This window comes from Papio anubis, chromosome 15 (assembly GCF_008728515.1).
Source record: "Papio anubis isolate 15944 chromosome 15, Panubis1.0, whole genome shotgun sequence".
Lineage (NCBI taxonomy): Eukaryota > Metazoa > Chordata > Mammalia > Primates > Cercopithecidae > Papio > Papio anubis.
The window spans coordinates 83,152,938-83,297,116 of NC_044990.1; the positions used below are offsets into that span (position 1 = coordinate 83,152,938).

General features: G+C 34.5%; 1 long non-coding RNA gene across 1 annotated transcript; it reads left to right on the forward strand.

The window, feature by feature from the left end:
* The first annotated feature begins 12,541 nt into the window (after positions 1-12,541).
* On the forward strand, positions 12,542-56,068 carry LOC116270511. The gene is made up of 3 exons (XR_004178559.1): positions 12,542-14,610; positions 45,986-46,078; positions 56,058-56,068. It is a non-coding gene; the product is annotated as an uncharacterized LOC116270511 (long non-coding RNA).
* Positions 56,069-144,179: the final 88,111 nt, after the last annotated feature.

Here is a 144,179-nt window from a genome sequence, read left to right on the forward strand (position 1 = left end):
AATTTATTATGTTTGTCCCAGGCAGTTACAGTTTTATTGTAGATAACTTTGGGGAGTTTTAATTACATGGCAGGTAACATGTATTTTGTAGGAAGATAAATTAAAGGGATTTAGATTACTGCCTGGTGTACAATGTTACACATGATCTAAAATGGTTTGCTAGTTCTTCCCCAGAAATGACTGGTTCTGTTTCATATGTTCCCCTGAATAACAGCACAAACAACAGGGAAGTTTGTTTGGATGAGATCTATCTGCAAATAGGTATAGAGTATTGCTCGGAGAAATGTTTCTGTCTTTGTTGTGGTTCTTAGTCACTGAATCTCTGACGAGCAGCTGAATGTTGAAGCAAGTGAGAAAGCATTAATGAAAAGGCACCCTGGCACATTTACAGTGGGGGAAACAATCCTTTTACTTCTCATGAAACAGAGAATGATCTAGGCACCCTCCACAAATATAAGCAAGAATAGGGCCTACTTATTGATGTCTTTCCCAACTCATTGAGGAATCATGCAGTTCAGAGGCAGGGGATCATTCCTGAAGTCGATCTCCATCTGACCCATGTATATGAGGAGGGCCTCCCCAGCTCCCCGTGTCTTGGCTGTGATTTGCAGCTTCCTGTTCCTTCACTTCCTCAGTGGAGGTGATGGGGGCCAGGCAGAGCGTGTAGCCTCTTGGAGACCAGTCAAATAAGGCACAGGAGCTGCGGGGAGAAAGGAGGGGAGAAGCACAGCCAGTGGGCTTGACTGAGGGTTGGGATTTCCTTTCTGCTGTAATCAGAGGGTGGAATCTGTCACACCAAAATGGTTTAGGCTGTGAGAAACTAATGACACAGGGTGGCAAGAAATTTCTCAGCTAGGATAATTATATTTTCTCAAAAAAATCAATAGAAAACAGATACAAACAACTGGTTTCATTATTAAAAGTCTATCTTTGGGCCAGATACAATCATTTTCTTTAACTAGCAGAGAAGATTGTCATTTCCTGTAAAGCAGCCTTGCAGATGGGTTCAAAAAAACTCTATCAGCCTGAAAAAATCACGTGTCCTTCCCACATCTATCAATGTCACACTAGGAGCATTTCTTAGGCTTTTCCCACACTCATCAATGCCATAATGACATTACAGTGAACGAAAGTAGCCTTAAGATATTGAGTACCAATTCAGCAATTTATATTTTAGTTCATTTTTAATGATTCCTACCAGTTTCTTTCGTGTTGTCTTTTATTCTAGATATATCAGCGTTTTCTGATTTTTTAAAAAATTGTATATGTTGGACCCAATTATTGCCCTGTAACAAAATTTATTTCTCAGAGACCAATTTTGCAGAAAAAAAATTAATAAGATAGGCTTTCTGTTTATTATTTCTGATTCAGTTGAAAATTCAAGCTACATGTGGTTGTGGGAAAGTGTGTTTACCTAGGGTTTCCTTTCACCTCTGCTGCCCTTCTGTTTGATCTTAGACATGGAATTTCATCCAAGGAACTTTGGATTTAAAGATATAGATATTTAAAATAGAGACACTTGTAGTTATATTCAGTTGTAAAATTCCAGGATCATTTGGCCTAACCTGTTTAATTAAATGCTCAGATACACATAAAGAAAAATAATCACTCGACACTAATCTTCAGTTCTTCTCACTAGATAATTAGCCATATATTATAAATTATCAATTGCAAGAGAGTTAACAAGGGGTTCTGTTTGAATAAGTTAAAGTCACATTTTTGAATTAGAATTTAAATTTTATGCTATGTTAGTTTTAGGATTCAGGTAATTTGAGGAAGTTTTAACAGTCTTTGTCATATAGTGCTGGCACGTTTTTGAAATGGAATCACAAATGATAAAGTTGGTTTACAATTGGCTATTTGCCAGTTATGTAAGTTTCTATATCCATATAAGCTTTTAAGTATCTGTTTGCTTTGAAAAGTAATTAAATTAATTAATGTAAAGTTTAAGAGGGTAGATCTTAAGTCAAATCAAAGAGCAAAGAGCCCTAAAGTGCTACTAAGCATTTAAAAGAATATACATGTTCCAAAGGAACAATTTCAATATTTTTTATGTGGAATGGTAGAGACATTTTCCCAGCGGTAATAAATGGGCTTTCTAGGATTTTCTAAATCCTAATAATTTACTGTTTCTGATTTTTATTTTCCTGTTTGTAAGCTGATACGATATTACATTAAAGTCAGGACCTTGGTTTTTATTGGGACTACAAACCTTATGGTCATATATTAATGTTCTTCATCTTTACTTGCAGCCTTTAACAATCCCAGAAAATGTATTCATTTTTTAAATTTTAAAAAAGGAAAAAAATGTTTTTGTAAAAAGGGGTGCAGCACAAAAACGGAGGAGACTGCAGCATGGGCCAGTCCTTCAGACTCTCCATGGGTTGGGCCCACGGTAGCACTACACTGTTCCCCTCACTTGAACTCAGGCCTGGCTGTATAACTTGGATTATGTTGCCCATTCAACAATTGTATAATGAGTGTGATGAAGACAAGTAATACTTTTTATTCTAGATGACTCTGGATTAAGAGTCATGTCTAATGAGACATATCCAAACCTGATGAAGAGTGCAAAAACCTGGCTTCTAAGCCTGTCTTTGCAAGTGGAGGAGATTTGGGGGGTTATTAAAGCATGGGAATGAAGTGAATACTTGTGGCCACAGGTTGAACTATAGTATTATCAAAATCATGCTAAGTTGAAGTATCAGAAGTTTGCTTAACAGATTAGCCATAAAGTTATTCAAGGGAGCAGAGAAACTTAAAACTAGATTAGGCTAAGTAGATTAGATATTCTTACACTGACCGTAGATTTGAGAATTAATATACGGTGTCTACTACATGAGAGTCTGAGAGGTTGGTTAATTGAAACCTGGAGTATGTGGTTCTGTAAAGAGAGCGGGGTTGAAATGCCAGAAGTTCCCTGGCTCAGAATGTTGGAATGGATAGATTATATGGAACCAGCACAGCTACTTTATAACCACATTATCCTCTACTCTGTGTAGACTGGAGATCATGAAAGGAGAAGCACTGGAATCTGGCTCTTCGATTTCAATGGAAGAAGAGTAATAAAGATCAAATGGTAATTCCTAACAGTGAAAGAGCACTATTACTGTGAAAAGTAATGGAGACATAGAAATAATGAAAGCGTTGTGAAATTCATTGATTACTTGTGCCTAATTAATCCCTATGAATGAATCCAGAGGAATGAAACATATTGCAATTTACTAAGATAACTTCTGCCTGTACAAGCAAAAAGGTCCATGTTTGGTGGGGAGAAATTCAAGGGAAGAATTACAGTGGAGAATCTCAGCCTCTTACCTAGGTGTCAGACAATGTATGTCTACAGACGCAGAGCTCCTTGATTGAAGGAGAGTCTGTCTTTTTGAAAAACAAAATAAAACAAAACAAAACAAAAAACGGGGAAACAACGCCACCTGTGTACACACTGAATCTTTAGTAAAACATTATTAGCAGATGTGGTGGACATTGATGAAGGCATCAGTACTTTGGTAGGTGAAATAAACAATCTAGAGATCATTAGATGTTAAATCTGAACTAACATTAATACCTAAAGGTAAAAATCTTCATCAATAAAGACACAAAGTGGTCACTCTGTAATTTATACAGGTTTAGTGAGAGTCTTGACCTGAGTCCATTCTGCAGTTATTTTCTTAATCTCAGAATATGTAAGGGAGATATAAATAAGCTTAATCTATTTAAATTAAAATATCTTAACAGATACTCGTAGGCTTCCTTGATCATGGAGTGAGGGCTATTAAGGTAGAAATAATTGCTTCCTAACCCCTCATTAAAACATTATACTAAAAACAATATTGCATTGGTGAGGGATTGTAGATGTTAGTGCCACTTAACAAAGACTTGCAAGCTAGATTCCTATTGCATCCTCATTTTTTAACTCTGTATTTGGCCAGTGTAGAAGATAGAGAGGTCTTGTAAACTGAAATTGGATATTTGTCCACTTAATCAGATGCTGATAAATTACAGTTGTTATTTTGATCTTATATCTTTATGCTGCTTGCTGGGACTCTATGTGCATCTATTCACCTAACGAATCTGTTTTCTACCAAAATTCAGGGAGATAATCAGAAGCGATTTGTCTTTATTTCACAGGGCAGCTGCACACCTTCGGTATTTTATTGCAGGTCTATTTAAACTTCTTTGCTCTCAATCATGATGCAGCCTGCAGGAACTTTTAAAATTTTCATACATTCCGGGGATGATGTTATGCTTATTGGACCTGGTGAGAAGGGAGTAGCAAGCAACTCAAATGCTTCAGTTGATGCAAGTATGCTGGAAAGTAGCTTTTCACTGGAGGCATCACTGTGAACTCGTGATACGTATATATGACCACTGTAAGGGCCTAGTGCAAGGACCCAGGAGCAAGGAGATACCTAGTGCCCAGATCTTGATTTCCCAATGTTTATTTCCACTAAATGAACCAGAGACTGCTACTCGGAGAAATACAGGATTCCAGGTCTAATATTTCCATTTTCAAGTGAAAATACAAGCTCCATTTATTTGTTTATGGAAATGAATACCACAGTAATGTGTTAAACATATTTAACACAAAAATAATGACTATATGGATAACTTAAAAGTTTTAGACATATAAGAAGAAAAGAAAGATGGAAGTTTTTACAGAAAATGCTGGGTAATAAATAAAGAAGAAATGATACTGTTGGAATCTCTTCATTTTAGAACTAACTTTCAGTGTGAAATTGCTTCAGGCAGCGACCTTCAATTGGGTGACAGGTGGTTGGATAACAGAGTACTTAAATGGTCTCAAAGTGTTCCACCAAAATGTAAGGATCAATTTCAAAGTAAAATAGGTTCCTTTACTGTGACACAATCGGATGGTGAACACCTTCATGCAATTTATCACCTCCTAAAATGTGAACACATGGAATGCCTCCTGTCTTTATGTGGTGGGGGGTGCTACAAGAAGACTTACTGTATATTACTATGAAACGTGTAACAGAGCTGGTCTCCAGGAAACACATCAACATATGACTGCAGTATATTCAACAACAAAACTGGAATGGGAATCATCAAAACTTCCCCTATCATAGAGAGAAGAGCTAAAGAGACTGTTGAGATTAAAAAAATAAAAAAGGAACTAAAGATAAGCAACCCAGATAAGTGTAAAAATTTATTGAATTCTAGATAAGAAACAAACTAATAAAAAGTCATAAAATGCTCAGGACAATAGAAAAAAACTAGAATGATCTAATATATGTTAGATTACGTTATAGAAAGAATGTTAGTTTTCTTCGACATGGTAATTGTGATTTTAAAAACAATGTCCTATTTGTAGGATATTCATGTCAAAACTTTTAGAGATATGTATCACGAGTGTGCCATACTTTTAATGGTTCGGAAGAAAAAGAAAATAGTAGTCTGAGGCAGAGCTGATCTGAGAGCTACTTTATCTGAATGATGTACACATCATTCTCGAATCGAGAAAAGAAGGGGATTTTATTCTTTGTAACATCTTAAGCAGGATTATTATTTTTATTGTGATATTCATAGACATTCATTTATCTTACAATGTAAGTGTATAGTGTGTAAAGGGCAATTTAATGTTCAGTTTTTCCACCTTCTAAATGTGTACCATCATGTGTTTCTTAACAACAGTGATGCCTTCTGAGAAGTGTGTCATTAGGCAATTTTGCAGCCATCATAGAATATACTTACAGAAATCTAAATGAGATAGCATGCTACACCTAGGCTACATGGTATGGCCTATTGCTCCTAGTCTACAAACTTGTACAGCATGTTACTGTACTGACTCTAGGAGGCAATTGTAAAAGAATGGCCAGTATATATGTATCTCAACATATGGAAACATAGAAAAGTAACAATCAATATATGGTAGAAGAGGTTAAAAATGGCATACCTGTGTAGGACACTTACCAGGAATGGAGCTTGCAGGACTGGAAGTTGCTCTGGGTGAGTGAGTGAGTGAGGAGTGGGTGAATGTGAAGGTCTAGGATGGTACTATATACTGCTGTAGACTTTGTAAATACTGTACATTTAATTTATACAAAATAATTTCTCTTCAATAATAAGTTAACCTTACCTTCTATCACTTTTTACTTTATAAACTTTTTAACTTTTTTACTTTTTTGCCCTTGCAATGACACAGCTTAAAATGCAAACATATTGTACAACTGTACAAAAATATTTTCTTTCTTTATATTCTTATTCAATAAAACTTTCTATATTTTATTTTTTTATCTTACTTTATAAACATTTTTTTGTTAAAAGATAAGACAAAAACACACACCTTAGCCTAGACCTGCACAGGGTCAGGATCATCAGTGTCACTGTCTTTCAACTCCACATGTTGTCCCACTGGAAGGTCTTCAGGGTCAAAAACACACACGGAGCTGTCCTCCTATAACAGTATCTTCTTCTGGAATATCTCCTGAAGAACCTACCCAAGGCTGTTTTACAGTTAATTTTTTAAAAAATAAAAGGAATATACTGGAAATGGTAAAATTATATTATAGTAAATATATAAATCGTTTATATAATTGTCTATTATCAGTATCAAGTATTATGTACTGTACATAATTATACGCACTACACTTTTAAGTGCAATAGATTTGTTTACACCAGTGTCACCACAAAACATGAGTAATTCATTGTGCTATAACCTTAAAATGGCTGCAATATCGCCAGGCAATAGGAATTTTTCAGCTTCATTATATTCTGTGAGACTACTGTTGTGTACATGGTCTGTTGACTGAGATATCGTTATGTGATGTGGGCCTGTGTTACTAACTATACTGCTGTAAATTTCTAATAATATAAAATATTTATCTGTTAAAATTTGTACTGGGCTTCAGATATTGGTTTATCTCACCAAACTAATTTACTGTTATTCTCGATGAACATGTATCAAATTCTGGGTTTTCTTTGTTGTCATTGTTTTGGTTTTTTGACATGGTGTTTCTGCCTTTTAGCTTAAAGGATTGAGCCCCTATCAGTTACTCAAAACTAAAATTTGGTATCTAGATAAAACTACAACTTTTGGAGCATTGATTTCCTGAATATAACTGGAATTTATAATTAGACAACATTAGATAAAGCAAACACATGAGCTTAGAGATATGACAAAATCAATGAACTGATTTAACAGAATGATCAGTAGATTATTAGCATGTTAAAACAGTGTATTTATCATAAATGATATAGTATCAAATGACTTATACTGAAACAATAGTAGCGAAATATGTGGCAGCCATTAGGATTTGAATATATTAATGTAAAAATAATGTATTCATATGATTTTATATTACTATGAATTTTGATTAGCAATTTATTTTCAACATTGATAAAGGGAATCTGAAGCATGGATTTATTATTATTCAGTTTAAGCATTTGTGCTTTTCTCCCTTCTGAATATTTTTCCTTTTTTGATTCATCTTAATTTTCTTTATAACTTAATGACTGTTCCCTGGATATTAGATGCCTTCAGCAGTAATATTTTACTTTCATGTTTTCAGCAGATGCAAAGATTGTTTATTTCTTCTAAGTACAATTAAGTTGAATTTTATCGTGTCCTTAATATAGTTATATAATCACCCAACAAGTTTACTTAGAAGTGAATAAATCATGCTTAGATTAAACCATAAACATTATATTTTTTATTAAGATTTTTAAGCTTTTGTCAAGAAGTTCTTCTTTAAATTATTGCTTTCTCCAAAAAAAAATTACTTAGCATGCTACGGAATGATATTACAAGCTACAAAATCTTCAAGTGTTTTTAAAATGCAATGCATTAGGCTTTTTAAAGTGTCCTCAAAGTTATGATGAAAATCACCATAGAACTTCTCTAATTTCTCTAATAGGGACCCTCACTTTCTCATAAAATACGTAATTTGTGGACACTAAAATGAAAATAACACTAATTCTCAATATCTTGTTAATACAGTGGCACAATCATATCCATAGGCCAGAGTGGGTCATTTCAGTTGAAATGGTTGATCCTGATTTTGAGTAAAGGAGATTATGTGATCCCTGATCAATCCTTAAAACCTTAAACTGAAAACCACATAACTTACCCTTGTTGTATTGCATTAGCCTTTCATAGACAATGGAGACAATTGATGGTAATGTTATTATTTCAACTGGATATTATTACACCAGTGATTTCCCAAAATCCCAGACAACATTGAGAGACCTAATAAAACCAATGAAAATAAACACAAATATATGTCAAAAGCAGAAACACTAGTATTAAATCAAATTGCATTCATTATTTATTCTAAATGTTCAGAAACTAGTATTGTTGAGTAGGTGAAGGAGGAAAGGAACGTATTTTCTTTTCTTTCTTTCTTTTTTTTTTTTTTTTTTTTTTTTTGAATATTAAAGAGAAGTGATTTGGGAATTTTATTTTTTTCCTATAAACTGCATGTTAGAATTAAGGGGTTTTTTCCCCTATTTTCTTTTTTTTCTCTTCAACTTTTAAGTTCAGGAGTACATGTGTAGGATGTGCAGGTTTGTTACACAGGTAAACATGTGTCATGGTGGTTTGCTGCATAGATCATTGCATCACCTAGGTGTTAAGCCCAGCATCCATTAGCTATTCTTCTTGATGCTCTCGCTCCCCACTTCCCTCTCCAACAGGCCAAAGTCTGTGTTGTTCCCCTCTATGTGTCCGCGTGTTCTCATCGTTCAGCTCCCACTTATAACTGAGAACATGTGGTGTTTGGTTTTCTGTTCCTGCATTAGTTTGCTAAGGACAATGGCTTCCAACTCCATCCATGTCCCTGCAAAGGACATGATCTTGTTCCTTTTTATGGCTGCACAGTATTCTATGATGTATATGTACCACATTATGTTTATTCAGTCTATAATTGATGGGGATTTAGGTTGATTCCATGTCTTTGCTATTGTGAATAGTGCTGCAATGAATATATGTGTGTGTGTCTCTTTATAATAGAATGATTTATATTCCTTTGGTTATATATCCAGTAATGAGATTGCTGGGTCAAATTGTCTTTGTGCCTCTAGGTCTTTGAGGAATCAACACACTGTCTTACACAATGGTTGAACTAATTTATACTCCCACCAACCAAAGCTCTCCTTTTTCTCTGCGGCCTCACCAGCACCTGTTATTTTTTGACTTTTTAATAATAGCCATTTTGACTCACAATGGTATCTCATTGTGGTTTTGATTTGCATTTCTCTAATGATCAGTGATGCTGAGTTTTTTATTTTTACATGCTTGTTGGCTGCATGTATGCCTTCTTTTGAGAAGTGTCTGTTCCAGTCATTTGGTACTTTTTAATGGGTTTTTGTTTTCTTGTAAATTTGTTTAACTTCTTTTTACCAGAGTGCAAGAACAGGCACATAGACCAATGGAACAGAATAGAGAACTCAGAAATAAGACCACACACCCAGAACCATCTGATCTTCTACAAACCTGACATAATTAAGTTCTTAATTTAAAGTGTCTGTTGCCTTGACATTTTCCTGTTTTGTTTTGTTTTTTTTTGTTTTTCCCAGACAGAGTCTTGCTCTGTCACCCAGGCTGGAGTACAGTGGTGCAATCTTGGCTCACTATAACCTCCACCTCCTGGTTTCAAGGGTTTCCTCTGCTTCAGACTCTTGAGTAGCTGGGACTACAGGCATCCACTCCATACCTGGGTAATTTTTGTATTTTTAGTGGAGACGGGTTTCACCATATTGGCCAGGCTTGTCTCGAACTCCTGACCTCGTGACCTGCCCGCCTCAGCCTCTCAAAGTGCTGGGATTACAGGCATAAGCCACCGTGCCCGGCCTGATTTCATTTTTTTTTTTTTTAAACACTCATAAAACATCAATCCTTCTTCACACTCTCTTCTGCTTACAAAATTTTGGTTTGGTGGAAGTCAGCCCAATGTCACAGATTTTTGCATGCTGATAAGAATGCAGATGTGTCTATAAAATTGTATTTTCTCAACTTTTTTCACTTACTGTGCAAACATTTGGCAAATTATGAATATGAGTTTCTATTTAAGTGTGACACAGTTTTTAGTTAGTTTTATTGAATGTGATAATTAAATACAATTGCCTGAGCATAAGTGTGGGTAATGTACATATGATTTTGATGTGTATGTACAATAAAATATGAATTGAAAATACATGCATTAATAAATATTTCTATAATGGGGATATGCTACCTCAAAGGACGGTTAAGGGGATTAAATGAAAAATAAGGGACACTTTGTAAATTGTAAATTGATGTCTAAGTGGTAGTTATATTTTTCATTTGTGATCTAATAATAAAAGTAGGTGGTATTTAGCTTCACTTTAGTGGCATCTTTTTACATTATCCTTTTAACATTTATCAATATCAGTTATAATGGATATTACAAATGATGGTATGAATACATTCTAATTAGTTGAATATTTTTTATTATTAAAAATATTCTTTATTTTTTACCTATAGCTGAAATTCTCATATATGGAAAAATAATATCTTTTATTAAAAATGAATTTTAATGACTATCTCTTTAGTAAAATTTGGTTATCAAAAATAAGACAAGGTTTCTGTAGGTTGTGGTCTAAAAGGAACTGCAGGTTTTGTTTCGTTTTGTATTGTTGCAAGTAAAGCTGTTTTTATCATCAAACCATCATGAGTGCTTTGATATCATGTTAGTTTGATAATGGACTTAGACAATTTGTTTCACAACTACAGAATATGTGTTATAGATCTATGGTCTATAATTTAAAAAAATGTTTTTAAATAGATCTATGGTGGATGATTTATGTTAGATTCACTTTGCATACTGTCTTATTACTAATACACGTTTCTAGGTAATTTCGAAAATTTATTGGAAAAATTAAAATGTTAAACTCTATAACCCAAGTTAACATGTGTATTGTTTATAAGTCAAAGAAAATTAATGATATAATTAAGAAATAACTATGCTACCCTTAATATCTTCTTTAAACATCCATTTTAATATATTTATTTTTTCATTGTGAAAGTAATTTATGTTTAAAAAGTAAAATTTGAAAACATTTTAAAAAGAAAATAAATATTACTAAAGTTGGCCAATGTTAGTATTTGCATAGCTGGAATTGTAGTCTTTTTTCTTTGTGGGATTCATACATAATCTCCAAATTGGTATTTCATTATATATCTCTATCTTTGTTTCCCTATGTCTACTCACCTACATATGGTTTTGTGTTCTTTAAATTCTGTATTAAGAATATTTAAATATATTAACACATGTTATATCATAGTATACATATCAAAATTTCAACTGAACTTGTATTAACATTTAAAATTTTTAATTAGAATATATAAAATCAATGTATGAAATTTGTTTCTAAATTTTGTTTCCAAGTTTTATTCTTTGATAATAATGTGCTTCTGGGAGTACAGTTATTAAGTTCAACTTTATATGATATATTAAAATAAACTTAAAGAAATACCCAACTATCTTTTCACAAAATTTGCAGTACTTATATAAACAACATCAATTAATAAGAGTGCATATATTATTGAATCTTAATGCATTTGATACAACAATGTTCTCTCTTATTTTTAATTATGCAGTTTGATTCCAAAAACTATTATATAGATTGGCATATGTTCAGTCAATATTTTTGTTCTTTTTTGTAAAAGGTAGTCTTAAGCTGTGTATTTTTTTTCTTTTAGTATATTAGTATTAATGCTATTTTTAGAAAATATGTTAATTGTACTAATGCTTAGTTTATGAGTTTTGTTCCTTGCAAAAACTTTTGCTTTATTTTCCTGGTAATCAATTACATTTTTTAAGATTTGTGATATATTACCTTGCATTTCACTTTTTCCTGGTAATCAATTACATTTTTTAGATTTGTGATATATTACCATGCAAAACTTTTTTAATGAAAGATCGGTGACATTTTCTCCTATATTTTTCTAGTATTCTATGTTTTACTCAGCCTAAGCAGAATTTTATCTTTTTTCTATTTATTTATGATAAATAATTTTTCTCAGATGAATTTCTAACTCCCTAATCCATGTCTTACTTATCTCAAAATACCAGTTATCCCAAGATTTCTTCTCCACTCATTTGTGATGTCTTTTTTATTGTCTACAACTCTCCCTGGATAAGGATTTGTTTAAGGTCTACTATCTTTCCTTCCTTTCTTCCTTCTTTCCTTTCTTCTCCCTTCCTTTACTTCCTCTGTCTTTTCTCTCCTTTTCTCCCTCTTTCCCTAATATGATTTGGCTGTGTCCCCACTCAAAATCTCATCTTGAATTCTAATCTCCATAATCTCCATAACCCCATGTGTCAAGGGAGAAACCAGGGGGTGGTAATTGAATAATTTCCCCCATGCTGTTCTTGTGATAGTGAATGAGTTCTCACAAGATCTGGTGGTTTTAAAAGTGTTAGTTATTTCCTCCAACATTCATTCTCCTTCCTGCCGGCTTGTGAAGAAGGTGCCTTGCTTCCCCTTTGCCTTCCCAAATGATTGTAAATTTCCTGAGGCCTCCCTAACCATGCTGAACTGTGAGTCAGTTAAACCTCTTTCCTTTGTAAATTACTGAGTCTCTTTATGGCAGTGTGAAAAAGGAAGAATATATTCCCTGTTTCTTCCTTTTTTTTCCTTCTATGCCTTTCATCTGTTGATATTTGCACAAGTATCACTTTGCTTTATTCAAATTATATTGGAATATATGAATAATCAAATATGTAAGGAAAGTCCAAAGCATTGCTCTAGACAATAACAAAGTTTTCTGTTGATTCTTCTGGCTGCACTTTAGAAAAATTGTACCATGCTCTCCCAAAATAAAATAAAACAGTAGTGAAATAATTGTATTTTTTGGAAGATCATTAATTTAGAAAGAAATTTAACTTTGTTCTTATAATATTTAGTCTCCTTATTAGGATATATGTCATCTCTGCACTGGATTTCATAGTGTGTATATCTTTTGATAATTTTTTGCAGTTTTTGCTCATATGGGCTTTTTTTAAAAAAATTAACTTTCTATGACTTTCTATATCAAAAATATTGTTGTAAATAAAATATATTTATTATTGTTCAAACCAGTTATTGCCATATTTTCCATATGTATTAATCTTTAATTTTTCTTCATTTGAACATTTTATTGCACTCACTAATTGTATGGTTTATTTTCTGAAATAGAATCTACTTGATTATTAACACAAGAAAAATTTGATCTCATCATTTTTACTAGTTTTGTTCCATACTTCTTTTTATTCTTTGTGATCTTCCCAGAAATCCAGGAAGTATATTAAATAATGGTGACAGCAGATATTTTTATGGAAACATCTCTAGTATTTCACTGCATATATGAGAGGAGTGTTTGACTAGGTGGACCATATGCTTGATTCTAGTTATGTGTTATTGAATACCTTTCTTCAGTTATTGAACTTACCTTTCAAAAATTGATGTATTAATAGATTTTCTAGTTCTTTCTCTTATAACTGGATAATGATTTTCTTAGAGTAGTCCCATCATAGGTGAGTTCAGGTTGTGACATTCTACTTTATACTAAACTTACTTTGAGTTTACTGGACATTCTGTTTTATACTCAACTTATTTTAAGTTTACTGGAAGAAAGGCCTGAGATGGGTATGGGGTGTAAGAGATTTACAGAGGTAGTAATTTCAAAGAACAAAAAAAGGAAAATGTAACTGCAGGCAGATCTCCCAGGGAGCTCTGGAGGACAAATTGCAACACAGAGCTTGTTCTGCTCAGATGCTATTCTGTGACCAGCATCCATAAGTCATGGAATATGAGGAGGCCGTGGGAGTCGGGAGTGGGGACAGAAACTTTCAAGCATCTCAGGGGTAGGAAGTTTCTATCAGGCAAGGGTAATGTTCCAGAGAAGGATGCAGCTGTAGGTGATTAGCATCCAATCTGTAGAACAGGTTGGGCATGGTGCACCTACTCTAGGATGGCATCTGGTTTGGGTACCAACAGCAAACCTTATAATCCCCCTTTCCTACCTCAGAAATGCTTGTTTTTCACATCATGGTCACTTTATGTGGTCACAATTTCTTCAGGGTTCTGGTTGCTTACAATTTCTGGGGAAATTTCCAAAAAGAGGATTTGTGAAAGAAGCTATAGGTCCCACTGCTGTAGTTCATCCTGAAGCCTTAACTGAAACTAATTTCCCTCCTTTCTCCTTCATTCTAGGGTGTCGTCGCACTCATTCACCTAGGTCCCAAAACTGGAGGGACCTGCACTCCTTCGTAGGCTGTTTGTTCTGGTTATCTGGGTAACGTTGGAACTGGACACGAGAATACCAAGGGGTGGCCCACTTGGTGCCAAACCTCTTCTTCTTTGTCTCCATCATATGGCAGTGGCTGGGACTCATCCTGATGATTGGAATCAATTATGCCTGCAACAGTGTCCTTTTTTGCTTCTTCATCGACTGGTCTACAGACGTGCAGAGGCCAGGATGAACTAATAGCTACCATGGCTTAGCACTTAGCGAGAATTAGGTGGAACATTTATGTGGGCCTTCAAGGAATAGTCTTCTCACAGAGAAGCAGAACCTGTAGACACACACAGCCTAAAGATTCACGCAGACCTTCACCAGCACAAACGCCCTGCTGATTCGAATTGGTGGTAAGTGGAACCACTTCTACTGTGCTTTTTGTCAGTTTGTAGTGTCAGAGTTATACTAAATACGTAAGATCAAGAATTAAACTTTCATTCCAAATTTAACCATACACTTTGTTTTGACATATAGCATTTCTTGTTTTTATTCCATAATATGCATGAATTTTCTGTAAACATAGTTTTATTTTTTGTCCCAATAGGTATCTTAACAGTTTTCAGAAATTATAAATGGTTAATTAAAAAAAATACATTTATCTTATTCTTAGTCTTAATTTTTATTGTGGGCAAAGACTAGTCTGCACAGTTTTTGTCTTAAGAAAATTGAAGTTGCATAGAATATGGCATATTGGACAAGTGCTTCACTGATGGTTGCAAAAAAGATGTGTTAACTGTTCTGCAAGTATGTAGTTTATATACATAATATTTCAGTATGGTCAATTACTCAAATTCTCATCGTTTTTGTTTACTTGATTTTTGAAAGAGCACTATGTAAAAGACCCTCCTAATACATATTTCTGTCAATTTCTCCTTATATATGAGATACATTTTTAAACATATATATATATAAATTGCTACATACATTCATGAATATTCTGTACAGATTGTATCTTTTACAAAATGCCCTCTATATCTCATTTAATATCTTTTCTTTTCAATTTCTATATTCTAATATGAATATAGTCAATCTTACTTTCTTTTGCCTGGCATATATTTGCACAACCCTTTACTTTAAAAAATATCTTGGATGGAGTTGGAAGCCTCAGAAAACCAAACACCACATATTCTTACTTACAAGTGGGAGCTGAGTGATGAGAACACAGGGACACATGAAGGGGGAAACAACATATACTTTGGCCTGTCAGGTTGGGGGTAGGGGAAGGGAGACCAGCAGGAAGAATAGCTAATGGATGCTGAGTTTAATGACTAGGCAATGAGATGATCTGTACCATAAACCACCACGGCACATGTTTACCTATGTAACGAACCCACATATCCTGCCCAGGTATCCGGAACTTAAAAGTTAAAGGAAAAAGAAAAGAAATATATTTTGTGTTTAACATGTCTACTATATGTTATATACACTTGTCTTGAAATAAGAGCTTTATTAAAATATAAATAAATATAGATTAAGAACCCAAATCTTAAGTGTGCAGCTCAAGTAAATGTGCCCATGTAATTACCAGTCAGAACAATAAATAAGACATTTCTAATACACAAAAAGCATGGCTGCCTCATAAAATTCCCTGCTTCTTTTTAAAAATAACCCATTTCTGTTGTAATTGATATGAAAGTTTTATGTCATCTTATTTTTAAATGACTTTATTTTTAATCTTTTCTCTATATAATTTTTATTTCTATTTTCTCCAACAAAAAAGATGTATCCTGTTTTTATTATGTTGTACAAAAATCAGCTTTATATTTCCCAAAGTATTACCTTTACGCCAGTTTCCAAACAGAACCAAATTTAAGGTATATATAATACTTTTGGACCCTTCCTAAAATAAGATCAGGAATTTAGCATGCCTTCCTATTCTTCATTCCCCTACTTCCTGACATTACATATATAAAGATCATTTCCTCAGGAGCTCTGAGCATGAGGACGCTCTGTAATAGAATGCACAGTATCCTCAGGGAAACACCATTACAGCAGAAACTGATACACATGTAACGTTGTTGTTTCTTCTATTATCCTTGAAAATAAGTCAAGCCAAAGGGAAATTCAAAATAATATAACTCTCAAATAGGCAATTGATATAGAGCACCAAAAAGCCATCATACCTGATCAACGTCCAGGGATAGTTGGATGTGGGGTTGCCAGATCTCATCTTAATGATCTGGTTTTTGTTTTTTGTTTTTTAATGTTTTTATGGTCTACAAAATGAAAAAAAAATCACTAAATGTAATGTAGCTACAGTGTTCTAGAGAATAAGCAAGAGATCATAACCAGAAAAATATTAAAGTCAACAATAGATTATTTAGCAGGATAAATAAATTTTATATCACTGGGGGGATGCAGAAGTATTGTTTCACTCTGGGAAGAATTTGATAGATATTGAGCGGCAGTGAAAGTTTACTCCCTGGAAAGCTCTGAGCACACGGTTTTCCTGAATCAGCATGTTAGTGCAGGAAATAGTCTTCAATTCAGAGTTCAGCATGGCAGAGAAAGTGGGCTTTTCTTGGGAAAATTGAGAATTTCATGGAAATATTTGTGAACGAAAAGCTACTTCTGTAGTTGATGGTGAACTGAGGAAATAACGATTTATTTTTGTAAATGTCAACATTTTTATAAGTATTACTGTTTGCTACAGACATATTTATACCTGTTTGCATGTATTTGAATTTCATATACAATTTTTTAAAACATTATGTTTTAAAAAATATTAAATGCATAGAAAAATTATGAAGATAGTACAGAGTTTCCACATACCTCACATGGTTTACACTATTATTAGCTTCCTGTATTAGAATGGCTTATTTGTTGCAATTGATGAATTTAAAATGAGACGTTATTATTAAGTAAAAACCATACTTTATTCAGATTTTTATAGGTGTCATCTAATGTTCTTTTTCTATTCTAGAAGAATCCTATTCAAGACACTTTAACTGTACTGTTTTCTTAGGCAGCTCTCAGCTGTGAGAGTTTCTTAGACTTTCCTTGTTTTCAATGGTCATGAGAGTTTGAGGAGTGCTCATCCCGCATTGTGTAGAGAGTCCCTTAACCAGGATGCGTCTGATGTTTCTCTAAAGGTTAGATTGAAATCACATGTTCTTTGGAGAAAGACCATAGAGCTAAAGTCTCACATCATGTCATGTGTTTTCAACACATCATGTTAAAGATGTTTACTATCAAACAGTCTTATCACTGTAGATGTTAAACTCTATTTGGCTGAAGTCGCGTTTGCCAAGTTTTCCACTGTCATGTTACCCCTTTTCCCCTCTCTTTCCATACTGTATCCCTTGGAAGGAATTCACTATATGCAACCCACATTTTTTTTTTTCTTTTTTTGTTTTTTGACAGAGTCTTGCTCTCTGGCCAGGCTGGAGTGCAGATGCGCTATCTCGGCTCACTGTAACCTCCGCCTCCCGGGTTCAAGAGATTGTCGTGCCTCAGTCTCCCAAGTACCTGGGACTACAGGCGCGTGCCACTATGCCCAGCTAATTTTTGTATTTTTAGTAGAGGCGGGGTTTCACAATGTTGGCTAAGATGGTCTCCATCTCCTGACCTCGTGATCCGCCCTCCTCGGTTTCCCAAAGTGCTGGGATTAGAGATGCAGCCCTTATTTTAAAAATGGAAAGTTGACCGGGCGCAGCGGCTCACGCCTGTAATCCCAATACTTTGGGAGGCCGAGGCGGGCGGATCACGAGGTCAGGAGATCGAGACCATCCTGGCTAACACGGTGAAACCCCGTCTCTACTAAAAATACAAAAAAAAAAAAAAAAAAAATTAGCCTGGCGTGGTGGCGGGTGCCTGTAGTACCAGCTACTTGGGAGGCTGAGGCAGGGGAAAATTATATTCGACCTCTATATGCTTGACCCTTGAAACATCCATATAAAATATTTGGGGATCTTCTGCATAAAATATTTACTTTTTACCACTTATGTAGTTACTTAATAATGTATTTAGAGGAGTCTGTGCTCATGGAGATATATTTCATATTTTGCATTATAATGCAGTGCTACATCATGTATTTTGTGGTCTCCAATTGTTGCAGATTTGGCCTTAGGTACTCCTTCATTGGGTTCCTGTGTCCTCTTGATTTATAATCAGCGTGTGTGGGGTTTTATTGGTTTGGTTTTTTTTTTTTTTTTTTGCTTGCTTATTTTCAGATATTACAAGTTACTTCAGGATCATCTTGTATATTTGCTGCCTCTGTCCAAAAATCTGTCATTTCTCCAAGGATCCCTGCTTCCTTTCATAGGAAAATGATATTAGAAAGCAAGATATTAGGTATTCTCATTGCTATGGTGGTATGATTGCTTCTGGAGCTTCTCAGATGGCAAGGCAAGGAAAAGTATCTGTGCATCCTAATTGTGCATATACACACATGTATAAATATTTCTATATGTAACCATCTGTATCTATGCTAAACTAAACACAAGAGTTCATGCTGATGTCTCTAACTCTAGTGCATACCACTTGGATTATTCTAACCTCCACTTTTTGCTTGTCTGTAAATAACCACTCCAACAGTGAGAAACCAGGCCCTCACCATCTGCCATCCATTTATATAATTGTTCAGTTTTGGTACACACTTAGAGTCTACACATTTGATTAATTTTAAAATTTACTAAAAAGAACTTTTGGTAAGGTTGTGTTGAGGAAAAATCATGAGGCTTTCAGCTCCACTTCTGCCATATAAAGAATGTGGAAGTCATTACTTTGGTTTTTACACAAGCAAAACTGGTTAATCTGAAAATCAGTGACTTTTTTTTCTCAACAAAAAACTGAAGTCACAGAGCAAACTGGCACCATGAAATCTGGAGAGATGGGCACAGCCCAAGAGAGAGACATAGCTTAGATCTGCTTGCCTGTTGCATAAAACTGCTACGGCTAAAGCTAGAATATTTAATGGTAGTGTTGAGTAATTACTGGAAACGAAATGTAGACAAACATGAGCCTGAGAACCTCCTGGTGGCTGAAGTCTTTGCACAGGGCCGGGGGTGGGGGACATTGGTAAGCACAAATTCCTGGGTTTTACTATCCAGAACCCTAGTAGATTCTCAGGATAAAAATTCTGGAAAGAGCTCATTAAGGCTCTGGGAAGCGCAGAGGAATATTAGTCTGTGTGAAATATACTGAGAACCTTCTCCATAACATAGACCTTCTCTCCAGGGAAAAGGACTGTGTGAGAGCCTTATCCCAGCTGTGGAAAGGGAATCCAGCCAGAGGAAACATGAGAAAAAGTTTATATTAAGCATAGCAACAGGAACTTGAATTAGGAGATACATGCATAATTTAAAACTCATGGAAATTAAATCTATATTGTGTGGCTATGGAAAAAGACAAATATATTTGAACTGAATAGAAAATCCAGAAAATAGATTCCAGGTTATATAAGAATTTAATACATGATGATGTTGCTATTTCAATTTAGTAGGGAAAGAGCAAGTGATTTAAAGCTTGGAGATAGCACAAGTTAGTACTTACTATTGTTTTAAAAAATAAAATTGGAAACATATTTTTCCAAAAAGGGGGAGCAGTTCAGTTGAATTAAATAGTCAAAGGGTAAGAAATAAAACCACAGATACTCACTAAGGAAATCTTGAAGAAATTAAAAAAGTAAAACAAGGGAAGGGTTAAGTAACTAAGTCTTCTATCTAGATGCAATAAAATAAAGGAATGATATGCTTGACTATATACAAATAAAAATTTTCATGGGAAACACTCTATAAACAAAGTCAATAGACATTCAGTAGATTTGAGAAAATATAAATTTAATATAGGGTTTAGCCAGAAGGAAAAATTCATAATGAACAGAGGTTTTAAAAGAAGGAAAAAAGTCACCCAATAATAAAATTGAAAACGGCCATGATAAGACAATTCATAGAAGAGAAAATCCAAGTGTTTCACCAGAGATATAAAAACCTGCTCTAACTCACTCGTGCTTAATAGATTAATAGGTTGATAATTTGATGTATTATATTATCTTGTTTGTAGTAAAGTTGTTAAAAAAAAAAACTAGATAAATAGAAGGGTCTGATTATAAAGGATTTTGTGTGCTGTTAAACAGTTTTAACAGAACTCTGCAGTCAATATGGACACAGTGCTGGGCATGGTGGCTCACACCTGTAATTTCAGCTACATGCATGAGGTGGGAGGATTGTTTGAGGCCAGAATTTAGAGACCAGTTCGGGCAACATAGGAAGGCCTCTGTCTTTAAAAAAAAAAAAAAAAAAAAAAAAAAAAAAAAAAAAAAAAAAAGGAGGTGGTGTCATATTTCAGCCATGAGTAAAAGGTGGAAGTACTACAATTTATAAACCAATAAAATTAGTTTTAAAAGTCTTAAAATCATTTGCATGTGTTTTTGATGCCAATAAAAAACATAGGGAACCAAAGACAGAAGACACATTAAACAGATTTGGGGTCAGGATGATAATATCAATTTCTGTTTGATAACTAGGTTAAGATGTTGTTACTAATAAGATGAGCATATTTCTAGGAGGCAGATGGGTTGAAGGTGATGTTCTGAGTCATCAGTACATATAGGTGATAGTTAGGAATGGAAGAGGGTCATCACTCAAGGAGAGTGGAGCCAGACACTGAAAGGTGCTCTTTCTGCAGCTCTGGGTCACCCAGAATCAAGAGTTGTATACTGAGCTGGGGCTTGTGTATCTGTCAGTGCCCACACGCCCAGTATCATGTTCATATGGCTGATGTTAGAGAGAGATTTTTCTGCACCTGTGTTTTGGAATTCATGGAAATAAAAGGAGCAGTAGTTTTATTCTTTCTGTTCAAGGCACATCATGCCAGAATCCATGGAGCAAAAAGGCTGAAGAAAACCAAAGCATGCTCTGGATTACAATATATTTCACTGTGCATGAGTCCCCATTTAAATGAACATTTGTACTTGAATCCAAAATATGTATGTTTGTAGGCATATATGTGTGTGTGTGTGTGTGTGTGTGTGTGTGTATAGGGCCTCATTTTGTTCATTGGTTTGTTTATATTAAATTGTGATATTTACGTTGAACTTTCTAGCTGATTGTTTGCAAGAGCAAAATGCTAATTTAGGTGAAAGAGACCTGATATGGTTTGGCAGTTTGGCTCTGCGTCCCCACTCAAATCTCATGTTGAATTGTAATCACCATAATCCCCGTATGTCAAGGGAGGGACCTGGTGGGAGGTGATTGGCTCAAGGCACTGGTTTCCCCCATGCTGTTCTCATGATAGTGAATGAGTTCTCATGAGATCTAATGGTTCTATAAGTCAGTTTTCCCTGCTCTTGCATGTTCTCTATTGCCTGCTGCCATATAAGATATGCCTTTTCCCCTTCTGCCATGATTATATGTTTCCTGAGGCCTCTCCACCCTTGCACAACTATGAGTCAATTAAACTTCTTTTCTATAGAAATTATCCAGTCTTGGGCATATCTTTATAGCAATGTGAAAACAGACCGATACAAGACCTGAATGACATTTTCTCAATTACAGTTGAGTAGAGCGAAATAATAGGATATTAATAGGACTAGTCTGCTGCATAGTCTTCCTAAATCTGTGCTTAAAATTTTTCCTTCTATTCCAAATCAATATGCACCTAATCACCCAAATACAGGGAGAGCGTATGGAGAACTCCTGCTTCTGCCTGTGGATCAATATAATTATTGATGGCTCCCTTTTTCACTTTAAGAATTCTCCAGGCTTGGAAGGCAGATCATGTGGTCACCTGACCCAAATAATACAGTTCTGTGGCATTGACTTTGCACTGTGTCTTGTCTTCGTATCTCCTTTAACTTATTTCAGATAATTCCATAACTTTTGTGCAGCTATTTTATATTTACATCCTACCCAGAGTGGGCTGCTCTTTTCTATCATTCCTTTGTATATCTATACAAAAAATTAGTTGATTCAAGATTTATAAAGTATCGTATGTGTCAAGAAAGTGTCCATATTCTTAAGAAAATAACTGTCCAATCAGAAATTATGTCATTAGAGTATGTAGTTCAAATACAAGAAGGTAAATAAAACAAAGAGTTGGAAATAGGATATCTTGGTATTGTGGTGGGAGAAATTATTAGCTATAGTTAGTCTCAAGAGTCAGGAGAGACCCTATAGAGAACATAAGGCTTCAATTGGGTATTGAGTAATATAACAGTAATTTACAAGCTAAATTTGTGCTGAGCTTGCAATCTTTGGGAACTGACAAAATGAAGCATCTCTCTCAGATGCCAGGCTTCCTGTGGGTGGTAGGTACTTGGAGAAGTGAGCAAAGTTTTACCTTTATTTTTCTATCCCTGGAACCAAATACAATTCTTGACATATAGTTAGAATATTATACTTGTGGTGTGAATTCAAAGTTAATAAATGGGTTTGGAAGGAAAAAAATAAAAACAACACTAACTCTCCTTTATGCCTCCAAATTCTGCCTTTCTTTTCTAACGTACACCTACTAACCAGTGGCTACTAGGACTTGAGACTATGTAATATTTTTAAATGGATCCTGGAGCCATTTGACAATACCAAGTCTGATCTATATTTTTATTTTTTTTCTAGATTCAGGAAAGTATTTTTGATCGACCTACCATTTTACTTTTAATTTGTAATGTTATTCCTTACAGTATTCAGAGAAATGATGGATTTTCTGACTTCTAATAGTTTAACCTCCAATATAAGAGATAAGATACTTTATTAGGAGATAGACTCTTTAGAGGCAGAAAATGTTTATATTATTACATGAGTGATGCAGTGAATACAAGGCTATATAATTTCAGAAATAAAGGATCACTCAGTTGGACCTCTAAAAAAGAAAAGGGCCTCAAAATATTAAAAATAGAGCTACTTTATGAGCAATCATTCCCACTAATGGGTTTATATTCAAAGAAATTGAAATGAGTATGTTAAGAGATATCTGCATTCCCGTCCCTGTGGCAGCACATATTCCACAATAGCTAAGACATGGAATCAACCTAAGTGTCCATCAACAGATGAGTGGATAGGAAATGTGGCATATATATATAATAGAATATCACTCAACCATAAAACATGGAATCCTACCATTTGTGACAACATGGATGAACCTGGAGGACATTACATTAAGTGAAATAAGCCCAGCACAGAAAGACCAATGTCTACATGATCTCACTCATGTGGAATATAAAAACAAAAAAATTGAACCCATAGAAGTAGAGAGTAGAATGGTGATTAACAGAGAATGGGGTGATTAGCAGGAATGAAGGATTGGGGGATGCAGGTCAAAGGGCAGATAATTACAGTAATAGAAGAGGAGCAAATTTCAAGAGATCTATTGTACTGAAAGGTGACTATAGTTAATGATGACATATTGTATTCTTTAAAGATGTGAAGAGAGCATTAGTTAGGTGCTCTTATCCCAAAAATGGCAATTAAGAGAGATAATGTGTTTGTTAATTAGCTAGATCCATAATGTATATGTACTTCAAAACATCATGTGTACACAGTAAAATCATAAGTTATCTGTCAATGTAAAGGACATTTCTAAAAAAAAAAAAGGAAAAAAGAAAAAGAAAAGTTTCCTGAGAGGTAGACTTGAATGGGAAGTTAGAAGTGAAATTATTTTGTTATATCTTAATATGAACAAGAAATAATTTTCTTGTTCATAAATGGCACAAATGCTCTGAGAACTGGATTTATTCTTTGAGACAACCATTCCATTTAGGATATCCAGTCGCCTTCATATTCCACTCGAGAATATTATTAGAAATAATGTCAATGAGAGGATAAGCATATAGTCCCTCAAGGTGATTATTTTTAAGAACAAAATTAACTGTACACAAAGTTTCCAGTAGGATTATTTAGTATTACTATTTTAATAAAATGATCACTTTAACTATTTAAAAACCCTGAGTAAACATATTCTTTATGGTGAATGCAGAAGCAGGGGGTCGGATGGAGATTTTTTATGTAGGAGGTGTTAACTTTAAATGTTCTGTGTAATTATCTTTACTAAAATTTTAGTCCTCTTTATGCAACATCTCACATGGCTTCATGTAAGCATAGAATAAATGCTTATTCAGTGACTCAGTGAATGAATTATTGAAGTAAAATAATTCAAGTTTTCCAGCTCATTTTATGAACTGGCGCACCACAGGGCTCTCCAAATATATTTTAATCAGCAGAGTTCTATTATGTAATTTTTTGTATTATAATTAAATAAATCATGAAAGATTTTAAAATAAAAAAGATAATCTCTAATATTAGGGATAATAAAGAAAAACAGCGATAATCCTTCTATTTCATCTTGTTTTTGCTTTAATTTGAATAAATATATCTACATCTATAAAATGTCTAGAATTATTATCAATGATCTAATGTGAACTACTCCACCATCAAAAATCTTGTCCATCTCTCCCAATTATTTTTAAGTATCTGGGCTGTAGTATTCTTCTAATTCCAAAGAGTTTCCCACAAGAAAAAAAAAGTGGTTTCCAATCTTCTTTAAACAAATTATAGTTTTTATTAACCTATCAAAAATGGTTTCCGTTTTTTTTCTTGTGAGAAATTATTTGGAATTAAAAGAAAAATTAATTTGAGTAGAAGGTTGCAACCGAATAACTATCCATGTTGTCCATAAAACCCCATTATTATCACTTATCATTGTTTTTCTTCTTGTCACCTTCAGTACAAAAGTGGATAGGATTTTGCCCTACTGAATTATGCTTTTAAATTCAATTAAAAATGAACATTCAGATTAATAATTGGAGAAAATGATGATTAGTATAGCTTCCATGTAATTCTTAATATAGAAATTATAAGGCAGTGGTAAGAGGTACTTTTATAAAAAATGAAAATAATCTGTGTTATAAAAGATGTCTCATCCTGGTCTCCACTGGCAATTGTGTGACCTTACTGTGATTGTGTTACTCTACAGTATCTGCTGTAAATAGGGGTGCTGGGCCTGAAAGAAGAGGCTCAGTGTTTCCATCCATATAAGTGCAGACATATGTATCTGGATGCCTATTTTTAACTTTGTAAGCCATTTTGTGCTTCAAAAATAACATGGCTTTGAGCAATTTTTGCTTGTTTGCATTCAATGTTTCCCATAGCAGGGGTCAGGAACTCTATCCATGGGGTCACTGAGGATCTCTAAATTGATTGAAAGAGTCTGTTGATAAAGAATTAAGCATAGTCAATTAGCACTGCCGATTCCTGGCAAGAAACCATATGTCAAAATTATCCAGACTTCCCTCTTCAAATCCCATTATCCAGACTTTCCTCTTCAAATTACCATTTTCAGTAACCTCCTCTATCTCCAAAATGACTCATTCTTCACCAGCCTTTTCTAACAAAGATCACTACCATTCTGATACATACACAGACCAGCTCTTCTATTGCAACTCTCTTGCAGTGGAGGTGAGGTATTGAAAAGCAAACTTTCACTATCATGGAACAAGTTTAATAATGATTGTTGTAATCCTTTTCTGTATATTGTTTTTTCTGCATTTTGGGAGTACTGGAATTAGATACCTAAAATACTTTAAATTGCAAAAAAGACATGTTAAACAATATCATTCATTAGAACTCTAGACATTCCTCAATTACTGTGGAGTTAGAATACTTTATTTGGATTACAACAGTAACCTGAATCTTACTTACCAATTATGTTTCTGTCAAATTTTAGGTCTTTAACAACAATGTAATTCTTAAGATGAAATGTGCATATCTTGATACAGCATTGGTTTCGGTAATCAGTTTTCTACCACCTCTGTTTCTCAATGATATAAAAATAAATCTTCTTTAAACAAATTATAATTTTTATTACCTGGAAAAAATACATCAATTTAAAAAACGAATTAAGAAAATAGACAAGAATATTTTAAAATTTAAACCAAATTAAATTAACATCAAATAAAACATGAGAACTAATAGGCTCAGTAAAGTGATGGAAGACAGATATGTTCAATAATCAGGGAGCAGAACAAAAATCATTTTTCCAAACTCTAACTAGTAAAATAAAAGGAATTATCAACAAATTTATTTCAACATAGTTCCAAAAGCAAGATACCTAAATGAAGGTGGTATTATTATATAGCCAGAAAGTTTAGTGGTAGGCCAAGTAAATATTTGAATAAAAGACTTATACTATTTGACAAGATAACAGTAAAGTATATTTAAAATTTATCTTAGCATCAGGGACAATATATTAAACCCTTAAAATTATAAGAAAAATGTAGCAATGGTAATTAGTTCCATGTGAGCCAGGATAAGATCAGAAAAAAAATTAACATTTTCCTATCAATAAAGGTGAATTTTAACACTTTTGTTTAACTAATACTCAATTAATTCTATTTTTCTGTGCTTATATAAAATATATGTTACTGTCCAAGGGAGAAAAATTGTTAAGAGTCAACATTCTCAAACAAGTTACATTTCACAGATAACCATTAATGGACTGACTCTCTAAACTGAATAGTGAAATTTAGATCTGTTATATTTAAAATAATTTCAGAAAGCATAGATCTTAAATTTATAACTATTTTCTTGGTTGATGATATTGTAAAATAATAGTGAAATTTATATCTTAAGAAAAAGAAAAAACACTAAAATAAGATTTGTGATTAAAATAGTTGGCTATATAATTGGAATTGAAAGAAACAAATAATCTTCAGGAATAGTAGATGGAAAAATAAATGAGAAAAAAACCCCGGTTATTATATATGCACAGTGGAACGCCACAAAAGTAGTTAATGTAACCTGAGACAAGAAGCTTCACTGATGAAAAGACAATTGGTTTTATGTTTGGAAAGGGCAAACTATCTGTTTCAAAAGATTGTAACAGGAAGTTTAACCTGAAAATTAGGTTTTAGAATACTGAGGAGTTTTGTGTCAAATCTCTATTGCTTTGATGAGAACATGAAAAAAATTATTTAGAGAATTAAAAAGAACAGAGTAATGAGGAGTGAATTCTTTCTCTTTCAGGCCAGTAGTAAACAATCCTAGATAGACTAAGTGGCTTATATTTTAGAGCTATCTATATTCAAGTATTTCCGTACCTGTAAAGATACCTTCTGCACTTCAACCCTCCTTTCCTCCTTAAGTATTCCTTAATTCTTAATTAGTAAATATTTCTTGATATTTCTTGATTTTTTATTTCTCATAATATACCACTCATCACAAATAAATTTACACAATTTATCTCCAGGTAAGTATCTCCTCTCTTCCTATAAGTTTTTCGATTTTTCTTTTGTTTTACTGTGTTATTCTGCTCAGGACACTTTAATACCTACTATTCAGTTTTTGAAATGCCTTTTAAAATTTTCTGAGACCACACTAAAAAGCAATTACCTGTAAAGAAGTTAATCCCTTGCAAATTTATTTTGTTGATTATTTTCAATTTGCACGATAAACTAATGTTGCTAATATTGTATGTCTAAATCATAGTAATATGTGTAAATATAAACATATTTACGAATTTAAACTTTATAATCCTCTACCTTCTACGTTTGCCTAGGAAAGTGTATTTTATTTGCTGATAATTTTAGAGAAAGTGCTATTTTCATGCTTAAATTTCTTCTCATATATAGCAGCGTATTACGTTTTTAAATAATAAAAAGTAATGCTGTGCTAATTATTATTTTGATTCTTTTATTTTAAACTGATAGCACAGTACATGGATATTTCTCAATTCATAATATTCTACAGTAAGTTCCAAGTAAGGACCTTTTTTGTTTGACTGATTATTCTTCATTTATTTTCTCAGTTATATTCTCAGTCCAAGTGAAGCATACATTGAGTGTATTTGGCACACATTTTAGTGTATTTAACTCTTCCAAAGCAAAGTTTATATATGTGTTTATATATCTTACATTTATGTAGCAATATCTTTTATTTGATAATAGATTTACATTTTCCGTGTTTATTTTTAACATATATACTTAACATATTTTGCTATATTTTTCATCCCTTTTCTTTGTTGTAACTCTGTCTTTTATGTTTGACATCTAACTTTTGTTTATAGATGTCAATATAATTATATTACTGCTGTTGCATATTATTTCAGTTTTTTGCTTACACCACCTTTTATTGATATAGTTCTCTTACATCATTTAAGTAATTTTATTTTTATTTTACTTTTGCCGGCAAAGCATGGCAATGAATCCTATTATATAAAAATCCTGTGGACCTCTGGAAAGTAATTTTTTTTTTTTTTTGGTAGTTACTCAGGACAACTGCTGAGCGATAAGGCATACATAATTTCATTAAATACTGCAAGATCACTCTCAGTATGGCTGGGTTATGTATTTCCACCAGAAACACAAAGGTTGTTCATTTATTCCTGTTTGACTGCACCTGTTTTCCCTCTTGCTAACTTTTCCCATATTACGAGCTTAAACTAGTATGTCATTATTATCATCTACATTTCTTCAATTATTCGTGTAATTATTGTTTTGCATATTAGTTAGGAATTAAAGTTTTCTTTCTTTTTAAAAAACTTTTCTGGGTATGTAGTAGGTATATACATTTATGGGATACATGAGATAATTTGATACAAGCAGGTAAGGCATAATAGTTACATCATAATAAATGGGGTGTCCTTTCCCTCAAGTGTTTCCCCTTTGTGTAACAAACAATCCAGATGTACTTTTAGTTATATTAATATATATAATTAAATTATTGTTGAGTATAGTCACTCTTTGGTGCTATACAATATTAGGTCTTTTTCACTCTTCTTACTACTTTTCGTACCTATTAACCATCCTCACTTCCACTCCACACTCCTCCCTTTCTCAGCCTCTGGAAACGATCCTTCTACTCTCTAACTCCTGAGTTCAATTGTTTTACATTTTAGCACCAAAAAATAAGTGAAAACACGTGAAGTTTGTCTTTCTCTGCCTGGCTTATTTCACTTAATATAATGACCTTCAATTCCACCCATATTGTTGCAAATGACAGGATCTTGTTACTTTTTCTGGATGAATATTACTCCATTATGTCTATGTGCCAGATTTTCTTTATCCAGTCATCTGTTGATGGACACTTAGTTTCCTTACAAATCTTGGCTAGAGTGAGCAGTGCTGCAACAAACATGAGAGTGCAGAAATCCCTTCCATATACTGATTTTCTTCCTTTGAGGTCTATACCTACTGGGATTGCTGTATCCTATGGTAGCTCCAGTTTTTGTTTTTGAGGAACCTCTAAACTATTCTCCATAGTGTTTGAACTAATTTACACTCCCACCAATAGTGTATGAAAGTTCACTTTTCTATACATACTCACAAGCATTCATTATTGCCTCTCTTTTGGATGAAAGTCATTTTAACTGAGGTGACATGGTGTTTCATTGTGGTTTTGATTTGTATTTATCTGATGATCAATGATGTTAAGTGCCTTTTCATAGGCCTGTTTGGCATTTGTATGTCTTTTGAGAAATATAATATCTCAAAATATTTTCCTATATTTTTCATCTTGTGTCTTTATGGTATAACTCAGTCTATTATATTTGATTTCTAGCTTGTATTTATATATGTATATTTGTGTTTATATGTAAATAAACATAGGTTAGATGTCAAATGTAAAAGGCTGAGTCATAACATTAACTTTTGCTCATTTTTAATCAGATTATTAGATTTATTCCTTTCGAGTTGTCTGAGCTCCTTATATATTCTGGTTATTAACACCTTGTCAGGTGGGTATTTTGCAAATATTTTTCCCATTCTGTGGGTTGCTCCTTCACTTCGTTGATTGTTTCCTTTCCCACGTTGAAGCTTTTTAATGTGATGTGATCCCAATTGTCCATTTTTGCTTTGGTTGCCTTGCTTGTGGGGCATGACTCAAAAAAGTTTTGCCCAGACCAATCTCCTGGAGTTTCCTCAATGTTTTCTTGTGGTAATTTCAAGGTTTGAAGTCTTAGATTTAAGTCTTTTATCCATTTTTCTTTGATTATTGTATATGGTGAGAGATAAGGGTCTAATTTCATTCTTCTGCATATATAGCTTTCCCAGAAACATTTATTGAAGAGACTGGCTTTTCCCCAATGTTTGTTTTTGGCACTTTTTTTCAAAATGAATTCACTGTACTTGGATGGATTTGATTCTGGGTTTTCTACACTGTTGCATGTGTCTGTTTTTAGGGCAGTACCATGCTATTTTGGTTATTATAGCTCTGTAGTATAATTTGAAGTCAGATAATGTGATTCCTCCAGTTTTCTTTAGGTAGTATGTACAGTTAAACAATATTGATTCTTCCAATCCATGAACATGAAATAACTTCCCAATTTATTGTGTCCTCTTCAATTTCATTCATCAGTGTTTCATAGGTTTCATTGGAGAGATCTTTAACTTCTTTGGTTAATTCCTATTTAATTTTATTTCTAACTAATATTAAGTGGGAATACTATTTTGACTTCTTTTTCAGATTGTTTAGTGTTGGCTATTCATTTTTGTATGTTAATTTTGTATCCTGAAACTTTACTAAATTTATCAGTTCTATTAGTTTTTTGGTGGAGTCTTTAGGTGTTTCCAAATTACAGATTATATCATATGCAAACAAGGATAATTTGTCTTCTTACTTTCCAATTCGGATGCCCTTTGTTTCTCTCTCTTGTCTGATTGCTCTAGCTAGGACTCCGAGTACTATGTTGAGTAAAAGTGGGGAAAGTGGGTATCGTTGTCATTTTCCAGATCTTAGAGGAAAGGCTGTTAGGTTTTCCCTATTCAGGATGATGCTAGCTATGAGTCTGTCATATATGACTTTTATTATGTTGAGGTATGTTTCTTCTATACCCAGTTTTCTAAGGGGTTTTATTATGAAGGAATGTTGAAATTTATCAAATAATTTTTCAGCATCAGTTGAAATGACCATATGGTTTTGTCCTTCAATCTGTTGATATGCTATATCAAATTGATTGATTTTCATATGTTAAACCATCCCCATATCCCTGAGATAAATCCCACTTGGTCATGATGAATAATCTTTTTCATGTATTGTTGAATTTGTTTTGCTCATGTTGAGGATTTTTTGTATCAAAAATCAGAGATATTGGGGTGTACTTTTCTTGCATTTTCTTTTTTGTTTTTGATGTGTCTTTGTCCGGTTTTGGCATCAAGGTAATACTAAACTCATCAGATGAGTCTGAAAACATTCTCTCTCTTCTATATTTCAGGATAGTTTGAGTAGGATTGAGATTATTTCTTTTTTAAATGTTTGGCAGAATCAACAGTGAAGCCATTGGGTTCCAGGCTTTTCTTTGCTGTGAGACATTTTATTATGACTTCGATCTCATTACTTGTTCAGGTTTCAAATTACTTCATGGTTCAATATTGGTAGTTTGTATTTGTCTAGGAATGTATCCACTTCCTCTAAATTTTTAGAATTTATTGGCATATATTTGCTCATAATAGCCACTAATGATCCTTCGAATTACTGCATTTAGGTAGTTCTGATGTTTTTTAGTTTCCATTGGTATGGAATATCTTTTTACATCCCTTTATTATTAGTGTATGTATATCTTTGTATGTGAAGTGTTTTTCTTGAGGTCTACGTTATCATGGTATTTTAAAATAGTGTTTTCAAAAGATCTGGAGGTCTTTTTTTCTTTATCATTAATTCAGCTACTCTGTGTCTTTTGACTGGAGAGTTTAGTCCATTTGTATTCAATGTTATTATTTATGAGAAAGGGCTTACTCTTGTCATTTTGTTATTTGTTTTCTGGTTGTTTTGTGGTCTTCTCTTCTTTCCTTCCTTGTCTTCTTTTTAGTGAAGGTGATTTTCACTCTGATTTAATTTCTAGTATGATTTAATTTCTTGCTTTTTATTTTTCATGTATCCATTGTATGTCTTTTTTTTTTTAATTTGAGTTTTACCACGAGGCTTGCAAATAGTATCTTATATTCCACTATTTTAAACTGATGACACCTAACACGGATTGCATAAACAAACAAACAAGGAAAAAGAAAACTAATGAAAACTCTATGCTTTAGTTTTTTCTCTTTTTTACTTTTTGTTGTTTCTCTGTCTGATTGTACTGTCTATATCTTAAAAAGATATTGTCATTATTATTTTTATTGGTTCATCATTTTGTCTCTCTACTTAAGCTAAGAGCAGTTTACACACCACAATTACAGTGTTAAACTATCCAAGTTTTTCTGCCAGGGGATGAGGGTGTTGGTGTCAGAAATTCAAGATTGTTTTCCTATCTTCTTCAGTGTCTCCTTCAGTGATATAAAGTTAAAACCAGGTACCATGATTGCTCATCTGATTTTTGGTTCTTATGACAGTTCTTTCATGTGGGTGCTTACTATTACTAGTGAGTTTTGTACCTTCGTATGATTTCTTAATATTCATTAACAGTCTTTTCTTTCAGATTGAAGAACTCCCTTTATCATTTCTTGTAGGACAGGTCTGGTGTTAAATCCCCCAACTTTTGTTTGCCTGGAAAAAGTCTATTTCTCCTTTATGTTTGAAGGATATTTTTGCCTTTATATACTATTCTAGGGTAATTTTTTTTCCCTCAGCATTTTAAATATCTCATGCCACTCTCTCCTGACCTGTAAGGTGTCCACTGAAAAGCCTGCTGCCTGACACATGGGAGTGCCGTTGTATGTTATTTGCTTGTTTTTGCTTGCCACTTCTAGAATCCTTTCTTTATTCTTGATCTTTAGGAGTTTGGTTATTAAATGTCTTGAAGTGGTCTTATTTGGGTTAAATCTGCTTGATTGTTCTATAGCCTTCCTGTAGTTGAATAGTGGTATCTTTCTCTAAGTTTGTGAAGTTGTGTTATTGTGCCTTCAAATAAACTTTCTACCTCGATCTCATTCTCTGCCTTCTCTTTAAGGCCAATAACTCTTAGATTTGCCAATTTGATGGCTATTTGTCAGATCTTGTAGTTATATTTCATTCTATGACTTGGCTAGGAATTGAAGTTTTTGTGTCTTACACAGTCTTTCAAGTTTACTTAGAACTCCAGAGCACTTTAGCCCATGGTGGTGAGGCTTGCTGAGAAACTCTAGTTCCAACTGCTGGGAGGGGCATTGTTCCTCTGGCAAGGGCTGGTTCAAATTCTCCCTCTAAAGTTGGAGACTGACTGAGCCTAGCACAGCTTTGATCTCTTCTGTGACAAGGCAGCACTGAGTTCAATGCCAAGTCCCCAGTCACTGTGCTCTCCCTCCCACAAGTGCACAGATGCTCTCTTCACACCATGTGACTTCTGCCAGGGGATGGGGATGTTGGTGTCAGAAATTCAAGACTGTCTTTTCTATCCTCTTCAGTGCCTCTTTCAGTGGTATAAAGTTAAAAGCAGGTACTGTGATTGCTGTTCTGATTTTTTATTCTTATGATGGTTCTTTCATGTGTGTAGTTGGTTGTTACAATTTGATGTTTCTACAGAGGGGATGACTGGTAGAGGCTTCTATTCTGCCATACTGCTCCATCCTTAATCATTATGTTTTCTACCTCCATGACTTCTTAAACACAAACTGCTTATAATTCTATTAATTACATATTTCTTGATTTGCTACTCTACGTTATCCTGGTATTTTAAAATAATATAATTTTAAATCTATAGCTGTTTTAGAAATTGCACATCACCATCCTGTCTTACATGTGGATGTATTTTTGCTGTCTTTGGTTGAACTGAAGTCTTTAGTTTTGATATACTCATCTGTACCCATTATAGTTTATCTTTATGAAAGGATAAAACATATTTCTACATACACATGTTCCAAAACTATTTGATGTTTTCTATTATTGTCTTAGTTTTTGCTTTTTATAAGATTTTAATCCTTTTAAATTGGTTTTGGTATGGTGTGATAAAATCTTTTTATTTTTCACAAAATAGTGAACCAATTTCCCCACATCATTTTAAAAAGAAACGTTTTAATTTACCCACTGACTATTAAAGCCACTTTTATTATCTACATATTACAATATATAGAAGAAAGTTTCAGACTCTGTATGATTTTTGATCCTTGTCTTTGCATTTTTCCCAGTTCTTCATTATTTTCACTCTTTGGTCTTCATAAACATTTTGTTTTGAAGCAAGTTTATAATTAATGAAAAAGTTGCAAAAAAATACAGAGGTCTTCTCTGTCTCTCAACTTTTCCTATTTTTAACATCTCACAAAAACATACAATTATCAAGAACAGGAAATTAACACTGATAAAATTACTAACTACACATGGACCTTACTCAAACTTTTTCTACTTTTTCACCATGTCCTTTTTAAAATTTTTAACAGTGTGCTCTCTCTTTGGCTTATTTTATAAAATTATCTGTAATAAACTACCCTATAAACCATGCATATTTATCCTCTCATATTAAATTTGGACAGTTTGTCATAATTTCATTCCACATGAAATTAATAAAACCACAACAATTTCAGAGAAACTTGTGGGAATTTGAGATTTGTATGATACTGACTCGTCTCATGCATAAGAAACAGGGTTTCTCTTCATTATTATCAGCTGTTTTTTCCTAAAGTAGATCTTATTATTTCCCTCCACAAATGTTCCACTTATTTGTAGTTAGATATATTCCTATATACTTTTTCTTTCTTATTATTAAAATTTTATTTTCTGTTTCTGTTTTTATTTTTGTCAAACTTATCAATGAATATGGCTTAAAGCATTAAATTGTTAATTAGATACCTTAATAGACAACAAATAGCAATCCCTAGCTTCCCTCCTTCCCTCACGTTCTATGCGGGACTTGAAAGAAAGTCGCTCATATTTACCTCTGAATTTCTAAATAACTAAGTTATATTTACATTTTCACTCCTTAAATGTAAGCATAATGTATCTCCTAAGATGATGACTTAGTTATTCTCCTTCTCTCAGCCCCACTACACTCTTGCATATAAAATATGTACAATTCTGGTCAGATTATTATTCATTACCCACACTATTATGTTTGCTACTCAGAGTTAAACTATGTAGTAAAGTAGGATTAGTTGTCCTTTTCGCAATGTTTTCATTTGCATTCCATGGAGTAATTTTCTTTTCCATTTAGTTTCTTGTCCATATATTTATTAAGAATTGAACCCAACTCCCTCTAGGACAATCCTTCATTCTAATATCAGATCACTTTTATCTACTTGAAGGGATGTGTCCTGCCATCTGCCGACCTCTTCCTGTCTGAATTGATTGTTCTCTGATCTCTGTGTACGTCTTCTATCCTGGAATATCTCTGCACTGCCCATTTTTGGGAATGCACCACATGCCTCCTGGTTTCAGTGTCTTCTACTTTCTTAAAATCCTCCTTCATTAGAATGAATATCATCCTACATGAAAAAATGAGTGTATGGAGTAAATATTTGGAATTATTACAAGTCTTGAAATAACTTTATTCTACCAAACACTTGACTGATTGTTTAGCTGGCAATTATTTTCAGTCAGAACTTTCAGACATGGTTTCATCATCTTCTCGTTTCCAGAGCTGCTGCTGAAAATCTGAAATGATTTTGATGCGCAACTATTTCATGTAAACTGTCCTTTTTAATGAAAGTTCTCTGTTGGCAGATGTCATTTGAGCAGGGGTCTGAATAATATGAATGTTGAGCTAATTCTTGAGATTATGTGAACGGTAGCTGTATTCATTTCCTGTGGCTGCTGTAACTTATTACCAAATACTTGGTAGCTTGAAACAACAGAGATATATTCTGTTACATGTCCAAAGAACAGAAGCCTGAAATGGTTCTTGCAGACCTTAAAGTTAGGTATCAACAGGGCTGGTTCCTCGCCGATTGCAGTTTTGGTGCCTGCAAGCATTGTTTGGTTTGTGGCTGTATTAGTACAGTCTCTGCTTCTGTAGTCACATACCTTCTCCTCTTCTGTAGTGAAATCTCCCTCTGCCACTGTCTTAAGAGGAAACTTGTGATAGTATTGGATTACAGTGGGACTGCCTGGATAATCTTACTATCTTAAAATCCATAACTTAATCACCTCTGCAAAGGCTCTTTGAGTGAGAAAGGTATCATATTCAGAGTTTCTGAGATTCAGATAGCAACATCTTTTAGGGGGTGAAGGGATAATTGTTAAGCTTACCACAGTAGTCAATCAGAAAAAAAAAAAGATAGTCAACGCAAAGATGTCTTCTGATTTATTGAATATGGTAAGAATTTAATGTGTCGTGAAAGGGTATAATATAGGCTAGAGCAGAAGGTCAGAGTTGACTTTGTGCATGGTATTGAAATTCATTCAGGGGTTCACAAAGAATGAGGGATTTCTTTCTTTAAAATCAACAATGAAAGAATCCTCTTCTTAGAAAATGTAGATGCCACTTTGGAGTCTATTGCTTCTCACATTCATTATTATTACAAATGAACAACTTAAGGTTTTTAGGGAGCACATACTACTAATTTTGATAATAATGACAACAAAAGCTGACATTTGTTATTTACTTACTGTGAGAAAAGCTCTATTGTCAGCATTTTAAATGAATACTTTCATTCCCTTCTCACAACAATCTTATTTTCACCATCCCCATTCTCCAAATGAAGGGTTATGTGACTTGCACAAGGTCACACTAAGGTTTGAAGTCAGAATTGGAATTCAGGCTCCATTTCTTCTGAAGCCACATGGAAAGACCACCAAACATATCCTGAGGGAAAAAACAGAGAGCATTTTTTTCCCCCTTGCCGTTTGCCCTAGGGAGTGTCCCAGTAATGAAAGGTTGTTTCTACCAGGTCTAATTTGAGTATGCAATGCAATTCATATAGAATAAATAAATTTCTTTTTAAAAGAGTAAAACATAATTAAAATATATTAAGTATAAAATTAAGAATACCATAGTTCTCCCTAAGCATGTTTAATTGATAAACGTCAATCGGTACCATTCAGAGTGGTGATTTAATCCTGAAATATTGAGAATTTTTGTATGACCCAGGTCATGGTTTCCTAATTAGTGGAACTACATATTTAATTTCCAGAGACTAGAATAGCTTCTGTACTTTGCAATCCTGAAAGGCTCTGCCAAAATACATTTTGGCTGTGAAATGCAGTTTTGTTTTATTTCCCTAGGTGCGGGCAAGGAAAAATACAAAGCAATCCTCTTTCCTCCATGATTAGATGCTTCCCAGTAGAAAAGACATTAGGTTTTAATGATCGTTCTTCAACTATTCAAAGCAAGTTAATTCATTTATAGAATTTAAAATGTTATAAATTCTGCAATAATACAAAGACCCATCATCTTGGTCAAGCCGAGAACATGGATGGGGTCTCTGTTTCCTAAGTTTAATTTTCTGTTTGACAATAAATTAATCCTCATTTAGGGGGCAGGGGAGTCTTTGTAGTGTTGTTCAGATGAGTTCATCTGCTTTTGATTTGGGCCCACTTGACTCTGCATTTCCAATTTTCCTTGGTATGTAGTTCTAAATTCAAATGGCTGGATCAAATCACTGAATGTTAACACAGTCTTCTTTATGTGTATATACCAAAGTGTTTCGAAGTCTCTCTTTCTGTGCATTGAAATCATAGAGTATATTTCCCTCCCCTCCCCTCCCCTCCCCTCCCCTCCCCTCCCCTCATATTGTGATATTACCAAGGCTTGCACTTTTATTTCTTAATAATCATCACCCTGCACATTTTTTCTTGGGAGACCCTATTTTGTCCATGGCTTCAACTATCATTTTAATACTTTAATATTTTGGTTGAAGTTTGGCTTCAACCAAACTTCCTCTTCAGCATCCTCACCAGGTAGGTGGTCCCTTAGGTACGTTAAGGCCAACATGTTCATAACAACCACACATGCACCTGCACACACACATGCACACACTCACACTATTCTGACTCATAACTCCAAAGCTATTCATTTTCATATGTTTCTTTTCTCAGTAAATGGCATTTCTAGCTATCCAGGTGTCCAAGCCTTTCATGATTTGCCTAGCTGCCTTCTTCTCTCTCAGGGAATCTTGACCTGGATTGATCTTTAGAATCACCTATAAACTATAAAATAATACTATAACTGAACTCCCACCAGAAATTCTGATTTAATGTATTTGAATGAAGTTATGACATTTATTTCTTTCTTAAAAGCTGAATAGGTAGTTCTAGTTACATAAGCGTTAAGAACCACTGCTTCATGTTATCCAACTTTCAACAGGTTAACAACTGTATCGATCAATGGTTTGCAACCTTTGCTGAATACTGTAATTAACTGGGGAACCTTAAAATATACTATATATGAGCTCTGCCTGTTTACCACCAAGGCTAATAACCACCCTCATAGATACCATCTCAGATAGCTGATCCCCGACAACCCTATGCTAACCCAGATTTATTGCCTTGATCCAGGCAGTAATTATCACACCGTTATTAGAAGTTTATATTCCTCTAATCTCACTGCTGCCGAAGAGATTTTCTTAAAACATAAATCTGACTATGGTCCTGGTCCTACTTTTCCTAAAATCTTCCGCAAAGTCATTCAGCTTCTGTACCATCCTGGCAATGTGTTTCTTTTATTATTATTATTATTTTATGATTTATTTATTTATTTACTTATTTGAGACAGAGTCTCCCTGTGTTGCCCAGGCTGGAGTGCAGTGACACAATCTCGGCTCACTGCAACCTCTGCCTCCCAGGTTCAAGCGATTCTCCTGCCTCAGCCTCCTGAGTAGCTACGATTACAAGTGCACGCCGCCACGCCCTGCTAATTTTTGTATTTTTAGCAGAGACAGGGTTTCACCATGTTGCCCAGACTGGTCACAAACTCCTGAGCTCAGGCAAACTGCCTGACTCGGCCTCCCAAAGTGCTGGGATTACAGGTGTGAGCCACTGCGTCCGGCCAGCCATGTGTTTTTTATAAACCAATTTTACCAATAAGAACATCAACGAACACTGGTAGGTGCAATATTTGACCACAGGTGTAAACGAATAAGTTGCACAATTTTATTTCATAGTTGTAATTTTCATTAAACACAATGTTCCCACAAACAAAATATAGGTCTCTTGTGGCAAGGGCATTTTCAATAAAGTGGCTGGCTGGTAATAATAAAAGAATAACAATACCAACAAAACACCAAAGCTACCAAAGGGTTAAACGTATATTTCTGTATAATTTAGATAAGCTCAAGACATTATCAATCATGGACTATTAACAAATGGCTTAAACCATCGAGGGTTATTTTATTCAATGTCATTTGTAATAGATTGTTTAAGTATTTCAATCAGACTGATTCTGCAAACGGTTCTTAGTAATGTTGAACTTAAACTGTTTAAAAAAAATCTGGTCAATAAGATTAAGTGTTTTACACTTTAAGTGCACAGAAAAACAAACAAAAAGCCAAACATCTGTGGCTCTAGATAATTTTGAACCCTTCTACTTTCTGAATTGTGTAATAGTTTAAATCTCAAATGCTTCAGTATTACTCCAAAGATTGCTGCTATTACACAGTATCCAAAACTAATATTAACACTTCTGAATAGAGAGGTTAATAACAATATCGGAAGACATAAGGAGTTATAAGAACTGTACTTTTTTCCTAAAATTAAGATTAAAATATTATCTATGTTTATATCTAGCTCATCTATTTACCTCTAACTGACATAATGTTATTTATTACATTTTTTAAGGGTCATCATAAAACCCTGTTAAGTATCTTTTATCTATTTAAAATGAACCAACAAAAATAGAGAGCTGTAATTCTGAATAACTCAATGTGTGGCCCTAGCAGCAGCTTGATATGTTTTCTTCTTATGATCCCCGGTCTGTGAATACTCAGAATCCATGTGCTCAACTTCTTTTGAGATTCACCACCATTCTATATTCAAACTCCTCTTGCACTCATTAAATGTGCTGGTTGGTCCTAACTTGACCTCATGCCACTGGCCACACTGATTTATTCAGCAGTGTGCACCTGACACAAGGTAGGCTAGTGAGGGTCCTTCTCTTGGATTTTTAAGGTAGATTTAAGAAAGAAGATTCATCTCTCTCTGTGGCTGAAGCTTCACACTGAGTCTTGGAAGTTGTCATTGGTGAGATCTCAGTTTTGCAACCAAGTGAAGGAAGCCAGTCTACTATGAGAAAAAAATAATGAGGCTAAAATAAAAGATGCAGAGAAAGAGATCTGGCAGCTATCTGATTTTTATTTTATTTTTGCTTGACTCACAACGGAATGACTTTCCTGAGATTTTAGTTTTTCAACACTCCTTGAATTTAATGAGCCAATAGTCCCCACTAATCTATCATAGTTTGACCCATATCTGTCTGAGACGTATGTTTGTTCAATCAACCTGCTGATTTGGACGCCATAGTGTTCTATATGGTTAGTCTTCATGGCCTAAATTCAAATTGTGTGTGCAGTAGATATAAATAGAAGTAAGAAGCCAAGCATTTCCTGACAAAAACGTTGCTTTTTGGTGATATTTTAAACATCTAAAAGATAGGCAATGACCAATCAAATCAGATGCCAGCTAGAACCAATGGCTATACCAGTGTAAATGATCTAAACATTCAATTAAACACAATACTCCCACAAAAGACAAAAATTATGTTTCTTGGGGTGACACAATTTTCAATATAGTCGATGGCTACCTGGAGCTGAGTCAATTTAGAGAGCCAAGCAAAATAGAGGGGTAGAGGAAGCAGCAGAAAGGCCCTGGGAGCTCACTGGGTCCTAAGCAGCCCATTTTTGTCTAGTACCACAGGGGCCCATCGGGAGGGTGACCAGAGGAGCAGGGGATAAAATTCCATAGAGAGGAGGAAATCTCTAGTTGTACCTTGTAACAATTTGAACGGGGCAGGAAGCCTCCTGGCCAGAGCTTAGGAAAGTGTTCAAATCTGGTGTGCAGACTCCACAGGCAGGGGAAGAACCAAGTCCTTTTCTTTCCCAACTGGAAGGCAGGTAACCTGGGGCAAGTTTTCAAGCCCACACACCCTCCACCTGGAAACAGAATCCGGGCTGTTGGAAAGAGGCAGGGTGGGAGTGAGACCGACCCTTTGGTTTACATGGGAGCTGGGTGAGGCCTTTGAATGCCGGCTTTCTCCCACTTCCCTGACAACCCGCATGACTCAGCAAAGGCAGCCATAATCCTCCTAGGTACACAACTTCAGTGACCTGGGAATCTCGCCCCCATCCCCTACAACAGCCACAGCAAGACCTGCCCAAGGAGAGTCTGATCTCAGACACAGCTAGCCTTGCCTCCACCTGATGGTCCTTGAAAAGTAGGTCTCAATGGTAGATGGTGGAATTGGAAAAAAGCTCAGTTTATCCAAGCACATGGCCAAAAAGTAGCTCATGAACTAGTGGTTTATGCAATAAAAGTGAATCATTAGTATGGACAGGGAAAATGTATACCTTTATAGTAGAGAAAACTGTTAGACAGGACCTAATGTGTCCAAGACTCACAAGGTGGTAAGTCGTGCTGGTATCTGTTACCTCTGATAAAATATGATAAGAAGGGCTCTTTAACTCTGGGGTCTTCTTCAAAGTAATAACCCCAGTCTAATAACAATAATTACAATTGTCTATCTTCTCTCAGAAAAGCATCAGAAAGACAAATAAAAACGCATCCTACAAACTACCTGACAGACACTCATCAAAACCTTGAGGTCATCAAAAACAAGCAAAGGCTAAGACAATGTCCTAGACCAGGGCAGCCTAAGAAGACAAGACACTCAAACATAATGTGGGATCTTGAAGCAGAAAATAGACGTTACTGGGAAACTGGAGACATCTGAGTAAAGTCAAGCATTCTGTTAATAATACTGTATAAGTGTTAATTTCTTAGTTTTGACAAATGTCATCATAGTAATGTAAGATGATAACATTAGCGGGAATTGGATAAAGTATAACAGTGAATTATCTTTGCATCTTTTCTGTAAATCTAATACTATTCCATGAGAATTGATTTGTAAATGATGAGTCACTAATGCTACAGGTAGCCTATAAAATACCATTGCCATGTTTTCCTTTGATCTTAAAGAGAAGAGGATACAGGCTTATTTTGTTGGGAGGGTATGACTCAGGAGGGGGAAGGGGTGCAGTAGGGTTATTAATGAATTTAAGATAAATCTTAATTAAATAAATTAGGCGGCAGCTAGGCTCTTGCCATTTTGTTCATGTAAGTGATTGTAGGGACTCACAGTATTAAAGTGTGTTTGAAGAAAATTAAGATGGAGGGCTAAAAACTATGAGGATTTGCCTACATTCATTTCTGGAAGACACTATGTGTACTTTTATTCTGTAAGCAAGGTGAGAAATAAAACCCAGACAGACTAGAATTTACACTGAATTTCAAGAGCATAAATATTTTAATGTAAGTGTGTTCCAAATATTGCATTGGTTGTTTATCTGAAATTTAAATGTAGCCGAGCATCCTTTATTTTATCTGGCAAACCTACATAGAGGGGACCCTCAGGGCCCATGACAGACTGCCTCTCTCAATACAACCATAAAGAAAAGGAGCTCACGTACTACTGGGGGAAATTGCTGTGTACTTAGCAACTTGAAAGCATGATACAATGTGAAAGATTCTAAAATAGGAATGTGAAATACTTTGGAATCTTTCAGAAAGAACATTTAATTAGAACTGAGGGAATTAAAGAGGTCTGGATGGAAGAGACGGTATTTGTACTGGGTTTCTCAAGGAAAGTAGAAGGTCTGAAAATTGAGGGATAGGTATTTCAGGGCATATCAACAATGTGGAAAAATTACATAAATTCACTCAGAAAAGGTTTGCTGATTCCATAGTAGATGCAATTCTCTATTCCTGGAAATGGGAAAATTGCTTTTAGAAAAACAGAAAAAAAAGTCCCATCATCCCTCAGCATAAATTCAAAGAGGAACAATAAACAAAAATAAACAATAATTGATCAGTTTATGAAATGCAAAGTGTTATAAGAAATAAAATTAAGGAAGATTCAGAATGATGGGAGAGCAGTACAATTTTATATAAAGTGATCGCAGACACTTGAAGAAAGAAGGAGGAAAGAGCAAGTTGTGCATCTTTTCAGGAGCAGAAAAAGAAAGTTCCAGGTAGAGAGAAGGCAAGTGCAAGAGTTTGGAAGCAGAAGCATGTCAGTGCCAGGAAGAGCAAGTGGCCAGTGTGGCTGGAGCGAGATGCCTGAGGCAGAAGTGGTGGGAGATGAGATCAGAAGAGTCAGTGAGTCAGATCAAGTAAGTCCTCCCTGTCCAGTGAAAGGACGTGGTTGTTGTTTCTCAGCAAATTGCAAAGGTCCTGGAGTTTTGCAAGCTTAGAAATGGCATGATATGATTCAGTCCCTAGGGGAATATTCAGTGTAGGCACTGTGGAGTTTCTACATGGCAAAGATCAAGGTTGAACACCCAGTGGGGAAGCTATCATGTTGTTTGCAGTGAGAAGTGATGGTGGCTGGGTGTAAAAGCAGTGCATCAAGGGGCTCCAATTGCAGGATTTATAGCAAAATTGGAACATGCAGGATTTCCTCATGAATCTGAAGAGGAAGAAGGGGAAAACTAAGAGATGGCTTTACATCATAGTATCAGAATAGAAATGTTGGAAAATAATAATCGATACAATTGAAAAAATGAGCAATGGATGGTAGTGAGAAAAATGCATAAACATTGTAGTAAATAATAGATGACGTTTTTAAATGTTAGAATAAGAAAATTTGACTCTGTGGGCAGTAGGAAATTAAAAAACAATTTTGAGCAGAACAGTGTAATCTCATAGAGTCATGCATAGCTTAACAATGGGAATGTGTTCTGAGAAATGTATCATCAAGTCATTTTGTCCTTGTGCAAATATCAAAGAGTGTGCCGTAATTACACACACCTAGATGATACAACCCATTGTACACGTAGACTATATGGTAATGCCTATAACCCCTAAATACTTATGATTGTGTTACAATTGCTTTCAGGGATCAGTACAGTCACATGTATTTAAAAGTATATGAATATAGGAATAACGCATTAAAAAATATGGTGTGGAAGATTTAAAAGTGGTACACCTGTATAGGGCACTTACCGTGAGTAGATCTTGCAGGACTGGAAGTTGCCCTGGGTGAGTAGAGTGAGTGAATGCTGAGTGAATATGAAGGCCTAGGATGTTGGCATGCACTACTGTAGGCATTATAAACACCTTACACTACAGGTACACTAAGATATTTGATATCTGTGTCCCCATCCAAATCTCATCTTGAATTCCCATGTGTTGTGGGAGGGACCACCCGGTGAGGTAATTGAATTATGGTGGCAGGTCTTTCCCATGCTGTTCTCATGACAGTAAATAAGTCTCATGAGATCTGATGGTTTTATACAGGGGAGTTTCCCTGCACACTCTCTCTCTCTCTTTGCCTGCTGCCATCCATGTAAGATGTGACTTGCTCCTCTTTGCCTCCTGCCATGATTGTGAGGCCTCCCCAGCCATGTGGAACTGTTCCTAAATCCATTAAACCTCTCTTTCTTTTGTAAATTGTCCAGTCTCAGGTATGTCTTTATCAGCAGCATGAAAACAGACTAATAACATATTGAAAATATTTTTTCTTCAATAATAAATTACCCTTAGCTTACTGTAACTACTTTACTTTATAAACTTAGTTTTTTAAAACTATTTTACTCTTTTGTAATAGCACTTAGCTTAAAACACAAACATATTATATAGCAGTACAAAAATATTTTCTTTCTTTATATCCTTATTCTATAAGCTTTTTTCTTGTTTTTAATTTTTTTTAACCTTTTAAACTTCTTTATGAAAAATTAAGTCACAGACACACTCATTAGCCTAGGCCTACACAAGGTCAAGATAATCATTTTTGCTGTCTTCCACCTGCATAGCTTGTCCCACTGGAAAATCTACCATATCACCAGGCGACAGAAATGGTTCACCTCAAGACCACTGTCCTATTGGCTGTCCAGTTTTTACTGAAACATCCTTCGGTAGTGCATGACTGTATTATATAATATATTTTGCATCCTCTTTTTTGGACTTGAAGTGGAAAAGTGTAATTTAATCATGTACCTTGCATCATGACCCATTGGTCTATGCAGAACACTCATTAGTTTTATTCACTCCTATGTATCATCATGCATAGCTCACATCCTCCTGCCCTCAAAACATTCAGAAGAAGAAACTGTCTTTATCTTTGTATTTAAATTAGGAACATTAAGATTACAATTTCTTTCTTTCTTTCTTTCTTTCTTTCTTTCTTCTTTCATTTTTGACAAGAAATAATTGTATATGTTATGGGGTACACTGTGATGTTCTGATATATATATGTGTATATATATGTGTATACACACACATATACTTTTTGAAATGATTAAATCAAGCTAACTAGCATGTTCATCAAATTTGTCATTTTATGTGGTGTGAACATGTAAAATCTGCTGATTTAGCAATTTTGAAATATAAATTACCCTAGTATTCACTATAGTCACTATGTTATATAATAGATCTCAAAAATTTATTTCTTCTGTCTAGCTGAAACTTTGTACCCTTTGACCAACATCTCCCCATTCCCCTTCTCTGCCCTGCCTCTGATAACCATCATTCTACTCTACTTTTGTGAGTTCAACTTTTGTAGGTTTTATATATAGGTGAGATCATGGAGTATTTGTGTTTCAGTACCTGACTTACCTCACTTGACATAATGTTATCCAGGTTTGTCAGTTGATATGGTGTGGCTGTGTCCCCACCCAATTCTCATCTTGAATTGTAGGAGGGACCCAGTGGTAAGGTAATTTAGTCATGGGAGCATTTACCCCCATGCTGCTGTTCTAGTAATAGTGAGTGAGTTCTCATGAGATCTAATGGTTTTTTCCCCTTTTCCCAGCTCTTCTCCTTCCTGCCGCCATGTAAAGAAGGATGTGTTTGCTCCCTGTTCCACCACGATTGTTTCCTAAGGCCTCCGCAGCCATGCTGAACGGTGAGTTGATTAAACTCTTTTCTTTATAAATTGCCCAGTCTTGGGTGTGTCTTCATTAGTGGTGTGAGAATGAACGAATACATCCATGTTGTTGTAAATTACAGAATTTTTTTTCTTTTTAAGGCTGAATAGTATTTCATTGTGTTACCACATTTTCTTTATCCTTTCATTGTTTGTTGGAGACTTATGTTGATTTAATATAATGCCTATTGTGAATAATGCTTCAGTGAACATGGGAGTGCAGATATCTTTTTGAAACACTAATTTCAAGTCCTTTGGATATATACTCAGAAGTGGCATTGTTGTACCAAATGATAGTTCTATTTTTAGTTTTTTGAGGAACCAACATACTGTTTTATACAATGGCTATACTAATTTATGCTCCCACAAAAAGTGTATAAGAGTTTTCTTTTTTCCCCATGTCCTCACCTACACTTGCTATCTTTGATTTTTTTTATATATATAATAGCTACTCCAGCAGGTGTGAGGTGAAATATTATTGTGGTGTTAATTTTCCTTTTCCTGATGATTAGTGATGTTGAGCATTTTGTTCATATATATGTAGGCTATTTTTATGTCCTTTGAAAAATACATATTTATATCATTTATTCATTTTTAGTTGGGTTATTTCCTTGCTATTGAGTTGTTTGATCTCCCTCCCTCCTTTCCTCCCTTCTTCCCCTCCTCCTTTCCTTCCTTTTTATCTTCCTCTCTTTCTGTTCTTTTTTGCTGTTGCTATATATTTGCATCATGTACATATTTTATTCTTTTAATTTTAACACTCTGAGTTGTGGTAGCCAGTATATTGTTGGCCAATGTTCATGTTTTTGTGGCCTAAGTTTTAAAAATGTGCCAGTGCTTATATCTTCGTATTAATTAAGTTATTTTTTCATGCTTTTATCTCCCTTTGGTGTCCACCCAACTCCCAGGCTTATCATGTTTAGATTTTATTTTGGATTATTACACATAGTCTTTCTTTTTGTTAAAAATTTTCCTTGTTTTTGTTTTTTTACCCAGGATTTTAAGAGACAATGTATCAGTGGTTGTTCAGCCTGTCTGTATCCAAACTTTTTCTCTCCTTCCTCACGGCTACTCAGGTTAAGACCACGTTCACCAATATCTTTCCAGTGTAAGTGTGACCATGTGATTAAATGTCAGCCAACCCTATAATTAGAAGGGCAACTTTGTTAAAATTAACTTCTGACCTGGAGTTCCACTGTTTCATTTTGGTGTCTGGAAATGATGACAGCCAGACAAACCAGGAAAGCCTGGAACCCTAGAACAATGTGTAGAAAAAAGAGACATCTTCTTATTCTGAACATTTTTTATGTTTAAGAGAAAATCATTATTTTTATTATACTAATCAATGAAAAAATCTTCCCTTTGCTTCAATGAGTGCAACACTATCTCTATCTTCCAAGGCTTTTTGCTATAAAAACACTGTGAAAAAATAATCTGAACAAAGATGATCATTGCCTCTGCTCTATAACATGTGCAGAAATGAGAGATGCCAGTTTTCTACCATCCATATTTCTCCACATCATTCTAACATATAGAGAGTAAAATAAATGTGTCTAGTCTCAAAGCAAATTGCGAATCTAGCATACCTTGCCAAAATTCTTATATTAATTAGGAAGCAATAGATGTAAAAATATATTTTTGCCATCAAGGACAACGATATTCTATAATCTTTTCCCAGAGTCCTTTACATTTATTTCCACTAGAAAATTTTAAAACACCTCCAGACACACACACACTATTGTAAACAATTCTCCTTGATAACAAATATTAGGATTGAATTTTGAAGTTAGTGTGGTGATGTGCTAAGTGTTAGTCAGTCAGTACTTTGTAGAGAACTAACAGTTTTCTCCTCACTAACTTAGTGAGTACTCTGGATTCAAACTGTTTATCTCATTCTAAAATAAAATGTAAAGATATAAGATTCCTGAAACTTGGAAATATCTATGATTCAAAGTCATAAAAGTCAAAGTCAAATGTTTAAGAAATGTAAAAAATGAATTATATAATTATCTACCTATTGAGAGAGAGAGAAAAAAAAGAGAGAGATGGCTGAAGAAATATCCCTAATATAGTGATAAATGAAAATAAGTTGCAAAGGTAGAATTATAATTTTTGTTAAAAAAATTGAAATACATATATACTTGCACGTGACTTTTAAAAATAAAACATGCTTCCTTTATTAGGGAGAGCTTGTTTGCAATGCACTGTACTGTTGATGGATAATTTCCTTTTATATTGTAGTTGTCATTTTTTGATTACTTCTTTGGGAAAATAATCTAGTTATCTGAATTAGGAACAATATTATATAATTAGGTTGCTAATTTAATAATCAGTAATAGTAAAAATAAACATTTGAAATGTTCTTACTATGAAGAATGTAACAATTTGACAATTATCAAATACACAAATTACTCATGCTCAAATATAGGTAAAAATATTCTTGTCATATTCAAAATACTATTTGAAATTTTTTAATATCAACATTTCTTTTGTGTATTAGAAGAAAGCAAATGGCTAGTACACTGGGGGGAGAAATCCCTGTAGTCTTTATTTGGATAAAAGATTTAAGTCCCTCTGACATTTTGACGGACTAGTGATATTAGCAACCAAAGTAGCACCGCTCTAGAAAATGGATGACTACTGTTGGAGCAAATGAAAATGATTTTGCCAGAGGCAAAATACAACATGTTTCCAACAACAGTCATAGTTCCACCAGGGCCATTGGTGAAACTCCATGGTATTACATGAGTTGTTTTTAATACAGTGACATATGTTAAGCACTTACAAAATGCTTACCCTTAATTGGAATGAGTTTAGCCTGAAGACAGAATACAATTTATTTAATGTTATTTCACTTGTCACAATTAAATAAATACAATGGCTAAATACGTGATAATTTGTAATCCTTTCCTTTTGAGTTCTTTGTAAGGTACATAATACTTCAGGGTTTTGATAATATAGACATTACATCTATTCAACTTTTGTCTCTTCATAATTTTTGTGCAAGAGAGTATTTATAATGATAGCTAACTAATAATAAATAGACAATGTAAACAAATCTACTGTGAAAACCACACTGTCTTTCTAAAATTTAGCCTGGGTGTCCATTTGAAATTTCTATGTCATGAGAGATGTGGTTTTTCACACTACAAAAAGCCAAACAACAAGCACTCTCTCCTTTTCACAATTCTCTTTATTTCCAAACATATTTTGTTTCTCTTCCACATTCAATTTACTTTCTAGAGAAGCAAGGCTAGAGGGAGAGCTTGTTTGTTTGCAATGCACTGTACTGTTGATGGATAATTTATATTGTAGTTGTCATTTTTTGATTACTCCTTTGGGAAACTAATCTAGAGAAAAAAGTAAGCTTGTCATTCCAATATTCAAAATTTTGTGGTATTTAAAATTTGTTCATGTAAATATATCAACCAAATTTAAAGAGAATAAAGAAGAAACATACATTTTGTAGAAGGAGCTTAAATGTAATATAGGTATATTTTAAAACAGTTTCATATTGGGAAGTATAACTCTATGGACCTTTTGTTTTTCACAAGGTATTGGTTAAGATACTACTGGGGCTTTTCAGTAATGAATTAGCTGAATGCTTCCACGAGTAAATTCAACTATTTGGTCCACCTTGGCTACTGCCTCCAGAGTAACAAATTTACAAGAAATTTAATTAATAAGCAGAGTAGTTTTGTGTATTATGATTAGTTTATACTAGTCTTTATTCAGTTCCTACTAAATGAACTGCCCTTTATTAGTGGCATGTTACTAAATACTACTATAAAACTTACAAATAACGCTAATATGTTTAAGAACAGACAAACAGATAGGCAAAGCATGAGTGAACTTCCATTCACAATTACTTCAAAGATAATAAAATACCTAGGAATCCAACTTACAAGGGATGTGAAAGACCTCTTCAAGGAGAACTACAAACCACTGCTCAACAAAATAGAAGAGGACACAAACAAATGGAAGAACATTCCATGCTCATGGATAGGAAGAATCAGTATCATGAAAATGGCCATGCTACCCAAGGTAATTTATAGATTCAATGCTATCCCCATCAAGCTACCAATTACTTTCTTCACAGAATTGGAAAAAATTACTTTAAAATTCATATGGAACCAAAAAAGAGCCCACATTGCCAAGACAATCCTAAGCCAAAAGAACCAAGCTGGAGTCATCACACTACCTGACTTCAAACTATACTACAAGGCTACAGTAACCAAAACAGCATGGTACTGGTACCAAAACAGAGATCTAGACCAACAGAATAGAATAGAGCCCTCAGAAATAATACCACACATCTACAACCATTTGATCTTTGACAAACCTGACAAAAACAAGAAATGGGGAAAGGATTCGATATTTAATAAACGGTGCTGGGAAAACTAGCTAGCCATAAGTAGAATGCTGAAACTGGATCCCTTCCTTACATCTTATACAAATTAATTTAATATGGATTAAAGACTTAACTGTTAGACCTAAAATCATAAAAACCCTAGAAGAAAACCTAGGCAATACCATTTAGGACATAGCTATGGGCAAGCACTTCATGACTAAAACACCAAAAGCAATGCAATGGCAACAAAAGCCAAAATTGACAAATGGGATCTCATTAAACTAAAGAGCTTCTGCACGGCAAAAGAAACTACCATCAGAGTGAACAGGCAACCTACCGAATGGGAGAAAGTTTTTACAATCTACCCATCTGAAAAGGGGCTAATATCCAGAATCTACAAAGAACTTAAACAAATTTACAAGAAAAAATCAAACAAGCCCATCAAAAAGTGGGCAAACAATATGAACAGACACTTCTCAAAAGAAGACATTTATGCAGCCAGTAGACACATGAAAAATGATCATCACTGGCCATCAGAGAAATGCAAATCAAATCCACAATGAGATACTATCTCACACCAGTTAGAATAGCGATCATTAAAAACTCTGGAAACAACAGGTGCTGGAGAGGATGTGGAGAAATAGGAACACTTTTACACTGTTGGTGGGACTGTAAACTAGTTCAACCATTGTGGAAAGCAGTGTGGCAATTCCTCAAGGATCTAGAACTAGAAATACCATTTGACCCAGCCATCTCATTACTGGGTATATACCCAAAGGATTATAAATCATGCTGCTATGAAGACACATGCACACGTATGTTTATTGTGGCACTATTCGCAATAGCAAAGACTTGGAACTAACCCAAATGTCCATAAATGATAGACTGGATTAAGAAAATGTGGCACATATACACCATGGAATACTATGCAGCCATAAAAAGGATGAGTTCATGTTCTTTGTAGGGACATGGATGAAGCTGAAAACCATCATTCTGAGCAAATTATCACACGAACAGAAAACCAAACACCGCATGTTCTCACTCATAGGTGGGAATTGAACAATGAGAACACCTGGACACAGGAAGGGGAACATCACACACCAGGGCCTGTCGTGGGGTTGGGGGAGCGGGGAGGGATAGCATTAGGAGATATACCTAATGTAAATGATGAGTTAATGGGTGCTACACACCAACATGGCACATGTATACATATGTAACAAACCTGCACGTTGTGCACATGTACCCTCGAACTTAAAGTATAATTAAAAAAAAAAAAAGAAATATATCTACAGGCATAGCCTCAGCTAGGATCAATACAGTTGTATATTTCAAGTAATCTGGTAGGCTCTTGGGTTTCTGAAGATGTCCTGATTTGCTTTAGATTACTTCTATGTAAACTTTTTAAAATAAGTTAAATCAGCTTAAAAGTGAATATATTTTGATTTTAAAGTTCATAAATGAAACAAATATTTCTTGTGCCTCATTATTTTTATATACCAATTTGAAAATTAGAAAATAATAGGTATAATGTATTTAGATTCTAGATGTCTTAATGTGAACTAAAAGTTTAACTTTAGATCCTTATAATTTTCTTCTCTTTTTTAGAGCAAGCTGAATAGAAACAATTTTGTCTTTATTCGTGATACCCCACACAATTATCAATCTTGCCTTGAGATTAATTAGAGAAGTATTGGATTTGACAATGAGAATTTTCTTATCAATTTTTATATTTTCTATTAAAATTTTGGAAAGGTAGTACAATAGTGACTCACTTAGAAACGTGGTGATTAACGTACACTTTTTGTTTAACAGATCAAAACACATACTGCCTTATTTCCTGAGAATGTGGGAGGCTCTGACCCTCAAGGAGGTTCTAACCATGGAATGGGACATAAATTCTAATAAGCCATCTTTTACACAACAGGCTAGTTAGTATTTACTATTTCATAATATCTCTTGGAACTGTAAGGCATGCAGTGACACCTTAATTTGACCTGTGGTGCGGGGTTAATCCATCAACTCAACATTCTTATCAGTGTATATCGTCAGTTGCTAATTTTCAAACTAGTGCTTAAAATATAATGAATCACAAGAAATATTTATTACTTTTATGGACTTTAAGCAAGCTGATTTACCTTATTTTAAATACTTTATATAGGTATAATCTAAAATAAATCAGGATGCCTCCAGAAAAGGAAAAGCCTACCAGATTGCTTGAAATCTAAGTATATATTGATTCTAGCTAAGGCTTTGCCTATAGATATAGATTAACCCTATATTTGGTTATTTTTTAAATCAATTTATGATACCATAAATATCACACAGTTCTTGAGTGACAACAGTAGGACCCAAACTGAAGCCCTTCAAATAAGGAAGTGATACATTCTGTTAAATAAAATACAAAAATATAAAAATTGTGTTCTTCCCTCCATTTTCAATGGTGGTTGCTAGTCAATCTTATTGATTTCACCAAATTAAAGAAGAAAATATGCGTCGTTTTTATTCCTTTAATCCTTCCAGTTTCTGCTTATATTCTGAGTATATTTCTCCTAATTCTCCACAGGGTTACTTTCAGAAGTACATTTTCTGGCCCCGGTAATTATTGTTTTGGAATCCGTACTTCTATTCATGCCTGGCATTAAAAAGACAACAAAAACAAACAAAAAAAGAAAACAACTAACAAACCTGAAATGAGCCACAGCTTTTTCATTGAGTCATTTTAATAGACTATGGTTTTCATTTCTATAGGTGTAAAGCCTAAGGAATTGAAAGAAGAAGTATTCCCATTGTTCAGCCTGTCTTACATGTAGACAGTATGTCCAGGACTTGATATTTTCAAAATATTCTCAGCAATGGTGTGCCGTCACTGGTTACTACAGTTTTTAGGACTTCTCTCATATAGAAAACATGCTCTTAGATGTAAAGGGTTAGAGAGAAGATTTTTAAAATTTCAGTCAAGTTGGGTGCACATGTGCACATGTGTGTGCAGTTACTGTGTAAATGAGAACACATGTCTAGTGAGTACCTTTAGTGAGAAGGGAAATATATATATATGTATATATGCACATATATATGCACACACATATGTACATATATGTATACAAACACACACACACACACACACGTAGATCCTTGTGCTTTTTTTTAACAAAATTGCCTCAAATTTTTATTAGCAAGAAAAGTATGTAGGAAATATCTATGTTTCTTTTTTTTTTTTTTTTTGAGACGGAGTCTGGCTCTGTAGCCCAGGCTAGAGTGCAGTGGCCGGATCTCAGCTCACTGCAAGCTCCGCCTCCCGGGTTCACGCCATTCTCCGGCCTCAGCCTCCCGAGTAGCTGGGGCTACAGGCGCCCGCCACCTCGCCCGGCTAGTTTTTTTTTTTGTATTTCTTAGTAGAGACGGGGTTTCACCGTGTTAGCCAGGATGGTCTCGATCTCCTGACCTCGTGATCCACCCGTCTCGGCCTCCCAAAGTGCTGGGATTACAGGCTTGAGCCACCGCGCCCGGCCGGAAATATCTATGTTTCAAAGGACAAAAACAAAAACCTGTGTCTAAGGAAGCATAATATATATGAGTTTTTTCTTTCATTAATGGAGATAGAATATTAATTTCATTAATGGAGATTAGAATATAGAATATTTGGTTCCCCAAATATTACATTCTGAGGAACCATTTATATTTTCTGTTTTGTCAGTGCAATGAAAAAATAACAAGATCCTGATAGTTACATCACTTTATTTTCATGAGGCTCCCTAACTTAGCAAGCTTTGCCTTTCAGTTGACTAAGCAACGAGGTGATCCAGCAGACTGCTAGTATGAAGGTGACCTAGGTTCTGGAGGAATTTCAAGGCTCTGTTTCATGGGCAACTGGAGACCACAAAGGTTGCCATGTTAACGTAATTGATATTCAAGGGAGTAGGTATATTCACAGCTTTTAGAAGGGTATTAGTTGCTGTTAGACTGTAGAAGAATTCAGCCTGAGAGAGCAGAATGTTGTTATCAGGAGGTACAGGCAGCCTGGATTTAAATGAGGTCCAAAAATAAATAAATAAATAAGGTCCAAAGCAGCCCAGATTCCTGAAGCCAATGCATGGGTTCTTGTCATGTACATATTGTATCCTACACTTTGTGTTTCAACACCCTCTGCAAACATCACATGCAGGCTGCATACATTGAGTCTGATTTCCCTTGCTGATTATATTTCCTCTTGGTAGTAAGTCAGACACTTAGGGAGATATTTGTTTTTCATATGAGGCTACATCATATTGAAATGACTAACACTATCAAGTCACATCAGAGAAAATCAGCAGAACATAGAGGCTCTAGGAGTAAAGGTGAAATATGGAAAAGATTAGGCTGTGCTCCTCTCTCATCTGATTTTTTTCACTCCATCTTTCTCTGTGTCTGGCATAGTGTACTGCTCAAGATTAAGGTTAAATAAATATGTTTTGGACTGATTGAATAGATATTAAATAAATTTGTGTAGAATGAAAGAATGAATAAATACATGAATAAATCCTTCCTTCTGTGTGGATGCAACCCTGGAAATGATTATTTTGCTGCATAAAAATAAAAGAACACGCTGAAGGAAAGATCTTATTGAACCTAGGATGGCTTCATATGGACGAGGTACAGAATAGAACAATTTTCCTTTCTGTCTGTCAAATTTCTGTTCTATCTGTGTAGGTCTTATTGGGAAGCTAAGAAACTATCAATATAACTGTTGTTAAGCTGAAAAACAGCATTATTAAAGTGTCAGTCTTGATGTACATTCTTGTAAATAGTCTTATTTATGACTTGTAAGAAACAGTTGATTATTTATCAAATGTGTTACCGTATTTATGAAAAAAATAAACATATGAAATCATATTGCAAATGACCTTTAGCAATTAGAAATATTCCTTTTCAGAATTAAATGAAGACAGTATTGGAAAACATTAGAAAAAAACTGAAAAGTGCTACATTTGAGGATAATTATATCCCCAGTCACAAACTAATAGGAAAAGTGGTTGGCTGGAAGTATAAGATCTCTGTGTCAAAAAATTTATGTCATTAAAATACTGCTTGTATGAAAAATAAAAAACACAAAATAAGAACAGATTATATTAAACAAGAAAGTGGTATTAAAGTACCCAGTGGTACTTATTTTCTACTTAGGTGGAGAATTCTCTATTCATCCTGGAGAGAGATTACAGGAGGTCACAAAAGATGAGGGAGGAAGCTCTGAGGCCAAGCCTAGACTTTGCTCACAGTTCCAACCTTACTGACTGTGAGGCCTCAGCCTTACTAAATTTTCTGTGCCTCAGTTTCAATTTCTATGCAGTAAGAAATGTATTAGTACCTATAATATGGTTATAATAAAAGTTTAATTATTTATTCCTAATAATAAGTAAAAATGTTTAGTATAGTGACTATGTGATATGGTTTGGTTGTGTCTCCACCCAAACCTCATCTTGAATTGTCATTCCTATAATCCCCACATGTCATGGGAGGGACCAGGTGGAGGTAATTTTATTATGGGGTGGTTACCCTCATGCTGTTCTCATGATAGTCAATGACTTCTCACAAGATCTGACGGTTTTATAAGGGACCTTTCCCACCTTTTAGTCTCATTCTTCTCCTTGCTGCTGCCATGTGAAGAAGGACGTGTTTGCTTCCTCTTCTGCCATGATTATAAGTTTTGTGAGGCCTCCCCAGCCCTGCAAAACTGTGAGTCAATTAAACCTCTTTCCTTTATAAATTACTCAGTCTTGAGTATGTCCTTATAGTGTCATGTTAACAGACTAAAACACTAGGTTTAAAAAATATTAACAGTACATATTTTTATCATTTTAAAAGCATATAAGAAGACATTGATTATGAAAACTAAAATAGTTCTTTGAGAAAATAGAAAACATAATTAGTCTTATTGCAAATTAAACTGTTATATTAGAGGAAATATGAGTATTCAATTCTGAAACCAGTAATACAAATCACATTATTATTTTTAACGGTATAATATATGATTTGATACTTTTTAAATTCTAAATGTCTACTCCAGGACAAATTATGACTGGTCTTATGTATTACTAACAACAGATTTGTGTCGGGTATACAGAGAATATGTAATTGATAGTCTGGTAAATATAACATAAACTTCACATTAAATTTCTGGAATATTTATAATTATAACAATTAGAATTTCACATTTTCAAAAAATAATTTAACAATAGTAGTAATAATATCTAACACATATATAACAATTATTATATGGCATGGACTCTTTTAAGCATCATATTTATGTCATCTGAATGACAAAAGATTGATCTAATGGTCTTTTGAGTTCCATAATTTAGTTCATAGATTATAATTTGGAATATTCAAAGGCTTCATGCAATTTCAAGGAAAATTGAAGATAATTAAATATTGCTTACAGAAAATGCTCAAATAGTCTTCCAGTTACACATGCATAACAAATGCAAGGCTTATTGGGAATTAATAGTCCAAAGTAGGCGGCATTGCTGTGGATTACATAGCCTTGAGAGCCTAAATGATTTCTTTCAGGTCAAGTCTTGTATTAATTTTCATGGCTTCCTTCAAAGACTAATTATTTCAACACAAAACAGGATAGTTCAGAGCTAAAATAATAGTTAACATGTTGCTAAATTCTAGCTTGGACCCTTCTTAACACTTATATCTTCTTTTTTAAAAGGTTAGTAGACTGCCTGGAACAAATATATTTTCATGAGTTTGTTTTTTTTTTTTTTTCCAAAACTCTGGATTTTAAGAGTGTCCAGGACTAAAATCAACTATTTAGGAGACTTACGGTATATAAAATAGGATTTTATAGAGAACTAATTGCTGGTTTTCTTGTAACTATAGTAGTGGGCACTCTGACTTCAAGCTGTTTATCTCTTCCTGAAATAAAATGAAAAGATATAAAATTCCTGAAACTCAGAAAACCAATAGGACTGAATGCCAAATGACTCCTTTGGCCCTCACTGTCACATATATTTTTTTCTTTATGTCATCCAACATGACACATATCAGATCAATCACTCCACTTCTGGGAAACAAAATGCTTCTTATCCCTATTACGACATCTGAAATGGGGTAAGAAAAAGCTGAAAATGTAAAGGAAAAAGAGCTGCTATTAATGTTGAAGGGAAACACGTAATTATTACCATCATTTCTTTGGGTAGCATATAGTTGATAAATGATTTTCAGTACCTCTTGACTACAGGCATTCTCTATGTTAGATTAGGTGGAAGAAAAGAGGGAAGGATGGAGGAGGAGTGGGGAGGAAGAGGAAGCAGGAGTGGTAAAAAGGGAAATGGAGAAAGAGAGAAAGCTGGAGGGAGGGAGAGAAATAAAGAAGAGAGATAAAGAAAAGAAAGAAAGAAAAGAGAAAAAAAAATAACAGGTTGAAGCAAGAATTCACCTAATGTATTTAACAGCATATCATAGAATTTGTTTCCAGCCATATGCCATATTTTTGGAAACTCATTCTGAAATAATTTCAGTGGTTTTGGTTCTTCCTTTCATTAATTCTTAACCATCTGTTTCTTTTCTAGTAGTCAGATGTATATACTCAGATGAATGCTTCAGAAATTTAAATCATTCTTTGCATTATTTTTATCAGTTGAATTTTGAAGTGGGATTATAATTCTTATCGTTTTGCTTCTTTAGTCAATAGATTCTTGATTCTAAAGTTTCGATCCATACACAGAGGTAAACATGATTAAGTTTCTGTGCTGATGAGTTAGCTGTAGGCAGCCTTAGGGGCCTGGGAGAGCTACCTGAGTTCCAATAAACTCCAGGGTTTATTGTCTCCACTTTGTCCTGTTGTGACAAAGGCTCCTGAACCGGTGGCATTTGCTGTTGTCATCAATTTCTTTTTTGGTAAAGTCTGAGTTTGGGAACAAGACTCACCTTCATCCTTGAAAAGCAATTATTTTATCATTTGGGCAGAAATGTATTTGCATATAAGTATAGCATATGTTTAATCAAGTAAACCTGAAAAGCACCACCTTCTTCAAATATAACCAAGGAGCTAATAAATCACTGCTGTCACCACTTATGAAAATATTAACTTAATAAGAGGCAGAGACCATACCCATTTACATCTTATCTAATTATAAATACACATTTATGGAAAAATATCATGTGTGTATTATATTTTATCGATTCCTCAAACAGAAAATTATTTTTTTTCATAATCACAAGAATCATGCTTTTCAAGCTTCTACATGCATATGAGCAATGTGGGGATCCGTTTAAAATACAGATGCTGTTTCAGTGGCTTTGGGGTGGGTCCAGAGAGTCTCTATTTTTAAAAAAGTTACCTAGTAATATTGAAGTCACTGGTTTGTAGAACTAGTTTTTAAGTAGCAAGGTGACAGAGTGCCCAAATGCATTGTTAACTGTTTTCCTTTTGAGGCTTCCATTTTCTACAGTAATCTTTAAATGTATTTAGGCAAAAAGGGATTGCTTGTAAGGAAAGACACAGAACTGACTGGAAATGTGAGTTCCTAGGGACCCGTGCCTTTGCTTCATTCTGCCATGTTGTTTTCTCTGAAGGCCACTCCTCCGTGGTCCCGTGCTGACTTCATGGATGGTTCAATGTTGTAGTTCGTCCAGTTCATGGACACCAGTACATAGTTCTCTGAGTTTACAAACTCATGGACTTTCTCCAAGGCAAAGCATGAATCAAGGATAAATGAGTGGAGGAGAGCTGTCAGCCTTGGCCAGAGACTGTCCCCAGACTGCCCATACTCCTTCCCCTCCTGACACACAATCTAAAATCCTTAATATCTTCTCTGAGCCCAGACCTTCAGTCCAAATAAACAAAATAATAATATCAACAATTTTATGAGTCGCTTAGGTCTCTCTCCTCCAGGAACCAGCCATGCTTACCGAGAGATTGAGGCAGGCTGGACTTCCTCTGGGTCAGAAGGAACTGATTGCCCTGGGTTTGTATAAAAAACACTACTCAACTCACCTTTCCACTTCGCAAAAGATGTATCCTCAGGTAACAATAAAAAAGAAAAATCCATTTGCGGAGGTTGCATTGTCTTTCGGTGCAACTGATTGATCGTTCAAGTTGTATTTGTGTTACTCCTTACTGCGTAGATCTTTTTCAGGGGCTACAGCCAATTAACAAAATCAAATAATCATTAAAGAGATATTTATTCTTATTCTGTTCCTTATCAGCTAATACAATGAAAAGCTTACTTTCTTAAGTACTTTTCCTGTGGACTATTAAATCTAGTATTTTATTCATTTAGTTTTTCATTATAAGTTGAGAGTGGCTCTTGAATTACAGGACTCTTTCTCTAATTTGAACCACATGGGAGCACTAAATGGGAAACATCCTAACAAACACAACAGCAACAAAACAACAAGAGAAAAGCCACAAGACTTCTCTCTTTGGAAAAATAGGTTTTATTTTTACACAGGTCATGAGAGAGATTTATAACAAAACAAAATGTATCAGTAATTGATAATGTATAGAGATAAATTCTCATTGAAGAGGACTGTAGACTTCTTGTACCATCTTTAAAGCATTCAAGCCCCTATTCAAGAGTTAAGAAAAACAAAAGTTGGTAACTGTAATGAAAATGCCCTGTCTGGTAGGCATATTTTTTAGCATTCTTTCAAAAACAAAGCACATGTGAAAGAATGTAGGCAGTCTTTGTTTTATATGCATTGGTCATTAAATTTCTCATGCTGTAAATAGGAATCTGCCAAGGATGTCAGCTGAGCTGAATGGGTTCCAGATTTTTCTTTTGTTATCATTGCTTACTACTGTTTATCTTTAAAATTTTTTTAATAAATCGATTTTTTTATATCTGGTCTATTTAGCTGTATTCTCACCATGCAGAACTAGCCTACACACAAATGCAATTTTTAAGTATGAAATGAAACTGTCATTGAAGTTCATTCTTTTACCTCTATTTTGAGTCAGAAATGTCCTAACAATTAATAAAATAAGGCTAGGGAAATATTAATATTCTGGTGTATACAATGTTTATAAAAACACTAGTATCAGACTTAGTGACGTGATATAGTTTCAGTGCTAAGAATATTAGACCACTTTTTTGTTAGATTGAATAAGGGTTAATCATGGGGAGAAAATGCACACAAACCCCAGCTGCATCACTAACAGATGAAGCATGTGCTTCTGAAGGAAGGTCTACAGCTGTGATCGATTCCAGCAGTTACTGGGATCCATAGGCTTAGGCACATACTAAAGATGGGATAAAAGGATTCCAAAATGTGTTTTGCTCTCTGATCATTAATCTGCTTGTTTAGTCATGAACATTTTGATATTTTACTACTGCTTTTTTTTTTTTTTTTTACATTACCTTCTCTTAATTCCTTGCAAACACAGAGGAAAATGTCAAGTGAATATGAAAGGAGTATTTTATTTTTTATACTGTCTGAAAGGAATGTTGCCAAGTTTGACAATTCAATGCTCTTAAATTCTACTGTGAACAACAATTTACATTTAAACACAGATTTACTAAGTACCGTCAACTATGGCAAATCTACATCAATGGCCCAGTTATATTTCTTCGGAGTTTGATGATTTTCTTCCCAAATAACCTAGAAATATTTCTATTTGTATTCTCTACCTCCTTGTTTTTTGGAGAGAGTACATTGAGTCTATAAGATAAGTGAAGATTCTTTTCATCAACATTACATAGATGTAGTAAGATGTGTCTGACAGAAAGGAGGCAAAATGATATTTTAATTTTAAAAATGTAAGCATTTCATGGCAAACAAAAACACAAAAATATTCAGAATGCAGAAAGAAGTATACCATTGAATTTGACAGTTGATTGTGTGGCAAATTGGAAATCATAAAAGGAAAAGCAATTAATGGAAAATCATAAAGATCAAGCTTTATGAATTTTAATTCAATAAGATGGAAAATGGAAAACTCCTGTACAGCCTCAGTGGACAGTTAAAGGTGGGGGCTGCTTATTACATAAACGCGTAGGAGAATTGTTTTGGCTTTGTTTCTAAGAATAAATCATGCAAGAACAAACTAGAGAAAGCTTTATCAATTATTACTTATTTAGTTTTATTTCCCTCTTTCTTGCACTTCTTTCCAAGGATGTTGTATTCCAAACAAAAACGAAATGGAAAGAGGAAAATAAGTATGAAAAAAATTAGGGAAAAAATGTGAAAGAAAAGAAAAATGGTAGTGTGGAGTGAAGACGTAAGTTACAAGAAGACGTTCTATAGGTGACCTACAGTGATGTGGCAGATACTGATGCCTCAGTTTAAAAGACATTAAAACTTAATTTGAAAGGACTGCTGAAAATAAAAAAAAAAAAAGTAGGGCAAAATTGTGAAGCATGTTTTCTTTTTTTTTTTAATTTTCTTTTTTTATTATTATTATTATACTTTAAGTTCTAGGGTACATGTGCATAACGTGCAGGTTTGTTACATATGTATACTTGTGCCATGTTGCTGTGCTGCACCCATCAACTCGTCAGCACCCATCAACTCGTCATTTACAATGTTTTCTAATAAATTAAATGGGATTGGTAAAATAATACTGTGCACTAAAAGAGATACACAATTAGGAAGATAATCATATAGAGAGATTTACTCTGAATGTGTTGATTTAAAAAATCTTCCTATCTTTACTATGATCAGGCACTTTAGATTAGAGTTTAACGCTCTAGGAAAGTATAAAATTAGAACTCAGCCAAACGGAGAAAACAGAGGAATGTAGAGAAGCTAGATGCTAGGGCAGAATGGAACACAATACAGTTTCTTAAAAATAAAGTTTTAGAATAATGAAAATAAATATTTGAATTATGTTTAAATTAAATATTAATTGGAAGAGAAACTACCTAGGAATGTAGAAATAAAAGCATAGTAAAGAGTCAAAATTTTAATGTACATGGGGCTTAAAATTGGTTAATAGTATTTTTATTTCATAAGGGAGAGAAAATTATTCTACCTGCTTTTATATTTAATGATAAAACACTTATTAAAAATTGTGTCCATGATCAATAATTGAAGTGCATTCAAACATAATTGAGAACAAAATTTAAGATGGGACCAAAACCCCACAGTGATCAAGATAAGTAATATCTGATAAATAGTTTAAAACTCAAAATTAGTACAAAATATTCATGGTAAGCAGAATATCAACACAGACCAGTGTAAGTATGTTATTTCTCCCTGACTCTCACTTTCTTAAATATCACCTCTTTGAGCTCTATATAGAAAGTTCAGTTGATCTTTGTTGGTTTTTTGTTGTTGTTGTTTGCTTTTGTTTTGTTTTGTTTTTTAATTTAAAAGCAAAGTAAGATTGTGTCGTATGAATAATTTTGACAGGAAAGACTCTAATATCCTTATATTTAGTTTTTGAAAGTACTGAAAATGTGGAATCTGCTTTTTATCATGATACCTTTGCTGAACAATCTACAGAAGACTGTTTTATTACCATGTAGTTGAACCAAATAACACTCAGTCAGTACTGTATTAAATACATTCTGGAAAAAAGTTAGTCCATGTGCATACAGGTGGTACACACGCATGCACAGGTGGACATGCGTATGTAATTCCATTGTTAAAGTAATGTTTATAGCATTTTTTATAATGAATTTCTACATTTTACCAATAACTAGTGTCCCAGTAATAAATAACATAACCTTGTAATTTTCATCATCAAAGAAATCACCACGTTTTGGTAGTAAGATTGATTAAATTTGGTGTTTCTCACTTTTTGCCCTAGAGAAATGAAATGAAGATATGATCAGTTCTTAATTTTTACTATTTCTTATGACAAATATTATTGGAACGATATTATAAGTGTAAGGGAGAAAAAGAAATCTATTCACAGCAAAGGCAAAGGAAGAACATGGGAATGTGTTTCAATTTCATTCCCCATAGACTTGATTAAAACTGGACATTAAATGTCGGTGAAGGGAGATTTAATTGCTGTTGCTGTGAGTGTTATTAATCCAACATTACAACAGTGCAAATATTTGTCTATCAACGTGAGTTCATTTTAATTGAAAAAGACCATAATGAGACAGAAGTTCTTCTATTCAACTGAAAGAAAAACAAAAACAAAAATTAGTATTGTGATGATAATGGTACTGAAAATACCATGCACTGGGATGACAAATTTTCTTTCAATTATTGTTAGTAAAACTGGAGTAATAGTAAAATTCCTTTCATAAAAACAAACCATGGTTTGTGTTTCATGTTAATCACTGAATTTAAGAAGTATTTGTATTGAAATATAATGTGACTGTTTTTTTCCAAGTTACTATAATTGATTAATGCAAACATATACAATACCATTTGCCACTTTTATATGGATTACTTGAGAGTCAAATAGAGCTACAATTAAGTTATTGATTGGATGATTAAAGGAAACCTAAATTATCAAGTGGATTTAGTTGACAAGAGAAATCTTCAACTAAGATAAAAGTTCCACCACAAGATGAAGAGAGTTAATTCAAAAATTCAAAAGCAATTATTGATTTCCTTTTGATGCTAAGCACTGCAATAAGTTCTGAGTCTGAAAAGAGCAGTAAGTCTCTGCTTTTAAGGAATTCACAATTTGTAATTTGCTCTGTTATCCTATCCCATACCCCTCTACCAGAATCTTTACCGTTACTATTGCTTTTAAGGAAACTTAACTTTAGTTACTTTATTGAAGTTTTAAATTCAGGACCCCAGAGTTGGTAGCAAAGTGAAAGAGTATTAAGAGAGAATACTTACTCAGTTAGGAGAAACAGAAATCCTTTCGATCTGTTATAAGAGACTCAGGAGTCAGAAAGAGCTGTACGTTGTGCTTTTCAATTATGTGTTTTAGCATTTTTCATGTTGCTTTGCATTGAATTGTTTTGATTTGATGCTTTGCAAGCCTAGTGTATTACTGGGGTATATAACGAATACTGTCTACTAACACATATATATGCAAGTATTCACCTTCATTGTTTCATTTTGGAGACTTTTTCAGAAGTAAACAGAATATGGCTTCTTTACCCCAAACTAAAACTTAATGAAATAACTTTGAGAGTTGTAATAAAATTGGTTTCAGTGTCGACTTTCATCCTGCATTATTGTAGCTCTCTCTTTCCTACAGGTAACTCTGGTTTGAATATTGGAGTTACATTTTTCTCAAAAATCTGATGTTCATTGTACTCAGGTAGAAGTTTTCTTGGTATTATAGCCTGAAAAACTATTTGACCTCTGCTTTTCTGGAAAAATGCTTGAAAAAGATACATTCAAAAATTGACAAAGATTGCACAAGCAAGCATAGCTATGTTTTAAAAAGTGACAATTCTATGATATTTAATGACAAATCAAATTAGGAATTGACTAGGTGAAATTGAAATAAGTATTCAGGTAATATAGGAAAAATATTCAAATAACGCTGATGTTACCTATACTTAATTTCTATAATTTGCTTCATTCTGTAGGCAAAGCAAATTATTATATTATTTGGAACATTATGAGTAAATCTCAGTGACAGAAATCAGAGAGTATATAGAATAAATTATCATTATATATGTGGGTATATATACATTTATGTATATGTATACATGCACAGTCATGCATAAGGACATATTTTGGTTAATGATGGATTGCATATGTAATAGTGGTTGCATACAATTATAATGATCTGAAAAATTCCTATGATCTAATGATGTAGTCATCATAATATCGTAACACAACACACTCTTCACGTTTGTGGTGATGGTGGTGTAAACAAACCTGCACTATCAGTCATATAAAAATATAGCATATACAATTATATACAATGCACAATCCTTGATAATGGTAATAAATGACTATATTACTGGTCTGTGTATATCATACTATATTTTTTACCATTATTTTAGACTGTACCTTTTCCACTTACGAGAAAATTGTTAACTATAAAATAGCCTTGGGCAGGGTCTTCAGGAGGGACCCAGAAGAAAGCATTGTTATAAGAGATGACAGCTTCCTGTGTGCCATTAAACCAGAAAACCTTCTAGGGGGACGAGATGTGGAGGCAGAAACAATGATGGTGATGATCCTGACCCTGTATAGGCCTAGGGTGGTATGTGTGTTTGTATCATGGTTTTTAATAAAATTTTGAAAAGTAAAAAATAAAAGTTAAAAACGTAAGGTAGAGAAAAGCTTATAACATAAGGATAAAAAGAAAGAAAGTATTTTTGTCCAGGTTACAATGTGTATTTTAAGCTCAGTGTTATTACAAAATAGTAAAAACATTTACAAAATTGAAAAGTTTATAAAGTAAAAAAGTTACAATAAGTTAAGGTAAACGTATGATGGAATAAAAACAATTTTTATAATAAACAGTATAGCCTGCGTGTACAGTTTTCATAAGGCCGACAGTAGTGTCTCAGGCCATCACATCCACTCACCACCCACCCACTGACTCACTCAGAGTGACTTCAGTCCAATTAACTTCATACATGCCATGTTCCTAGACAGGTCTACAATATTTTAATCTTTTATGGCATATTTTTACTGTACCTTTTCTAATTTTAAGTATGTTTAAATACATGAATTCTCACCACTGAGTTCCAATTGCCTACAGTATTCAGTCCGATAACATGCTGTACAGGTTTGCAGCCTTGGAGCAATAGGCTAGATACCACATAGCCTAGGTGGTAGGCTATCCCATCGAGGTTTATGTAAGTCCACTCTTTGATGTTAGTGTAAGGACAAAAATCACCTAAGGACACATTCATCAGAACATATCTCTATCGCTGATTGCATGTCTGCACAAGGTTTATTTAAAATTTCCAACATTTTGACTCAATATATTCAAAAAAGAAGTTTATTGTCATTTGCAGCAGTTGCATCCACTTTCTTTAGTGCATTTATGTTTATTTCAATGCCAATTGCATAAAACTCTTCCACGAGTCTTTATTACTGTTACTATAAAATGTCTTAAGGAAGCCATATATTTAATAGTATTGCCCCCTGGAAAATGTGGATCTTTGAAAGCAAAATTCCTGCTTTCACCCTGTGTGGAACTCACGGTCTTGCCCAGGGACTGCATAAGCCTCCTCAGTACCTGATAGGAGCCTAAAGTCAGCCCAAGGAATCAATCAGTCATTTGCTAAGAAGGGGGAATAGAAAGTGAAACAAAAAGAATGAGGCTGGCAATATTTTTTATAAGATTGTGACATGGATTGATATTTATGTAACTTTTTGACAATGCTGCACTGTTTTGGGGAAGAATTTCATGCAGCCCAACTGCCTCCACATTTGTAATGTTCAGCATCTCTAAGACTGGGCAGGTTACCAGGTCACAGTTCCGTGACATCTGAATAAATTTCATAACCAGCTGGGGAATAGTTCACTCATGGTTGATCCCATCGTGGACAGTCTCTATTTATGGTTAAAAATGGAGGACAATAAATTATTTTGATTTAGTAGTTATGAGTTTAAAGTGCGCAATTTATTGTATTTTTTCTAGACCCATAGAATAACTTCTTTTGATTCTACTTAAATCTCTTCCCTGAGGAAAAGAAATGTAGTAAGAGTTGGAAGTGGACATTTGGCCCTAGATAGAGACTTCTGTTTTCTAGGATGTGAGCGGTATGCCAAACTTTGCTAACCTGGGTGGTCATTTTCAATGTGGACATTTTTCCAAGGAAGTAGACCGAAACCACTAAACATATTTGTTCCATGAGCTAAACCACAATAAAACAGAGGTCTCCTGTGTATAGCTTTCCTCACCCTTTGAATACAGCTTATTCTGATTTTACTTCCATAAGAAGCAAATGCCCTTTAGAAAATTTCTCTTTGAAGTTTAAATATAGTTGTGTAAGTGTGTGAATGCCTGTGTATCCAAAATGCAATTACATGCAAGTACCTGATTAAATGATGAAATGATCATTCCTTTGGGACAGTTAAGTGTCCTCTGAGAGTTGAGGCATGCCAGATCCCCAGACTCCAGCTGGAGGATCAGTCATCACCTACCTATTGTAAATGTGAATGCATGAAACAGGCAAAATTTTGAAGTGTTTGAAGTGTTATAAAGCAGTCATAGTAAGATTCCAAAAAATGTAGTGCTGTTGTTCTAGATGTCTATTTGAAAACAAAGTTTCGTTTTTCTGGCATTCTTACTGTTGTAACTGTCCAACATCACTTCACATGCTATACCTCATCCAGTCTTTCCTTTGTCTTCATTTTTCCTCCTGTATGAAAGTAGGCCTCTGTCCTTCACCCAAAGTGAAGAGGACCGTAGATGGTTAGGCCAGAGAACCTACACATCACACAGAGTGGAGCGAGGTGAAATCGCTCATGAGAGATCATGATTGGCAGGCAGCAGGCCAGGAGAACCTTGATCTGCTACTCGGCCTTGGTTGTTAGTAGCATGCCCAGCTGACTTCAAGGCAAGAGAGCGTCTCATCACCACATTCCCTCTTTCTGTTCCATTTGGAGGAGAGTAAAACTTTTTAAAATTTACCATCCTATTTACATAGAGCCGATGATATGATATTTTCCGTCTAATTCTGAGAAGTCAATAAAATAATCCAAATATCATGTAAGCATCTGTTGCTTCAGAGTACTTGGGCAGATATTTCTCCACTTTCTTTGTTCATTTGGTGTATTTACATATCTATAACTATCCAGTTAGCCATATATATCCCAAAATGTACAATACCTTTTCATTTCTTAAGACACAGGTGCTATATTTTAGTTTGACATATTCCCCCAAAATATATGTACTGTCTTGGATTTGAAAGTTATATAAAATTTGAATTCAAGGTGAATGTCATACTGACTTATTCTGTGAAATTGAAGAACTGCTCTCTCAGCTGCCACATTGTCCTAAATAGAATGAATCTGGTCATGTTCCTAGATGGTACATAGAGGGGAAATTGCTCTGAAGCTGTGCTGAGATGGGCAGGGATACAGAGACGTTCTGCTTGCAGAATTAGATATATAAATTGATACAACCATAGGTAGTGATGATTTATCCCTGGCGATTTTAAAACTTAGATATAAAACGAATCTATTACACATTAATAGAAATTATATGTATTGCCTTGTTTAAAACAAAAATTGGTGTTTGTATTTTTATTAAATGCAAATGTTTTATATAACTGTAATTACAATGTATGCTCACAATCAGATTTTATAAATGACATTTTATTCAATAGTATGTATTGGACAACTGCACCTTTACAAAACCCATATGCACATAATGTTAAATACATAGACATCTTTATATCATTTTACATTAAAATAAATGTTGAAGAGAAAGCCAATGAACTGAAAAATTGAATCAATTTTAAAAGAATTACATGTTCTGCAAAACAGTAAATCAAGTAATAACATTCTAAAATTAGTTTATTTTGTCAGAACAAAAATCACGATTTTATTCTTTAGTTTTTACCTACTATGGCAAAAGAGCCAATTTAGATCCTTCCATGATATCAATAACCATGTTGTAATTGGTGATTCTACATGGAGAAAAACACAAGGAACCAAACCAATACCTGGGCAACAGAAAGTGACTCTGGTAGTGGTGGACATAGTTCCCTTTCAAATGGGTAAAGCAGCTCAGGGCAAAGACTATTTAATTATTGCCAATGATAACAAATTGACCTGAACTCTACTTGTGTCACATGGTCACAGCTCTCAGATTGCTGGACTGTGTTGCTTCTTAATCTTTTCCAGAAATGACAGAGTGGAATGATTTTAAGTTATTTAAACACAGATACCTATAATAATTGTCCTTGAAGTTCTACTATTCACGAAAGCATATAGAGCAATTATTACACGATCACATGACCTTTTCTAAAACCATTTTTTTCCTCTTGTGTGATCATTCTGTAAGCACCAAAGCAGCCATAAGTATTAACCAATGATTGCTCCTCCCATTCACCACGCCCCACCCTGTCTCACATCTCACTGGTTACATCTGCAGTTCAGTGATCCAGGGAAATAGATGTTGGTAAAGAGCAATGAAATAGTCATGATAGTTCCACTTATTGAAAATAGTACTACTTCTCTCTAAATTAAGTGTGTAATTGGCAAGTCTTATTTATACTCTCATAGGGATTAGTTTTTATTGATCTAATTAGGATGAAGCTTGGGAACGACTTGCCAGTCACCCTGACAGAGCAGCAGCTGCACATTATTCTTTTCTTCCAACAGAAAATGGCATTAGTGGGTGAAAATAAAGCATGATATTCTAAACTTATGCTCTGTTACTGAAAGAAGAGTTTGTGGAAGCATAGGACACGTTCTGATGGAAAGAGCTGTTCAGGATTTAAATTTTACCTTCTTATCAATAAGATGGTAAAAGGTTTCTGCATTTTATTTTTGATGGCAAGTATCATTGCACTGTTAGTGAAAGCTATTTATATTTGCAGGATACATTGTAAAAAACATATAATTGTAAATCAGCCTTAAATAACTCAATTTTACCTGAAAAGACACGTTCCTTTGCCTTTGTAGTTGATTTTCATGTCCCTTGATTTTTTTCTTTCATTCTGATCAAAGATACCAGAAAGAATTTCTAGCAAACGTTTTCCTTCGCATGTACAAGTCAATGTTGTAGATTATCAGCAGGAATTATACTCCTAAAACAATTAGAAAAAAATGGACAAAGATGTTTTTTATCTAATGAAATCACTGCGCACAGACAAAGGGCCTGAACATATTGACTCAGTTATTAGGCTAGGCCCTGTGAACACATGTGGCCATATTCACTGATCAAACTCCATTAAGATAGTCTTACTGATTTATCCCTGGGCGATGATGAACATCCATGGACACTGAGTCAATATTTTGAAGAAGATTATAGGATAAAGTACTGGCCTTTCATTTTTAAGATTGCATCAATTTAGAGCCATGATTCAAAGTCTCTAGCCCTGAATAAGTAGAGCTGAAATCCAAAGTACATCTTGGTACTGTTAAGATGATGGAATTAATTGGCTGAGGTTAACGCTGTACGCATTTAAACAGAATGCAAAGAAAATACTCAGCTTGTACGATCTTTAATGAGGACTTCTGGCATTTGAAAATGTAAAATCCAATATAAACATACATTTGTTTTTTATTACTTTTCAAAATATATTTCTGCATTTCTATTTCTGAGTGATATGAAATTTATTAGCAGTTAATTTGATTAAATGTGAAAGCTGTTTCATAACAATGTGCTTATATTATTTTTCTCTCCATGAAAGTTCCATTTTAATTTATATGCACAATAACCTTTTTCTTAGGATTGCAGTAAAAATTTCTAATATTTGTATGATTTACATTAATATAAGATCAAGGAAATTATTTTGTTAAATATTCCTACTGTAATAGTATAGCTGAATGTTCTCTCTCTCTCTCTCTCTGTCTCCACATACACACATGCCTAAATATATATTGCTTTCTTTCACTTTTATTTCTCAATGTTATTGTGAAATGTACAGTTGAATTATAGAACTTTTTGTTTGAGTCTTTTTTTCCCTCTTTTTGAGAAATAATCTTGTGTCAGGTATCATCAGCACGCAACACCTATCCTATGATCTGGTAGTTCATAACAGGAAAATGCAAGTCTAAAAGAATACTTGTAGCACATTCTGATAAAAGAAAATAGTTTACAAGTTTCTTTTTATGCCTATGTAAGTTCGAGTCCCCTTCAAAGGGAAGGGATTATTGAGTGGTTTAGGGAAGAATCAATCAGAGTTTGTCAGCCAAGAAGTAGGGCAGGTGACCCAGGACAGGAAAAGTGCAACATCTTCAGTGGGATTGTACAAGGACATGGCCACACCGTGGCTGGTGGTCGTAAAGGGTGATAACTCCAGCGAGATATGTGGGGCCTGATCACAGAGGTCTTTCAATGCTTTATTAAGGTGATTGAATTATACTCAGAAAACAATGCACGATAGCCGAGGTCTTTTAATCAATGGAAGGACATACTCATGTTTATTTTAGGGACAATAAACTTGTCAGCAACATGTATAGCAGACAAAATCTAGGGAGCCTGGCAGCCTGGAAGATCATTTCGGAGGTTGTAAAAATAGTGCAGATAAGAGATGAGGAAACCACAGTATTTCTGTAGCTTTAAGGAAAGATTATGATGATTGATTGGAGAGATCAAATTCGGGATATGTGTGTTTGTAATAAATAGATTTTGGTAATCTAAATTTAGAAGGGAGGGAGACTAGCTGGGTGATGAGGACATAAAGTGACAATGGAAATGTATGATGAATACCAGGTCTGATGGAGGAGGAAAGGAAAATACAGTGGACTAATGTAATTACATGAGTGCTGGCTGGGCAGCCAAGGGTTGAGGTCCAGAAGGACTGGCTCTCAGAAGAGCTGCTTCAGGGACTAGACTGAAGGAGGGCAATCGTCAGAATGTAGAATGGGAGTGGAAACCCTCAGAATAGTCATCATCCTGAGGCAATGGTACCACATACGGAAGAGCAGAGCTGAGAAACCAGGTGGGCACACTGGTTTCAAGGCCAGGGAAAGAAAGCAGACCAACTCAAAAGTCCAAAGTGTGCTAGAAACAGAACCAAGAGAATGGTGCAGTGGAATCTCTGAGCGAAGGAAATTCCAGGGGAACAGGGGCTTTCAGCTTTCAGGAATAATGTAAAAAAATTGGTGGTTGTTTCTGGTCACGAGTGACTTTAGGATGACAGGTTTCAGTAGAGCAGTGGCTGTGACCTACAGAATATCTGGCAATATTTGGAGATATTTTGGACTGGCATGATCTGGATGTGGAAGAAGAGCTACCATCCTGCAGTAGGTAAAGTCCAGGGATGCTGTTAAATATCTTTTCATGCACAATCCAGCCCCCATAGCAAAGAATGATCAGAATAAGAAATTGCAGCAGTGTGAGAAGATCCAGGTTAGTTCTGAATGAGTTGGACAAAGAATTTGAGTTTAGGGACAGGGTAAACTAACAGAGAATACTCTCTCAAGACCAAGCAAACAGTCTAAGAACTAGAAGCAATTTATGTCTAGGAGCAAACAGTATATAGGAAAAACCAGAATAATGTACTACAATATTGAAAAAGTAAAGCAGAAAATAACTTATAAAATATTCTTAGTTAAATGACACTGTCATATGTGGATTTGGGATGAGTAGGACAAGAAAATAACTTATGCTGTGAAGATGAGAGTTGGAGCAATCTATGCAAGTTCAATATGAAACTTCAGCAAAAGAAATACAGATATATAAAATCTGATTATTAATTGCATCCGAAAAATTATGGCAAAAGGAAAAGATAACTTTCATCAAGAAAGAATAAAATGCTACCCAAAGTGCAGCCTTTCATAGGTCAGAAATGATGAATATAGAAGGAGAGTTATAAAGATATGCAGAATAATCCAATCAAAGGCAAGATCCAGACATATGTGGTACTTTGGAGTCAGCTAGGTTTGACACATTAATCTAATAGAGGTGAAGTCATCAGGACCACCCTTCCTTCCAGGATGAGGGATGCCTGGGTTATGAGATTAGGCAGAACAATCGCAGTCTCAACACTCCCCGACATTGCGAACTTAGACACGTTGCTTATTCTTTTCAAGGGGATCTGGTTTCTCTTTGGATTTGAAAGAGAAAATTGCAAAGTTTTACTTAAGCCTTCTCTTTTCCCCCAACAACCCTGAAGACTTACTGCCCTGCTACTGATCTTCCAAGTTCCAAAACCACTGTCTTAAAATGCTTTCTGCTCCCAAATATTACCTAAAGTTCTATTATACCTCATTAAAATTGGCATGCCTTTGGTGTTGATCGGCCTGAAATAACATTTTATTGTAACTCATCATAAATTATATGATTTCAACGCAGAGATGGAAAACACAGCCAGCCAGAAGTTTTCTGTGTTTTTTTTTTCTTTTGCTCCCAGCACAGTGTATTATTTTTTTCCTTCCTTCATATTGAAAACCTTTGTAGGAATGTGTACATACTATCAAATGCTCCTCGGTCTGACTCGCTTGTTTTTAGCTCGTACTCAGTTCCAATTTACTCTTTGTATTGCCTGCCTTGTCCCTGCACATACTTGAATAATTGATGCATAGCTTAACCCAGACCTTCTCAACAGCAAACGTGCATAAGAACCACCTGGAGATCTTGTTAAAATTACAGGTTCTGGTTCTGTAAGTCTGGAGTCGGCTGATGTTCATCATTTTCAGGAGCTCCAGATAATGATGATGGTTCTGGACCAATAAATGACCATTTCTGGAGTAGCAAGCATTTAATGCTTTCAAAGGGCGTGCTGATTCTGCTTGGAATCTGTCACTCAAATACATCAAAAGTTAGAGGCGGCCAGGCGCAGTGGCTCACCCCCGTAATCCCTGCACTTTGGGAGGCTGAGGCGGGCGGATCACGAGGTCAGGATTTCAGGACTAGCTGGTCAACATGGTGAAACCCCATCTCTACCAAAAATACAAAAACCCTCCTGCCTCAGCCTCCTGAGTAGCTGTAATCTGTTTATTAACCCATCGCTTTAACTTCACCCCCATATATTCTTCGCTGATTAATAAAAAAAATTAGGACAAATTAATTCATACCTTCTAAACCAATGATTGTTAAATGTCTACATTATGTTAGGTACTCTTCTAACTGGTATAGACAGTAAAAAATAAAAAAAAATTTTTCTTTTCTTTATGACTTTTTACAGTAGCTGATTGAAATAGGCCTATTCCATGCACGGGGAACAGCCAGTACAAAGTGCTGAGGTGAAGTGATGCTGTGGGAACAGCAGAGTTTCTGAAAGTGTCTGAACGGAAAAGGCCAAGCAAGGCACGGAGGGCTCAGAAAACTGGTCAGAGCTGTCACCTGGAGGGAGTGCAGAGAGAGGAGGAAAGTTGTCTAGTAACTGAAGCTAGCAGCCCTCTGCAAAAATCCAAAATATACATAAAATACAGAATATGAGTCAAATGTAGAGTTTGTTATCTGGAAAGATTTGGGAGGCACAGGCATTAAAATTTGCATAGTAGTATAGATTATGTTATCTCATCACCACAGTCCTTTGAAATAGGGTATTGTCATCATCTTACAGTTGACTGAGCTATAAAAGTTAATGGGTGGCATGTTCCCCTGTTGAAGTAATAACCCGCAGTGTGCTTCCTAACATCAGCTCCCTTAGCTCATTCCTAACGACTAGCCAGGCAGATGGAGCGAGAGAAAGGAACCAGTACATTCATTCCTTTTAAATGCATAATTCTACGTCTAAGTACAATACAGAAAAGCTTTCAAAAGACACCCACGGTCCATCTTCTTATTCCGTCTTTTAACGTTACATAGGTTATGGTAGGTGGAGAGGGAGAGAGTGAGGCCAATCACAGCCTCCAAGCCAAGTCTGGGCAAAGACCATCTGCCACCAGGGCCAGAAGCCAGAGGGAACCACGTGTTTCCACCTAGAAACACCTAGGCTGAATTCAAATGAGAACTGATGCCCACCTGTGCCTAGCAGACACGTACCACATGTCCATCTTTGTAATTACACACTGGGGATGGACCGGTAATATCAGCCAGCATCCCAGCCAGCCATTATCCTACAAGACTGACCCCACACACTCCGTACCATAAAGCTTCATTCGTCATTTTCCTGAGCTTCAAAGGGTGGACTGCTTGTCTTTGAAATCTGGTACAATGGTAAGTCCACAGGAGATAATATTATCACAGACACCTTGAGGCTTGGTGGTGAAAAGAAAATCCCCAGACTGGCCAAGTTGTAACAAAATGAAGCCACCTCAAAGTTCAAGCTTCACATCAGGTGGGGTGGGTAGGGAAAGAACTTCCCGCTCCTTTTCCACACTCTACTCCCTGCACATTTGCTATAAAAGTGGCAGACTTGAGTTTTTTCACCCAGGCTTTCTACACCTTCTGGTTTTTCCTTTGTGCCATCTAACTTCAATGATAAATTAATATTTTTGAAAGTCATAAGGTAGTAGAATATTGTATCCACAGAAATGATACCTTTCTTTAATAAGTCTCATCTTTGTACCACCCTGGCTAATACATAGGTTAGTGAAATAAGAATAACAACAGTAACAGGCAGCGTTCGTTAAGGGCCCAGTGTGTGTGAGTTGAGGTTCTACTCATCGGCCATGAATTCCTTATTCAATCACATGTCTTCCCTCTCACTCTCTGAGCTTCAGTCACACGAGGCTGCCTTCGGCGCCTTGAAAGTGCCAAGCTCACTTCTGTCTTAGGGACTTCGCACTTGCTCTTCTCCCCTAGTGAAGAAAAATTTATTCTGCGTCCTTCACGAGGCTTTTTTTTTTTTTCCCATCCTTTTTATTTCAACTCAAAGCTTACCTCATCAAGAGGTTCTTTCTGATGCTTAAAATGGTCTCTATTCTGGTCAATTTATATCACATTACCCTATTTTATATTTTTTTTCACTGTCCCTCCGAATGTATGAAATTATGTTTTATTTATTATCTGTCTGTATCATCTATATAAGTAGAGGTAGACAATCTTCATGACAACATAAGTATATAGACATCAGGGACAAGTCTATGTTGTAACTATCAGGGAAATGTAATTAAAAACTAGAGAAAGATGCCATTTCACATCCACTAGGGTGGCTAGAATGAGAAGACATAAAAGTAACTGTTGGTGAGGATGTGAAAAATTACAACCTTCACGTTGTGCTGAAGGGAAAGTAAAATGGCAACTGTTTTAGATAATAGTCTGGAGTTCCTCTAAAGTTTAAATACAGAATGACCAAGCTACCCTGAAATTTCAGTCCTAGGTACATATACAAGAGGAATGGAAACATACGTCCACACAAAGAAAAGTTTTGCATGAATATTCATAGCAGCATTAGTCATAGCAGCCAACAAGTGAAAATAGCTCAAATGTCCATCAAGTGATGAATGCATAAATAAAATGTGCTATACATGCAATGTTATATTATTTGACAATTTAAAAAAGTATTGTAAATGCATGCCTAAACCTTGAAAACATTACGCTAAGTGAAAGAAGCCAGTCACACAACACCACATATTTCATGTGTTTATTTGAAATGTACAGGATAGGCAAATTCATAGAGAAAGGCAGAAGATTGGTAGTCATCCAAGTCTGAGTTGGCTGGGAAATGACTACTTGTGAGAATGGAGTTTCTTTGGAGGATGATAAAATTTTCTAAAATTCATTGTGGTAATGGTCGCACAACCTCTGAGTATACTCTAAAGCATACCGTAAATGGATGGGAGATGTTATATGAGTTGCATCTCAATACAGGCAGAATAAAAATAGAGTCACAGTGAATAAGTGGACTTTTGTCATCATTCGTTTGCCCAAAGGTAGAACCATTTGCCATTTGTGTTTTCTGTTTCTTGGCTTCTCAATAAGAGTACCTTTCAAGGTGAGTTGTCAGTAAAATAATCTAAAATGTAGTTAGTTGGTAAGATTTCAGTTAAAGCCTAATTAACTACTTTCTGATTTAATTTCAAAATGTGAGAGAAAAATAACTTTTTACTGGCAAAACATACGTGATTATTTTGTATCATATCTGTATTAATTTTCATATATTTAAATTCCTGTTTATCTGATTTTATTTGGGCATGTAATAATCTCTAAGTTTATATGGTATGTTTCAGCACAAATTTGCCTGAATGGAAAATCATCCCTGTTCTGCAGTAAAATACAATCTAAATGATGTGTCCTGTCTGCAGGTTGGTTTTGCTGGACATCTTGAACTGCTTTCAAGCACTCCAAGTTAAAGCACCAAATGCCCCTTTGGAATGACTTCTCCCTTGATTTTTACAACCTCATGTATTTTAATGGAAATTTAATCCATGTGTTTTTGAATCATTTACACTTAAATCATCAAAACACCCAGTCTTTTAGAGTGATTTGATATCCATGAAGGTTATTGAGACTTTCTGATAATCCTTTAAGGCTCTTTAAAAAAAAAAAAAAAGAAAAACCAGGAAGTTTTGCTTTTCTCTGAATAAACTGAAATCCTGAGGAGCTCACTTTCCATGTGTTCTAAATTTGTCCAAACAAGTCCTCTCATGTGTAGGTAGAGGAACAAGTAAGGTACTGGCAACATGCTCACCATAAGTAAAAGTGCAGAAGCTTTTGATAAGACACGGAGCGTGTGTAATTCAGAGTACATTTTACAGCACTCATGGGCTTTTAGACCTTTTCATCCTAATGAAAAGATCTGAAAATATTAATTTGCATTACTGCAGATGCTGTTACTTGTCTAGTTTTATGTTTCCATATTTGAATGTGTTACTACTTACTCAATATTGTTAGGTATTTTATTGCACTTTATTTGAAAAGTGCTCAGTAATCCTTTCAAATTTACTTTTTCACAGGAGGTGTAAATTTTTTTACATAGGGTGTAAAAAAAATTGCCATGCATTTTATATGTCACTGATTCCATAAAAATGCTTTTTCCACTCAGTTATATTCATAGGAGATAAAAGTACTGCTAATATTATATGAGAAAACATAGCTTTGATATAAAATACTGTATTTTTTAAAGTTAGTGGTTTCTTTCAGCCTGTATATTTTCATAGTTAAATTGGTTTTGCTCTTGATTCATCTTATGCATTAAAGATGCATTAATTGATTCTTCATTGCCTTGAATCTTCCTTTTCTCACTTTTCCAAAATGAAATACGTAATCCTGTACTTACTTATTCAGGTCCATATGGATTGCTCACTATCATTTCATCCCGAGTGTCCATTTGCAGATCAATTTCGCTTTTTAAGAAGGTTACTTGATCTGACAATGAATAGCTTGGTTTTATAGAATTATTACTTTCCTAAGCAGATCATGTCAGAGTGTTCCAAGTGAGATAAAGATATTTTTCTAGAATACGTTCTCAAGTCTTTTCTCGTTGAATACCATCCAGAATTTTTAAAGCCTTGAATGTATGTTTACTTTTACATAATTTAAGTTCAATGTGAAAAATAGCAAATAGATTTTTGTTTTTCTTTAAGTAATTAGAATCTACATTGTATGTTCAAATGGATTAGATAGTCATGAGGTTGAACCAAATTGAAATCAATCTAATTTTTATGTAGCGCTTTCTTTGAAGTGCTGTTAGAGATGTACTCTTTAATGGAAAGGACTTTTCCTACTTGAAAATTATCAATAAGCTCAACATGCACACCAGTTAACCTTTGCCCTTCTCTTTGTATGACTAGAAAACATCACAGTTATTTCTCAAAAATACATGGAAATATTATACTTTGAAAAACAATCAATGTTTTGATAGTCTAAAGCAAATAACTTCAACCCTAAATTGAGTCCTTTTAATATGTTTTTAAATTAACAAAGATCTATGATTATAAAAATTCATGGAATTTCAAAACCGTTGTTATTTTTAGTTATCAGATCTCACCAAATATTTCCTTATATACTGGAATGAAGAATTAAGTTCATTATCTTTAAACTGCTAAGTCCCTGAGATATATTAGTGGAGTTTCATTGCAATGACCATTTCCATATATCTAGTTGCAAAAATGTAGCTTTGTTTACAATCCTATAGCATACTGAGGCAATAAATATTTATTTCTATTAAATGTTTTCTATTTTATTTTTGTAACATAAGGAGCATGAACTTTTAGTTATATAATGTAGTGAGCGAGTTCGAATGTCTGCATTATTGGTCACTTTCTCTTCCTTAATATATTTTACATTGTAAATTCTAAGTTAAGTTGCTTAGCTTAAAACACACTGTTCAGGAGGCCTGTGATCATGTGGGGATATATCTTTCAATGTGCTATTTATTTAAGTTTAATAGCTAATGATATCCCTGGATGTCTTATAATTGATGAAAAACACTCAATGATACTTGTTTGCTCTAGAGGTTAGACTACTTGAATGGACAATTTCTGGTAGACTGTTTGTCCACATTTGATAAAAGAAATACTGATATCATTTGTAAAAATATTTAAAATTTTCACATGGATTTTAATAAATAGAGATTTTATTTTAAGGAAAAGAACTTCATCTTTAAGCAAAATAAATATTTTAGCCCCGAGAGTGGTGGCAGCCAACAGTAACACAAATCTCTCCTTAGGTGTTTGCCAGTTGGTAGGAATTCACAGAGATAAAGCTGAGACAATAACTGAAATTCTTTTGGCTTCAATAATTTTTCAGAAGACATTATGCTATTGTGCTCCCATTGTGGTTGGCAATCTCTTTCTCTTTCCCTCTCTATATTTTTTCTCTAAATGCTTGTCAGTCATAATGCATGTGTGATTGTCAGTGATGGAGCCCATGCTTATTTCTGAAGCCTCATGGCATTTATTCAAGAAATTTTAATTTTAAAACTGGCATTTTACTAATTTGTCTGAACTCAAAATGTGCATAATGAACAAATGATGTTTACTTGCTTTATATAAGTAAGCATTTATAAATTAAAAGTACATTTTCTGTTTTGTTATGTCTCAGAGAAGGATGTTAAGAAGTGCCAGTGTTAGATTAGCTGAGATCACGTGATTGCACTCTAGCCTGGGCAACAAGAGCAAAACTCCATCTCAAAACAAAACAAAACAAAACAAAAGTTCCTGTGTTATAACTATTTAAATATTTATTGTCTAAAACGTCTTGTTATATCGGTTTTCTCAGGCCCAGTGTTAATGCATTATTCTCATGATGGAATATGGAGGGTAAATTAAAATAATAAGTATAGTACCTTCATTTTACCACGACCATTTATGTACATATTTAAGAGCTTGTCTAATAATGAATTCTTAAACTGTTTTGTAGAAATAAGCTTTTCCATTCTGATAGCTTTTCCTTTTGCTGCCCTGCCTGCACACACTGATCCATGTTTTCTCCAAGCTATTTGCAAATGTGCAAGCCATCTGCAGCTGAGTGATTAGTGGAGTGCAGGAATATGTATCTTGTGTTTGGTCCCCATTGGCCACTTATTTCTGTTTTATTGTTTTAATTATAAAGACTGATCTTCATTGTAACTCTTAGATGGCATTCGTATGTTAAAATATAGCCTCAAATATTCATGTACTTTTCAATTGCTCTATAATTTTTAAGAGATATTAATCTGAGATTAATTTTGGGTATCACTAAGTGTGGTCGGAATGGGTTTGTGCTGCATAGAGGTACTGAAACTGGAAGTTACATTTCAATGTTAACTGACTGTTACATGACAAGTAAACAAGTTTAATTGTGTTATTCACCTCATTGACTTTAATGAGTCAATAATAGATGTAATAGGCACCTCAGGACCAGATGGCATAGGGTAAAATGTCTCCATGAAATACCATTTTTTTTCATCTCAAGTATCTGATAAATATGTTAACTTCCTGCATTATGGCAATTGTTGAAATTTCTTAGCAGCTGGTCAGTTACTCTACACTGCAGGGGCCATTGGATGCTGTTTATAGCTTACGTTCTCAGTTTTATATTTGTACAGAGAATGAGGCTGAAAAAACCCTTTCTTCCTGAAGTGTAATACAGTATCATAATTGAATAATTGTATAAAATGTCCTTATTAAGCAAAATTTGGGGGGAATAACTTTGAAATGGATTATGCAATCCACTATCCTCTAACTTGCATACACCTTACATTACTGTTAACTGGTAAGGTGACAGTGACGTGTATCCTGGAGGGAGCCATCTTCATCTTGAAGCAGTGGATTGGTCTTTAGTTTTTACATCAGTGGGCTGTTTTGTGAATAGTCATTAGAGTTGTTCCTTTCTTAATAACATTTTTTTAAATAAAAATCCAGATATTTACCCTTTGTGTGATATCTAAAAGCTCATCCTCCAGTTAAGGTTAAACTGCTGCCTTAGTAACCAAGGAAATGGTTTTTAAAATTTTGTATGTCATTATGTTCCTGGAAGAGCCACCTCGTCAATTTAATATTACATCACAATAGAATTCCAATTTCCTCTGATAAAAACTGTACAGTGAAGAAATGGCCCATGTATATTCAAAAGTTTATACCACATTGCATATTATTGAGTTTTAATGAGAACAACCTATTAAGGCCTCTCCTCAACTTATCTTTATCACTAAAGTTTATGACTTATTCCCACCTACTTAACACTTAAAATCTTATTTGCAGTTTTCTGCTATTCTGTGTAGTACACTTCACAATTGGCATACCATATTTGACAACAGAATAGCAAAATCAGATTTACTGTCCACCTACGAGAGAACACCTTTGAAGACTTTTTGTTTGAGAAGATAACTTCATATTTCTTGTTTTCTTTGGTGGTGAATGAAATTTTTATTTTCTTGGTTTAGGTAGATTCAAGCTGTTTTCCTTAGTATGTAAAATTCTTCACCATAAACTACAACTTAACATTTTGTCCTGGAGAATTAAATCCAACTTCTAGAAATAGAAGAGTAAGTAATTCAGAAAAGTTATCCTACTAAGAAAAATTTATATTTTAATTATAAATTAAATATAATTTGTTTATAAATAAAATATAATTTGCTTTGGAATTATATATTAATTCTTCCAGAAAAAAAAAAGAAAACAAAAACTGAGAATCTATCAGCCATGCCATTTAGAATACACTTTAGAGATATTTGTACAAATGAAAATGGAGATTAAGTCATCGCCAGCAGAAAGAATCATATTAAAAGATCTACCAAATAAATTCTTCAAAATTTCCTATGTGGAAACTCAGAGATAAAGATTAAAGTAAGAAAGCCAAAAACATGTAAACAAGTTGCATACATTTACAGAAGAATATGTCATGGTTTTAACAGAAGTAAGGATGTGATTCTCAAATTACACATAGTACCAAACTACAGGGTAAAGTTTTTTTTTATACATTTGGGGATGGAAGTGTATTTAAATTGTTCGGAGGCCACATGGAATATTTACAAAACGGACCCATTTCTAAACCAGTGATTGCCTAGCATTGGAAATTTTTCCCATATCAGGAGACATTTAACAAAGCGTGGAGACATTTTGATTGTCATGACTTGGTAGAGAGGTGTGTACTACCAGAACTTGATAGGTAGAAGCCAGGAAGACCACTAAATACACTGCAACACACAATACCACCCCACAATAAAGAATTATCTTACCCAAAATATTAATAGTGCTGTGGTAAAAAATCAGTCTTCTAGCCCATGAATTGAATTGTCATCAAAGTATAAAATAATGAAATGATATAAAATAGACGCTATTAACAGTATGTAATTAAACTTGAAAAAAAGTAAAACAAAGGTAACCGTGAAAAATCTCCGTCTGCTTGAAAATTATAAACCATACTTTTCAACAGTCCATGAAACAAAGAAGAAAAGCTGATAGAAATCAATATATTTAGAATTTAAAATTGTCTAAGATATAGATTTCCATATGTGCAAAATAGAATTAAAGTTGAGTTCAGAGAAAACAGAAATATAGCTTTGAATGCATCTCATGGGAAAAATACAGAATGAATAAATTAATATTTAAAAGTTAGGAAAAGTATAAGAAATTACTTTAAAGAAAACAAAGGAAACCAAACAATAAAGAGAACTGAATAGAATTGAAAAAATATGTGAATTTAAAACTATTTATGATTTTAAAAAACAGCAAAAATTGAGAGAATTTTATGTGATAAAGTATCCACAACTGGGTATCAAAAAGTACTGGAGATGTTTAAAATAAGAGAGAAGGCAAAATAAAGCAATATTAGAAATAAGACATCATCATAGACTCTACAGCAATTGAAAAGACAATTAGAAGATACTGTAGCAGACTTTACATAAATCATTCTGAAAACTGATGTGAAATGAACAAATTTCTAGAAAGACAATTTACAAAATATGACAGAAGTAAAATATTTAATCCTTTATCAAAAATAATGAATAATGAATCTAAAGTTGAAACCTTCTTATTTGGAAAACTGTAGGTATATGACTTTGCTGCTGAAATCCAACAAATGCTAAGGCAAGCTATAATGCCAGCTTTATACAAACTATTCATAGAAAACTCTAATAAGTGATAATACTTCCAAACATATAAGTTCAAAATAACTTTACAGTTTAATTACAGGAAAGGTAAATCACTGACAAATATCAGTCATAAATAATAAATTCTAAACAAAATTACTTTTCAGTATATACAAATTACACTGTATCATGATCAAGTAGGATTTATTTCAGAAAGGTAATATTATTTAAAATCCTAATATCACTCAATGTTAGTCACTAATGGGAACAAAGCGAAATTTAAAAACTATATGATTATTACTTCAACAGATAAGGAATAAAGTACTTTAGAAAAAATGCAAATGTGTGTCATTTATATTAATAAATTTTAGAAAACTAAGGATGGATAGAATGCTGTATCCTTGATCTACAAAAGGGTATCTACTAATCACCCAGAGAAAACATTATACTTAATGATAAGATGTTAATTGATTTCTCCTTGACATGCCAATTATATACAATATTGTACACAATTACATTATACTAGACTGAGACTAGACTGAGACTATACTAGACTGAGACTGGGTATCTACTAATCACCCTGAGAAAACATTATACTTAATGATAAGATGTTAATCGATTTCTCCTTGACATACCAATTATATGCAATATTGTACACGACTATATTGTACTAGACTGAGACATAGGATATGAATACTAGACTGAGAAATACAAGACTGAGACATAGGACACAAAAATAAATGAAATATGTAAGACATAGTAAGTAAGCAATTTTTAAAAATATTGTATTAAATCATTGTGAATTAAGAAAATTCACAAAAATCTATACATTTTAGTTAAACATAAAAATCAATTATATTTATAGGTATTAACAAGTTGGAACACATTTTTTAACATTATAGCATGTATAGTAGTATTAATTATTAAATACCCAGGAATAAATATATATTCAGAAATACCTGCATAAATAACCCTTTATACAGATATTCATAAAAGGTATCTTAGATAAAATTTTAACGACCAGTAAAGAGAGAGATCTAACGTGTTTGTGGAAGATTAATATTCTAAAGATGTTAATTTCTTTCAAATTTATACATAGTTTAAAGTAATATGATTCAAAAACCAAGAGTATTTTTATGGAAATTGACAAGTTGATTGAAACATTTATATAAAAATAGAAAGAGCCAAAAACAGCCAAAAAGTCCTAGCAATGAACAATGTGTGAGGACTTATATTACCAGATGAGAATGAAGAAACACTAAGTTGCATCGTATTGGGTTAGTATAGATGGTTACACCAATGGAGTGGCACAGACCCACGTACAGATGATTACTTCATGTACAGAGAAGCTCTCACTGTGATGAAGTGGGAAGAGAGTGGCCTTCTCAAAAGCAGTAGACTTTGGCAGTGGCATAATCAGCTTATTTGGTATTGTGAACACTTTTTCTACTGTATAAGACAATTATTTCCGGTAATAAATATCAACTAAAATTAATATACTAATGAGTTGAAGTAAATACAGACATCATTTTTAAATTGAGCTTTGTCATATAAAATCACATAAGACCATAGCAAACAGAAAGTGAGCTATGGGTCAAAAGTGGAATAAAAGCCCGCCTTTCTGTTTTATCAGACATAATGTCATCCCCTTTTTTGAGAAAATTAATTTGTTTATGTAAATTTAGTCTAATAATATTGATTAATTCTTTTTTTCTTTTCTTTCTTTCTTTCTTTTTTTTTTTTTTTTTGAGACAGAGTCTCACTCTGTCACCCAGGCTGGAGTGCGGTGGCTTGATCTCAGCTCACTGCAACCTCCGCCCTCCGGGTTCAAGCAATTCTGTGCCCCAGCCTCCCAAGTAGCTGGGATTGCAGGCACCCGCCACCACACCCGGTTAATTTTTGTACTTTTAGTAGAGATGGATTTTCACCACCTTGGCCAGGCTGACCTTGAACTCCTGACCTCGCGATCCACCCGCTTTGACCTCCCAAAGTGCCGGGATTACAGGTGTGAGCCACTGTACCCAGCCTACTACTTTTCCTTAATATTGCCAACATTAGATGAGGACCTACCACGTGTAGAATGACGAATTAAATTCTGAGGTTATCTAAATCGAGAAAAGCATGTCACATAGAGGAGCTCTGTGGAAACTGAGTGATTAGGTTAAAAAGCAGAGCAGTGAGAGTATGGCTTCTGGATTTGGCAGATGGGATTTCAGATTCTGACAATTTCATTTAGGGGATGTTGGTATTTAGACAAGTTAGTGAACTGCTTTTTGCCTTAGTTTCCTCATCTGTGAAATGAGGATCAATGGCAAGGGATGGAACAGGGACAGGGCTTTTGTAAGGATATAAAGTTCAGGAAACTGTAGACAATACCCACAGGTGTTATTTTAATTGAAGTCCCTATTTCCCATGCATGCGTAGTAAGGAGGCACACACCACTCCATCACTGGACTCCTTTCCTTCCTAAAATATTGACTTAAAATTAATACTGACAAATTCCAGGCATATATAGCAAGTGTCTGAAAAAGAAACCATCTACTTCTATATACAGTGAGGACACTAAAGCCTAAAACTATCTACTCTCCACAGAACTTATTCTATATTTGGTATGACTTTACCGTTCTTACAAATTCTGGTCCAGGCAAATAGCTTGATTGTGCATTAGAAAAACAAACCATCAGCTCTTTAGTGGAAAGCATTGGCCATTTGTATCTTGAGGTTCTTTGAATCTCCTACCTGTGAAAGTCCTCACTGCCGTCCTTACCCAATCTTGAGCCCACTGTCGCCACCAAGAGTGTTGCTTGGCAAGTGTAAGAGATGGAACACTAGCAATATTATATGGGAAATGTTTGATTGAGGATTCTTTGTTTGAGGAGTATTCATGTAGCTTCAAGAAAGTATAGCACAGTTTTCTAGTACTGACATATTTTAAATAAAATGGTATTGATATAGAGCTTTTTAAGTGTTCTGAAACACTTTAAAAGGCAGGTCTCTTTTTAGGATCAAGGACAATTTTACATAAAATCAAGTCGTTGATGTTAAAAAATACAAGAGTTGTATTGTTGGCCAAATAAATCAGATAAATACGTATGACTTGGGGTCCTTTGGGTAGGCTTTAGAACTTTGCAGGAAAGACATACTTTAAAAAGTCTCAATTGGCCAGGCAACCCACCGCTCACGCCTGTAATCTCAGAACTTTGGGAGCCAGAGGCAGGCAGATCATGAGGTCAGGAGTTCGAGTCCAGCCTGGCCAATATGGGGAAACCCCATCTCTACTCAAAATACAAAAATTAGCCGGGCGTGGTGGCAGGCACCTGTAGTCCCAACCACTCAGAAGGCTGAGGCAGAAGAATCGCTTGAACTTGGGAGGCAGAGGTTGCAGTGAGCTGAGATCACGCCACTGCACTCTAGCTTGGGTGGTAGAGCGCGACTTCGTCTCAAAAAACAAAAAAGTCTCAATTAAATTCATCAGTGGGGTGAAGGCGCTGGAGGTCTGCGGCTGGGTGCACACAGTGCCTTCCACTGCCAGCCTGCGTGGGATGCTGACACCAGCAGAACTTCAAAGCTGTCTAGAGAGCAATTTTGGTTTGGAGTCACTCTGCTCTTCCTGCATAAATCCCATTTCAAAACCAAAACTTTCACACAGGAAACCAAACATTTATATTCTACATTTTTGTTCCTTTTATTGCATTTTGGGGGAGCATTACCTCACTTTATGTCAATTTATATAGTACATTAAATGCTGTAAATTACCATAAAATGAAACAACACATCAAACAGTGATGTTGGAACAATAAATCATTACTATTTCCTGCTGCAAACAGATGTTCTTATTTTTAGACCCACGTCAAGATTCATTTTGTTCTTCCAGATTGTTGAGCCAAACTTTAAATTTTCTTGTTATCAAAATGAACTATTATATTCACGCTGTCATTTATAAGCTGAGCAAAATGAGTTGCTCAGGCAGTCAAGGTAAATCAAATTGCGTACATCATTCTTCCACAATTGGCTTCCAATACGTCAGAATTTAAATCAGCAAAGATGGAACTGCGATAGACTTTAAATGATGATCTTACTCGACATCATTAAGTAAAGATGACATTTAAACTTCTGTTGAAAGATCGTTATACGTGATTTAAGCAGTGATAGTTTTGCCAGAGCATCATAGTTTATGTCTACGAAATCAGGCTTGGTGTCTTTTAGCCTTTGGGAATTGGTGTGTCACTGATCAGAAAAGGAAGCACTAGACAGACAGCTGTGGGTGACGATGCTTAATGCTTGTTTCTCAAATTCATCAAGATCTTTTTCTCACCACCTCTTCCCCTGACTTCTTTTTATAAAATTGAAACCGTATTTATGTGACTCACCAGGTAGAGCAGCAATAGGCAGACTGACAAACAGATAAAGATTTTATGTCTACAGGCAAGGGGTTGGGTAGATGGGAAGGATATATTTGCAAAATGTCAAAGATGTTTAGCTTAGAGATTCATCTGAGGAAGAACACAGATCAATAGAGGTCACTGGAGGAAAATCAAACAAACAATTGAGACAGGACTATGTGCTGGAAGCTTGGAAAACCATACCCAAAAATGAATTTCACTTGTAAGACACGAAAACTCCACTACCAAAATTTAGCTCCTTCAGCCCAGAATTTGAGATATTTTCAATTTTTCTTTAGTGTGTTTCCAGGTTGATGAGTATGAGGTTGAGTGGAGTGTGTTTGAAAGCATTTCAAAACATGTGATTCAGGAATCAATTCAATCACATCATAGGATTATTGCTTGTTTTGTTTTATTTTGCTTTATGTGTTCAGGGTAAGGGCTACTCTGAAATAATTTACACTGGAGCTTGTGAGGTACAAAACATGAAAAGGCACATCTTTCCATTGGCAAAACTATCGTCAGAAATTTTGGTTCTAGATGCAAACATTAGTTCCAGAATGCTCTAAAATATTTTGTGAAAGTTTTTCAGTTTTACTCCCCTTTCATTTGGTACGTCAGTTGTACCCTTTGTGTCTACAGTTTCTTCTATTTTCTTGCTTATTTTCTCATCCAATTTTCCTTTTTCTCTCTCTTCCCAGTCCCCCTTTCCTTCTTTATTTTCCTCTATGCAAAATCATCTTGTAATGTACTTTCCAGAAAACAGACTTAAAGACTAACACACCTTCTTCTGCCTAAATAAGGAGAGAAACATCTTCAAGATAATTGTTAAAATTTATAAACTAGGCAATGGGTGCCAACAATTATCTGTGGAATGCAGGATGAGGGATGGCACAGGTGTCCATCAGATGCCTGTCAGCAGAGAATTGCATTGTCATCTTTAAAAACTGATAGAAGAATAGAAAACTTTGAATTTTAAAAGTATTATTTATTACTATTGTTATTAGCAATCATTGTTCATATAAATTATCTTTAAGAGAATAAGCCTTAAAGACAATATATATGTTACAGAAAAGTGTAGTAATATCTTAGAAATGAGGGAAGTCATTATTTAATTTAATTTATATTCACTATGTAAGTCTATTTTCTTGAGATATATTTAACAGAAATTAAAATAGAAGACTTCATCTTCTGAATGAGATTGAGTTTGTTTCTATTGCCATTGAAAATTACTTCAAAAGGTCTTATAAGAAATATATTCACATCATCTTGAAATAAAATTTGTTTACACATTAAATACATCTAGAATCATTCACTCTTTCAACTTACCATAATTTCCTAAAATGCCTGGAAACAAACAGCACAGCGCAGCAGTTACTGAAAAGAATTGATGTGACTTCCCAATGTAACTAAATTAAAACCAGAAAGCAATTTATACTCCCTGATTCTATGCTGTGTTTTGTATAGAAAGTGAGATGTTTTTAAAAAATCATGTAGTTTACTTGGAAAAAAATGTTCAAGCTCTTCCATGGAGATTTCAAGAGTGAATCTGTCAGTTCTATAAGCAATTCATAATGTGATCAAATGAAGGATTAAAAAAATAGTGAGTGTGATTTTCCTCACCTGTAATAAAAATGCCCTGACCTTTCTTCCCCCTGCCACCAGGAAGTATTGAATTTTCTGACTCGTGTAATTTTTTTCATGGTGTTGCCCTCTTTTCGTAAAACTGACCATCACATCCAGAAACATGCAAATACTCATCCTGGATCTCCTAAAGATAAGATTAAGTAAACACTCAATTTGATGCAATCAATAATCTCCAAAACATGTAATGAATATATCTTTGTGCTTCATGAATATTAAACAAGGATAAAACAATAAAACTGGTAATTACAGCCAGAGTACCACCAGTCAGGAATTGTCTTCAATTTTCAGGTGGAGACTCTCTATTTTCTACAACGGAGCATCATTGGCACGAAGGAATTCTTATGGCAAAACACATACTTAAGGAATCTGCAAATAAGCAAATATTTATCAAATGCTTACTGACGTGATTTTTGTCCTGAAGGAGCATAATTTAGTTGGGCTGACAAAAATAACAAGGAACACAGCACAATGAAAAGCACGCTGTGAAATGCTGGCACAGCACCTACCATGAAATTTGCAGCTGCTCAAGGGAACGACGAAGAGGATCAGGTTGTTACAGAAATGAGACTGGGACTGTCTGTGAAAAGATCGATATGATTCTGGTAAGGAAGACAGGAGAGTAAAACACTTCAAACAAGGGAAATACAGGGCAGAGGAAGCTGAACTGACCAAGTGTCAGGAGTGTATTAGGGAATAATGACTAGATCATAGGAGACCGTAACTACTTTGTAAAAACACATTTTAGAAAATGCGTACGCAACTTAAAAAAAATTTGTGATAGGATTGATAATACACTTTGGCCCCCAGGCTGAATGCGTATGAGAACTTTTAAATCTTTAGCATAACAGTTTGTAAGAACAATGATGTCAGGAAGTCATCCAGTACGGAAAGAATGGTAAAATTTCTGTGACTAAGCCATGTTTGGACAGAATATAAAAACCAGTGATCTTGGATTTCCATAGATCAACGGTGAATGCATAAACTATAAATGGGACTAAATAACCTATTTCAGAAGTCATTTTTGTAATTCTAATTTTTCTTGTTTTTTATATTTTTCAAATAACTTGTATTTTTGTCTCAGGTTTCAGTCATCACACAACCAATCATTCTGGATGTAAATTGCAAATACGTAAATCATATCTTCCAAAAAAATCACTTGCATACGGGTATTACTAGAAAGTATTTGAAAAAAATTGGTGTGATCTAAGAACAATTTTCATATTTAAAAAGTAATCTTTAATTTTAGCTTCTACACTCTGAGATTTCTTAGAAATGTTATGAATTTAAAATAACAGCGATTAATCGACTAGCTACTGGATTGGGCTCAGACTTAGGTATTTTCTCTTAATTTACTTATGTATTTATGTTAATGAATTAATCATAATGCTTATTATAGTGATCATTTGAAATGAAGTATATTCTGAATTATGATATTTTAGTACTTCATTAAGGTAATATAAATAATAGAACGATATTATTATTATTTTATATTGATTTTAATGAGTTCCTGTTCTTACTCTCTTTGAAACTAGAATGTATGTATACACGCAATCTAAATTCTTATACTAGGATGTATATACTAGGATGACACTCATTATGTATTCTTTTTGCATGCAACCTAAATATCTCCAGTTCTTACCAGATTACATTACATTTTATTATATGAACATTAACACATGGTTTTATTTACCTTGTGAACCCTGAACTTACATAATTGGATTTCTTTTCCTCCCCAAACATTTCTAGTTATTTCTGGGAGTCCACAGGTGTCTCGTGATCAATTTGTCTCCTGTTTCTCTCATTGCTGTGAATACTAGATATGACAAATTGTGTTACATTCAGTTCTCACTGTGACAGATGTGGATTAGAGTTTATAAAAACCACAAGGCAAGTACTTTTTCCTAACACTATGCTTCACTGTGACCTTAGGTTCCTCAGCCCCACTACATCAATTTTAGTAAATTTATTCAGCTCTAGTTCATCTTCAATAAAATTGAATAATAATAATAAAGTATATAAATCCAGTGAGGATCATAGGAATGGATACGATGAGTTCATCCCTACACACCTATAAGTACAGATGCTTAGCCCCTCCTTACCCCTAGACACTGCCTCAATATCATCTACAGTCCTACGGAACTTTGTTCTTTGTGAAGGCTAAAGCATTTCCTCAAGCAAAGGCCTTTCAATTAAGTAATTAAGTGGAAATTACTAGGCTCAAGGGCCCAAATATTAATTTAAACTCTGCCAGCAATTATACATTTTATCAATTAAACTAAAATATCTTGCAGTTGGTTATAGTTTTTTGCATGTGAATTATTATGTTGGTGCAAAAATATTGGCAGTTTTTGCCATTAAAAGTAATGACATCTTCTAACATTAGAACTATCAGTTAATTTGTCAAGTTAAATGTGTTCTGTACATTTGTACCTTCACAATCCACATGGTCTCTCTGTTTGACAATGCTATTCTGAAACAATGTAGTAGTTTTTGCCTAATGTTTCACTGAACTCATTAAAGACTTATTTATTGATCATCTATTATATGAGGAGGCTTCAACAAGTTCATGAAAAAAAATTTAATTAAAAAATAAAAAAAAGATAAACTTTATCTCTTAACATAAGCTCCATCAAGTTCAAGACACTTTGAAAGTGTTGACACCAGCCATTTAGTCCATTCCTAAAGAACTGAGGTCCCTGAGAATTTAACCATGTCAATGCTGCCTTTTCTACATTATTAACTGGAGACAAATAGGCGTCCCTGAAAGATTTTTCAAGATTAAGAAACACAAAGAAGTCACAAGAAGCCAAAACAAGACTGTAAGATGGATGCCTAATGACTGCTCATGGAAATTCTTGCAAGATCACACTTGCTTGATAAGATGAATAAGCAGGTGGGGACTCTCTATTGAAGTTTTCCTGAGCATTTTTCTGCTAAAGCTTTGGCCAACTTTCTCAAAATGCTCTCACAATCAGAAAATGTTATCATTCTTTGGTCCTTCGGGAAGTCAACAAGCCAAATGCTTTGAGCCTACAAAAAAACTGTTGCCATAAACTTTGCTCTTGAAGAGTCTGATTTTGATTTGACTGGCCCACTTCCACCTCTAGGTAGCCATTGCTTTGATTGTGCTTTGTCTTCGGGATCATACTGGTAGAACCATATTTCATCTCCTGTTACAATTCTTTGAAGAAATGCTTCAGGATCTTGATCTCACTTGTTTAAAATTTCCATTGAAAGCTCTGCTTTTGTCTGCCGTTGATATAAGCACAATTATTTTGGAACCCATGAAGCAGAAAATTTGCTCAATTTTATTTTTTTAGTCATAACTGTGTAAGCTGAAGCAAGTAAGACATCTATGGTATTGGCTTTGTTTCTGCTATTAATCATTGGTCCTATTCAGTTAGGGCACAAACAAGACGAATTTTTTTTTCTGGCAAATCGATGTGAATGGTCTGTCACCGTAGGCTTCAGGATGTCAGTATCATTTTGACCCTTCCTATAATGAGTTATCCACTTGTAGATTGTTGATTTCATTGGTGGCATGGTCCCCACAAAGTTTTCATAAAGCATTAATGATTTCTCTATTCTTCCACTCAAGCTTCGTCATATATTTGATGTTTCTTCTTGCTTCAATTTTAGTAGAATTTGTGTTGCTTTCATAGGGACTCTTTCCAAACAGACGTCTCATACTTTTTAATGCCTCAAACTAGAATCTGTTCAGTCATGTTACAAGTTAATATGAGTCTATAATGCTACAAGAAAAATATTTAAAGTCCAGGGATCATTTTTTCATAAGACACATTTTCCATAAACTTTTTGAAGATTGATTGTAGTCCAGGCACTATTCTATTTCAGGTCTAACAGTATTCAGGTTGTTCTATGCTTCTCAGGTTTCAATTTAAGCCAAAGGCATGTAGCATCACAACATGATGGGGCAGTAGACTAAAGGCATTCATTCACTCAACCATCTATCCCTGCAATGTATACTTGTTGAATAAACAGTTTCATCTGGGCACATTGTAGGTTTGGGACATGCTTATAGGCATTTACATATTTTAAGAGAAGAAGAAAGAAGCATGAGAAGAACAATTGGGAGAAAGAGAGAATTAACAAGATGAGAAGTAACTGAAGCAGTATTTCCCTCAACTTAAGAATGTTGTGTAGGCCTACTGATTTATTTATGAAATCTCATTGAAGGAGTGGATGGATGAATCAGGTCCAATTAGTACATTCATTTTACTGGTGAATAAGCCAAGGTTTAATGTGTTTAAGTAATTTTTCCAAAGGCTAGTATGATAGTGTAGTTCTGATTCGAACCAAGGGTTATCTGACACTAGATAATTCTGTATGAAGTAATAAACGTGTACATTAATTACTAAAAAAAGAATCTCTGCTGATCATATCAGATCATACATTCATTCATCCTCTTAGCATATAAATATCCTGAAAGATAAGTTAGCAAACTTTTTTCCAAAGGGCCAGACAGTAAATACTTTAGGCATTGTGGGCCAAATGGTCTCTTGACAACTCTTAATTCTGTCTTTGTAACAGAGAGGCAGACATACACAACACACACACACACACACACACACACACACGTGACTGTGTTTCAGTGAAACTTTATTTACCATAAAGGTCTTTGCCAAGACAAATTTAAAAAGCACTCTGTCAGGTAAGGAGGAGAACTAATGCTTAGATTACAGTTAGAAATGTTGCATATACAATGTAGATACAGGTTGCCATGGGAGTCCAAAGCAGCTGTCTTTAAATCACGCAGCCTCTCCATTTTCAGGACTTCTTTAAAGAGACTCAAAGGGATTCTATTTTCTTAGAATATGTGATTCATGTCTTTTGTTCCCCTTTGGGACACAAGGATTGTACACACTCTTGGAACTCAGTTGTCTAGAATAATGGGAAATTTTTAAGATGTTGATTTTATTCAGATCAAAAATGTCATTCATATTGGAAATATTTCTATCTATTCTAATCCAAACATTGAACAAGCATGACTGTCTATAGTGAATATCCTTAATACATAATATTCCACATAGAGAAATTTGATAAAACTCAAACGACTTTGAGACTACCTAAGGTTTACTATGTTCCAAGATTTGACAATATGTAGACTCACATTTTGTTGATGAGAAATCTAGTTTACAAATATAGCCCTGGAGTCCTTTAAGATAATGGCCTTAGTGACAAGAAAAAAAAAAATACCTACACTATATGAAAAACTCACCTTTGCAGTCCATAAGTTATAAATAGCCCTGTTGCAGTTTCAGTAGCTGGCTGGCAGCCAGGAGAGAGAGGAAAACAGATTGAGGTTAGCCACAGGGAGACAATGAAGTTGGGCAGAAGGCTTAAACAATGTGAAAGCTTCAAAGAAACATAAACGTGTATTTTAGCAAAGGAAACAAGAGGAAAATCACATGTAGTTACTGTTGTGTTAGCTTTCTCTGAATTTCCATGATCTCTTCAACTATCTCATACCTATTGAGAAAACTGACAGGTGGAGTAAGAGGAAGTAAGATATGAAACATATAGTAATCATATAGCATGCTTTGGCAGTACATTCCACCTCCTGTATTTGGAAGAGTAGCCTGGGGATGCAGAAAAGCAGAGAGGAAACAGAGGGTGGAGTACAGGAAATGCTTGGTCAGTGTACATATGTTGCTGAGTTTATGGAACATCTTTACAAAGTAGCTAAGTCTTTCCCACATGTAAAAGTGACAATTTTAATAGAGATATTTGCATACAAGACAATATATAATTGTGCTTCTTGAAAACTACTTTATGAATCTACTTCCTATCTTATCAAAAACAATCAATGCAAAATGAATTGCATTACTCTTGAAGACACAAATCTATGTAAATATTAATTGGATGGCCTTTCATAGTTTAACCTATACAACAGGTGAAAATTTATTGAGAAATAGCATTTGACTGATCTCTACAACTATATGGAAAACAACTTGTAGCTATAGCGTAATTAACATTTCTCCCCTAATTGAATAAGATAAATCAGTTAAGAGCTTCCTTTTTGTACAAATAGTAGATTCTCTCATGACGCATGAAGAAACCTGAAGATACCCTTTAGAGAATTCATAATACGAAGAATCAGGAAACTACACTCTCAAACAGTAACAAGGTGATCAAATGTCTAGTATGGTTGAAACTCTGTTCCATTTGCATATGAGGTCCTTTGCCTTGCGCGTAAAAATTAACCCAAGCCAGTCCAAAGAGCTTGCTAAAAATTTAGGTAATATTTCTGGTTCATAGACAATTTTTCAAATTGAGACGGTTTCATTTCCAAATCACAAAAATGACAATTTAGAAGTTAATGCTCCTTAGAGACTTAGTGCTATTACCCAGAGATTTCTAGACCAGTAATAATTTATTTTCTTCTACTTAGAAAATAATTCATTTTCATGTTCTGTGGTAATATTGAGGCATTAACTTATCTGATTCAAAATAACACACAGTGTTATATACACAAAGTAATTTTTACTTCTTAAGTACTTTCAAATGTATTTGGTCATTTCTAATATGAAACCCTCACTTTTGAGTTTAGAAATAAAGACACTAAGTGACATACCCATATTTACAGAATAAACTAATGGCAAACAATATAAAACATTTATCATTTTCTACTTTCTATTGTAGAAGTTCTTCTACCAACTATAGAAAGCAGCATTTTAGAAAATAAGGTGATTTACTATATCCTTTAATAATAAAAATGTTCTAAGTTTCTTAGCAACAAAATATTCTCAAACTATCCCAATTCTCATGTATGAAGTCATAAAATTGAGTTGCAACTAGGAGTCTACTTAAAATTAATGTGAAGTAGTGGAAAAGACTGCATTTCTGCAGAATTTCAATTCATACATATGACTAGAAAAATATTTGACAATGCTTTACTGTAAGCCATTTAGTTTTTATGAATTTACCGCTGTACAGATCCTATGCTGTATTCTTATATCTTTACAACTAACCAGTGTAGTCATTTTCCGTTAGTTGAGTTCAGCTTCATTTAACCACTTAATGAGTTACTAATATCATTTTTTATAAAATGAATTTCTGCAATGGTAAGCAGGTAGAAACTGGGGAGTGCATTAATAATGCAAATGATTTACAGACATTTTCTTTTTTTATGTTAGATTTTTGTTAAAAATAAAAGCTATCATTTTTTACCCAACTGCAGATTATCTAGGAAATGTAAAAAAAAAAATGGACAAATCAAACTCAAATAATAATTTTGTAAGAATAGTAAAAGAAATGACAAGTAACTGTATTTTGTGTGAATTCAGGTATTAAATTGTAATAGCAGTGTGGACGCTTGTCTTTGACAAGTTTCCCGGTAGTTCAAGAACAAACTTTCTTCAAAATACATATTCGTATATATGTGTGACTGCAATAACTTTATACAAAAGTTAATTTTAAAGCCATATTTTCATTATGACTCTGGATTATTTTCATAACAGTATATTTTCATAACAGTATATAAGAATTATTTAGATAGATAGAATTCTAGATCCAGATTTGTCCCAAACAAGTTTTATATTCTTGGACAAATCTCCCAATACTTAGGCTAGCTTTTCTTTTTCTTTTTCTTTTCTTTTTTTTTTTTGAGACAGAGTTTTGCTCTGTTGCCCAGGCTGGAGTGCAGTGGCGCGATCTCGGCTCACTGCAAGCTCTGCTTTCCAGATTTATGCCACTCTCCTGCCTCAGCCTCCTGAGTAGCTGGGACTACAGGCGCCTGCCACCATGCCCATCTAATTTTTTTTAAATTTAATTTAATTTGATATAATTTAATTTTTTATTTTATTTTTAGTAAAGATGGGGTTTCACGGTGTTAGCCAGGATAGTCTTGATCTCCTGAGCTCGTGATCCACCCACCTTAGCCTCTCAAAGTACTGGGATTACAGGTGTGAGCCACCACGCCTGGCCCACTTTTCTTACATTTAATATAAATCTGATTTGATCTATAACATTTATTAACAAAACTGGGCTTCTAATGATAAATTGGCATCACCTAGAAGTAAACCAGAAACAAGGAAAAATAGAAAAATGCAGTGTAGAAAATGATGTAACAGTAATTTGAATGCCTTTAAGAAAAGATAGCAATGAGAGTTGCAATTGGCCACAGTTGTGCAAAAAACTAGTGGTGAAATAAAAAGTTCAAAAGCAATAGCAGGGAAGCATGAACTAGGAGAATTTATATGAGTACGTAAAAATGTTTTTTCATGGAAAATTAATGAGGGTCATGGCGTAGTTCAGGAAATCATCCATAACAGAACAATTAAGTAGAGGCAATAACATAAATACTATTTTTGTTATATTTACATTGTTAGCATTATATTTTATTGTTAGTTATATATTTTATATATTGTCAGTTTTATTGTTAGTAGTATATTTTATTGTTAGAATTAACTTATAATTATTATTGTGTTAACTTAAAGTTGCCTGGAAAAAGGTAATAGAAGTATATTGTAGAAGTATATACTCTTGCTTCCAATTAGTGGGATAAAATGGTAAGTGCATATGAACTAAGATGACATTGCACTGTGTCAGTATTTCCAGCAAATGCAGCAGACAGGTTTGGGATTTGTTCTAGGAAACATAAGTGTGAAACAGAAATGTGGCAAGGATAGGGTGGGATTAGCCATTCACCAGGTGTTTTCCAATAGAAACAAAGAGGGATTGTTGTTATAAAAGAAGACAATTAAAGCCACGCTTTGTGTAAGGCACTAGAACTCGTCTGGGAGAAATGTGCAGTCAGGAAATGTGAGTTTCCTATGGAGGAAAGTGACAGGGCACATTTTCCCATAAAATGCATGCAATCTCTATTTGCAAAAGAACACCCTATCTATGCAATGCTCAACAGCTGGACCCACTTCAAGGACCCTATATGAAAGTTAGAAGAAAAGAACAGTGACGGTAACATTCTCCTAAGTTAGCACACTGTGTTTCTACAGTGGGTAGGAATAGGGAAAGGGAGGGAGTCTTGGAAAGAAATGCAGGGGAAAAAAAAAGCAAAGACTGATTTCAGGTTGAAATTAGAGTAACAGAGACAAGAAAAACATAAATCGCAAGGGAATTATACGAAGTACGGCAGAAGATCAGCAGGGAGGAGATGGGTCTTGCAGAGAAAAGGAGACAAAAAATGTCAGAGGAGACACCTTTGTCTACAGTCCTCAGATGGGGAAGAGATGGGGGCAGGATCAAAGTGAATGAATGGAGAAAAAACCAAAGAAATGAGAATAGCAGGACCATGGTTAAAAGAACCTCATTTCCCAACGGGCAGAATATAGCAGAAGATAAATCAAAAAGAAATACAGCTTAAAAGGTAAAATAAAATAAGTGTAACTGGAGAGGACAAAGGTTAAAAGAAAGAAGTTCAAAAGAGAACTTGAAATGTTGAACCAGCCACATAAATGTATGGAAAAGGTATAATGCAACGTCCTGGAGGAATCACCAGAAAATGTGCATTTCATTCGATTCTCTTATAATCAGCCTAGGTATTCACGAGAAAGCAAATGAGTTAAAGCATCAGAAGCTACTCAAATGTTCAGACAAACTACTGTTAATAAATGAAACATAATAAGGGCAGAGGAGTGGCAGGAGGAGGCGGAGCGTGGGGACCAGGGTCAAGGAGGAGAAGGAGGAGAAATAGAATGACAGTTTGAGTAAACAGGTGTGTTTTGTTTTGCTTTAGGTGTTCTGGGTCACAGTTTCCTTTCGTGTTAGGAGAGCAGATGGGACTTCAGGATGGCTAAGGTCTCCCTGTCCTCTAGCCTTCTGGGGGTTTGCCCTTCCATTCTGGCAATATGGAACACTAAATATAGAGAAGGTCAAAGACACCGCTTCGGAGTCTATGGGAAGACATAGCCAAGCAACTCAGAAGCGTATTTCACATTGAAACATAGGATTCAAGTACATATCTGAGAAATTTCTTTAGTCTCAAGATTTAGGACACCCCCCAGTGAAAATAAGTGCCTATAATCTGCCCAGGAGTTGTAGTTATGACATATTATAGGTTTTTTAAAGGAAAGGAATCTACATGGAGAATTTTGTGATTTGAGCCAGAAACATCAACCGGTCTTGCAAAAAAAAAAAAAAAAAAAAAAAAAGCAAGTCTGATTCTAAGCCCGAACTAATGTCAAATTGTCTAACATCAGCCTGTTAGAATGTACTATAGAAGAATGTATGTTGAGTTATACATGCTAATCGTCTGAAATAGGAGTATAGTAAATTGCAGTATACAAAAGAATTGATATTGTATATACAGAAATAAGAATTTTGAAATAGAAAAAGGAGCACTTTTTTTCATCATGATATTGCAATAGCTAAAACTAATTTTCCACAATCCTGAAAACTTGGAAGTCATATGGAGGATATAAGAACTTATGTTAGAACAGGAAGAAATTTAAATATTTAAATATAATCAATGGAAGAGAAAGCTTGCTTTCATTTTAAGATGTCACTGGTTACATAACCAGGTAAAATATGATATTAAATACAGATATAAAAACAGAAACAGAGAAGCAAATATTCTGTATTTGCATTTAGTGACATACATACGCTTTTTTCAAGCAAAGAGAAGGAAACTGAAATAGGACTACCAAACAAACAAAAAGATGGAAAGAGGGCAAATGAGAGAAGACTACGGTGGCATAGCCTGCATAATAATACAGGGACAGATTTATAAGACTAGATTCCCTGTTTAGATACATATTACAAGGCAGGGCACAAAAGGATGATGGTGATGGACTTAAGAGATGTAAGTAACAGAGTATAAGAATCTATAGCATGAAAGAAAAGGATGTGAGTTAACACTGCAGCATCACTCAAAATATTTAAGGGTGTTAAGCAAAAGTAAAATTGGCCAGAGGCTGCCGCTATACCTTATATCCTACATAAAATACTGCTACCTAATTTAGCACATAAACAAACTGAAAGCCTAATTTAGGAGCGTGCCTTTTGTAACAACTCGTGGAGTCTCAGCCAATCACAGCAGCAGAACTTCAGCCAATCACATTCTGCCAATTTATCAGACCAAGTACATGTGAGGCAAATGCGTGCCTGTAACCAGTCACGCTGTTTCTGCACCTCACTTGCAATTTCTGTCTATAATCCTGCCTGCCCACGGGAGCAGAGCTCTCTGAACCTCTGCTTTTGAGGGCTGCTGGACTAACAAATAGTTATTTGCTCAATTAAACCCTGTTAAATTTAATGTGTCTGAAGCTTTTTATTTTCACGTGGATAAGTTAGCGAAGACAGGGAAGTTCTGGTTGATTGTAATGGCCTCGTTGCAAAGCATCTGAGGATGACCTGAATAAATCAGACTCTGTTTATAATGACCTGTGGGAGAAAGGGCATGATAAAACAAGCATCATGGTGACACAGAAACTGTTATTAATACAATATCAAAAAGAAGAAGACTAGGAAAATACAAGCTGTAGATCATGAGCCTTCTTAACCCTGAATGTGCTTGACCCGCGCTCACGTGCATCTGTATAACCTGATGAATTGTGGTGAAATTTGACTCCCCATTGTAACTCATTGGTTTTCATAGATCCAATGTCTTTCAATCCATGACACAATTATAATTGCTTTGGTGGTTCCTGTTAGATGCTCGCATTTTGGCTAATTGGGTTCCCTTCATGATAGCTGCCATGTCCTTTTGACATGACCTCGTGAGACTTTCTGTGGTCTCTGTTGCTTTTTAGCACAACATTTCCTAAAAGCACTGTGTGTATTTTTCAGCCCCAGACTGGAATCACTCTTCGTTTAAAGAATCCTGGTTCTTTTTGGTGGGGAATCCCAAGTGTACATTTCTTCTGAGTTGACGTTGATTCTAGGCCTTTAACAATTCACAGAGCTATGATATACACAATATAGGGGGAAAAATAAGTTCTCAGTGGTACGTCCAACTGAATTTTACCATTATGTAACTTAACGTGCTGGATTTTATACTTGAAGTAACTTGATATTATTTTTTTGTATTGTAAAACAGTTACATGATCCCATTGTCAAAATAATAAAACAAGGTTCTTCAGAGCAGTCTGGCTTTTATCCCGATTAACTCAACCCTCTTCTCTATGTTGTCATATATGTGGTCACATTTTTTAATTTTAATTTATCCTTTCAATGTTTCTTTTTGAAACTCTAGCCAAATATCTATATCTACTAATATTTACTCCTGTCTTAAACAAAAGTTTGCATATTGTAAATATTGTTCTGCATTCTGCTTTCCATTCAACCACATCTCTCTCAGGTGAATCTCTGCCGAGGTGTCCATCGTCATATATCACTGCTTGTGCTTTCCTTATTTAGATAGCACCCTAATAATAGATGTTTGGCTCCGGTTCCCCAATTTTTTGACGTTATAAATAATGCCATAACTAGTATTTTTACTATTATATCTGTAGATATATTTTATCTGTAGATATATTATATCTGTAGATATATTTTTTAAAGTGGAGTTCTGAGTCATATAGTAAATCCATATGCAATTTTGCTGGATATTCTGAAATTCTTCTCCATAAGAATTCTATATATTTTTTTTTTACAGCTATCCATGTCAGAGTGCCTGTCTCCTCACTCCCTCATCAACAGAGCACATTATCAATTTCTTAGAATTTTGTCAATCTGTGTGAGAAAAGTAATACATCTTGGAATTTTAAATTTTCATTTCTGTTATTATGAGTGAAATTTAGCATCTCATAACTTTATTATAGGCCACATCAACATCATTTCAAACCTAGACAATAGAGTTATCTAGTAAGTGATCAAAATACTTAAAATGGACTCTATAATGAGGGAGTGGGAAAAGCGAAGGGAAAAGGCAGACACAGCATCATAGTTGCTGTTAACCAATATGGCAGAGGGAAGCAATGCCATGTCTACTACTCACAAACGCATGAGAAACTTGGGACAGATGCTCTCTGAGGTTCTAATAACTCTAAAATTCTTAACGTATGGTTCTCTTTGTGTTGAAAGTTATCCATAGAACATTCTTCTTCTTTACATAAATGTCTTCTCAATGAGAACTCCAGATTTCTACCTCTGAATTCCCACCTACCTACTACTATTTTTACCCTGACTGCATAGCAATCACTTGAAACCGAATATAGCCAGAGGCAAATTTTCTCTCTTCCCCCAAACCAGTCTGTACTTCACATTTGGCTATTTCATTCATAATCATCATTGTCTTTCCAATCACGCAGATGAAATCTCTGGAGTTGAATTTTATTAACTCTTCTCTCTTGTCCCTCAAACCCAGATAACTAAATTCAATTTGCTTTCTTCTTTGGAAACAACCGTGGCTTTGAACCATTGCTGTCCATTTTCTTCAACACTCTACTGCTATTTTCTAAAACATTCATCCTTTGCCTCTCAGCTGTTCCCTACTTTGGTTTATCTTATTAACCTTGAAGATTCACATCACAGATTTAAATTCTGGATTTTTTTTTCTTTTTATGTATCTCTCTAAAATAAAAACAAAACCCAAACTAATAACTAAATGCAAACAATGAATCTACTCTCCTGCTGTAACAAACTTAAATTCCTGATCTTATCTTTTTGAAAATTATATATTTACTGTGTACCACATGATGTTTTCAAGTCTATATACATTGCAGGATAGTTTAATCTAGCTAATTCACAAATGCATTAGCTCATGCAGTTATCATTTTTGTTGTGAGAATACTTAACATCCACTTATCTTGGCATTCATAGCCAAGCTGGCATCATTGAGCATTCTAAATGTATCACCTAAAACTCTCTAATTTAAATTCTAGCCAAATTGGTCCATGCACGCTTCAAACATGCTATGAATATATCCTGCTTTGTGATGCTTCTTCAGTACTGTTCTCTTTTTCTGAAATGTACTTTCTGCCTCTGTCCATTTAAAAATGTTTTCTTTCTCTAAAGCCCATGATCCTGAACTCCTTCAAGTCTATTAACATTATTTTAATCACTTTTTAATGACCTCTTAAAAAGTATTGATCAGCCAGGCACAGTAGCACAAGCCTGCTGTCTCAGCTGCTGGAGGCTGAGATGGGAGGATCACTTGAACCAGAAGCTCAGAGCTGCAGTGACCTATGATCTCACCTTCGCACTCCAATCTGGGTGACAGATCAAGACCCCATCTCTAAGACAAAAGAAAGAAAAAAAATGTTGAGGCAGCTTATAACAAAGACATAATGATATGTAATAATATCATGAATAAAAAATGGAGAAAAAACAGAAGTGAGGTTAAAAGTAATAGAAATATAATATTTTAGACGATGAAGAGATGTTTGTGTATGCGCGTGTCCTGTCCTCTCAGGCTGTAAGTACCTGGATTCCGGACTGTGTTCTCGGTATATGTTTGATTAGTAAATAAGTATAAATCTCAGGGTGTATTCCCAGCATCTCAAGTACCTTGCACGTAGGAGCTTCCAGATTTACCTGTTGATGTTCCAGTATCTGAGGAACTAACTGTACGAGAGTTACAGTATAGGTGACAATTAAGCTACATTGGAATACAGATGCCCAGATTGTGTGCAAAAAATATTCTTGAATTACTTTTTAAATAACATATCCCCGTTGCAATTGTTGTGGTGTTCAAGCTTGAATTTCCTAAAGAGAGCCCAAGATGGAGCATAGTGTGCATACGTTTCATTGGGTAATAGTTTTAGGAGCTACCCCTGTGAGAGAAAAAGGAAAGCAGGAATCGTGAAGGGAGCGGCTGCCACACTGTGTGATTACAGCTGTAGGTCCACCTGATTCTTCAGTGAGCTGTGGCGCTGGGATGCAGTTACCAGCAATGCAGAAAGGTGTACTGGGTGTTTACATTCATATCAGCCAGGCACGGGGTGTGCCTAATCTGAAGAAAGCTTAATCTGCCTCTCGGCACTTCTCTGCAGCCAAGGGCAATTACCAGGGAACTATTCAGCTGTGAGAATCCGGAACCCCATATTCCAAGCAGGTAAGTGTTGGATCCATCAGCTCTAAATTAGGCATCTGGGCAAAGCCCAAAGTCTCCACTGCCTGTAACAACATTTTACAGTTATGCTGGAGAAACAGTATCATCTCATAGAGAAAACATTTAAGTGCAACGTTTAAAGACCTATAGTCCAGGTAATTTGTATGTTAATAATTTTTAGGTTCCCAAATATAGGCATATGAGTGTCTATATTCATGTTAATTATGTATGATTTTTTAAAATTAGGAAGAAAACAGCAAGGCAGTGAATGACCATCATTATGGTAATATCATCACTATGATATCATTTACTCTTTACTATTTGGAAATAAATATTATAAGTGGCTGACAACAAACCATTTTAAAAAATCATTGCCTATTAAGGGATAAAAATGTCTACCTAAATGTAAATAAAAATGAATTAATTTTATCACAGAAATGTTGCGATATAAAGAAACCAATGTCAGAAAAACATTATTTTAAAGATTTTTTTTTTTTTTTTTTTTTTTTTGAGACGGAGTCTCGCTCTGTCGCCCAAGCTGGAGTGCAGTGGCCAGATCTCAGCTCACTGCAAGCTCCGCCGCCCGAGTTTACACCATTCTCTTGCCTCAGCCTCCCGAGTAGCTGGGACTACAGGTGCCTGCCACCTCGCCCGGCTAGTTTTTTGTATTTTTTAGTAGAGACAGGGTTTCACCGTGTTAGCCAGGATGGTCTTGATCTCCTGACCTCGTGATCCGCCGGTCTCGGCCTCCCAAAGTGCTGGGATTACAGGCTTGAGCCACCGCGCCCGGCGTATTTTAAAGATTTTTAATGCACTGGGGGGGAAGCATAAGAAGCTGACTTCGAAACTACTGACTATGAATCTCCTATCCCATTTTTTTCAAAGAAAATGAATTTATTTGCCACACTCTGCTCCATTGTCTAATTTATCTTCAGTTGTCTTTAACTGCATCCTCTGGTAAATAGAAATATGTGCAGAGACAAGGAAGATAATTGGAGGATCACAAGACTGGGGATTGAACACTAGAATGGACTTCCTAGACATGGTGTCAAACTTCCCTCCCCGGCGTTTTAAAAATAGATACCCATCTGTTGAGAAGAATTTTAATAAAATGCTGCCAGATTATAGAATGTATTCCTCATATTTTGAATTCTTTGAACTATCCTTTTAGAAAACAAGCCCATGATAACCAATAGAATTTAAAAAGAAAGAAAGAAAGGAATCCTTAGGCTGTAATTTGTATTTAATTAATTAGCATACAAAGAGGTGTTAGCTTGTTGTAAAATGTTTTTAAGTAGATGTTTATAGCCAAAATATATTTCCCACTAGATTACTTTAGTCTTAAGTATCTTAAGTAGGTTACCTTCTGGTTTAAATTACAGAAGAGGTATCCTTTGATTTTTTTTTTTTTTTTTTTTTTTTTTTCCAAACTGGGAATTGGGGATTTTAACTGGGCTGTGATTTCTAGAATCAAGGACATACTATTTACTCACCAGAAAGGAACACATCATTAGATATCAGAATAATGTGGTAGATGACAACTCAGTTCAAACAGAAACCCCAAAATTAGTTTCTTTGTTTTTTTCCCTTTAATATTAATACCCTGTCTTCAACCAGTGTATCTTCTCCATTCTTGAAACCCCATTTCTTATTTTCATGGCTTCTGTTCAGTGTACCCAAGATAGTCACTGGGAGTCATGTTGAAGGAGGTGCTGGAGTCCCTGAAATTGCCATGATGACATGTCGTGTGGCAGCTGCCATGATATTGGCACTTTTTAATTAAACATCAGAATAAATGCACCTCACATAATATTTCAAGTGTGTTTGTGTATATGTGCTTGTGTGTTAACCAAAAATTAGGTAAAAATATATTATTTCACAGAAAATATTTTCCACTTTAAAGGAAGATACAAGAAAACTTTATACCCTATAAACTGGGGAAAATGAAAATTTACTCGACTTAGTCAAATGACAAGTTTGAATTTTAAATGCAGAAAAAGTAAGATAGAGATTTTCAGTTTCATAGGTGGCAGAGGTATCTCATCATAATAATCTTGAACATGCTTACTGCATTCTGCATTTCCTCTTATGAATATATTCATACTGGTATAACTGCAAATGAATATATAAGTTTAAGAATATGAATATTGTAATGCAAAATTTTGAAAAACCTGGAACTATATTAATTCTTAACTGTTGTCTTTTATTAGCAAATGTGTCTGTCTAATCACCATACTTATTAGTATACTCGAACAGCATATTGATCCTCATTTGATATAAATTACTATATAATCACATAACAGATTTGAGTTTAACTGATTGCAAGCAAATGAGGAGCATATGATAAGACAAAACACGTGGATGTCAGTGCTCTAACCTTATGAATACTTGCACATGTTCAGGAAAGCCCACTGGATAAAATTTATGTATTGCTAATGATTTTTATTGGCCCCTTGGCCCAAAGTAGTGGCAAGTTGCCCAGGAATCTGAAGGAATCCTGTTTTCAGTTAGTAGTCAGAATGCAAAGAGTAATAAAATTCAGAAAAGCATGGTGAAAGCTAAAATACATTTATCCAGGTACAATGAGTCCAGCCAACCTTACGATTGTAATTTCTTTTGCCTTTTTTTTTTTCCCCTGAGGTTATGGCATTTCGCCTCATCAGGGTATCCTAGTTGGAGGATTGTTTTCACAAAGTCTAGAAAAGTGCTGCATTATCCATTTGTGTGTGTTTGTTTGTATTATGTGCCTGCACAATGTCATAAACTGGCTAATATGATCCACAGCTTTCTTTTTCTTGCTGAATAAATGATCTTTTATATCCCTGATGGAATTTCAGGCAAACCACTTTGCCTATATTAAAAGCAAGCATTTGGGTAATCCAAAATTCATATATAATTGTACATATGATCCCTCTCTTTATAAAGGTAAGGGCCCATTTCCTGCTGAAGTCTATTCGTTCGTTCTGCAAGAAAGAGATGTTACAGTTAAAGGCAGCACAAGAGCTTTTCTTCTTTTATTTTCTTTGGTGAGCTTATTTTGCTTCTCATTATTAATTTAAAAATCAATGTTTTTGTCATGTCAATTTTGCAAAAAAATATATTTAGAAGATGTATTGAATCAGGACCCTAATTAGCTATTGTAAGTATAGGAAGCAGTGTACAGGCAGAGAAGATGGAAAAGAAGGTCACTCTCAGGGGCCTGGAAGGGAGAATTAGATTATAGTAGAATTGGAAGATAAGCACAAGCTTGGCTTCTACTTAGAGTAAATATAAGGCACTCAAATATCAAGGCACACACCAATCATAATAGAGCAAGAGGCCAACCTGATTGAGCATTTAGACTGGCAACCATGGCCGGTCCTGCAAGCATCCAGGTACTATACTTTGGTAACAACACTGCCACCAAAACATTTAATTCCCTAGCAGTGGAAATCCTCTTTTTAAATGTGATATCAGGTAGAATTCAGATTATCCCAGTGGCTTTAATCAGCAGCCACAATAAACATACGTGTGCATTGTGACTACTGACTTTTGTTCCGACAATTGGTATTCAGTTGAAAATAATGAACACGTCAGGTAAACATGTGAAATTTGAGTCTTATGTAGGGCATGTAATTGCTTAGGGTGGTACCTGAAGTAATGGGCAAATTAAGGACGTTGCGGCACTATTCACAATAGCAAAGACTTGGAACCAACCCAAATGTCCATCAATGATAGACTGGATTAAGAAAATGTGGCACATATACACCATGGAATACTATGCAGTCATAAAATAGGATTAGTTCATGTCCTTTCTAGGGACATGGATGAAGCTGGAAACCATTATTCTGAGCAAACTTTTGCAAGGACAGAAAACCAAACATGGCATGTTCTCACTCATAGGTGGGAACTGAACAATGAGAACACTTGGACACTGGCTGGCGAATATCACAAACCGGGGACTGTCGTGAGGTGGGGGGAGTGGGAAGGGATAGCATTAGGAGATATACCTAATGTAAATGACGAGTTAATGGGTGCAGAACACCAACATGGCACATGTATACATATGTAACAAACTGCATGTTGTACACATGTACCCTAGAACTTAAAGTATAAAAAAAAGAGGTAAAAATCAGTAGCCAAATAATAGTAATAATAATAATAATAAACCTATGCAGTGGAAATAAGCACAATAGAATCCTAAATGCTGATTTGCTCAAATAGTCATAGCTCTCTGCATATGCCAAGTGGCAGAGCAAATGCAAAGAGAACCCAAGAGAGAGCCATGGAACATACAGCCGTGAACACCCTACCTAAGCAGGTAGGAATCAGGTTCACAGGAAATAAAAGCTACTTTAAAAAAAAATGAAGTGTGCAAAAGAAGGATGATAAAGCAGCAAACATGATAGTCATAAATTCCCAGAATTAAGTTGAATGTGCAGAAAATTTAATAAGCACAGCCATTATCAAAAGTGCTGAGAGTAAGCAGAGAGGCAGCTTGGTAGGCTCAGGTGTAGGGATCCTTGAGGGCAGGCGGGGTGGGGAGAGTTCTGCCAGTTCACAGAAGCAGACAGAGGCTGCGCTGAGAACAATGATCTTTAAATAGATACAAAGGACTCACTTAGAGGACACTGCAAAGACCCAAGTTTTAAAAAGAGCTAATAGGAAAAGCTCAAATAGCAGGAATGAAAATCCTGAAATTATAGATTAAAAACCCAGACTTAGGGTAAAAAAGTCAACAGATGTAAACACAGGCTCTTGATGTATGAAATAACTGGAAAAGGAAAGGGGGGAAGAAAGAAGAGAGGCAGAGAAGGAATGATCCCAGAAAGTAACGGTTCCAACTGTCTCTCATTAAGAAAACCATAAACCTGAAGATGAGTGTATTAATTCATGCTCACACTGCTTATAAAGACATACCCAAGATTGGGTAATTTATACAGAAAAAGAGGTTGAATGGACTCACATTCCCCATGGCTGGGGAGGATTCACAATCATGGCGGAAGGCAAAGGAGGAGCAAAGGCACATCTTACATGGGGGCAGGCAAGAGACCATGTGCAGGGGAACTGCCCTAACAAAACCATCAGATCTCATGAGACTTATTCACTATCACGAGAACAACATAGGAAAACTCACCCCCTTGATTCAATTACCTCCCACCAGGTCTCTCCCATGACACATGGGGATTATGGGAACTAAGTTCAGTATGAGATTTGGGTGGGGACATGGCCAAAACATATCAATGAGTTTCTACGAGAAGTAGCAGAATAGGTCAACAAGTTTACTAAAAATGGAGTTAGAGTAAGATGAATCTTGGCCCTGTCACAAACATTGCAACTTTAAGAAAACTATAGATCCACTGAGAAAGCTTTATTTTGTCATCAATAAGGATTAATAATCATACCTGATGCCTGTCTAGCTTCATGGGCCAATGTAAAAATCATCTCAATGAACAGGAATACCATGTAAGAATTTGGTGCTATTCCTTTTAGGTATTTTGTTTAATGTAAGAATTATTTTAATTTATTTCCCTAAGGAGATATCTATGGGTTTGCTAAGGTTGCTGTATCAGAGTGGCTTAAACAATGAAAATGAATTGTCTCCCAGTTCAGTTCTGGAGATAGAGGTGTGAATTCAAAGTGTTGGTAGTGTTGGTGCCTTCTGAGTCTGGTGATGCAGAATCTGTGACTCTCCCCTAGCTTCTGGTGGCTGTCCACGATCTTAGCCTTACTTCCTTTGTAGCATGTCTGTGTCTAATTTTCTACCTTTTGTAAGGACACCAGTTATGCTGAATTAGGGGCCCACCTTCTTCCAGTACCCCTTCATCCTAACTGAGCGCCTCTGCAAATATTCGAATTCCCAGTAAAGTTGTGTTCTAGACGATGTGAGTTATGATTTCAACATACAAATTTGAGGGGGGCCATAATTTAACTCACTACAAGAGGTATATATTACACTTGCCAGATTGTATTTTCATATACTTTCATGTATATTAAAAGTATATATGATGTATATACATCATATATAAAGATATATAAAAATATATATGATGTATATACATCATATATATAAAAAGGCAGATGTTGGCTTTGCTGGAGTCACGGCTATACAAACCTCTGATGGAGATATAAGCAGGAACGACTAGTTTGGTATTACTATCTTGGAGATGAGCCAATATTGACACTGGAAAGCCACAGTCAGGAGTGTCTCATTTGACACTGGCATTATTTCTTAATCTCCGTGTACTTTTTAATCTTTATCTCCAACCAAATTGTTACCTTCTTGATGACGATTATAAAGTTGATATTTACTTTGTCTTTTCAATATGAAAATATAAAAATATATATGATGTATATATGTAATATATATGTATTTATATATGTATAGAACCATATACTTCATATTAATTATTCTGAATTTTTTGGTCAATGATGAAAGTCAAAGTAACCTGCATTGACTACATATATATATACACACATATATGTAATATAAAAGTATATATATTTTCTATATATATAACACCATGTAAATATTTCTATTTGCTAAATCTTGAAATTTTACTATGTATACATCATTATTTATCATTTTCAATGTAATGATTTTTAGTGAACACTGAACCAGACAATTGTAGTTAGGTAATTCCTCTTAGACTAGAAACTCTGAAATGAGGTCACTGCATCACACTTGCTGGCTGGTGTGTCCACAGCACATGGCAAGGTACTTAGCCCACAGTAAGTACTTAATTACTAAAGTAACCTAATTTATTAAAGAATAATTATTATTACTAAATAATATCATTTAGTAACTGTTATTAAGTGATTTCTACCTGCATTTCAAAATTGCAGTATATATATTAATTATTAGATAGAATATATTAATAAAATTAACATGTGTTATGTACCTGATTATTGTATGAATTTAGACTCAGTCTAAAGATAATATTTTGTAATTTATGAATTAATAGTTATGTAGTATTAATGGGGGTATAAACCCTGTTAAACAACTTATGCATTGGGTGAAATTTGTTTAGTATTGACTTTGATGGTTGTGAAGCATTATTATAAATTTAAGTCCACAATGCAGGTCACTTTGCCTTTCATCATGCCAAGTAATGAAAATGATTGACATGTTTCTATTTCATAAAGATCTACATTTGTCAAGCAACTACTTCTAAAATATATGCAATTCATCGGAGGAAAAATTATTCATTTATCTTTTAAATAAAATTCAGCCCAGTAAGAAGGTGAGCCAATGCAAAAGGACAGAGATCAAAATTATTTAAGAAAGACAGGATACAAACCGTCGATGACCTGCTGTTATATTCCGAAATGCTTAATATAAGTTCTCTACCTAAATGGAACATTTAAAATAATATTCAGAATTGAAAGATGATGCAAGATTCACCTGCTGATCCCTCCCGAACTTTGATCATTTTCTTGTTCAAGCAACACCCGCCACACCTCCCACAGTCAGGTGTGTCTCATTTGACACTGGCATTATTTCTTAATCTCCGTGTACTTTTTAATCTTTATCTCCAACCAAATTGTTACCTTCTGGATGACTATTTTAAAGTTGATATTTACTTTGTCTTTTCAATGCTGCTGTCAGGTATTAGGTACTAATTAAAAAAAAATAACTCATCGAATGTGAATAAATCCATTAAAGGAAGCAGTAATACATGTATACTGATTCTATATATTGAAAACGTAATGGTTATAGCCAATATCATTTCTCTACTGATTGGCCATCATGGTATTTTAAGGCACCTTGGAAGCATGCATGTTCATGAAATGACTCCATTGCCTGAAGAGAGCACAGTAGCCTAGTCTCTGGCTGATGACAAGGTAACAATACACATAGACTATTAGGAAACTCTACTTATAAGTAAATGCTGGATGTCTCAAGCCTCTCTGGCCCACTGCTCTTCTCCATATCATGGGTGTAGCAGATCTCTAGCTCTAGTAAAGGAAGGGCAGATGCTGGCTTTGCTGGAGTCACGACTATAGCAACCTCTGATGGAGATATAAGCAAGAACGATTAGTCTGGTATTGCTTTCTTGGAGATGAGCCAACATTGACACTGGAAAATAACCCAACCTAGACCAGAATTAACTGGGGAAATGAAAGCAGTTTGTCAAGGATGGGAAGAATAAGAAAGAATGAGGAATGAGGGAGTGGCCAGCTGAGCATGAGAAGGTTTGACTTCAGATTTTCTCTCCATTTATCAGTGCAGGCAAACAGCATTTATTTATAGCAATTAGAACCAAGGGGAAGACCAATTTAAGGAAAGAATTCAGGGTCGAACAAGCACAGGGGTTGCTTTCTTGTGTGTGTGTGTTTTCTCCTAAATGAATTATGGTCATTAGTATAATAAAAGGGGGGAAAAAAGCAACACATACACGGTCTGTCCTAGTTATAGATGCCTATGTTTATATGTATGTACATATTTAAGTGAAAATATATGCATTTATAGATACATCTATTTCAGTGTTGTGCTGAGTTGTGTCCCATGTATCACATGTCAAGAAGTACATCCCAAAATACTTTTCATAGAAAACTATTTTCTAAATACACAGAATTTGCTATTTGTTGTGGCCTTAGAATCATCAGTCATTATCATCATTGTCATCTTTATCGGTAATGCATCATCATTAAACACTTATTGCCTACCTCCAAATATTCTGCAACAAAATGTTGTATTGTGGGACAAAGACACACTCCACAACTTATACAGAAAATCAATTACTGCAAAGGAAACACATGTAGAAATTGGTACTCATTCATACTTTGTACAAAATTATTCACTTTCTGTGTGGTCAGTTTCAAGGCCAAGAAGAATAACTGACCATATGATCAGTACATAAAAAGACTCAGGGAATCACTGCAAGGATGCAGCTACAATTATTAAAACAACAAAGACAATGTAAGACCACCGTTTTAGACAGAAAGTTTCCATCTAGGAGGAATCAATACATTTTCATGGACTTCTATGCTGACCCACAGCAAGCAGGAAAGGGGAAAGAGGCTAAAGAGTGATTTCAGTGTTATTTCACACTTTTTTATTGCTTTCCTTAAGGATCATAATGTACTTGACATATTGTAATACTGGAAAGAATTTTCATGCAGCTGTGAAACAGGTACAGCTTCACAGACCTTTTCATTTTTGGTGTTGCATCATCAGCAAAACGTTATGAAAATTACTATCATATTTCTCCATATTTATTAAGCATTCATGACAAACGAAAAAATCATATAATGTTTCATTTACCCTTTTCCTGTAACGTAGATTAATATTACTTTACATATGAGAACAATGAGGTACAGGATTATAGCAATTTAGGTTTTAAATCAGCAGAGGCAAAAAGAGTAAAATAGTCCTATTTTCTAACCCAAGCAACTACAACACATTTCCAACGGAAGAATCATTACATTTATAACTGGGTAGTGTAGTGTGTATATTGTGCTGTGATTTTTTTCTCTTTTTGAATGAACCAGTCACTTCGACAGGTCAAAGGGTTGATCATGTCTAGCAATGACCTCATGATTTGCAGAAGTGACCAGCTTAAAAATTTCTCGTACATCATACACACAGGTCACAGATTTTTCTGCCAGATGTCCATCCTGTGAGTAAATCATACCATTGCACAGACAAAAACATTAAGATGGTGTGAAAGCCATGTTCAGTAAAAGGGCTGGTGGGGATAAAACACTGATCTTTCTGTAATCATTACTAAAAGAATATTCCATAAGAAATTTAGGCTGGTCTGCAGTAGGTATATATTAAAGATGTAATTGCACTTTTCACAAGAGGTAGGATTTGCCCTGGAAGACTCTGCCAAGATTTCTTTAGTTTGGATGTAAACCAAGAATCTGTCATATCCCTATAGGGTAATATTCACCTTCTAAAACAAAATTTATGTATTTACTTAATTATGCCATAAGATGCCCCTTCAAATTCATGGCCAAAGTTCAATTGAATGAAATGTCTTTGTGATGAGTGTACCTCTTGAGCTGAGTGAAATAATTTACCAATTTTCCAATCATAAATGAATCAAAAATTGATTAAATGTACATTGACCTCATGCCACTGACACTTAAGAAGGAGGCTGCAATAAAGCATTCCTAGATGTAATCAATATTTTTCTTCAACTATTATTTAGAGAAGAAAGCCATCAAGGCACAGTTTAATCAATAATGTGATACACACTTTTTATATGTAGAAGAGGGACTGATCATTTTTATTGTGACTGATGCAGAACTAATAGGTGAGGTTAAAATACAAGGCAAAGGGCAAGAGTATTATGACTTTCTTCTTTGACGTTTTGAATAATAGGCAAAATTGTGACCTCCCAGGTTAGTAATTAACTCCAGAGAACTGTTAATGAAAATTACTAGCACTAAGATTTTCTGACCAAACAATAAATAAATAATGCACACATAGAAACACACATATTATGTACACACACATGCAAACACACACACACACACACACTCTCTCTCTCTCTAAATATGTCTTTAAATATGCAAAGTATTCCCTAGGCCAGGATTTCTTACTTATTTATAGGTCTCATATATGACTGCACTGGTAAAAACCATTTAAAGTTAAGATTCAAAATGACATTTCCCCTTGGACACAATTTAAGCTCTCTCACTGTCTTCTCTAGGGATAAATAATTGTCCAGGAGCAGTGGCTCATGCTCGTAATCCCAGCATTTTGGGAGGCCAGGGAGAGTGGATCACTTGAGTCCAGGATTTCAAGAATAACACCCAAGCAACACAGGAGGCCCCCCTTTAAAAAATAACCAGATGTGGTGGCGCACGCAGTTCCAGCTACTTGGGAGACTGAGGCAGGAGGATCATTTGAGCCTAGGAGGTCTAGGCTGCAGTCAGCTGTGATTGTGACACTGAACTCCAGCCTGGGTGACAGAGCAAGACTCTGTCTCCAAACAAAGAAACAAACAACAACCAAACAACTATTGTTCATGTCATTTTCTTAAAACTTTCTCTCTACCAAGTTAGCTTCCCCAGATGCTATTTCAAGAGTAGATTCTGCTCCATTTAAAAGTAATGACAGGAATAAAATTAACGTGGCATCAGAATTTAGAATTGGTTAGATGGAACTCTAATTTTTTTTTACTCAAGTAAACTTCTTAGGGAGCACTGCTCCACAGCTCGACTCCAAACATTAGCAGGCAAAAGATGCATATACCCTCCGAGGGGAATGTCCTAAGTTGCACTGGTGAGGAAGGCAGTCTCCACTGGCTTTTCCAGACAGTGAGTGAGAACATAAAGTCTGAGATATATAGAAACCTCTACTTGTTCCTTCCCCACCCCATCCCTTCATTCATTCTCCTTCTTTCTTCTTGTTCTTATTGTCATTATTCTCCTAAGCAACAAAGGGCAAATTGACCTTACAGTCGTTATTTTATTTTATTTTATTTTATTTTATTTTATTTTTAGATGGAGTCTCGCTCTGTCGCCCAGGCTGTAATGCAGTGGCGAGGTCTTGGCTTACTTTAACCTCTGCCTCCCGGGTTCACAATCACGAGGTCAGGAGATCGAGACCATCCTGGCTGGCACGGTGAAACCCCGTCTCTACTAAAAATACAGTCGTCATTCTTTAGCAGAATACATTAATGAGAGGCAGAGAGTTGATTTTTTTACAATCATAAAGCTAGGGAGATTGAATTTCCAGAGAGAGGTCTGCGTGAGAGGACTGGGAAATGGGGAATTAAGAAATCTGGAGACAGAATAGTCACCTAGAAATAGAAAATCTTTCTGCCAGCCCCGAACTTCAGGAAATTCTTATATCTTATACAAAGTTCAGGTAGCAGGTGTTGCCTTTAAGATACGGGACTGTCCTCTATCTCCAAAGTGTCACGATGTGATTTCAATCACACATAGAATGGCCACGGAATCAGAAGTTTAGGTGAAGAGCCCACTGGGGAATAAGCAAACACCGCCCTCTTCTTAGAACCCTCTATTGCCTTCTGAATTACAACAACAAATTTGGAACGCGTTAAATTAGCCACAGCCTGTAGAAGGGATTAGCACAGATTTCACTTGAGTTTTGAAGGATGAGGTAGATCGGCTAACATCAGAATTATATGTAGGAAAAGGTCACATTAGATATTGGGTATATAAGAAAAACGTATGCAAAGATTACCACATTGAATTTAGTTAAAACTTACTTAAGCAAAATGATTATCAGATAGGACTGTTCAGATACATCTCCAAAGGCATAAATGTTTTCACAACCTACAGCCAAATGATGGTGAATTTTATGGTATATAAATTGTCATCAGTTACTGAAATAGTACCTGTTTGTTAATTTGGGGAGTTGTTACTTTTAATGGCAACTAATGCAAAACTCTTTTTTTTTACTGGTAGATTTTTATTTTTATTTTTTAATTAATAAAACAATTCATGTATATATATTTTTTCCTCCTCCAAATTTTGTGATGTTATAGCATTTGAGGTAGTGTTGTTATATTATTTTCATGCCAAAAGTTCAGTACTTACATTCTTATTTGCGAATTTGTGGTACAATTTTTACCTTGCCAAATGTAAAATGTATCATGGCCTATTTTTACTATAGTGTAACTTTCTTCACTTGTAAAAAAATCTTCTCTCTCTCTCTCTCTCTCACACACACACACACACATTTCTATCCTAAGCTCTAAAATACTAATCACTCTTCCTAAGACTGTAGTTACACTAATTTCCCCAGATATGTATGTTAATTCCTCCAGGTATAGAAGCTGAAATGTCTTGGAGATCTGGGATGGGCAAGTCGGGTGGAATTGAAAGAATAACTTAGCTATTACCCTAGTAGGGAGTTGAGGAAATGAACACTCAGAGACGTTGAGCCAGTTGCTTGGAGTCACATAATTAACAAGTAGCAGAATTTATATTTGACCCCAAAATGTAAACTTTTTACAAAAATATGCTTTTGACTATACAACCATGTTTAATTATCATTCAGAAACTCGCACCCAGGGAGATTGTGTGAATTTCACAAGACCATACAGCTCTTTACAAAATATGTGGACATGCTCAAAATATATCCTCAGACAAATTTCTGTTTTGATGGATGAATCATTTCTTCAAATAGGAAGAACCCTCAATATTCACTGCCAAAGGTGATGTATGTATGCACATGTCCATGTGTGTTCAACCTAAAACATCACCAGTCTACTCACTCCATTCTCAAGCTTTAAGAGTGGGAGGAGAGTACTGATTTCAACACATTGTTCCAATCGCATTATGAACATTAAAATCATATGTATACATATGTATTACTGTATAATACACAAACACAATATGTTATATAAAATAATATATGTTTATATTCTATAAATTCATGTTATATACATATATGTTTATAGGAGCCGAAAATAAGTTGCATTTTATGGCATTCCTTAGATCCTGGTAATCAGCATTCTGTTTCTAACTTTATGAGATCAAACCCAATATGTTTTAGTGGTATATGAGACAGGACATTCACCCCCCTTTCTGTGCACAGTTCATTTGTTTCTTCCTACTCTCCTTATCCAGTAGTGCACTCTAGGTGCAGTGGAGACTGCCCTCTGTTCCAAACATTGACCGATGATGCCAAACAGCTCCTGCTGCTGGTATTTGTACTTGCTGTTCTCACCGACCACACTCTTTCCCTGCCCCCTGAACTCACCCGCATGGACACAGGGCTCATTTCCTCCTATTCTTCAAAGCTTTCCCTAAGTACTCCAGTATCACTCAGGGTCCCACCAGAGAAACAGAAACATAGGCGATTATATATATAGATATAACGTGTATAGCTCGATAGATCGATTACATGTATATGTGTATATATAAAATACACACACACCACATTAATACATTTATTTACTTTTCCATTGGCAGACAAACTATTAATCAGGGAAGTAGTATTAGGGTGTTATAAGAAACTTCTGTGTTAACACTGAATTCTTATGGGAGGGTGAAGAGTTGACTAGGTAACTAGAGACAGGTGTGATAAGTAAACTTTTCAACATACAACCACTTGTTCCTTTTGAATTTTTAAACAGGTGATTTTTTTTGTTGTTTTTTGTTTGTTTGTTTTTTGATACATTATATTTGTACATACTTATGGGGTACAAGTGAAATTCTGTTATATGCATAGAATGTGTAATTACATGCATAGAATGTGTAAAAGGGTAAAGTCTTTGAATATAGGAGAACTCTTAGATTATCAGAGTAATTTGGAAAAGATTCTCTCAAGTCGGGGTATTTCAGGTATCCATTATCCAATAGTTATCATTTCTATGTGTTGGGTACATTTCAAGTCCTCTCTTCCAGGTATTTTGAAAACTACAATACATTGCAATACATTGTCATTACTATAGTCACTCTATACTACCATTAAACAGTATAACTTATTTCTTCTGTTGAACTGTATGTTGGTACCCAGTATGTGTGTGTGTGTGTGTGTGTGTGTGTGTGTGTGTGTGTGTGTGTGTAGAGAGAGAGAGAGACTTATTTCAAAAAAATTGGAATATGAGATTGTGGGGCCTCTGAAATCCGTATATATATATATGTCAGGAAGGGCCAACCAGAAGCCAAGAGATCTTTCAACTGATTGAATCTGAACCACCCAGATTATCAAGAATAAACTCCTGTGATTAAAGTAAACTGATTATAGACCTTAGTCACATGTGCGGAACATCTTCACAGCAACACCTAAATTAGTATTTGCGTGAATAACTGAAGCTATAGCCTAGCCAAGTTGACACACACAACTGGACATCACAGCCTCCTTCTCTGTTAAGCCTCTGCCAAGCATCCTGAATGAAACTGCACCAGCTGCTTCCCTGCTCCATAGCCGTCCTTACACTGCTGCTGTGCTTCATCATTTCCATAGCTTAATCAACATTAGTCAGCTTTGTATCTCCTGGATACACTAGAACACTAGCCACATAGAGTGAATACTTTAAAACACTATTAGAATAAATAGATGAAAAGAAAACATATATAGAAAGCACAGTGTCAAGGGAAGAAAGGGGTAAAGTCTTTGTATCTAGGAGAACTCCTTTTAGATTCTCAGGGTAATTTGGAAAATATTTCTCAACAATTCATTATAAACAATTTAAAACATATAGAACAGCCAAAAGAATAGGAAATAAACCTCTGTACCCCTTACCTGTAAATACGTGTGTGTGTGTGTGTGTGTGTGTGAGAGAGAGAGGTTGGTGCAAAACTAATTTTGCCATTATTAAAATGGCAAAAACTGAATTTTAATAACATTAATTGCCATTTTAATGGCAGAACTGTAGTTAATTTTGCACACACCTAATATCTATAACATTTAAAAGTAAGTTTTAAACATAATTCTCTACTAAATAATTAGCATGCGTCTCCAAAGGACATTTGCCCAAAACGCCACATTAGTATCATCTTACATTAAAAATGTATTAATTTTATATTATTTAATACCCATTATATATTCCATTTTTTAATGAATTATATTTTACAGCATATTTTGGAGCTAGAAATTTTCTTCATAGCATTTTTTAAATCAATATTTTACCTATATTCACCCATCACACTTTGTTCTTATAACTTGTTTACTGTTTTAATCCAGGTCTGTGACCCCCCCATTTTTTATTATACTACTCTGAAGATCAAACCAGTTGTTGTATACAATATATCATGTTATGAATTTTTCTGAAACCATGATTTCATTAAATTTATTCCTCTCATTTTTTTTAATAAATTGTGAAAAAATTTAGATTTTTGGAACAAATACTTAATATGTTTTTGTAATCCTTCATGTTATATCATATTAGTTGTTACATAATCCCACAGTGCTTCACAGTTAGCAATATCCAATTTGAAGAGGAATATTTTGGCAGCTATTATAACTCCCATTTCATAAGCCAGTCTTTCATGGCTTTGAAAACATGTGTTAGGTACTTTGTGTCCAGATCAATGCTGCTACTTTTATTAAATAGGCACACTCATGACAATAGATGTTGAGTTGTTTTCTGGAAGAAGCAGCATTTCATGTTTTTGAAATAAGAGGTTAGATTTGGCCTCAAGAAAGACAATGTGAATCACAAAACACTACAGTGAAACTAATGTCTTCTACAGGCTCAGTAACAAGGAATACGATAGCTTGAATGCATCATGTGATAAACATGGAATACGTGCATTTACAATTAATCTTATCTAAACACTTTCACAAAATGTTCACATTGTATCTATCTTATCAATAATCAGAAAAGAGATATGAGAATTTACAAAGTAAAACATTGGTAATTTTTTAAGGTTTATTTCTAACATTTTTAAGATATTATTTCTAACGTATTTTAAATGTCTTAGAACCACATATTTAAAACAATATCCTCAGTGTTTGTTTCCTACCTATGTAGTTGTGGGTATGTGTGTATCTGTAAGTGAGAATAAAGTGTTCTTGGGTATTTAAGGTATTGTGTTTGTTCTTTTCAACAAGAAAACTTGGAGAATTTTGAGTGCTTTAATGGAAATAGCGGTAGTTCACATTTTATTTTATTTTTTTTTTTTTGAAATTTATCATTTAGATCTCAAACTCTGTTCTGATTGTTAGAGGCCATTTTGCACATCTAAAAGATCTGACATCTGAAACCAGCTTGTTTATTCTCCCTTTCTTCCAAGGTGCAGAGCTGCCAGCTTCCCTGGGTTCTCTGTGTTCATGGAAACTCTGGCATCTGTCTTACACGTGTGTGTTTGAGCACCTCCCATAGTCTCGGTAATTTTGGGTCCCAGTAGACTATCATCTCCCACCTTTGTTAATCTATTCTTCTGTCCTTGAAGTAAGAAAAACAATCCCTTTGAAATCCATTAGGATTTGTAAGTATAGAATTACAAGCAGCAAATGAAAAGCCTTGGACGCTCGGAAGTGTGTATGTGTGTGATGTGTGCGTGTTGCCATTGCTGTGGTGCTAGTTTTGGTTACGGATGTGATTATTGTTACTGTTGTTTGATTTTCTAACCAACCTACCGAATTACAGAGATTTTAGGGATGAAGGGGACAAAAACATAAAAATAATCTTTGTGGAGAGTGATGACAGAAGTATGGGAGGTTTTTGGGTAACAAAAGAAATTCCAACTTTTTTTTTTCTGGCAGCAGTTGATAGAAGTAGGCTACAGGATTAACACAGAATTTCAAGCACCTGGTGACTTTTACTTGCCTTTCTTTCAAGCTGTAGTATGGTCACTGCAAGGTCTTCCTTGCATCTATCATAATGGTTTAAGCAGAGTAGATATTCAACAAATATTGGGTAACTAAATCTGGTGTTTGAGTGGATATAAAACGATTTACAGTCTTGGCTGTCTCTGGTGTAATGGAATCTCATACTTAATTCTTCTCCATTAAGAATCTTGCATTGGGGCTAGCCATAAGTCAATTGTGGCCGACAGGTCAAAATTCTGTGGTCAGCTTGAAACTTAAAGCTAATCCTCTGTTATCAAGATACGTTTCTACTGGGAAAATAACTAACGTCTCTCAAAAACATACCCAAATTTTAATATGGAAAATACATTTAGAAATATTTGATATGCATTTATAAATGTAGATAATTAATCAATATTTATCTAGATAGTTCTTAAAGTTTGAGTATGTGGCCAAATTTGCATACATCTTTCCACTGTGATAGCATTTATTATTTTTATTTATGTATAGATTTAATTTTCAGATCTTTCAATGAACGGCACTTATATTAACATGTTTAAATAAAATGCAGTGGAAAACCAAGTGAAAATATTTAAAATACCTTAAAAGCAGTAAGTCAGCATTTTGGCAAAGTGAAAAGATGAGACACAAATATTTCTCTAACATTTGAAAATTCATGTTTTCTCAAATTTCAAATGAGAAAAAGTTATGTATTTTTGATTCTGTGAAATTGGAATTTGGGATAAAAGAATAATTTAATACACATAATAGAAGCTTTCTAAGAAATTCTGAGATAAAACCATATATTCCTATAATCTATGCCAAATTTTGAATCGCATTAAGCTTCATAAATGTATCTAACCAATTATTATACATCTGAGATGATGTATAATAATCTTTCCCTTGAAGAACTTACCAATGGATCATCATGTCAAAAACTTGGCTATAGTAAGATTTCCGTGCCTTTTAGAGAAACTAGTTTAAGCATTTTACTCATCAAAATCAAATACTGAGTGATTTAGGGGAAAAGGGGTTGCATTCTGGAACTGACTGTCTAAAAGACGGAAACAGAAAGAGAGAAAGATGGCTTAAATACCGGAGAGCTGATAAATTCTTCACGTGACCCTTGCGACCACTGAATACAGCACTTACACAGAGCAAATAATGTGAGGCCTCTCTTGAGAGACACTACGGGCACTATTCAGCCAATGTTGACTTTTGCTAAAAAATCAGGCCATCCTAAGCAATATTGATTCTTCTATTAAATTAGTATTGAGTATTTATGTTCTGCCAGGAACTTGCATAATTTGATAAAACTCCAGATATCAACCCCCTTCCCCCCAAAAAAATCAACTTCCAAAGCCTAGACACATCCCACCAGCACAAGTGCCCTGGAAGTCACTTGGTCCCACAGTTTTGAAACTTTCTTCTATTACTGAGAGACATTAGGTTGCAGGCAGCACCAACAAGTGGGAGCTTGCACAGGGAACTGGAAGACTTTTCATACTTGACAGCCACATAATCTCTTCCCCTTTCTAGAAGTTCTAGGCTTCGGGAAACTCCTTCTGCTCCTCAGGAAACAACAGGAGGAAATAGTGGGAGCCCCAACAGAGAAAGATAAACCAAATAAAACAAAATGATTCAGTTCACCAGTGGAATTACAGTCCACCAGAGTAGGCTAGGAACTGCATGTTGAATCTGAACAGGACAACTGCCTGCTAAACTTAAAAATATAACTTGGATCCAGAGTGCTTTCAAATAGCAGACAAAATAGCTAAGATATAATTTTTAAAATCACCCATTATTGTCAGAACCAAAAAACCACAGCTTGAATATCATCAGCTAACACCAATACAGAGATAATCTGATATTAGAATTTTCTGTCAAAGATTTTAACAAGGCCATCTTAAAACAAGCAATTATAAATTCTTGGGAAACATGTACAAGATAGAAAATCTTACAAAAGAAATGAAAGTTACCTAAGAGAACCAAATGGTAATTATTGCACTTACAAATATAATAATAGATAAAAAGAAAATGAAAACTGACTGCATGGGCCTAAAAATTGAGTGGAGATGAGAGAATATAGTCAGTGAACTTGAGGACTTAAAGAAAGACAGACAGATGCATAGAATAAACCTAGACTGAACAGCGAAAAGGACATATTCTGAGAAAATAAAATGAACAGAGGCTCAGGAATCTATAGGACAATAACAAAAACATGCACCATTTGTATCATTATAGATTCAGAAGAAGAGGTAAATTAAAGTAGGGCTGATAGAACATTTGAAGTAATGATGGCTGAAAACAAACCAAATTTAGTAAAAGAAAGAAATCTGCAGGATGGAGAAGCTGAGTGAACCACAAAGGAATAAAACTAAACAAATTCATGCCAAAGAAAGATAACTAAGCTTTTGAAAACTAATGACAAAGAAAAAAATCTTAAAAGCAGACAGAGAGAAATGGCAAACGACTGATAGATCATTCAAATGGCAGCACATTTCATATAAGAAGCCATGGAGGCCAGCCAGAAGTGCAAAACATTTTTCAAATACTGAAACACACACACACGCACACACACATTTCCTTCAGGAATGACGCGACACAGAAATATAGACAGCCTCAGATAAAGAAAAGCTAATATAATATTTTGCTAGTAAATATATCTATAAATAATGGCTAAAGAAAAGTCTTTAAACAGAAAGGAAATTACGTAAAACAAACACAAACTCAGAGCCTTAAGAAGGAAGAAAAAACAATGGAAGAAGTAGAAATGGGAGTACATGTAATAGACAATTCATGTCGTGAGTTTTATAAATCAGACTTTGAGCAAAGATAATACCATCTGAGGGTAAACTCAATGATATTTAAAAGTAGAGAGGGTAGAATGATCTAAACAGGGTAGAGTGATCTAAATAGAAATCAGCTTTTGAACTTTTAATCAATGTGGTAAAAAAAAAAAAAAAAAAAAAAGATTACCTATATAGGGGTCTTAAAATAGAAACAGTGCACACTGATCAGAAAAAAAAAGCAATCAAAAATCAATAAATGCACATTTCAAAGTTATCACCAGGAAGCCTGATTTCTAAAGTCTTATATTTGAGTATACATTGTTTATTTATTCTCCCCTTCAGGAAATATTTCTACTTATTTCAGAGACTCTTCATCCATTATTTAGTGACTTGCATTAAAATTCTTCTTGCTGCTAAATCAAGAAGTTTCAAAATAACTAATATATTCGAGAGACTATTTGGAAAATTTGAGTATGAATTGAATATTAAGTAAAATTGGGGATTATTGTTAACTTTATAATCTATGTTTATTATGAGAATTATAAAATAGACAAACTGGCTTACTTGTAGATGAGGGGGCCTGACAATTTTAGTTTATTTTCACATAATTATACTTACACACACTATATATATACACACACACACACAAAAAAAAAAATATGGCAAAAATGTTAACAACTATTAGATTTAGGGGTGAACACCCAAATACTCAATATATTATTATTTAAAATCTTCTGCATGTTTTAATTTTTTCTTAAAGAGAATAAAACTAACGAGGAAAAAACATAGAAGTGCTTTCTTAAATTATAAACAAAATGATTCATGCTATTCTAGTCAATCAGAAAAATAATTCTATCTTAATATACTGTTTAAGTTGATCTTATTCTTTTAAAATGTCAATTTTGTTCGTGTCTTATAGTATACATAGTATATTAACATAGTGCTTCTATATAAGTACTACTTATATGACTATATGTGATCAAAATTACTAGAAATGGTTTGATTTTGTTGTTTTATAGATTGATAATTTATTATTTCTTATGGCTTGAAATAATTTATTTTCCAAAGAACCTGGTTTCTGTGATGCTTTTATCTCAGGTTTCTTTAAAACATTTTAGCAATAAATAATTTCAGAAGCTATTCCAGGTAAAGAAGGGCAAAGTGTGACCTACTCTCACCGGTATAAAAGGTTGTGACTTACAGAATGAAAATATAAAGAAAACCTGAGTAATATGTGTTCAAATTCTTAACAGTGAAACTGTTCCAAAGGCTAGCAGGGCTGTAATTTATCCAGATTTTGTTTTGTATGGGGATTAATTTGACTTTAGTGTGGTTGGGGAAAATGATGTTAGTTACAAGAAAAATAGTAGACCTAAATGTAGGAGGAAATGGGCCCCTGTAGAATTGCTGAAGATTTTCTTTTCAGGAACTCAAAGAGGTGACATTTTCCTTGAAGCAATTTCATGAAGTGCATTGGTGATTTAAGATGTTAATTAATAGGCATATTCTGAAGCACGGTTATATATATAAAAAGTGATAGAGTAATTGACCTTAAGAAATCACTTAATTTTCAAATGCAATGCCATGTTTGGAAAGTGTAGCCATTTCTGGGCTCAGTGCACATGGGGATGAGGTTTTTCAGCCTCCCAAGATCAATAGTGCATTACGGGGAAACAAAAGACTGGAAACTCCGCTGCAAGAGGGAAGCCTGTTCCTTCAGGTGGAGAGTCTGGGCAGGTTTCAATAGCCGCCTCGGAACACTTTCTCAAGCCTCTCCACGGCACTGTCTCATATTGATTGCACTCCAATCATTTCACTTCTCGCTAAACCCTCCACAATAATCAGGTACAGGGAAACCACACTATTGGAGGAAGGAGAAAAATAAAATGAAAACTTGAGTTAAACCACCATAATCCATTCTTAATCCCTGCTTCTAAAATTGGGCTGAAAATGCATGAGAACGTGCACTGAAAGCTATCCGCAAGTCAAAAGACACTGTTTTTTGTTGTTTTTTTTTAATTTTGTGCTGACACCTGAACCTTCTGGAATTGAATTCCTGATACAGTACACAAAAGTAAATTCATTCGGGCGGCAGTCACAGATGCACCTTGCACTTTACCAGTAAACTTTCCTTAAAATTAATCATTAAAACTCTAGTGAAATTAGAATATGGCTATCTTAAGAACATGTTCCCAAGGATTTACAAGGTTTCTTAATTCCACTGCAAGCACCTAAGTAAAGGAATGCTTTGTGATGTCTGTTAATCTTGGACTTCCAGGCACAGAAAAATTATTCTTTCTCAGAGACGTTGAGACTGAGGCATCCACCACCTTCAAATTTTCATTGCACAAACCTGGAAGTATTTCAAGTATAAAAATGGCTTCGTCTAGTTTTATACTTTAACTTCCCATAAAGTAGTTGATGCTCTTTAAAAATGGAGGAAGAGTGACATAACATTAAAAAGTGAAGTACAATCTTTTCCTAAAATTTGGCTCAATTTAACTAAAGTGCCTTCCTTCTTTCCCAACAATTGGCTGGTGTTCTAAACCCAATTTGGAACTGCTTACTCAACTACAATGTGCATGTCAGCTGCCTCGAGGTAAGTGAACTTTGTCTTCCTCTCATTTGAGTAAAGCAGATGGTGCCTTCCTTGTTTTGAAATAAAATAGCACTGGGCATTCCTTCTTTGGCCATTAGAGTCTTGGAAACAGGCATATAATTCTGATTTAGTTTAAGGATTTCACAAACAGTGGTGAAATCAGAGTTTATTGTAACTGGGTATAACTACGCTATTTAAAATGCCGAACTTCTATTTAAGAATTATTATGCACAGTGGCAACGTATTAATACCAGCTTTGTTAGCTCATGGATTGCTCTGCGCAGTGACTTATGTAAAAAATGGATTCTGCCCCTGCCTGCGTGTTTCCACCTTGCAGTATGTGAACTGTAGCCAATCACATAGAACAGTCTTGGTCTCTGAAGCTCAGTCGTTTCATTCTCCTGGAAACACATTTTTAAAAAATGGTGCATTTTGCAAGATGAGGAAGGATCAGATGTCAGCACTTTAAGTAGCCTCAGAAAGTTCACCACTCATAGGGATAAATCTCAGGTTCATTTGATTAAATAAATGACTGCTTAATGAATAGACACTTGGTTAACAACTAATTTCATCTTTTGGAATGTCCTTAGGAAGAAAAGGCAATGATTAAAAAGGAAAAGAAAAGTAGATGAAAAATTGAACCATATGCATTAAAAACAATCACGGTACGCACATTTTCATGGCCAGATCCATAGGAGTATTTTCCCTCCAGCCTTCATAATAAAATTAACATGATCACTTTGACCTGAGGTACTTTAGAAGAGAACAGTAAGTGTGTAAGTGCTTGAATCCTTAATGGTGTCCATTTTGATCAACTGCAAGCAGGCAGTGGCCAGTTACAGTGACATTGAGGGAAAGCCCTATTTAAACACACCAAAGTCACATATTGAGGTCATAGAACCTTAAAGAAAGGTGGTTTTAATAAAGAACTCTTTTTATACTGAACGTATTTGTTTAGATTTATATTCTGTAGACTCTGATGACAACTCAATAATGATTGCTCCAGACCTCTGTATTAATAAGATTTAATATAGTAAAGTTTCCAGAAATGTGTTTTTTGAAATATTATGAGTCAGGAAATATTCCTCTGAAGCTGAATCTCATCAACAGATTTTATGAGTTTGAATTCAAAGAATTATATATAGTTTCTACAAAAAAAAATGACCCCATAGCAAGCAAATTAGTTAACTAGTTCTTATGCATGACAGATACGTATGCTAGAATGCAATACGTCTTCTATGAACCTTTTGAAGTTCACTTTTTTTAGAGTTAAGAGTAGAACAGAATCCATTCTGTTTGCAGATGTATTGCATTGTAATTGCCTGAGGTCTTGGGCCGAAATATTAGTTATTTAAAAACACACTACAGATTTTAAACTTTTAAATGGGTCTCTTAGATCACTCAAAAGAGGTGAAAAGTTCTGTTGGCAATACAAAGAATTCAGTATGTATGCAGTAACTTAATTTAACAATGGGGATAAATGCCCCATATATTAAAATTATTTTAGGATGTTTTCTTAAGTATGGCTTGATGTTAATATAATTATTTTTGAGCAAAAAGAACATTTGAAGTAGGCATTTGTGAAGAAAAAATCTTACTTGATTTATGTAGTTATTTCTCTTATCCTGAGGCGGGTTTATTACTGCTCTATATTAATCTCAATGTTCTTTTCTAAATTTAAAAGAATTCATTTTGTGTTATCAATTTATAAATTTTTAAAAATGGTTAATAGGACTAAAAACAAATTCTTTTTACATGATGATTTAAAAATAGAAACTCTATAAATTCCTAAAATGATTATATATAAATGTGATATATGGAAACATCAATGTGCTTCAAACATATCTGGATTGAGGTATGCATGCAAAAGTTACAGTATTGCAATAGCACTAGCATCTTTTCTTATTTTTCTAAATGGCATTTCTGCATGCAAATTAACAAGAACAAATTAACTAAAAACAAAAATCAAACCCAAATATTTCATTCCAACTTTTAAAAAATATTTTAATCTTTCTTATCACAATTAAATTAGGATTTGCCATGTGTGTACAGCCCCCTAAGTGACAATACAGCACTGCTTCAGGCAATGCTGAAATTTGTTCACTTGATATTCATATCTCAAGATTTCTTTCTTTCCTTTTCTTTTTGGTAGAAATATATATCATTTTATTTTCTTATTTTGTTTTTTATTTTTAATTTCAACTTTTATTTTAGGTACAGGGGGTACATGTGTAGGATTGTTACATGGGTATATCGGACCTAGACAGTGAGCACATTATCATTTTTGATCAGCCTTCGTTTATAATGATGCTTGAAATATATATTGGATTGAATGTAATTCTAGATACTATGTCCAAAAATTGTCAAGTTAATTGAAACAGCCATATATCGCTTAATATTATGCAACTCTAAGTAATTTGACTACACCCTTTTCCAAATTCCAGTCAATTTGACTGAATCATCAAAATTGACATTGCTAGAAGCAAACGGACTATATCTCAGCGAATAATAAACACATGAAATTAAATCAATAATAACAGTTGAAAATATATACAATAAAATACTTTTAGTAGCATTTGAAACCATTTTTATAAATAAATGTTTGTTTTATTGACTTCAAAAAATAAAATCCCTGAGACTATAGGATTCTTCTGTAACAACAATAAAATTATTTCCAAAAGAACTTATAATTGTCATCATGATATCACGCTAATGGATTGTTGCCATATTAGTATTTTCTCCCTTTTAAGTTCCTTTGGTTTATCTAAGAACAAGGAAATTGTATGTCATTATAATAGAGATGTGTATTTAAAATGGTATTTTGTTTTGTCAAGGAAAAATGCTGCATAGCAGCGCCAATAGTAGCAGTATAACTTCCAAACCAGGTTCCTCTAAGGAAATGCTTCTGAAAAAGCTTGATTCATATTGATGTACTGTCATGTTAGGAGCAGAATTTTCCAACTGAAAAATGTCTTCTATGGCTTGTAGTTAGTCAAATGGTCTAACATTTCTTGACCAACCACTTAAGAATCAGAAGTTTGGGAATTATTTATTATTGATCCCTTTATTGTGGAAATATTGAAGTTAAAACTCTTGTACTTCTACATCCTCTCAAGCATTGCAGTGTGTGTGTGTGTGTGTGTGTGTGCATGTAAAATCCCTAGTGGCTTTTTATCAGCCTTCACTTTGAGCTTTCTTCCCATTATCTTATCCATCAAATATTCTTGGTAGATCTTCTACAAGAATCACAGTTTTGATCATGTTACTCCTGCTCAAAAATCTTTCAACATAGTCGTATTTTCATGCCATTCTAGGCAGTATTTATGGGCTAAATATTTGACTTTGTCATTATATTATCACATGCATCATTTTAATTTTATTCTCTATCCTTTATATACATGTCACCTCCTTTTTAATACATACTACCATGCCATGCACCTCCAACAAAATTATGAGTTACCTATGGGCAGAGAGACTGTGCATACAAATACACTCCACTTTTACTAGGCAAGAATCACATATTCATATACGCACTCCTGCTGAGTAAGTGTTAAACAATATATTAATTTATACTTGACTAACATAATCAAGAAGCACTGTATTTACTGTGCTTGTATCTTTATGCTGGAGTTTTAAGTATTTGTTTTTAATCTGTATTAAAACTGATATTGAAAATATTATGAAATTGGACTGGCGGAACCCTGTGCTTTCTGGAGTCTGATGATTCTGAACGTTTAAAATATGTGCCCTTCATAAAAGGGAAATATTCACCCCATTACCATCACTACCCTATTATAGCTTAAATATACATTGTGGATGTGTATAGAGTATATGGCCCTGGATAACTTAAGAAATGGAGGGCGTACTATGTAAAATAATTATCATTTGTAAAATATCTCTGAAAAGGAATATTTTGACTTTGTAACTCTTAAATATTTTCATTAGTTTCCTTTTATAATAATTTAGAGGCACAGAAGAACTAAACTGATATTATAGAGTTTCCATAAATTATCCATCCAGCTTTTGCTAATAGTCACCTTTTTTTTATTATGCTTTAAATTCTAGGATATATGTGCGCAACGTGCAGGTTTGTTACATATGTATACATGTGCCATGTTGGTGTGCTGCACCCATTAACTCGTCATTTACATTAGGTATATCTCCTACTGCTATCCCTCCCCGCTCCCCGCACCCTACGACAGGCCCTGGTGTATGATGTTCCCCTTCCTGTGTCCAAGTGATCTCCTTGTTCAATTCCCACCTATGAGTGAGAACATGCAGTATTTGGTTTTCTGTTCTTGTGATAGTTTGCTGAGAATGATGGTTTCCAGCTTCATCCACGTTCCTACAAAGGACATGAACTCATCCTTTTTTATGGCTGCAGAGTATTCCATGGTGTATATGTGCAACATTTTCTTAATCCAGTCTATCATTGATGGACATTTGGGTTGGTTCCAAGTCTTTGCTATTGTGAATAGCGCCGCAATAAACATACGTGTGTGTGAGTCTTTATAGCAGCATGATTTATAATCCTTTGGGTATATACCCAGTAGTGGGATGGCTGGGTCAAATGATATTTCTAGTTCTAGATCCTTGAGGAATTGTCACACTGTCTTCCACAATGGTTGAACTAATTTACAGTTCCACCAACAGTGTAAAAGTGTTCCTGTTTCTCCACATCCTCTCCAGCACCTGTTGTTTCCTAACTTTTTAATGATTGCCATTCTAAGTGGTGTGAGATGGTATCTCATTGTGGTTTTGATTTGCATTTCTCTGATGACCAGTGAGTTTGAGCATTTTTTCATGTGTCTGTTGGCTGCATAAATGTCTTCTTTTGAGAAGTGTCTGTTCATATCCTTTGTTTGCCCACTTTTTGATGTTTTTTTTTTTTTTTTCCTGGAAAATGGTATTTAATTTCCATAATTTTGGCATCAAAATTGCTCTTTACACTTGTTTTGTTGGTATTTTTTAGTTTTTCAATTGGCAACATTAGGAAATACATACTGATTGTCTTCCATCATAAAGACAGAAGTTATTTGCCTACTGATGGAATAAAACAATAATACTTCTTAAGAATTGTTTTCAAAATTTTCTATCATGTATCTAACTCTATTCTTTATTTTGTGTAGTATAGTTGGGCCAGTGGGACTTGTTAACCAACCCCATAAAGATGTTGTCTCTAATATCCAGATTGTGAGAAAATCTAAAGGCAAATCTCTTGATTTCTTCAACAAATAAGAGAGAGAGAAGAAGTTACAATCTGTAGATTAAAAACTTAATAAACATATCAATCAGTTGTATTGTTTGGACTTTGTTTTTTTATCCTGATTTAAAGAAACTAAAAAATACATGACACAGGGGACTTCTGCTTCAGGAAAGATAGAGTAAATATACTTTTTCCTACTCCTCCCGCTAAGTAAAAACAAAACAAGTATGTGTTCGCGTGTGTGTGTGTGTATGGGATGGGAAGACTATGAAAGATTGACAGAAGGCAGACCAGCTAAGGAACTCCAGACTTGAGGAACAACATTATAATGAGTTTGCTTGGTTTTCTTATGGCCTCATATATTCTAGACTTAGGGTTGAAAAAGCCAGCAACCTAGAAATGCCATTGGGTGCACACAAAGATGTCTCCAACAAAAGCCTGATCTCTCTACCCAAAAGACCAGAAAATGGGTAACCTAATGAAGCAGAGAACTCTCAGAACATATTTGATCTATGGCATCCAAACACAACAGAAAATTATTTTACATCTTTACCCTTACCCATACCAGCAAAAGCTAAGTGGGTATACTAGCCTTTGAAAGTGAAGCAGTATAAGTATCCCAACATCTCCACAAGGGTGGCATGAGGAAGACAAAAGAGGAAACGGGCAATTTCATTCTTGGGGCTATTTACCAGGACCTTCACCCAATGGTATCAATGAAATTCAAGTGAGGAACCTATACTTCTATCCCACCTGGCATTGATAATGCACCACCTTTCATCATATTGGGGTAGTGTCATTGGAGGCTAGTGGAAAATCAGAACTTTCATCATTGCCCAGTAGTAATGAGGTAACTCCTACTGTGGTGTCATCCACACATCTCCACCTCCTATCCTGTCCAGTGATAATAAGGAGAACCACACAATTAAAGTCAATGGGAAAGCTGGATTTCTATCTTCACCTGTAAATAACCGGAGTCCCAAAACATAATATAATATCCACTTTTTTCCATGGAAAAATCACTTCTCATATGAAGCATCAGAAAGCTCTGAAACTGAATGAAAAAGACTATAAATGAATGTCAACATCAAGATGACAGAGATGTTGAAACCATATGACAAAGTTTTTACAGCAGCAATGATAGAAAAGTTGCAATAAGAACTTACGAACAGACCTGAGAAAAAAAATAAAAACAAAATAAAACTCAAAAACCAAAAAGCCTCAGGGAGAATACAGGAAATTTCAGCAAAGAAATGGAAGGCATAAGAAAGAATCAAATACAACTTTTACAACTAAAATACGCACACTGTAAAGAAAGCCCAGTAGATAATCTCAGCAGAATAATGGAGAGAACATAGGAGATGATCAGTGAAGCAGAATATAGAATAAGCTAAATCATCCAATATAAAATAGAGACAGAAAATAGATTGTAAACAAAGCATACACTTAGAAGTCTCTGGAAATATAACAGAAGATCTCACATCCATGTCATAGAGTACTGAAAGGAGAAGACAAAGAGGAAATGACTGAAAAGGGTGAACTACTTCCAGCATTTTTTCAAATGACGTAAACTTGCCTATTGAAAGAGTTAAGTAAATCCCAAACAAGATAAACCCAAAGAAACACACACCAAGACATAAGATCATCAAACTTTTCAAAACTGAAGACAAGAAAAAAATCTTGAAAGCAGCCAGAGAGCAATAACACCATATTTATAAAGGGAAAGCAATTCAATTGACAGCAAATTTGTCATCAGAAACCATAAAGGCCAGAGTGAAAGGCATAATATTTTTCTGAAAGGAAAAGAGCAGTCAATCTACTATTCTGTAACTGGAAAACTAGTCTTTAGGAATGAATGAGAAATCAAGAAATTTTCAGATAAGTGAAAACAAAGAGAAGTTGCTACCAGTGTACCTACCCTAAAAGAATGGCTAAAGAAATATTCTAAATAGAAAAGAAGGAACCCTGGAATATTAAGGAGGAAGAACAAACAAATAAAAATATGATGAATAAAATATTATTTTATTTTTTCTTGAGTTTTCTAAGTTATGTTTTGTGGTTGAATCAAAATTATAACACTGTGTGATGTGATGTTAAATGAACATGTAAAGGAAATATTTATAACAATTATTAATAGGGTAGGTAAAGGAATTTAAAGGTAAAAAAAATTATATACAATTGAACTGATAAACTGATTGTGTTAGCCTGTTCTCACACTGCTGATAAAGGCATATCTGAGACTGGGTACTTTATAAAGGAAAGAGGTTTAATTGAGTCACATGTCCACATGGCTGGGGAGGCCTCACAATCATGGTGTAAGATGAAGGAAGAGCAAAGGAACGCCTTACATGGCAGCAGGCAAAGAGAAAATGAGAACCACGAGAAAGGGGTTTCCCCTTATAAAACCATCAGATCTTGTGAGACTTACTCACTACCAAGAGAACAGTATGGGAAAAACTGCCCGCATGATTCAATTTTCTCCCACTGGGTCCCTCTCAGAACATGTGGGAATCTCAATATGAGATTCAGGTGGGGACACAGCCAGACCATATCACTGATGATACTAGGACATGGTGAAAAAGTATCCAAATAGATACATTCAAAAACAGTATAGATAAATAAAAACGGAATTTGAAAAAATGCTTAAGTAACTTACAGGAAAGTGGGAAAAGTAAAATAGAAATAAATTCTACACCTAGAAATGAAGAACAAAGGGAACAATATAAAATCATATAAAATGGCAGATTTATGACATTAATAATTATATTAAATATAAATGGTCTCAATACACCAATTTGAAAAAACAATTCAGAGTATGGCTTTATATACATGACCAAACTTTATTTTGTGTAAAAGCAACTCGATTAGAATTTAATGATATAGACAGACTGAAGTTAAAGATATTATGAAAAGATTTTTTCTGAAAATGTTAATAAAAATAAATAAGGAGTGGCTATATAAAAACAGATAATACAGACTTCAGAGTAAACAAAAACACCAGAGATAAAGATTGACATTAAATAATGATAAAATGGTCAATCCAACAAAGAGACATTGTAATCCTAAATGTACATGCATCAAAGAACAAACCTACAAAATTTCTGAAAGGAAAAAAAGCTGATGAACTAGAAAGAGAAATAGAAAAATCCGTAATTAAAATTGGAGACGTTAATATCCCATTAATAATTTTCATAACAACTGGATATGTAATCAACAAAGATAAGAAAACTCAACCCCACCACTAAACAACAATATCTAATATATTTACAAAACCCTCCCCCATGACAATAGCAGGATACATATTTTTTCAAGCACCTATGAAATGTATACAAAGATAGGTCATTTCCAGCATCATAAAACATATCTCAACACATTTTAAATAAGTGAAATAATAGAGCTGACCACAATGGAATTAAAAGTCAATAATTAAAAATAGCAGAAAAATCTCCAAACATGTGGAAAATAAACAACATACTTTATAATAATCCATGGGTTAACTGAAAGTCTTAAGAAAAAGATTACATTGAACTGAATCAAAATGAAAATGTGTCCTATCAAAATGTGGGATGCACACACAAGCAGCGCTGAGAGGAAATGTATAGAACCAAACACTCATGTTAGAAAAATAGAAAAACTATTAAATTGAAAATATAAGCTCTGACCTTCATAAGAGGCAGAGCAAAATAAACCCAAAGCAAACAAAAGGAAAGAAATAATAAAGATATGAACATGAATCAATAAAATTGAAAACAGACAAAAACAATACAGATAATCAATGAAACAAAGAGCTAGTCCTTTGAAAAGGTCAGTATAATTGAAAAACCTCTAGCAGAACTAACAGAGAAAATAAGAGGGAAGATGAAAATTAACCAATATCAGGATTCAACCAGGGAGTATCAACTACTAAAATTACTGCAGAAATCAAAAGGTGACATGGGGAAACTGTGAACAACTCTATGCACATTAATTTGATGACTTAAATAAAATGAATCAATTCCTTAAAAAGTGCAAACTATCACAACCCACCTAATATGATATACATAATTTCAGTTGTTTTATAACTACTGAATACATTTAATGTGTAATTTTTTAAAAGTAGGCTGTGATGGTTTCACTGGAGGGTTGTACCAAATGCCTAAAGAATTAAAACTAATTCTATACAACCTCTTGTAAAAAGTTAGAAGAGGAGGAACACTTCTCAATTTATTTTATGAATCTTCTATTACCTTTATAACAAAGCTGGATAAAGACAGTACAAAAACAGAAAAATCACAGATTAATAACCTTGTGAATATAGTTATAAACTCCTTAATAAAATGTTAGAAAATGAAACTCAGCAATATACAAATAGAATAATACAACATGGTCAACTTGGGTTTATTCCAGAAATGCATGTCTGATTCAACACTTAAGATTTAATTAAAATAATATGGGAAAGAAAAATTATATGATCATATCAATTGGTATAGAAATAGCATTTTACAAGTACAAATCCATTCATTTTAAAAATCACTCAGAAACATAGCAATAGAAGAAATCTTGTTCAACTTAATAAATATATTTCAGTATAAAGTTATTACAATTAAGGTTTAAGAATGAATTATTTGCCCAATCCCCACCAAAAATCAGGAAAACCATTTCACTTTTATTTTATACAGTGCTGGAATTTCTAAATAAATAAAAGCAAAGTAAGAAAAAATAAAAACAAAGTAAGAAATGGGGATTTAAAAACTATGTATTGGAGAGGAAAAAATAAAACTCCTTCTATTTGCAAATGACATAATTGTCTGGGTAGAAAGTCCTAAGGACTTTACAAATAAACTCCTGAAAATAGAAAGTGAATTCATCAAGTTTACAAGAAAATAATACACATAAAAAATCAATCATATTTTCACTTACTAGCAATGAATACTACAATGCTGAAATTAAAAACACAAAACCACTTATAATTACTAAAAACAAGAAAATATTTATGTGTAAGTTAAACAAAACATGTGTGGGATTTGTATGTTAAAAACACTACTACACAGATGAAACAAAACAAAAGCCTAAATAAATGGAAAAACACAACATATTTATGGATTAAAAAACTCCACACAGTGACTATGATGTTAATTCTTCCCAAATTGATTTACAAGCTTAATTCAATTTCTGCCAGCAACTCCAGAAATATTTTTCATAGAAATTATCAAGGTTATCCTAAAACTTATCTGAAAAGGCAAAACACTTAAAATAATATTATTTTTAGAAAGAAGAAGAAAGTGGGAGGAAACAGTTTACTCAATTTCAAGACATGATATAGCAGTAGCAATCAAGGGTGGTAGAGGGATAGACACAAAAATCAATAGGACAGAATAGAAAATACAGAATTAGACCCACAAAAACTTGCCCAACTAATTTTTGGCCAAAGCAATCTGAGAAGGAAAGGTAGTCTTTTTAATAAATAGTGCTTAAGCAATGAGAAATCCATGGAGAATGGGGAATGTTAGTCTAAGCCTTACACCTTTCACAAAAAGTAACTCAACATGGGTCATGGATTTAAAACTAGAACGTAAAACTATAAAACTTTAAGCAAAGAATACAGAAAAAAAATCTTTGGGATGTAGGGCTAGCTCAAAGCATATAGAATTAACACCACAAGCACGATCCAAAACAGCAAAAATTATTAAATTTAACTTTACTGAAATTTTCAAAAAATTGTTCAAGAAAGACCCTATCAGGAGAATAAAAACAAGACAAGCTACAGAAGAAAAAGATATGAGAGTACATTTCACTGAAGACGCTACACAGATGGCTAATAAACATATGAAATTATGCTAAGCATCATAAGCCATTTGAGAAATGCAAATTACAATCCACAATGAGTTACCTCTAAACACCTATCAGAATGGTTAAAATACATTTTACTGACAACACCAGGTGCTGGCAAGTATGCAGAGAAATTTTACTATTCAATGCACATTGTTGGTAGGTAAGGCAAGTGAAACAACTGTGGAAAAGGGTTTTACAGTAGAACACAAACAGAAGTAACTAAACATGCAAATCACATACAACCCAGAAATTGTACTACAGGGCATTTATCTCAGATAAAGGCATTTGTACTAGTCAGCGTTCCCTAGAGGGACAGAACTCTCTCTATCTCTCAATCTCTCTTTCTTTCTTTCTCTCTCTATAGATAGATAGACAGATAGATAGATAGATAAATAGATAGACATATGTGTATATATACACATATATCTATATACATAGATACATATATGTGTATATCTCTATATATACATATATGTGTATATCTCTATATATACACATATATCTCTCTCTATATATACACATATATGTGTATATATCTACATATATATATATGAATGGATTCAGTATTAACTTCCATGATCAGGCTGTCTGCAAGTTTGAGGAACAAGGAGAACCAGTCCAAGTCTCAAAACTGAAGAACTTGGAGTCTGATGTTCCAGGGCAGGAAGCATCAGCACGGGAGAAAGATGTAGTCTGGGAGGCTAGGCCAGTCTCACCTTTTCACGTTTTCTTGCCTGCTTTAAATTCCCTGGCGGCGGATTAGATTATGCTCACCAGATTAAGGGTGGATCTGCCTTCCCCTGCTCACTGACTCAAATGTTAATCTTCCTTGGCAACACCCTCACAGACACACCCAGGAACAATACTTTGCATCCTTCCACCCAATCTCCTAGGATTGAATCAAACACTAATCTAGGTACTTCTGTGAAGGGGCTTTGCTAATCTGATGACCTTAAAATAAAGAGTTTATCCTGGATTATCCACGTGATCCCAATATATTTGCATGAAAATCCAGCAATATGTAGCCTTTGAAAATCAAAGACATTTCTCCAGCTGGAGTCAGAGAAATGTGGAAAACAGAAAGTCAGAGCATAGATGAAACAAAAGAACGCGCAGAAATCTGATGTGTGCTCAGGTTTCAGGAAATTGTTGCTGGCTTACACATAGAAAAATTATAAGGCTTTTGAAACATATTTTCATGTTGCTGTAACTAGAAAAGTTAATTTTCTAGCATGAGGCATTTTTAAGCTTTGTCTTCCTTGTCTCGTTATCAATAAAGGTTAAGTTGTTAAGTCAAATAGCAATATCAACATCATTTGTATAAATTTAGACAGAGTATAAGGTAATATGGTGGTCAGTGTCTATTTCCTTTGCTGTATTTACCCTTTCAATTTTACCATGTGCTTTTCTAACTGAAGGGAAAACTAAATTTCTTCTTAGAGTCTAGAAATTAATTGAGATTTGGGAAGTTAAAGTTGCTGTGATTTTCTGTGATATATATTTAAGCCTAAATATATATCAGTGTATATTTACATATTATAAAGAAATACATTTATAAGTGAATTATTTCCTTTAAGATTTATGTTACAAGTTAGACAAAGGTGTCAAAAATGATGTGATAAATATAAATTAGTTTTTCTTATACTGAAAGATCTTTGTAAATGAATCCGTGTTTAGTGTGATTAACACTGAAAAACAAGTCTAATGAAGCAGAAAGTCATATAAATGAATAATTTCACAAATACAATGATAGAGCATATTTAGATGCTCTTTAATAAGATACATATTTCCTTTATGTTTGGCTTCTTTAAGCAGTAAATTTTGCTTTTACTCTAAAGAGTTATCCAAGGACACTCTATGAAGAAATGCATGAAACATTTAAAAGTACAATTTTTCAAAAGTCAACATGACGACTCTCATACGAACATATAGTGAATCTGTGTTAAAGATCTGTTTAACTTATTGAAGAAAGTAGCAGCAGCATCACAAAGCTCGTTGAAAAGACAAATGTGAATGGCTGAACAAACATCACATGAAAGAAGGAATACAAGAATAAGATTATGAGGTTAGATAGAAAATTTGTTGATATGTCACAACAAAACCATACTATTCATTGTTATTAATCTTCCCAGGTAGACTTACAGGTTAACAAACAAACAAACAAAAAAAAAACATAAAACAAAACTACAAGTTAGTGTTCAACTTTACATGGTATTGGACTTAATCTATAATAAATACTAAGACAAACAAAAAATCATTCTATAGGGGATGCCTGTTAGGCATTGCTCTGGTGTTACACTGAAATGACATGTTATTTCATTTTTGCATAATTTTTTCTTAACATTAGGATACTAATTTTATTCTTTTTTGGTTGCTTTGATCTGGAACCAATTTTATTCTTTTTGTTTCCTTTAACCAGGAAATGGTACTTCTGAGCTACAAGGAGAATATAGTGTTAAGCTTAGTGTATTCCAACTGCAGGTTTGTTGATTATGAAGTTCATTTCACATGTCAAGAACAATATCTAGTTTAAAGAAGTTGACTAGAAATTGATAGAAAATATCACATGACTTCCTACATTGCTAGACTGTTGCTGAATGATATTTTGTCTCAGTTTTCTCAATGTCTGTGTCTGTTTATATGTATATACCACATCACAACCCAAAATGTATTTCTTGTGATTTCAGTCAAAGGTTTTGAAAACCAATACTCTAGATTTCTCAAGCTGATTTTCTCCCTAACTATTGGTATTAGATCATTTTTTTCTCTGACAATAAGAAAAGGTCTGAGAGGAATTTTAATACAAAAGAAGAAAGGACACTGAAACTTACATTGAGGAACCTTGATCTTCTTATCAAAGTGAAAAGCAATCTGAGATTTTTTAAAATATGTAGACTATAAATTTCCTTCTGAAGTCTATTTCCACCGCATCCCAAAGTTGTGGTAGGGTGTATTTTTGTTTTCTTTCATCTCTAAGTATTTGATAATTTCCCTTGTGATTTTTTTTCCTTAACAAAATGATTGTTTAAAAATGTGTTGTTTAATAGTCACATATTTGTGAACTTATTTGTGGTAGGCTGTATTTTTGTTTTCTTTCATCTCTAAGTATTTGATTATTTCCCTTGTGATTTTTTTTTTCTTAGCCAAATGATTGTTTAAGAATGTGTCGTTTAATAGTCACATATATGCAAACTTTATAGCTTTCTTTTTATGTTCCTTTCCATTGGAGTTGAATAACACACTTTGATTTAAAAATTTCCGTGTTTATCAGAACATGTTTTGTGGCCTAACATGTATTCTACCCTGAAGAACATTTCATGTGCACTTAAGAAGAATGTGCATTTTGCTGCTGGGTAGAGCAGGGGTGTCCAATCCTTTGGCTTCCTTATGCCACATTGGAAGAAGAATAAGAATTGTCTTGGGCCGTACATAACATACACTAACACCAACAATAACTGAGGAGCTAAAGAAAAAAAAATTGCAAAAAATCTCAAAATGTTGCAAGAAAGTTTACAGGTTTGTGTTGGTTCACAGTCAAAGCCATCCTGGGCCTCATGCAGCCTGTGGACTGTGAGTTGAACAAGCTTTGGGTAGATAGAGTGCTATGTACTCAACACTATTCACTGCCCTTCCCACATAGTTCTATCTGACTCTTCACTGCCCTTCCCACGTATAAATATATATCATATAAATATGTGGTATATATATGGTATACATGTGGTATGTATGTGTGTGTATGTAACACCTATCATACAAATACATGGTTGGGGCAGTGAAGAGTCAGGTTTAGTTGGCTTATTATATTGTTCAAGTCCTCTATTTTCTTAGTGATATTTTTGTCTATATGTTCTATCCATTATTGAAATTGGGGTATTGATATCTTCAAATATTACTGTAGAATTTTTTTTTATTCTGTCAATAAACATACTTTGCTTAACATACTTTGGGGCTCTGTTGCTTAGTGTATATATGCTTGCAATTGTTTTATCATCTTGAAAAATTGACTAATCAACATATATCTCCTTTTGTCACATGTAAGCCTTTTGACTTAAGCTATATCTTCTCTGATATTAGTATAAAGCTCTTTTTATTGTCAGTATTCAGCTCTTTTTATTGTTACTATCTGCGTGAAATATCTTTTTCTGCTCTTATACTGTCAACTTATTTGTATCTAAAATGACCCTCCTTTAGACAGCATATTGTTAGATCGTTTTATTTTTTAATTCATTCTGCCAATCTCTGCCTTTTGATTGGAGGCATTAATCCATTAAAATTTAAAAGTACTAATAAGGAAACAGTTACTTTGGCCATTTTATTTGTTTTATGTATGTCTTGAAGACCTTTTGCCTTTTATTCTTTCTATTTCAGCCTTTTGTGTGTAATTGATTTTCCATAGTGATTGTTTTTTGAATCCATTGCTATTTCCTTCTGCATATATTTTTACATTTTAAAGAATAAAAAATGATTTTAGTTTATGTCGCAATTACTAGCTTCACAATATTTGAATAGTTACTTAAATTTACTGAGCTTCAGTTTATCAATTGGAAAACATTTTAATTGTTATGAGGAATGCATAAGAAAATATTTAAGTGCCTTTCATAGAGCCTAGTATAGAGTAGGAACTCAATTAATGTTTGTAATGGCTGATTTTGGTTGCCAACTAGACTGAATTAAGAGATACCCAGATAGCTGGAGAAGCATTATTTATTCTCGGTCATGTGCATTAATTATCCTTAATGCTTCAGTAGGCATTGAATCCATTTTTCTTCTATAAAAAAGGGAAACCTTCATGGTTTGACATTTGATTGGAATGATTAAGCTTCCCCGGCTATTTATGTAAGGGTGGTTCCAATGAAGATTCACATTTGAGTCAGTGGAATGATGAGGAGATCCACCCTCAATGTAGGCGGGCACCAGCCAATTAGTTGGGGGCCCAGTTGAAACTAAAAAGCAGAGAAAGGGTCAATTTTTGCTCATCTCTTCTGGAGCCAAGCCACTTTTTCCGCCCTTGTACATCAATATTTCAGGTTCTCCTTGTTTTGGACTCTGGGACTTGCAGCAGCATCCCCCGCTCTCAGGCGTGCACCCTCAGAGTTACACCATCATCTTCCTTGGTTCTGAGGCCTTTGGACTGAGCCATGCTACCAACTAGTTCTCCAACTTGCAAATGACCTGTTGTGGGCCTCCTCAGCCTCCATAATTGAGACAGCCAGTTCCCCTCATAAGTCTCTTCTCATGTATATCTCTCTTAATGTATATCCTCTTGGTTCTGTTTCTCTGGGGACCCCTGACTAATAAGATGTTCCCCTTTCCCTTGCCCAACTATATATATAAGTACAAGTTTATGATATTAACCTATGACATATATGAAAAACGATGTACATATTCTATAATTTTGAGGCTTCTCAAATTAGGTTGTTTTTCTAAAGATTTGACAACTTTCCTAATTTCTGAATGTAGTCACCATCAGCAAAATACATAAGTAAGTGATGAAAAGAAGACAGAATGAGAGAAAGACAGAAAGAGAAAGATAGAAACAAAAGAAAAGTATTAAAAAGTTATTTGTACCGTATCCTTCCAGTGTCGTAAGCGTTGAGGTCACAGGCTATGACATAGTCTTCATATTTCCATTTCCATTTAACATGGCAATGTGTACTCCACAAATATCTACTCAATGAATTTTAAAAAATCAACAATTAATCTAACAATAATACTTTAACTGACTTTTTAAATGATTCAAATTAAAGTAAGCATATTTAATATTTGATCACCTGGAACTTCCTAGCCTATATTTATTAACATGCTAATCCTGATGACCCTTAACAATAAAAAAATTCTTATGAAATTCATTTTTAAGTGTAATATTATAGAAACATATTCTCCATGTGGTTACAAGCCCTAGCAATACACATTGTAAATCCCAGAGAGAATGGTTAAAGAGATTCTCTTACCTAGCATGTTAATCACTGAGCACGGATGATCCACAGAGCTTAGTAAGTGTCTTTTAATTATTATTTGTTGGTAATGAATAATAAATAAAAGTGTCAGGTGGTATCATAAAGGAGATGTTGGCTTTTCTACTGCTTCTGGGCAACTCTGTCTCTTCTAAGGCTTACATAGGCCAGCAATACCTTTATTTATAAAATTACTCAGCCTACTTACCCATCAATTTAGTAGCTCTTAATAGTCAGTCATGTGGTCAGTCGTGTGTACCAAGACTGGGTTCCCCCAGGTAACTGGAAAATGGAACACAAAGTAAAATTATGCAAATTCATCTGCTGCTTTGTGTCTGCCTCTCAAGAAAGACACAA